Genomic DNA, 144,179 nt, shown 5'->3' on the forward strand with positions numbered 1-144,179 from the left:
GAGAATAAAGTCTACATGGCAAGTGTTGCCCTTGATCAGCCTTTAGTGACTGCACATGCGAATCTGAGACGACACTTTACGCACATACATTAAGCCCGGTTTCCAAGAACACAGCTCATATACACAACTCTGCTCAATACTTGTTTATTTCATTGAACGACATGTCAGTCTTATATAGTTACCATTCATGTTCAAGAAGCTTTTTACGTCAAGCAATCAAAGGACCACTCGTTCGACAACTCGACCAAATATAATGACCAATAAAAGACCATTGATCACACACAGAACTTTCTTGGCCTGTTTTTATCGCATGCCAACTAATTATACTGCAACAACTGAGTGCTAAAAGGAATTGCATAAAAGCTGGACAGAAATTAATTACAGGCGGTAGGCTGTTCTACGGCGGCATAAAGGGGACATAGGAAATATTTTATTTAACTATTTTCATAGTTATGACGTGCGCACGCGATAGATATGACGTGCGCACGTCATAGTTATGAAGTGCCCACGTCATAGCTTTGACGTGCGCACGCGATAGCTATGACGTGCGCCCGTCATAGCTACGACGTGCGCACGTCATAGAGACTGTCAAATAAAATATTGCCTATGCCCCCTTTATGCAACTGTATGACGTGCGCACGTCATAGCTATGCCATGCGCACGTCATAGAGACTGTTAAATAAAATATTGCCTATGTCCCCTTTATGCCACCGTACTGTTCAAGCTTTTAATGATAACTATTTTAAGAGAAAAATAGTGTGTGTGTTTGTGTGTGTGTGTTTATTTGACAAGAACGACGAGTTTAGCATCTGCTCTCTCTATATACGATTATTGTGTTCTGGGAATCACTTACTTAATGATTCATCCGCTTAGAATTGTCTTACATTTTAATTATAAGTATATATTTGATAATGTTGTGCACACTGTTTTGTTTTCCAAATCATTCGTAACGCTTTTTCAAGAATAAAGAATGAGTCAATAGGAAGATAAAATATGATCACGGAAGATAATATTCTAACGAAACAATTCACATAATGCTACAATGTCGACATGACGGGGAAAAGGTATTGCAATTTCTGTTAATATGGACCTAAACAGATCTTTTCAAAATTTTGAATAGATCTTAATTGTAGCCGAATTTCAATAAAAGCATCCTCAATAAATAAAATTCGCTCATGTCAAACATAGGTAAATAATACACTTACATATACTTTGTTGTAAAATGATGTGATACTTCGAATTTTAAATAAAACACTTAGGGCATTAAATCGTTTAAGATGTGAATAATAACTGACAATTTCAATTATTTTTCAATTTCATTAAAATGTTAATTTCAACAAGACACTTATGTTAGCATTGAAAAACGCATAAAATTGCAGTCGTAATTGGAAACCTTACCATGTGATGTTTTTTTTAGGAAAACGATAATCTTTTACGAGAATATGGAAAATGATTCGGAATCTGAAAAAAATCGATTTGAAAGGAAAAGTATGAGAGTATGAAAATTAAATATGAACATCGTTTCGTGAAAAATAGTGCATTGGGTCATTTTAGCATTGTTCTAATAAACTGGACTAAATACATGTGCGCAAAGTGTCTTCCCAGATTAACCTGTGCAGTCCGGGCCAATCCGGGCGACATTTTCCGTATATAATGGATTTAAGAAGTGACTAAATTTGAACGAACAATTCAATAAAAGCGGAAAGTTACGTCACAGAATTAGGCTGTGCGGACTACACAAACTCATATTGGGCGACACTATACGCCTATTAATTAAACATAGTATTCCCAAAACGAGGCTCATATTAAGAGTGAAAATGAGCCTACATAGGTTGGAATTTCTGCAAATTACGCGGTGCATTTTCTTTGCAACTGCCTTTTAAGCGATGTATGGGTTTTTGTGACAAGCAGGTCCGACTAGTTTTTAACGAAATATCAACAAAAATTATAGCGTTTAGCAATCCATTTGAATTCATACGAAATGAATTTACATTTGAACAGAAATAACTATTTAATGAAATTTTGTCCACAAGCATTACCGAATATTTTCTTATTAGCTAATCGTAAATAACGTTTTAAAACACGTCTAATCGTCATCTACTGAATGTGTCCGGTGTCAAAAATTCTTTAAAGCAAAACTTGATCCAAGTCGCGAAATCTTTTTTTATGAATAAACCATAGTCGGAACTCATCTAATCTGTTAAAACAACTGTTAACTTTGAAATTGACTTGTGCTACTTGCATATTCTTAAGTTGACAAAAGCGTTGAAATTACGTTAGTTTGAATAACAATACTCTTCCCCATTGATTGAGATACTTGTTAATCTGAAAAGATTGAAAAGAATAAAATGTATTCGTTCAATCACTAGCTAAAAAGCTTACATCTAGACTTTTAAGTGCGTGCTTTTAACGTATTTTTCTGTGATCCGTTGCCAAGATAAAATCACATCTTTTGATTTCGAATTCCTTAATAGCTTCATTAAGAAAAAGTCTATGACTTGCAGGAACTAAGACCGACATTGCCTAGACATAAACAAGAGGAATGCCTGTCTAAGCAGAATAATTGTCACCCACGACAGCTAAAAATCTCAGACATTGCAATCTCTGCCACCACCGAGATTGTTGCACAGCGGCTATGGAAAGAGCAACAGAAATCCAATTTCCTCAAATGATTATAATGAAAAATACAAAATAATGATCAAATAATGCGTGCGCTTTTCAAACGCAACTTTTTGCAAAGCGCAATCTAATCATAAAACATTTATAGCAGGACATACAAATACGGCATTTTAAGTTTGATGTAATGTTTTCAGATAAACGAGTTTACTAATAACTTGATATATACGTGCGTTTGTGTGTAACTGCAACGAACATGAATTAAACATGTATTAAATGCATTGATGTAAGCGAGTGTGCGCCGCAACGTTGATCAATACGTTTATTTATTGTGTACATCAATGTTCAGATAACTAGTTCGTTCGTTAGCGAAAACGTAATTAAGCCAGGTTGGTATATCAGTCACAAACTCAAATACAACGTTACAAGAATTTATAATTGCCATGGTAACGCAGCGTCGCTAGCAACACAGTTGTCTGTTCATACGATATATCATTGTATTACTTTTAATGCAAATAATTGGTTTTACAAGGATGCTGCAGTATTGATCCACGCCCGCGATCGCCATGAGAGTTTTATAAGTTGCCAATCAGCAGGTGAGAATGCCAATCAGTAGTTGGTTATGTTAATCAGCAGTGCGGAAGGTTATTGAGCAGATGGGAAGGTCATTCAGCATATGGGAATGTCAATCAGCAGGTTGGAATTTCAATCAGCTGGCGGGAATATCAATGAGCAGGTTAGAATGCTAATCAACAGGTGGGAATTTAAATTTAATTTAAATCAGCAGGTGGGAATGTCAACCAGCAGGTAGGAATGTAAAGGCAGGTGGGAATTTCAATGAGCAGGTGGGAATGTCAATAAGTAGATGGAAATTTCAATCAGCAGGTTGGAATTTCAATGAGCAGGTGGGAATCGCAATAAGTAGGTGGGAGTGTCAATCAGCAGGTGGAAATGTCAATCAGCAGGTGGGAATGTCAATCAGCAGGTAGGAATGTAAAGGCAGGTGGGAATGCCAATCAGCTGGTGAGAATTTCAATCAGCAGGTGGGAATTTCAATGAGCAGGTGGGAATGTCAATAAGTAGGCGGGAGTGTCAATCAGCAGGTGGAAATGTCGATCAGCTGGTGTGAATGTCTAGCAGCCAGATGATAATTCCAACCAGCAGGTGTATATGTCAATCTGCTGGTGGGGATGTCGATCTGCAGGTGGGAATGTCGATCTGCAGGTTGGAATGTAGATCTGCGGGTGGAAATGTAGATCTGCATGTGCGAAGCCCATATTTATTTGGAATATTTTTTAGTGTACCTGTTGCCCTTCCAACCTCTTTCATAAGTGTGTGTTGTGACAAGTGCACAGCTTTTCACTTTTTCTCTGCAGCATATATGTCATTGCGTGCAAATGAATGTTTACTGCTACTAATCATTGTTACGTTATTTACTCGTGAAACTATGGCATTATCAAATAATAATCCACTTGTTCGATAATTTGACGTACAACTGATAACGACAGAGCTCAAATAGACATCGCTCAAAGCTGAACTGAATTCAGTTGCTGGGAACACACTGAGGACTATAAAAAATATACATTTATTTTTTGCCAAATTTAACGTCTGCATGTGTGATTAGTTACTCAAAGCAAATCTTCGTCATCATGGTTATATTAACAATCGCTCATCGACAGTTTTGACTCCCATCCTGCAAGAGCTATGTAATTGTTAAGTACACTCATTTTCTTTTTTAAGGTGCACCATATTTGCTCTTCTCATGGAACGTGTTTACCGTAGAATTATATTACAGAAAATCGTGATTTGGATGTTTGCTTTGAGTGTCATAATGTTTCTCGCCTTTGGATTCTGTGTATATTATTTCTAAACACACTACTGATTTACACTAGCTTGGGTTTTCTATTCTTCATTTGTTCATCTCTGTTCACCATGATTATCAACGCCAACACACGTGAATACAATGTGTGTTGATTGAGTTTTAAAGAAGAAGTAATCATAAAACAAGAGCACCGCTTTGCGGGTGCAGACCGCTCATCTATTTTCTTTTTAAAGGTGAAGGGACTCTCATTTTCAATCACAAAGGAGGGAGGGGTGGAGTGAAGAGGGGTGTATAGTGTGGGGGCGTGGACATTTATTACATTATCTTCCAAAAATTCGAAAAAAATGCAAAAAAATAATAAAAAAAATTCAGGGGGTGGGGGGGTGGGGGAGGGGGATTCTTGGGTGCGATGGTTGGACGGTATTTCAACCATAAAATAATAAAAATAAATATTTGTGTTTTTAACCGTTTCAAAAAAAATGGGGGGTGGGGGGGTGGGGTGGGGGGGGGGGGATATTGTGTGAGGGTGTGGTGGTCATTTGTGAGATGATCTTAAAAAAAAATCAGAGGGGGGGGGGGAATTCGGAGGGGGGAGGGGGGGGTGGGGGGTATTCTTGGGTGCGATGGTTGGACGGTATTTCAAACATAAAATAATAAAAATAAATATTTGCGTTTTTTAACCGTTTCAAAGAAAAAAAAATTGGCGGTGGGGTGGGGGGGGGGGGGTATAGTATAGTGTGAGGGTGTGGTGGTCATTTGTGAGATGATCTTAAAAAAAAATAGGGAGGGGGGAAATTCGGGGGGGGGGGGGAGGGGGGTATTCTTGGGTGCGATGGTTGGACGGTATTTCAAACATAAAATAATAAAACTAAATATTTGTGTTTTCTAACAGTTTCAAAAAAAATGGGGGTGGGGGGTGGGGTGGGGGGTATAGTGTGAGTGTGTGGTGGTCATTTGTGAGATGATCTTAAACAAAAAAAAAAAAAATGTTGGGGGGGGGGGATTCGGGGGGGGGGGATTCGGGGGGGGGGGGGGGGGGTTATGTATAGTGTGAGGGTGTGGTGGTCATTTGTGAGATGATCTTTAAAAAAATAGGGGGGGGATTCGGGGGGGGCGTATAGTATAGTGTGAGGGTGTGGTGATCATTTGTGAGATGATCTTTAAAAAAAAAAATAAAAAAAAATTAGGGGAAGAATTCGGGGGGGGGGGGGTATTCTTGGGTGCGATGGTTGGACGGTATTTCAAACATAAAATAATAAAAATAAATATTTGTGTTTTTAACCGTTTCAAAAAACACAATTTGGGGGGTGGGGTGGGGGGGGAGTATTGTATAGTGTGAGGGTGTGGTGGTCATTTGTGAGATGATCTTAAAAAAAAAAGGGGGGGTGGGGGGGATTCGGGGGGGGGGGGGGGAGGGCACGAGGGATGGTTTGGGTGGAGTCTATTGTGGTATGTCAGGTAAGAGTAATTTTGTCAAAGTATCAATCAAATCTAATCATAAATAAAGAAGTTATGGCATTTTTAGCAAAATTTAATAATTTGACCTTGAGAGTCAAGGTCATTCAAAGGTCAAGGTAAAATTCAACTTGCCAGGTACAGTAACCTCATGATAGCATGAAAGTATTTGAAGTTTGAAAGCAATAGCCTTGATACTTTAGAAGTAAAGTGGATCGAAACACAAAATTTAACCATATATTCAAAGTTACTAAGTCAAAAAAGGGCCATAATTCCGTAAAAATGACAACCAGAGTTAATAGCAATAGCTTTGATACTTAAGGAATAAAATGGACCTAAACACAAAACTTAACCAAAATTTTCAATTTTCTAAGTATAAAAAGGGCACATAATTCTGTCAAAATGCATGCCAGAGTTATCTAACTTTGCCTGCCCAGTCCCCTCATGATAGTAAGTAAGTGTACCAAGTTTGAATGCAATAGCATTGATTCTTTCTGAGAAAAGTGGACCTAAACGTAAAACTTAACCGGACGCCTACGCCAACAAAACTTAACCGGACGCCGACGCCAACGCCGACGCCGACGCCAAGGTGATGACAATTTTTTTCAAAAAATAGATGAGCTAAAAAGAACATACCATACTTGGTTCACACGTGCACAAGCATTGTGAATATACATTTTGTGAACATCAAATTAGCATTTGCAAACAAACATAGTCTAGAAGATGCACTAAGGCTTTTGGACAAAACTTCGTCACCTGTACGAAAGTTCTTCAAAATTTGATTTTACGAAATTAAAACAATGTGCTCTGACATAGCTTAATATTTCCATGAAATTGAGCCACGACGTGCGATAATGAATATGTGTCTTGTTCTGAGAAAACTGGGTATAATTAATGTGCGTAAAGTGTCGTCCCAGGTTAGCCTGTGCAGTCCGCACAGGCTAATCAGGGACGACACTTTCCGCCTAATCTTGATTTTCGGCAAGGAGGGACTTCCTTGAAACTAAAAATACCATACAAGCGGAAAGTGTCGTCCCTGATTAGCCTGTGCAGTCCGCACAGGCTAATCTGGGGCGACACTTTACGCACATGCATTATGCCCAATTTTCACAGAACAAGACACATATAATGTCATATGCGGACAGCTTCGCTCAGGATCAGGGGCTACTCAGTCCGCTATGTTCGGGGTTTGGTGTCTGCGCGTATGGCCGCATATGACATAAGACCCATATTTGCACGACAAAGCTCAATTTAACTTATTTGCTTAAACTCAAATGACTATAAACCGCTGTGCTAATCGCCAATGTCTTTTAATTACATGTACACTGTGATTTTTCTATTGCTTTTATGAACAGTTACATGAAATGATCACATGCCAAGAAAAATAAATAATCATCGTTTTTGCTCATGCTTTAGATGGCATACTTTTTTTGGATTGTCATATTTAAGCAATAAAAATATAAACGTTAAATTTGAACTACTTATTTGAAATTATAGATTCAGCCAGGCTAAATACAAATGGCAAGGGAACCTTTAAAGGGCTGGTTGGCCATTTTTCGTAAAATTTTGTCGGGAGGCAAAATTGGCACGTGATTACTGGCTAAATTGTGTTGTTTCCGTTTAAGAACTAAGTTTTCAATCATCCATTAAGAATAATTCCACGAGGCATTCTTTGTTAAGTACAATTTTATGTTAATGTCAAGTTATGCTGTATGTTACTCTATAAAACTCAATTGTCGATACAACAAATAGGATGTTTCAGTATTTACCAGAACATTTGCTAAAAAAAGGTTAAAACAGATGAGACATATATTAAGAGGATGGTGCTTTAAAATGGAATGGGGCCAAATATTTTAACAGGGTGGCTCACGAGAATTTAAAGGGTCCCTTGTTATTCTGCTGTTCTCCCTATTAATGGACCTTTTCACGTTTTGATAAATTGACAAAATTGAAAAAAGGTTTAAGATTTGCAAATTTTTGTCGAAGTTATGTTTTCAAGGAAACAGTAATACTGAACATTTACCATGCTCTAAAATATCCATTACCGAAATATGCATCGTTTCAAGATATAAAAATCGGAAAATTATAAAGTATAACAAACGCGAAACGATTGCATTATTTTGAAAGTTCTGTTGATATCGTTATGTTATTTACGAGGATTGCCTATATAGTTTAGGTCAAAATAAGCTAAATATTGCCCCAATATAATTCAATGTAAACGCGACAACTTTAAGCGAAAATAAATGCAACATTTTCCACATAGTGAACCCGATTACCATACCTTTTCTTAAAGGCATTCTAAGCTCAATCGATTTAAGCAATAAAAAGATATGTCATGTACAAGAAAGTACTTGACACAAATCAAAATCGATTGTTTATTGTTTTTTCACATTCTTTTTTCGGCCGTTTTGTAGTGGAATGTAACCTTTTCAGTGCATTTTTTTACTATATTGTCTAACACTATCATATTTCAGGGATTTATTAGTAAAACGTATTCTTGCCTTATCGACATCTCCAAAACATAAAACTGGAACAGTAGTCTAAAGTGTGAAACATGCCTTGGAGTAAACTTAGATAATTCTTTTAGAGAGTACAACACCTACATTACTCATTTAATTAGTATAAGCTAAGGTATAAAGTATAAAACACTAGTTCACTCACGTATGGTTGAGCGGTTTAAGCGCTAAAATTTTACTCCAAGGGTCATTGGTTCGAACCCAGGTGTGGATTACTTTTGTTTTTATCCCCACGCTTTTTGAAAAAAAGGTGGGGATATTGTGGTTATCTCCGCCGTCCGTCCGTCTGTCTGTCCGTCCGTCCTGGCCACTATCTCCTCCTACACTAAAAGCACTAGAACCTTGAAACTTACACACATGGTAGCTATGAGCATATGTGCGACCCTGCACTATTTGGAATTTTGATCTGACACCTGGGTCAAAAGTTATAGCGGTTGGGGTGGGGCCGCGTCTGAAATTATCACTCATTTTTTAAGGTTATTTTACATTTACTTCTTTATTTCTACACCAATTCACTTCAAATTGATACTGGACCTCTCTTATGACAATACGGTCAATCACAACCATGCATGGCCCCATTCCCAACCCTGGGGCGCCCCGCCCACATAGGCCACACCCACCAAAAATTTCCATTTACTATAATTTTTTCATTTCTACACGGATTCACTTCAAATTGATACTGAACTTTTGCTATGACATTAGGGTCAATCTCAACTATGCATGGCCCCAATCCCAACCCTGGGGCGCCCGCCCACATAGGCCACACCCACCAAAAAATTCCATTTACTATAATTTTTTCATTTCTACACGGATTCACTTCAAATTGATACTGAACTTCTCTTATGACATTAGGGTCAATCTCAACTATGCATGGCCCCATAACCAACCCTGGGGCCCCGCCCACATAGACCACACCCACCCAAAATTGCCTTTACTATAATTTTTCATTTCTACACCGATTCACTTCAAATTGATATTGAACTTCTCTTATGACAATACAGTCAATCTCAACTATGCATGGCCCCAATCCCAACCCTGGGGCCCCGCCCACATAGACCACACCCGCCCAAAATTGCCTTTTTCTATAATTTCTTCATTTCTACACCGATTCACTTCAAATTGATACTGGACCTCTCTTATGACAATACGGTCAATCTCAACTATGCATGGCCTCATTACCAACCCTGGGGCCCCGCCCACATAGACCACACCCACCCAAAATTGCCTTTTACTATGATTTCTTCTTTTCTACACCGATTCACTTCTAATTGATGATGAACTTCTCTTATGACAATACGGTCAATCTAAGCTATGCATGGCCCCATTACCAACCCTGGGGCACACCTAGGTCAAACATTCGGCGTGGGGATACGCGTCGGCCTCTGCCGCGCCATTTCTAGTTTAATTTTATTTTATACTCGAACTCTTTAGTTCTGGTATTTACATTTATCAATTAAATGCATTTTATCAAAAACTTCAAAACATGCCTAAATCTGTAAAAATGTCTCTTAAAAAAAACAACCTGGCGTGCCTCTAGTCAAATATAAATGTAATATTTTTACGAACGTGTTCGGAAAGAAAACAAGACAAATTATGTAAATATCACAAAAAACATACTAAACGAGCAACCCGTCAACGAAGGAAATAAAAGTTAAAGCCCATTCCACAGTTTCATATTGAATAATCAATATAGACAATCATTTTCGTTCAAATTCGTTAAAACTAGTTCACGTATTCCAAGTTTTATTGATATGAAACTTAAAAAAGAGTTATGTATTTGTAGCATGAAGATAATATTATTAGCAATAGTTATGAGTCAAACATATTCTGGAAAATAATATATTTTCGCCCAAACAAGTGTCTTGAGCTAATGAGAAAAACGTTTGATAATTTGAAATCATACGCGACAAACAACTATATCGCATTAACGACGTTAGTGTCTGACATATTATTTATGGAAAATCAAATTCTTTGTTACGAGATACTGTTTTTCTTAACTGATATGTCTTTCTGTATATGAAATGAACCTTGTTCTGAGAAAACAGGGCTTAACGCCTGTGCGTGAGCTGTCCTTCTTGCCCGCACAGGCTAATCCGGGACGACACTTTCCACTCAAAGTGAAAGAAGACAATTTCCATTAAAGCGGAAATTGTCGTCCCTGATCAGTCTGTGTGGACTTCACAAGCTAACCTGAGTCGACACTACTCACATGCATTAAACCCCGTTTTCCCAGAGCGAGGCTCATTAATTTGTCTCCGGTCATAAAAACGAAACATTTATTTTAAAATAAAATTACTTAAAAAGGAAATCATCAAAGTATTCTGATGTAACGCAATGTAATATAAGGCATTATCTGGGATTAACACGATGTTACGAGTACCGTAAATGATATAAAAAACACTCACTGTAACAATGTTGTAACAACAAATTATAAAGCAGAACGGAGTTGAAAATGCATAGAAATTGATAAGACAAGCTTTAAAATTTCACATGGTTCCAACACCGTATATGGTTATTTAAAAGACAAAGAACGTTCCTGTGTAATATAAACTCATTAAAATTTGGCAGGTATACGCAGTTTACAGAATCACCGCTATACACTCGTTTCACTCAAGCATGGCCTAGTTTGCTCATTCAAACAGTTTTGCGCTATCTGATCACGTGACACACATACGTGATCCCCACCCGTGCACCAACGCTGTGGACACGCGTCACTGTCGTCTGCCTGCAGACACGTGCACTTGGCGTCCCGCTCCGCCGAATCACAGTTCGCTTGCACTGGATATTCCGAGGGTGCAGACGACACTTCGTCACTGCTGCCCGGACAGAATGAAATAAGTCTACGCTTACAGCGGGAATGGTGATGCTGCACTTTTACGATTGGACAGATGTCCACCAGAACTGTCGTCGTGTTCAAGCCGAGCGAAACTTGTCCATTATTCCTGCTTGTTCCACGAGAATTTTATTCATGTTCGTGTAATTCCTCTGTTTCAAGCGATATATTTGTACCTGTTAGCAATGATCTACATTGCTTATGGCTGTTTGTAAATGCATAGCTAAACTGTAAACGCTCTTGTTCGTCCACTAGTGAAGGCAAACTTTTATTTCTCTGGTACGAAACCTCATTGACTTCCCCATATTCGGTCACTGAGTGGAAGTGCATGCGAGTTTTCGCATTGTGTGAAACGAGATCAGGCGAAATGTTTAAACTGATTCCATTCAGTTGTCTTTCCTTTATATCAATCGCACGGACGTTTTGTATCCAGTGCGCGGTCGCGACTTCCGCGTCTTCTTCAATTTCCTGTTGGTGCGAAACACAGTTACCAAGTGAACAGATATCACCACGAGTTGTTCGTTTTATACTTGCTGTTCTGTGAGTTCCTGTGTGTTACATCCGTCCATTCCATTCACACAAGATGCGGCATCATTTAATAAAACACCACATTTGTTACTGCCTACAACTTCCTCCGAGATCTTTGCTCTTTCAACCCAAAGCAGTTTAGCACGTTCGGTTATCAGCTTAGTGGTATCTTGCTTAAAATTGGTAACAGTTTTCTCGACGAAAACGTCTGAAGGATATTCATCCGAAAAAGATTTCATTTTTATCTTCTCTAGCACCTTTAATAGCCTCTTTCTGCACAGGGTGCGGTAAACCACATAAATAACGAGCAACAGCAGAAGTCCTCCTAAAATGGAAGCGGTGTTAATGACAACTTCCGAGTTATAGGAGCTGTAAAAGCGCTCACTTGCGGCAGTTGATGTATTAAGGGGAAGGTAATATGACGTCATATGCGCGTAATGGATCGTCTGGGATGCTGAGTTTGGCGTACCGGAAGTGGTGATGTCCGTCTGTCCGACTGTCACGTTTGTACCATGCATTTTAAATGGCAAATCATCTGTGTTCATTTCTCTTTATTTGACTGAAACAAAAGAGAACACATATTAATGCTTCTGGAAAAAGTACTCCTTTAAAAGGATGTTCCTATCATAAGCAGTGTCCATTTTTGTTTAATGTAACTTTTACTCTTCATGCAGAGATGCACATAGCTCTGCAAACAATTTCGTAAATATTTAACTGTGACAGCGGACTATTTGTTTGGTACTACATAGTACCACACACGTTTGTGTACAAGTCTTGACCAAAGTGATCGTTTTATGTATAGATTTTTATGGTTTTCCCGTCAGCCGGCCAGAATGGCAGATAATTGTTGGAACTTTCTCCGAGCCCTCCGTTGACTGCAAATTAACACGTGACGAACTGATCTCGGTGAATTATTTTATTCCGGCGTAAAATGCATAATGTCATCGTACTCATTTTATCATCATGGCTGAATCAAACCTACTGACTTTGTAAATGTGAACCAAATAGAAAATTATATAGGATATCATGGGTGAGGTATCAGTATAACGGGTGTAAGCTGTCGTTATAATCTTCATAGGAGCAGTAACTACAAATGTAAGTATCTGGCATATATCTATGTAATAACCATCAACGGATTTGCAAGTGTTACCATACATTACTACTTGATGGAGTGATTGACAAATGTAGCCTAAAACTTGGAGCTGGTATTGTTCTGTTGACGTTGCAAAATATGATAACATACGGATACCTCTTAAGATATGGTCGCGCTTTTATGAATCGAACGTTACCGAATAATATTGGCAAAACTATTGGTATTTACGGATAGTGACGAAGTTATAAAAGGCTACGGAGCCCCAAGAATGGAATCAGGAAGGAATTTTAAGGAAAACATATTCAATAGATATTTCGTAAATACGAATAATATCAATAGAGCACATCATGTACACTGCGGTATACTTCTCTCGTTATTTTGAGACATAATTTGTGAAGTTACCGGGGTTACTCGGCGATATAATCGGGATATGGAATCTGACTCCATTAATTGTATATGACAAGCAAATGTATTTTATATTACACACAGTAACATGATAAATAAATCAGTTTGTAACTCTTATATATGTATGTATAACACAGCGTTGGTGTGAGGCTTTACACAATGTTTACACTACTTGACCAAAAAGGATACTTTACTGCGTTTGTTGTGTTACATTTAAGAGCTCAGTTTCACTGCTGCTTTACTTTTGCGATAGTAAAATATTAATTGCATGGTTGCAATTAATTCATTAATACACAAAGCGTGTGTTTGTTTATTGGTTTTGTTGTGATGTTTGTAAGGATAAAACTACGTCTTAAGAATCACATTTCCTGGAAAAGGAAAATAAAACAGCGATCAATATGAACACAGATCTACATTTCCATATATGCTATTGGAATCTTTTACTTTTGTGGAATAATTCTATCACCCACGACATAAAATGTATCTCATAGCAAGTAAGCCAACGTGTTATTTGCGACCTTCGAGATCGATAAACATCGAAGGCGATAGAAATAGCAATAAAGTAATCATGCATGTTATTTGTGACTTTAACGGGACCGATTTAACAGATTTTGGCCAGTATTGAAGTTTGCCATTAAATGCTTAAAATTTCATAATGAAAACGTTTAAACTAGATAGCTCCAATAAAAAATGGGCTCGAACCACTGACACTTGGAGTAAAAGTCAAACACTTAAACCTCTCGACCATTTGTGCTCATACAGTGAAAGGTGTATTCTATACATTATATTAGCAATTATCGTAATCTCACAAAATATAACGATGACAAAAGAACTCTCCAAATTATCCAATCGTGTCACGTTTGTGTCGCTTTATAATTAACAGGTTTTTAAATCGTCAAAAGATGCCTATAAGGGATATATTAAAGCATGGTAAATAATCAGTATTACTGTTTCCTCGAAAATATCATAACTACAACGAAAATTTGCAAATCTGCAACATTTTTTTCAATGTTGTCATTTAACCAAAATTTGAAAAGGTTCCTTTAAGACCTGATATACAGGATATCAGCTGCTTAATTAGCGCATAATGTTTCGAAGCGCAAAATACGTCTGCGCCACCCTAACAGATTAGATAAAAATTAATTTGCCCGTGATGTTTCCACAGTATGAAATAATTGAGAAAACATGATTGATATTAAACTGATTATAACGTTGTCGTGTATGTAGATGCATTGGAGTTCACTAAACGTACGCATTGAACTTTAAGACCTCACCAACAGACCCTCAGAAAGAGCAGGGACATACGTAATAGAGGTCAGCACGGAGAAGTCGAAGATCTTGGTGAACAGTACGACCATTAACCGTGAACACAATTAAAATGAACGACAGAGAGCTAAAAAAGGTGACGAGTTTCAACTACTCGGGGGCAACCATGTCCAACGATAGCACTTGAGATCCCAATAAGAATTGCCACGGCAACCGTAGCGATGACCAGACTTAGAAGTTTGTAGAGAATAAGCTCCATCAGCCTCCGCATAAAGCGCGGGCTCTACAAGTACCTCATAATCTCCATCCTACTATACGGCTGCGAGATCTGTGGCTGCTTCACGCGGAAACAGAGGGCAGGATGACGTTTTTGAACACAAGAGTCTCCGAAGACTTCTCCGTAGCTACTACATAGAGCACCAGACCAGCGAGTACATCCGGACCATGGCACCAGCACGTGTTGGTCCACAAGAGCACCAGACACGACTCATTTTTCAAGACTGTGCCCCAAATTATTCTGGATTGAGGTCGCTCTTAGTGGTCAGAAGAAAAGCGTGATGGACAATTTAAAAGAGTGACGTCCCTCCCTGTGTATGGTCTACTTACAGCATCCCGCAACAAACTTGCTGGGTAGCTCCTGAACATACATGACATAAGACCCATTTTGGATTGACGCGGCTCACGTTATAAGTAGCGTTGGTATACATAAAACTTAATATCTAATAACCTGCACGTAATGTATGGATAATCTAATGTGATGTATGACACTTATGTAGCATATTTTTTATCTTAGTAGTTAACTTCGATGTTGAGGAAAGTTATACATGTCAAATACACATGATCATTTTAACTCACAAGTTCAATGGTATGGTTTTGTCAGATATAATTATAAAAACGACTATACTAATCAACCTAATTTGTTCGTGAATGTTTTTGTTAAGCTCCTTTCTTCACCTTTCTTATGAGTGCCGCGTTACCAAATCACGTCCTCATAATGTCCTTCAAGTACTGACAGGATTTTTCGAGTACATGCTCGACCTTGGGACCAACCGTGGCGAACGTGTTTTTTTTGCGCGTAATGGAACGAAAATGCACACAGTGCATACCTTGTAGTGATATTTCACAATGTAAAGGTCAGATAAGGACAAAGTTATGAAGTCCTTAGCGTGGCGCTGATGTTTTTCTAGCCGTCTTGTCTCTGCGTTCTCACTACAAGTACTATGTCCGTGTGATGCTCATCCGTCCACGCCTCGTCCCCACCAAGACCTTACAGACTTTTGCAGGTCTTTCATAGGTACTTGCAGGTCATTACCTCACTCTGAAGTTTGTTCTGTGTAATTGATAGGTATGCTCCATTTACTACGTCCGCATTTCTTTCGGATAATGTTGTTTTTAAAAGGTAATAGTCCGCATTAATGAGCGCCACTATATCTTTTCACATAAAATGACGAACGATCAAGATGCCGTTTTCATTCTCCAAGGAAAATATATCATGGAAGAATATCAATATGCCATTGTTATGCAGAAAGAGATGCAGTGAAGATCGAGATTTTTTTCAATTTGGCTGGGTCCATACATAGCTCAATTGTAACAGCAGGTGACAGTATGGCTATTTCCAAGGTCGCATTGAACAGCTGCGATTTTATGATTTGAATACGCACGTAAACGTAATTTGCAAACCGCCTCTTAACTAGAGAACTACGCGGATGCCGTTGCCGACTCCGACCCCGACATTTGGGTGAGTGGTATATCTCGGATAACTTGGTGAATGATCGTGTATAAACGCATTGTGACTGCAGACTGGTCGATCGTTTATTGGCCATATAGTTTAACACAAGCTCGCATCGCTCGTGCAACACATGTACTACGCAAACGCCAGATCACATATAACGAACATTTTGCTCTTCCTCCAAAAGAACCCCATCCAAAAATTATAAAACATTTTGTGACGAGTTGAGCATGTTTTAAACGGCGTTTCAACCCTTTTAATCATACGGTAACTTCAACTGGCCCGTATTTGGGAACGGATGAATATGCCATCGGCATTCAGTCTATATCAGGGGTTCTCGCTGGGATAACTGTGTCAATCTGTCGGCAAGGCAATGAGATATGAGGATGATACTGAGTAACCTGACAATTATATGTATTTAGGCCATGTTTGATTGAGATTAACAGTTGCATTATGTTCACTACAAAAATATATTTTTTAATTGTTTCAGTTTGTGACTATTTTATAGTGCTAGGTGTTATATATAGTTTAATATATTTCATCCACAAAATGATTAATAAAGATAACACTTATACGACATATTAACATCTGTTGTATTAGTTAAAATTCCCCCTTTTGACGAAATCCGTTAAATAAATAATCGAAAATTTATATATAAGTGTTGCGTTAGAAGTGCCTCTGAGTGCACATACTAATTGATAGCGATGTGATACAAATTCAAACTCGTGACTTTTTCAATTGATTATTTCGGTCTACATGTTATTTTGCTTAATATTGCAGCACGTGATATGTAGTGTAAGTTCTTTAAACATATAGACTGATGCAACTAATCATTCATAGAGGCTTTTGCGGATATTGATTTTAAGGAATATCTCCCTTCAACACCAATAAGCCAAGTAACAGCTAGTAAGATATAATGACTCGGTTGCGGAGCTGAGAGATTCGCCTTTCACTAAATGTGTTTAACGTATCATTTCATTTTAAGATTTACGGGAATGTTTAATCTGTTGTGAGATATATCTTTAATCCAGTGTATACATTTAAAAATGAGTCTCGCGCTGGGAAAACATGGTGTATCGCATGTGCGTTAAGTGTCGTTCCAGATTAGCATGTGCAGTTCGCACAGGCTAATCAGGGACCACACATACTGTCTTAACTGAATTTTTGCTTAGCAGAGACTACCTTTTAAAAGAAAACTACTATACACGCGGAAAGTGTCGTCCCTGATTGCATTAACCCAGTTTTCTCAGATATTTTGATTGTAGTAAAGACGCACTACAGACAAGACTGACAGGAAATACGTTTTAAGAAATACCTCAAAATAACAATTCCATTAGAACGCCGGCAAAACTTGAAAACAGTCGCAGCAGTAATGTGTTCTCATGTAATAGACCGCTGGAAAACTGCAAGAATGACGTTTATAAATATGTGTTTTTTTTGTAACGGTGTTTGTTATGTTTTTTAATATCCTTGTACATCCTCATTTAAAATCTGTGTAGTTATTATTATTATACTCAGATAACAAATTATATCTTCAGAAGTATGACTGTTTTTTGTAGGAAGACAATGCTAATGTATACAAATGAGCCTCGCTCTGGAAAAAACGGGGCTAATTCATGTTTGTAAGGTCTCTTTCCAGATGAGTGTGTGCGGACTCCACAGGTTTATATTGGGCGTCACTTTACGCACATAAATTAAGCCCAGTTTTCCCATAACGCGTACCAAATAAAATTCTGTTCAATTTACTGTCGTATATACACATTTAGCTTCGGTCATAAAGGGATGAAATACATTTTTCAGAATTAAGAAAACATTTTTGCAGAGATTCTAAGCACAGCTTCATACGTCTTTACGTTGAGCCTGTGTCGACATCTAGGGACGACACTTTTAGCTTAAAGGAAGACTCTTTCAAACGAGAATAAAGTCTACATGGCAAGTGTTGCCCTTGATCAGCCTTTAGTGACTGCACATGCGAATCTGAGACGACACTTTACGCACATGCATTAAGCCCGGTTTCCAAGAGCACAGCTCATATACACTACTCTGCTCAATACTTGTTTATTTCATTGAACGACATGTCAGTCTTATATAGTTACCATTCATGTTCAAGAAGCTTTTTACGTCAAGCAATCAAAGGACCACTCGTTCGACAACTCGACCAAATATAATGACCAATAAAGGACCATTGATCACACACAGAACATTTTTGGCCTGTTTTTATCGCATGCTAACTAATTATACTGCAATAACTGAGTGCTAAAAGACATTGCATAAAAGCTGAACAGAAATTAATTACAGGCGAAAAGCTGTTCAAAGTTATAAGAATAACTATTTTAAGTGGAAATAGTTTGTGTGTGTGTTCATTTGACAAGAACGACGAGTGTAGCATTTAGTCTCTAAATACGATTATTGTGTTCTGGGAATTGACTTACTTAATGATTCATCTCAAATCCGCTTAGCATTGTCTTACCTTTTTAATTATAAGTATATATTTGATAATGTTGTGCACACTGTTTTGTGTTCCAAATCATTCGTAACGCTTTTTCAAGAATAAAGAATGAGTCAATAGGAAGATAAAATATGATCACGGAAGATAATATTCTAACGAAACAATTCACATAATGCTACAATGTCGACATGACGGGGAAAAGGTATTGCAATTTCTGTTAATATGGACCTAAACAGATCTTTTCAAAATTTTGAATACCGGTAGATCTAAATTGTAGCCGAATTTCAATAAAAGCATACCCCATTAATAAAATTCGCTCATGTCAAACATAGGTTAATAATATACTTACATATACTTTGTTGTAAAATGATGTGATACTTCGAATTTTAAATAAAACATTTAGGGCATTAAATCGTTTAAGATGTGAATAATAACTGACAATTTCAATTATTTTTCAATTTCATTAAAATGTTAATTTCAACAAGACACTTATGTTAGCATTGAAAAACGCATAAAATTGCAGTCGTACTTGGTAACCTTACCATGTGATGTTTTTTTAGGAAAACGATGCATCTTTTACGAGAATCTGGAAAATGATTCGGAATCTGAAAAAAAAATCGATTCGACAGAAAATTATGAGAGTATGAAAATTAAATATGAACATCGTTTCGTGAAAAATAGTGCATTGGGTCATTTTAGCATTGTTCTAGTAAACTGGACTAAATGCATGTGCGCGAAGTGTATTCCCAGATTAGCCTGTGCAGTCCGGGCTAATCCGGGCGACATTTTCCGTATATAATGGATTTAAGAAGTGACTAAAATTTAACGAACAATTCAATAAAAGCGGAAAGTTACGTCACAGAATTAGGCTGTGCGGACTACACAAACTCATATAGGGCGACACTATACGCCTATTAATTAAACATAGTATTCCCAAAACGAGGCTCATATTAAGAGTGAAAATGAGCCTACATAGGTTGGAATTTCTGCAAATTACGCGGTGCATTTACTTTGCAACTGCCTTTTAAGCGATGTATGGGTTTTTGTGACAAGCAGGTCCGACTAATTTCAACGAAATATCAACAAAAATTATAGCTTTTAGCAATCCATTTGATTTCATACGAAATTAATTTACATTTGATTAGAAATAAATATTTAATGACATTTTGTACACGAGCATTACCGAATATTTTCTAATTAGCTCATCGTAAATAACGTTTTAAAACACGTCTAATCGTCATCTACTGAATGTGTCCGGTGTCAAAAATTCTTTAAAGCAAAACTTGATCTAAGTCGCGAAATCTTTTTTTATGAATAAACCATAGTCGGAACTCATCTAATCTGTTAAAACAACTGTTTACTTTGAAATTGACTTGTGCTACTTGCATATTCTTAAGTTGACAAAAGCGTTGAAATTACGTTAGTTTGAATAACAATATTCTTCCCCATTGATTGAGATACTTGTTAATCTGAAAAGATTGAAAAGAATAAAATGTATTCGTTCAATCACTAGCTAAAAAGCTTACACCTAGACTTTTAAGTGCGTGCTTTTAACGTATTTTTCTGTGATCCGTTGCCAAGATAAAATCACATCTTTTGATTTCGAATTCCTTTATAGCTTCATTAAGAAAAAGTCTATGACTTGCAGGAACTAAGACCGACATTGTCTAGACATAAACAAGAGGAATGCCTGTCTAAGCAGAATAATTGTCACCCACGACAGCTAAAAATCTCAGACATTGTTACACAGCGGCTATGGAAAGAGCAACAGAAATCCAATTTCCTCAAATGATTATAATGAAAAATACAAAATAATGATCAAATAATGCGTGCGCTTTTCAAACGCAACTTTTTGCAAAGCGCAAACTAATCATAAAACATTTATAGCAGGACATACAAATACGGCATTTTAAGTTTGATGTAATGTTTTCAGATAAACGAGTTTACTAATAACTTGATATATACGTGCGTTTGTGTGTAACTGCAACGAACATGAATTAAACATGTATTAAATGCATTGATGTAAGCGAGTGTGCGCAGCAACGTTGATCAATACGTTTATTTATTGTGTACATCAATGTTCAGATAACTAGTTCGTTCGTTAGCGAAAACGTAATTAAGCCAGGTTGGTATATCACTCACAAACTCAAATACAACGTTACAAGACTTTATAATTGCCATGGTAACGCAGCGTCGCTAGCAACACAGTTGTCTGTTCATACGATATATCATTGTATTACTTTTAATGCAAATAATTGGTTTTACAAGGATGCTGCAGTATTGATCCACGCCCGCGATCGCCATGAGAGTTTTATAAGTTGCCAATCAGCAGGTGAGAATGCCAATCAGTAGTTGGTTATGTTAATCAGCAGTGCGGAAGGTCATTCAGCAGATTGGAAGGTCATTCAGCATATGGGAATGTCAATCAGCAGGTGGGAATTTCAATCAGCTGGTGGGAATGTCAATGAGCAGGTTAGAATGCCAATCAACAGGTGGGAATTTAAATTTAATTTAAATCAGCAGCTGGGAATGTCAATCAGCAGGTAGGAATGTAAAGGCAGGTGGGAATTTCAATGAGCAGGTGGAAATGTCAATAAGTAGATGGGAATTTCAATGAGCAGGTGGGAATTTCAATGAGCAGGTGGGAATCTCAATAAGTAGGTGGGAGTGTCAATCAGTAGGTGGAAATGTCAATCAGCAGGTGGGAATGTCAATCAGCAGGTAGGAATGTAAAGGCAGGTGGGAATGCCAATCAGCTGGTGGGAATTTCAATCAGCAGGTGGGAATTTCAATGAGCAGGTGGGAATGTCAATAAGTAGGTGGGAGTGTCAATCAGCAGGTGGAAATGTCAATCAGCTGGTGTGAATGTCTAGCAGCCAGATGATAACTCCAACCAGCAGGTGTATATGTCAATCTGCTAGTGGGGATGTCGATCTGCAGGTGGGAATGTCGATTTGCAGGTGGGAATGTAGATCTGCAGGTGGGAATGTAGATCTGCATGTGGGAATGCCAATCAACAAGTCGGAAAGCCAATCAGCAGATGGGGATGCCAATCAGCAGGTCGAAATGCCAATCAGCAGGTTCGAATGCCAATCAGATTTTTATGTCTCGAAGAGCCCATATTTATTTGGAATATTTTTTAGTGTACCTGTTGCCCTTCCAACCTCTTTCATAAGTGTGTGTTGTGACAAGTGCACAGCTTTTCACTTTTTCTCTGCAGCATAAATGTCATTGCGTGCAAATGAATGTTTACTGCTACTAATCATTGTTACGTTCTTTACTCGTGAAACTATGGCATTATCAAATAATAATCCACTTGTTCGATAATTATAGTACTCCGCGTTACATCGTATAGTGGAGTACTTTTGTCCTGACGGACATGAGAAAACAAACCGGTTTTGCGAGTTTGTTTTGTGTATTGCTATTTATAGAAATAAATAGCGATAGAAATCAGTTCTAGCGAAGGCGTCAACGTGGCACGATCAAATTCAAATTCATGTTTTGTATGAGTACATTTTTATGTATATATTGTATATCCATAATTGTTTTATTTAATATTTTATGTTATGTATATGCTCGGATAAAGGCCGTAATTCCGATATTCTGAAGAATGGTCTAAGTGCATTGCTACGTGCCCCACGTTTCTTCCTAGGTAGGGAATAAACCCACCATAAAAGGGAGTTGTTCGTGGGCGGCTACCATTCTTGTGACGAATATATGGTTAAATCTGTAGTTGATGCTTTATCGTAATGCGGTTTAATTCTATACACAATTTACTGAATATTTACTACAGATTTTACCTGAGCATACATTTATGCGCACGATGAAAATGCGCATCAATTATACTTGTAATTTCGTATTACTGTACCTGCTTTATGAAAATCAAGATTGTCTTGAAACTCTGTGCACATGCGGCCAAAATATATGCGTCTCTCGCAAATCGCACAACAGTGTTGTTGTTTGTTTGTTTGAAACATAGTTAGGACTTTGACGTACAACTGATAACGACAGAGCTGAAATAGACATCGCTCAAAGCTGAACTGAATTCAGTTGCTGGGAACACACTGAGGACTATAAAAAGTATACATTTATTTTTTGCCAAATTTAACGTCTGCATGTGTGATTAGTTACTCATCATGGTTATATTAACAATCGCTCACCGACAGTTTTGACTCCCATCCTGCAAGAGCTATGTAATTGTTAAGTACACTCATTTTCTTTTTTAAGGTGCACCATATTTGCTCTTCTCATGGAACGTGTTTACCGTAGAATTATATTACAGAAAATCGTGATTTTGATGTTTGCTTTGAGTGTCATAATGTTTCTCGCCTTTGGATTCTGTGTATATTCTAAACACACTACTGATTTACACTAGCTTGGGTTTTCTATTCTTCATTTGTTCATCTCTGTTTACCATTATCAACACCAACACACGTGAATAAAATGTTGATTGAGTTTTAAAGAAGAAGCAATCATAAAAAAGAACATACCATACTTGGTTCATACGTGCACAAGCATTGTTAATATACATTTTGTGAACATCAAATTAGCATTTGCAAACAAACATAGTCTAGAAGATGCACTAAGGCTTTTGGACAAAACTTCGTCACCTGTACGAAAGTTCTTCAAAATTTGATTTTACGAAATTAAAACAATGTGCTCTGACATAGCTTAATATTTCCATGAAATTGAGCCACGTCGTGCGATAATGAATATGTGTTTTGTTCTGAGAAAACTGGGTATAATGCATGTGCGTAAAGTGTCGTCCCAGGTTAGCCTGTGCAGTCCGCATTAGCAATAGTTAAGAGTCAAACATATTCTGGAAAATAATATATTTTTGCCCAAACAAGTGTCTTGAGCGAATGAGAAAAAACGATTGATAATTTGAAATCATACGCGACAAACAACTATATCGCATTAACGACGTTAGTGTCTGACATATTATTTATGGAAAATCAAATTCTTTGTTACGAGATACTGTTTTTCTTAACTGATATGTCTTTCTGTATATGAAATGAACCTCGTTCTGAGAAAACAGGGCTTAACGCGTGTGCGTTAGGTGTCCTTCTTGCCCGCACAGGCTAATCCGGAACGACACTTTCCACTCAAAGTGAAAGAAGACAATTTCCATTAAAGCGGAAATTGTCGTCCCTGATCAATCTGTGTGGACTTCACAAGCTAACCTGAGTCGACACTATGCACATGCATTAAACCCCGTTTTCCCAGAGCGAGGCTCATTAATTTGTCTCCGGTCATAAAAACTAAACATTTATTTTAAAATAAAATTACTAAAAAAAGAAATCATCAAAGTATTCTGATGTAACGCAATGTAATATAAGCCATTATCTGGAATTAACACGATGTTATGAGTACCGTAAATAATATTAAAAAAAACACTCACTGTAACAATGTTGTAACAACAAATTATAAAGCAGAACGGAGTTGAACATGCATAGAAATTGATAAGACAAGCTTTAAAATTTCACATTGTTCGATCACCGTATGGTTATTTAAAAGACACTGAACGTTCCTGTGTAATATAAACTCATTAAAATTTGGCAGGTATACACAGTTTACAGCATCACCGCTATACACTCGTTTCACTCAAGCATGGCCTAGTTTGCTCATTCAAACAGTTTTGCGCTATCTGATCACGTGACACACATACGTGATCCCCACCCGTGCACCGACGCTGTGGACACGCGTCACTGTCGTCTGCCTGCAGACACGTGCACTTGGCGTCCCGCTCCGCCGAATCACTGTTCACTTGCACTGGATATTCCGAGGATGCAGACGACACTTCGTCACTGCTGCCCGGACAGAATGAAATAAGTCTACGCTTACAGCGGGAATGGTAATGCTGCACTTTCACGATTGGGCAGATGTCCACCGGAACTGTCGTCGAGTGCAAGCTGAGCGAGCCTTGTCCAACATTTCTGCTTGTTCCGTGAGAATTTGAATCATGTTCGTGTAATTCCTCTTTTTCAAGCGATATATGTGTACCTGTTTGCAATGATCTACACTGCTTATGGATGTTTGTAAATGCATAGCTAAACTTAAAACGCTCTTGTTCGTCCACTAGTGAAGGCAAACTTTTATTTCTCTGGTACGAAACCTCATTGACTTCCCCATATTCGGTCACTGAGTGAAAGTGCATGCGAGTTTTGGCATTGTGTGAAACGAGATCAGGCGGAATTTTTAAAATTATTCCATTCAGTTGTCTTTCCTTTAAATCCATCGCACGGACGTTTTGTATCCAGTGCGCTGTTGCCACTTCCGCGTCTTCTTCAATTTCCGGTGGGTGCGAAACACAGTTACCAAGTGTACAGATATCACCACGAGTTGTTCGTTTTATACTTGATGTTCTGTTGATTTCCCGTGTGTTACATCCGTCCATTCCATTCACACAAGAAGCGGCATCATTTAATAAAACACCCCCATTGTTACTGCCTGCAACTTCCTCCGAAATCTTTGCTCTTTCAACCCAAAGCAGTTTAGCACGTTCGCTTATCAGCTCAGTAGTATCCTGCTTATAATTGGTAACAGTTTTCTCGACGAAAACGTCTGAAGGATATTCATCCGGAAAAGATTTCATTTTTATCTTCTCTAGCACCTTTAATAGTCTCTTTCTGCACAGGGTGCGGTAAACCACATAAATAACAAGCAACACGAGAAGTCCTCCCAAAATGGTAGCGGTGTTTATGCCAACTTCCGGGTTATAGGAGCTGTAAAAGCGCTCACTTGCGGCAGTTGACGTATTAAGGGGTAGGTAATATGGCGTCCTATGCGCGTAATGGATCGTCTGGGATGCTGAGTTTTGCGTACCGGAAGTGGTGATATCCGTCTGCCCGACTGTCACGTTTTTACCGTGTATTTTAAATGGCAAATCATCTCTGTTCATTTCTCCTCATTTGACTAAAACAAAAGAGAACAAATATTAATGCTTCTGGAAAAAGTACTCATTTAAAAGGATGTTCCTATCATAAGCAGGGTCAATTTGTGTTCAATGAAACGTTACTCTTCATGCAGAGATGAACATAGCTCTGCAAACTATTTCGTAAATATTTAACTGTGACAACGGACTATTTGTTTGGGACTACATAGGATGCTCATCAATGATACAGTTTATGTACAAGTCTTGACCAAATTGATCGTTTTTTGTATTTATTTATTTGGTGTTTTTTTTCCGAAATTTTGGCACTTTTACCGAGCCCTAACTTAACTACACATGAACAAGTGACAAATTGATCTCGGTGAATTATTATATTCCGGGTTAAAATGCATAATGTTATCGTACTCATTTTATGCTCATTGCTTCATCAAACCTTCTTACTTTGTAATTGTGAACCAAATACAACATTATATAGGCTATATAGGATATAATGGGTGATGTATCAGGATAACGGGTGCAAGTTGTCCGTTAAAATCTTCATGGGAACAGTAGCTACAAATGTAATTACATGTATCTGGCCTGTATCTATGTAATACTCATCAAAGGATTTGCAAGTGTTACTATACGTTACTATTTGATGGAGGTGATAAAAAGTGATTGACAAATGTAGCTTAAAACTCGGATCTGGTATTTTCCTGGTGGCGTCACGAAATGTGATGACATACGGATACCTCCAAAGATAGGGCCGCGCGTTTATGAATCGAACGTTACCGAATAATATTGGCAACACTATTGGCATTTACGTATAGTGACGAAGTTATAAAAGTCTACGGAGCACCAAGAACGGAGTCCAGACGGACTTTTACGGAAAAAATATTCAAAAGATACGTCGTCAATACGAATAATATCAATAGAGCACATCATTTCCAATTCGGTATACTTCCCTCGTTATTTTGAGACATAATTTGTGAAGTTACCGGGGTGACTTGGCGATATAATCGGGATATGGAATCTAGCTCCATTAATTTTATATGAAAAGCAAATGTATTTTATATTACACACAGTAACATGATAAATCAATCAATTTATAACGCTTATATATGTACAATTGTATGTTTAACACAACGTTGATGTGTGGCTTTACACAATGTTTACACTACATGACCAAAAAGGATACTTTACTGCGTTTGTTGTGTTACATTTAAGAGCTCAGTTTCACTGCAGCTTTACTTTTGCTACAGCATAATGTAAAGTGTATGGTTGCAATTAATTCATTAATACACACAGCGTTTATTTATTGACTGGATTTGTTGGGATGTTTGTAAGGATAAAACTACGTCTTAAGAATCAAATTTCCTGAAAAAGGAAAATAAAACAGCGATCAATATGAACGAAGATCGACATCATCTCCATATATGCTATTGGAATCTTTGGCTTTTGTGGAATAATTCTATCACTTACGACATCAAATGTCTCTCATAAAATGTAAGCAAACGTGATATTTGCGAACTCCGAGATCGATAAACATCTAAGGCTAAAGAAATAGAAATATAGTTATGATGCATTTTATTTGCGACTTTAACGGTACCGACTTCACAGATTTTGGCCAGTATTGAAGTTTGTCATTAAATGCTTTAAATTTCATGAATGTAAACATTTGAACTAAATAGATCCAGTAAAAAACAAGCATAAAGTTAATAAAAAAGCATAACACACGTAACCCTTAACTGGGCTCGAGCCACTGACACTTAGAGTAAAAGGCAAACACTTAGTACTCGGCCATTCGTGCTCATACAGTTACTGGTGCATTTTATACTTTATATAAGCAATCCTCTTAATGTCACAAAATATAATGATAGCAACGGAACTCACCATTTTTTTAATAATTTATAAATTATGAATTTTTAAATATCATATACTACAACGAAAATTTGCAAACCTGAGAAACACGTTGGTTCAATTTTGTCAATATGCAAAAACGTAAAAAGGTCACTTGAAGACCAGATATTGGCTATGAAATGCTTAATTGGCGCATATTATTTCGTAGCAAAAATATGTCTACGCCACCCTAACAGATTAGATATAAATTAATTTGCCCGCGAAGTTTCCATAGTATGAAATTATTGAGAAGAACATGATCTATATTAAACTATTTATTACTTTGTCGTGTGCGTAGATGTATTGGAATTCACTGAACGCACGCAGTGAACTCAAATACCTCACAAACAGACCCTCTGATATAGCAGGAGAATGTTGAATGGAGGTCAACACGTAGAAGTCGAAGATATTTGTGAACACTACGAACAAAAACTGTGCAGACATCAACATAAACGATAGAGAGCTAGAATGGGTGACCTGTTTCAACTAGTCGGGAGCAACCCTTTCCAACGAAAGCACTTGAGGTCGGAATAAGAATTGCCACGACAGCCGCAGCGATAACAAGAATAAGTTGGCTGTAGACAATAAACTTCATCAGCCTCCACACAAAGTGCGGGCTCTACAAGTACCTAGTAATCTCCATCCTACTGTCCGGCTGCGAGACCTGTGGCAGCTTCAAGCGGACACAGAAAACATGATATACAAATTTGAACACACGTGTCTCTGAAGTTTGCTTCGCATCCACTTGAAGCACTAGACAAACGAGTACATCCGGACCATGACAGCAGCACTTGTTGGCTCACACGAGCACCAGCCACGGCAAATTGTTCAAGTCTGTACCCCAAAGAGTGCTGGACGGAGGTCGCAGTCTAAGCCGTCAGATGACAAGCTTGATGGGAAATTTAAAAGAATGTATTTCCCTTCTCATGTATGAGCTACTAACAGCATCCAACTACGCTATTTAAGAAAGTTATATACAGTAAAAACTGACTTAACGGTCACTTGAGAATAACGATCAACTGCTGACAACGGTCAGTTTGGATTCCCCCCGACGAAAATCACTCTATATTATACTTGATAATAACGGTCAATCGTCCATAACGGCCAACGGCCAGTATATTCCAATCCAAAAGTAATGTTTGAACTGAAAACAACGGTCACACATCAGTCGTTTCGAGTCGCGAAAAGTAAAAACACAGCACATCATTTGTCCGTCTATTTTGCGGGTAAAGCATCTGATAGTGGTAATTGCCTTTGATATGACAAAAGCGGCCCGCTGCGAGTTAACAAAAAAAAAATGGTGTTGAGAAGGTTTGTTTTCCGGTTATAATTATGGGTTTATCTTCAAAATAAAACATGTTAGAGTTCGTCTCACTATTATTAGTGAATTTGCATTTTTATTGCATGAAACAGGTGAAATTATCAATAACAATGTGTATTAGAAGCTATTATCGGCTGCAGGCATAACACATGAGCGCGTGACAAAGTCAATTGATCTTGATTGCTGATAAAGTTTTAAAAACGTCATTAAGCCGGCGAGTGTTTTTATAACAAGGCGATACAAGGAATAGTGATCGTCTATAAAGGCAAAACACACTGAATTGCAACATTTATAACAAACTTCAGGCATTTATGAAAGAGGATCTGATTATGTTTGTATTTTGTATAAGGTTGTTTGAATGAAAATGCTGTTTGTGTCATGTTTTCGTACGAATATTTTTTACAATATATTGGCGTCTTTTTCTTTGGATGAGAACGGTACAGTTACACCGTACTTTCTGTTTATGACAGAGAATCCGCTTTTTATACTTGTTCGGACGTGACGTCAATGGCACGTGACAAGCTAAATTTACTGAATGAACGAGATGCATTAGTAAACAATTATACTATCGTTGATAAAGTAATTGATTTAGTTTAACAACACGAAAATAAATCCATTAATGAGATATTGTTCTGTATTATTCAATGTAATTTAATTATGTTATTATGCTGAGTTATCGGTAAGGAGCCCTTTTTACACTGTATGCAAACGACTGGGTGGGGTAACGACGTAGCAATACTACCAACTGACCAACCATCTAAAAATTGTGATCCGAAAACAACGGTCACCTGTGGACGACGGCCACTTTGGCCCCTTGACTGACCGCTGTTCTCAGTTTTGACTGTATGTCAAAAACACAAGTATACTACAAGTAATGCTGCAACCATAACATGTATGTACTCGCACATGTCAATTGTGTTAAACTTTGTTTCTTAATTTAATTTCGCAATTCAACGAATTTCTTTGATTCATTAATACTTAATACTTTATGCATGTGTTCATAAGTAGGACACATACCTGGCTAAAATAATTATCAAAAAATCATCAGCAATGTTTAACAATTTTTAAAAAATTTAATATTTTAACCTAATCAACAGTATTAAACATTCTTAACAACTTATTTCCCTCAGGGCGGATCCAGTGTTTTCAGTTTGACGGGCGCTACTTGTGATCTTTTTAAATCATAGGTTCAATAGTTTTCTCATATATAATAATACAGATGACTTTATTCACCTTTCTGTTTAGTGCCGTCTTACCAGATCACGTCCTCATTATGTCCTTCTGGTCCTGGGAGCGGGTTTCGACTACTTGACGTGGAGTTTTTGTTTGTGTGCGCGTAATGGAAAACATGCACACAGTGCGAACCTTGTAGTGATATTTTACAAGGTAAAGGTCAGGTAAGGAAACAGTTTAGAAGTTCTGAGCGTGGCGCTGATGTAGTCCTGACATGCTAAATAAAGGCCGCCTTGTAGCTGCGTTATCACTACAATTGTACTGTGTCCGTGTGGTGCTCAACCCGTTCACGCCATGACCTTACAGACTGTTGCAGGTCTTTCATCGTTCATACAGGTCATTACCTCCCTTTGACGTTTGTACTGCGTAATAGCTAGATATGCTTCATTTACTTCGCACGCATTTCTTTTGGATAATGTTGTTTTAAAAAAGGTAAAAGTCCGAAATAGATGAGCACCACTATATATTTTCACATAAAATGTTAAACGATCAAGATGCCGTTGTCTTTCTCCAAGGAAAACATATCATGGACAGATATCAATATGTAATTGTTACGCAGAAAGAGACGCAGTGAAGAGCGATATTTTGCTGGGTCCATACATGGCTTAGTTTTAACAGCAGGTGCCAGTATGGCTTTTTCCAGGGAACAGCTGTGATTTTATAATTTAAATGCGTCGTTTGCATGCCACCGTTTAACTACAGAATTACGCGGCTGTCGTCGCCGACTCCAACACCGACGCCAACATCTGGGTGAGTATAATAACTCGGATAATTCGGTATATAAGTGATTTTAAACGCGTTATGATTTTAATAAAACGATTGCAGACTAGTAGATCGTTATATAGGCCATGTAGTTGAAAACAAAATCGTTTCGCATGTGCAATACAATGGTCGATCGTTATATCGACCATGTAGTTGAACACAAAATCGTTTCGCATGTGCAATACAATGGTCGATCGTTATATTGGCCATGTAGTTGAACACAAGCTCGTTTCCCATGTGCAATACAATGGTCGATCGTTATATAGACCATGTAGTTGAACACAAGCTCGTTACGCACGTGCAATACAATGGTCGATCGTTATATAGGCCAAGTAGTTGAACACAAGCTCGTTACGCACGTGCAATACAATGGTCGATCGTTATATAGACCACGTAGTTGAACACATGCTCGTTACGCACGTGCAATACAATGGTCGATCGTTATATAGGCCAAGTAGTTGAACACAAGCTCGTTACGCACGTGCAATACAATGGCCGATCGTTATATAGGCCACGTAGTTGAACACATGCTCGTTACGCACGTGCAATACAATGGTCGATCGTTATATAGGCCATGTAGTTGAACACATGCTCGTATCGCAATTGCAATACACAATCCTGATCACAAAGAACGGATATTTAGCTCTTCAAAATCAAAATTACCCCACCAAAACCCCACCAAAACATAATAGAACATTATAGAACATTATCGAACATTTTGTGACAAGTTGAACATATTTTCAACGGCGCTTCAACTCTTTGTATCCTACGGGAACTTCAACTGACCCGTTTTTCGGCGTAAGCTGTATTAAGCCAGCTTTTCACCTCTCCTGACCTTTGTAAGTGTCCAATAAAATTCAAATAAAATTTCCCGCGGCTAGGTACGAATGAATACACTTCATTTATTCCATTGGCTGATTTGAGTATTCCACCAGAACATTGGAAACATATCCGCGTCTTTGTAACACTGTTTTACTGCATGAAACAATTTTATTTGTAATGAAAAGGCTTAATAGATAGAACAGTTTTACACTCAATTCTCGACATCAATACAGTTTGTGCGTACACCTTTTATTTTCAGAGAATTACCAGCGCAACGCGTTTATATTTAAAGGCTATGTTCTCATATTTAGTACTTACTTCCATATTCTTGTCAACGTGTTAACATGTAAAAGTATAAAGAGCAGTGGAAGCGAGGCCTCACTTTAATACATTGCATTTCAACCCGGGTCAATTCGCGGCCAGTGTATGAATGTCAGAGTTTATATACAGGTCATCACCGGAGTTCGAGGCCAGTAAAATAATAGTTATATAATAAATACGCTATCCGTGAACTAGGTGACCTGGAATTTTCTTTAGACCAGAAATATGTAGATTCTTAATGTGTTATCAACAATACAATGATAAATATTATTTTTGATTAATTTAACAATAATTATTCCACCATATTGACCAATGTATTAAGCATGAGCGCGATGATTATCGATACTGTTAATAATAGAATCAAATAGCAATGCCTGACAAACCACTAAAACAGGTTTGTTCGAAGAACGCGCCTATAAATACGGATACTTATTGTGTGGCCGGTTGACTCGTATGTTTTAATTTCACTTCCATTCTTCTTTTGGTTTTCTGTTTTGTATCTATAGGTTTATGACCAGCAATATGTAATAATGTAAAATAAGCCGCGAAAACTCCGCGTAACATCCCGTACTGCGTGTGATGCAGCTAAGAACTGCACAGAAAAAAGACATTCGCTATCCTTGATCTCATTCATTGAACTATCAACGCCGTATATCTTTTTTAAAGATATTTCTTGTTGGTAATGCATTGATATGCAATCGGAATTCAGCTTAAATCAGGGGTTCTCGTTAAGATAAATGTGTCAATCTTTCGTCAAGGCAATGAGTTACTGAATAACCAGACATTGATGGGTATTTAGGTCATTTTTCATTGAGTTAAAAAAAAAAATTGTGCTTACAGTCGACTAAATGAAAAATAAAAATAAAAATTATAAATAGAAATTCTACATTTGAACATACGGTGTAATGGTGCGTAAGTTCAAAGTCCACAGTTGGACGAAATCCGAGTAATAAATAATCGATAAATTATGTAAGTGTTGCGTGATAAGTGCCTTTGAGTGCGCATATTGATAGTAGTGACTTTTTCAATTAATAGGACCGTGCTCTGTAAAAAGGGAGTTTAATGCATGTGCTTAAAGTGTCGTCCCAGATAAGCCTGTGGAGTCCGAACAGGCTAATCAGAGGGACAACATTTCTGCATAAACTGGATTTTTGTTACTAAGATACTTTCTTTAAACGAAAAATATTTAAAAAGCGGAAAGTGACACTTTTCACAGAGCACGGCTAAATTATTATGTCGTTCAAGTGATTTTGCTTAATACTGCAGTACGTGATATACATTGTAACCATTCTTAAGTTCATTTAACCAGACTGATGAACTTAAAAACGTTTGATTCCTAGCGACTTATGTGATTTTTGAATATTAGGAATATCTCCCTTCAACATCAATAAGCCAAGTAACAGCCAGTAAGATATACCGAAACGTACTTGGTTGCGGAGCTGAGAGATTCGCCTTTCACTAACTTTATTTAACCCATGTATGCCTAGTGGACTCTCCCATCCTTCTAAATTGGATCAATTTATTCCCAAAATTAGGAATGTCTAGTATATTCATTTCTGTATTTAGAATATTTCTTACATAAATTCCTTTAAGCAAACAGCACAGACCCTGATGAGACGCCTCATGATGCGGCGTCTCATCTGGGTCTACGCTGTTTGCAAAGGCCTTTTTTTCTAGACGCTAGGCATACATGGGTTAACGTTTAGTGTTTAGTGAGATATATCTTTTGTCCAGTGTTAATGTTTAAAAATGAGTCTCGCGTTGGGAAAACATGGTGTATCGCATGTGCGTTAAGTGTCGTCCCAGATTAGCATGTGCAGTCCACACAGGTTAAACAGGGACGACACATACTGGCTTAACTAGATTTTCGCTATAGAACGACTTCCATTTAAAAGTAAACTACCAAACATGCGAAAAGGTATCGTCCCTGATTCCATTATGTCATGTTTTCTCATAAATTGTTATTCAGAAAAGACGCACTACATGCAAGACTGACAGGAAATACGTTTTATGAAGCATTTCAAAAAAACAATTCCATTAGAACGTCTGCCGGCGAAATTGAAAACAGTCGCAGCAGAAATGTGTTGTCGTGTAATTGACCGTTGGAAAACTGTAACGCCGTAACAAAAAATAATTTAACACTTATAAACACCATTTTATGATATTCTGGGGGAAATACTGTTGTCATCATCCATATTTGCACTTGCCAAATAATTATATCAATGAATAATGACGTTACTAAATATGTTTTTTTTAAATATAGTTTGTTCTATTTTTTAAAATAAATATTCTTTTAGAGACGCATTTAAAATCTGTGTAGTTATTATTATTATTATACTCCGATAACAAATTATATATTCAGCATTATGATTGTTATTTAGGACGACTATTCTTATGTATACAAATGAATCTCGCTCTGGAAAAACGGGGCTTAATGCATGTGTAAAAAGTCTCTTCTATGACGAGTTTGTGCAGTCCGCACGGGCTTATCATGGACGACACTTCCCGATAGTAGTTTTCGTAATGTATGATTCTGCTTGACGAAAAATCGAGTCTAGGCGGAAAGACTTGTCCACGATTTTCCTGTGCGGACTGCACAAGCTAATATTGGACGGCACTTTACGCATATGCGTTAAGCCCAGTTTTCCCATAACGCGTACCAATTCAATTCTGTTCAATTAACTGTCGAATTGACACATTTAACTTCGGTTATAAAGATTTTACAATGCATGTTTAACATTAAGAAACAATTTGGTTGAGATTCGAATCACAGCTATATACGTTATATGTTAGATTACTATGTCGAAAAGGTATCACAGAGAGCATCAACGTTAACGAAATATAGCATGTCATAAAATTTGCCTCACCTTTTAACAGTACATGATGCATTTACTAGTATCCTTGTATTGTGTTTCACCATTGTATTAAACCGCATCCGAAACCTTTGCTGTTGTAGGCGATGTTTCAAATGCATTCAATGACAATTAAAGGCTATTTCCGAACTGTTTATAAGATTTTCTTCGATTTTCCAATAATTTACTGCATTTACTTCGGTGACGGCAAATAATCTCAGCAGGTAATAAACTGTTGCTAAGAAACGGTAGGTATTCCGCCACGTATATGCATGCCGATAACTGGTATGTGTCGTCTGCTACATCAGTTGTGAATTTGCGTGATCGGACGGACAATAAAAACTATCGCAGTATTAACTATTGAGAGTGTTTATGTTATTAGCTAGACCACTGTCCGCCTATACTCGATTTACTTGTAGATAATACTATCTTAAAACAACACATTACATAAAAGCGAAAAGTGTCGTCCCTGTCAGATAAGAATGTGTTTGCTGCACAGGCTAATCTGGGACGATACTTTACGCACATGCGTTTACACCGGTTTTCCAAGACGGCTCTTTCATAATCACGTAAAATATTACGAAATTTTTGAATGATGAAATCGTGTCGGTTTTAGTTGGGAAGGAATTTAATGTATTGTTCCCATCATTTTCCGCTATAAATTGCAATAAAGAATACCCATATAATAAGAAATTAAACACTTTTAGATATTATTGGCTGTAAACGGCATCGTACGAAATGTACATTTCTTTTATGTGAGAAAGTACATGTCAACAGCATGCATTATAAAGGAAAAAGATCAACCAAAGCCAAACATGTTAATAGTTTCCTCTAAACACCTTCAAAATAGGGTAGGTAGGTCGGTCAAACTTGTTCCGTTACATTTGTTTTGTGCAAAATATCTTTTTCTGTACGTACACTTCAGCAAAGTTGATGGAATAAAAGGAAAATGATAAAAAAACTCAAACGGGATAACCAAACAGTTAAGGACCGTTACGAAAGTTGTATAAAGTTTGTTGAAACAAACACTATTTAAATGCTTTAATGACTAGTTTCGTTTTTGATCGTTTCATGTCGATAATCTGCGCTATTTACGAAGCCAAAACGTAAACTTATTTAAAGTAATTAATTATAGTTATGTTTTATTAAATACACCACAAAATCTACCTGAAGTATTTGATTATTTGATACACATTATAATCAGTATGAGTGACACTAATAGATTCATATATATACTCTTATATTTATGTCCTAAAAATCACAGACTTAATTAGATTAGGGGTTTTCAATGAGATATAGGTTTGCGAGTGATGCGATTCAAGTTTACCTAAAGCATATCCTATGAGTATATCGTTAATTTGGCGTCCATTCCTGTCATCAAGGTTATTACCGTAGAACATGAATAACCTAGAACATAAATCGGGTCTTAGTGTATATAATTGGACAGCCACTGGTACTTAAACTGGATTGGCAGACTTCAACCAATATCCTTCTGCAGGAAATGTAATCTATGGTGCAATTTCTAACAAGTAACGAAATGTGACCTTGTAATTGTGATGACGTAAGTGCGGATTCTTGGTCACTACACCAATGAAAGTCCAGCCTGAAAATTAAAAAAAATAAAAAAATATGATAATAAATTTAATTTGTATCGTTGATAATTATTTTTTATTTGATACGGCTATGTTTGTGAGATTGATTGTATGAATCGGAAATACGAATCAAAAACATGATACACAAGTTATAACGTTTTTAATGACGATCACGACTGAAATATTATTTTCTGTTTGACCACATGTTGATTTTAAATGCGTCCATGGACATAGAAATTGTGTTGACACACGCAAGACGTCATGTGCATTTTCTGCAAGTTATGCCCAGCCTGCCTTTTATCCGTTGATACATGCTACACTTTGTACAGATGTTTTAGCTGGTGTTTACTGCTTTTGTTTTCTCACATGGTATCTTATTATAAATGGCGAAGAAAGTTTAAGTTTAAATCTATGTATGTTTAAATATTTTCTTCAAAAAATATACGTCAATTAAACATGTTAAGAAGCATTGTTTAATGTTTTATCCCATTTTCACCGCGACATTGACGGTATAACACGTTGTGAAATATACTTGCTTGTATTCAACACTGTGGAATATACCTGTCGCGTGCACGGACTACTTTTTAAATGACGTCATGCGATATGCGCTAAAATTAGGTCGATATTGTTTGGTTCATTGATCGAATTTTAAGGTCACCCATTAGAAGAAAGTGTGCATATTTTGCAGAAAAAAATATATATGACATATTCACCAAAAGAAATGTTGAAATAAAATATAAAATTACACGATTTTTGTTTTGTTATTTTTTATTTATATTTACCACTGAATGATTTTTCATAAGAAACAAAGTCGACAAAACTTAAGCTTCAAAATTATACGACCTTCAACCAGGGACCTATACAAACAAATTGTATAGGTCCCTGTTTCAACCTTTAAATCCAGTCATATGACATAATTTTTCGCCATTCGTATAATGAATCAGCTGATTGATGGCGTCATAAAATGACATACTTATTGCGTCATTTTCCCCATTTTTTTGACGATTTATTATAAACGCGACTTATTTCACATGTTTTCTACATGTACTGTATGTCGACATATCTGAATTGTCAATTGATCACATTTTCCTTCTTTCGTGTAATGTGCATTGTTTATAACCAAACCATATACTTTTGACATTTAACTTAAATATTAAGAATGTACAACAAGCCATACACATATCGCACAGTTCATGAATAATCTGCTATGTTTGCTTTCCTATTTAATTCACGTTAGGCATAGAGCTGTGTAAAGTATAAGATGGTAAAAATAGCAACACACTCGAATTTGGAACGTCCCATTTTGTACACGGGTATTTTCTACTCATTTATCTGTTGTGTACTGGAAGGTTTTCCATTCTTTGTGTATTTATATATTAAATTATTTTCTCGTACAATAAGGGCATTTACCAATGATAAATAAAACATTGTGCAAGTTTAAACATAATTATGTTTGTATGCAGAAATCTGCAAATGCAACCGACTTTACCAACGGCTATTATTAGATAAACTGCTCCGGTTCATTTGAACAGCAGTAATGTAGAGCACATGACGTAGCGTGTGACGAAGAAGAAAGTTTATCGCGTTCATAAACTCATTTGAATAAAGTGATAGAATGGCATAAGGGTCTTTAATTAAATATGCTGAAATAATTATTAAAGACCCTAGAGGCAAAATCGTCAATTATTGAGTTAAATGGATTATTAGATGGATTTTAAAGGATTATTAAAGGTAAGATACTAGTTCTTACGTGTTTTGATTTTTGTTTGTACTTTTGTCGTTCCCTGTTCTCGGGGAAATGATTTTAACATGGGCGCCATTGATGCATCGGATCACACACGGCATACCCATAACATTATATAAAAAAACACGTTCTGCGCGTCCTTAAATTCGTCGTCCGAAGTCGGAAAACGTATTGCCCTGTATATTTTGTAAAATAAAGTGTCAGTCGCTGCAATTGTCTGTTTACTCGTCAAAATTGTCAAGGTCGTCGATAGCTAAAGAAACTTCAGTGTACAGTTTATTTAGTATTGACAGACCTGTACAAAGTCGCGCCAGTCAAAAATCATAAAAAGCGACATTTAAAGTTATGGTAGCCAGAACTAGGTCGTTGATGGTGTACATGTATGTTGACATCGACAGCATTTTGTCAGGAGCAATCGCCGCCATATTGTATTTTGATCATTTTCTTTCGAAAATAAAATGAATTATAGTAAAGAAAAAATCTTCTTTTCGCGGTCGTAATGTGTTAAAATACGCATACTGCGTAAAATTGAATGTAGGCATATGGTGATATTTTTACTTGTTTTACAGTTTGTGTGTGAATTTTTTAAAGACTATTTTGCGTACCAGAACAAATACATGTATATCACTACGCATGGTTACATTTGTTAGATTTTAAGCGCTTTTATGACTGAATTAAAATTATTGTTAAGGTTATTAGATCTATTTATGTTAAATGTCACGTTGAAAAAAAATCAAATGGGATAAATAGAATACTAGGATTAGCGTTGAATACAGAGAAGTTTATGTTGCTCGGCTCGAACACCGAAAGCGCTCGCCAAGGCTCGCGCTTCCGGCGTTCTAAGCCTCGCAACATAAACTTCTCTGTATTCAACGCTAACCTAGTATTCTCTATATCTTCAATCGCATCGTAAAAATGTATTATACTTAAGACAAGAACTACACCGCTTAGTAAGTTACTGTTACTCCCGTAACTCAATTTCCCCCATATGTCCATAACCCTCTAAAGCCATACACCATATATTACAGATATCTCGGAAGCCAGTTGCACTCTGAAGCCAGTTGCACTCTAATGTCAGTAACAACCATGTGTTGGTTACTTACATAAATGGTTAATGCTTGTAGATCATGCACAGTTATACGAATGTAACATATATACGGAAATTTTACCAGTATGTCAGTTACGTGCCTAAGTTAGTTGAACCCATTCACAGATTGAATTGCGTGTTCTCACAAATTCATAAATAATGTCTCCGTATATTTAGACATAATATTTATTACAATATCTCACGATATAAAATACTAATTTATAAGGCACTGCCGGAATGCTAGATGATGAAGGCAAGCACGAAATACAACTTAAATAGGTTAAAACAGAAGTTGCATGCGTCTGCAAAAAGGGCGTGTAGAATTGAAGCACTAATGCTTTTATGACGCAAAGGTGTCTTTCATTCGAATTCAGGTTGCGTGTCTGGAAGCTATTATATCGTACCCAAGGTTGTTTTTAGTCGCTGAAGTCACCAGTTAAAAGGTGATTGTTGAATGACCTAAGATGCCATTACGATTTTAGAACACACGAACCAATATTACCATTATATTAATGACAGCGACCTTCAGAAGGTCATCGGTTACAAGATTTCCAAACCTTTAGAATTTCCATTTAAATGTGATAAGTGTATCGATAGCGATTTACAGAAGAAGATTGTTTTGTTCACTGTTCATCGTTAACCGTGAGCTGTTGTCAGCTTTGTTTTTAACTTTGTCATTATTCCCGGTATTTCTCTCCTTTCCTTTAATATAACATTATAGTAATACCCATAATACGTATGTTCCCCACCGTAATTGCTTTACTTAAAGTGTTGATCTTGACTTTGAACAAGCGCGAATAGCTCGTGCTATCTGGATTTCTACTTATTGGCATCAATGTTTTCAATAGGTATATGAGATACGAAGGAAATACGGAAATAATCAATGAACTATTTACCTTATTGTGTGACCTTGACCTTTGGAATTATGAATTATTGATTGAATTATGCCTTCTACACATCGAACAAGTTATTTGAACGTTTAAACCAAGCTTAATTAAAACCCATTAAAGGGCATAATTATGGTATATTTAGGACGAAAATGGAGGTTCAGAAGTTTGGCCTCACAGCATAACCTTAACAGGGTTCGCCAAAACTTGAAAAATCTGTCAGTCATTCGGACTGACAGACTTGAAATTTTTGTCAGTCCGAATCAGTTTCTGTCAGTCCCACTGTCCGACTAAACTATAACAGCAAAACACAACAAAAGAGAGTACCTTTTTGATGTTTATTGGTTTTTATCACATTAAAATACAATAAAAACATGTCCAAAATCGAAATAATTAAACAATTATGATATTAATAATAAGCCACATATAAACCAAAGGTATTCTTTTTAGACTTCTTTTTGTCAAACTGTTTTTTAGCCTGCACAGCTCTACAAATCCGTGTTCTTGAAATGTGAGGGTGACATCCAATCAAGTTTGACTTAATTGCACACACCCATTCACACTACTTTGGATGACTTCAATTTCTGTTTATTAGCCGATTTCACAAGTTCTAAAAGTAAAACAACACCTATTGTTAAAATATTTTCTCTTAGCTGAGGTGGTTGATTTCCAGGTTCAATTAAATGAATGTCTTTCACACCTATTTCTTGATAGAAAGGCCCATGATAATTACCACCATCCATTCTTGTTGTCTGAAATAACACAAAACATATTGCTACAAACTATCAACAACAAATCAAAACATAAATATCCCTATGTCCGAATTTTAAAATATCCGAAATATAGTACATCGGTAGAAAAATCTAATTTTGATTTCAGAAATTGTTGGTGTGTAAATTAAAATATATCCTTCCCAAAACAATATAATAATTAAACTATTTAACAGAAGTGCTCACAAATGCCTGTTGAAACAAGTTTTCATGCGGTTTTTGTTGTGGAGAAATTAAATGGAACAAATAAAATGGCGGACGCACTCGGTTGCTTTTTTTACAAAGACCGTTGATTTTCAACTCGCATGTGATAGTCAATTCTAATCCAACTTTAAACATCAAAATGAAGGTAAGAAAAAAAGGATTTTGACAGAAGTTGAACAAAAGCATTTACCTTCTATTAATCCAATAGCATATTATACACTTTGAGTGATCTTTTTGAAACCATTTTTCATCCGATTGTGTCGGTCAGTCGGACCGATTATCTTATATCACTTGTCGGTCCTTAGAAAAATTTGCCGGTCAGGACCGGCGGACCGACGATTTTGGCGAACCCTGCCTTAACTTTAAACTGACATGATTGACTGAAGCATTTTGCAAACCCTCTCATTAACCTTGACATTTTAATCATGTATCATTAAATAGCTTTAAAGTGTATAGGTGAGTATGGGCGACAACGAAACTGGAGTTTCGTGCGTTTCCTCTTCACATATGATCCTGATTTTTAGGGGGTCTTAATTACTCATACCTTCTTCATACTTCGTCAATGACCAAACACTGTTTCAAAGTTTTATGAAAATCGACCAACTGGTACAGGATAATTTTATCGCCCACGAAAATAGGCTTACACTTTTGACCCTGAATTTTGACTATGTCATTGTGCTAGCGTAACTGCCTTATTTCTTCTGCACGTGGTCTTCATGACCTCAACATTTTGCCAATGTTAATGTGAATAATTGGAAGGGTATAAGATGTATAGAACAAACACGAAAAAGGAGACTCAAGCCTTTTGAACTTGAAGTTCGACTTTGACTATGAGTCTGCGTGCCTTGTGCACATCGTCTCAGTGCCCTATAGTATTTAAGGCGAAAACAAGATAAAGGAGATAAACAGCCGATATTAAAACATCGAGTAGAGAAGGACTAGAGAAGGACATACAGACGGACTGACAAATGTAATCCCTAAAAGCACTAATCCGCTTTGCTGCGGGGAATTAAAGGGTTATCACAATTAAAGTTAACGTTAAAAAATAACTTAAAATGTAGCTTTATCGACGTTTACGTACTATTACATACTTATAAATATATATTGTTTATCATACATATACATATTATCTATACATGTTTAAGAAAAATATTGAATAAAGTGCGTGTAGTATTGTAATAATATACTTTTAGATGAAATAAACGTTCTGACTGTCAAACTTGACATATGGGAAGAACACATTACTACACCGTAAACAAGTCAAACCTAAAGCAAGAGGACTGAACGTCTCAATGGCGCTTATCTGAGAGCCGGGCAAACTGAACTGTTTTGGACATGTCATGTGAACAAACTTTGGCTTTAGCCATATAAGGAAACAAACTACACTCATGTACGACCATTTTGTTCCACAGACCGAATTAATTTTGTTTGGGATGTTTATGAAACGTCTCTATTAAATACGACTTCTAAAGTGTTCACAGGGTTTCGCTGTTAGCATATGTACGGAAAGCATCTATTCAACGGAGCGAAACCAATTCCCTATTCGGCTGAGAAATTCCACTTTCGTGAGCTCATTTCCTGCTCTGTCATGCTCCCGGATTATGTTCAGAGCCTTATATTAATCATATTGCATTGTTAAATCGCATTTCTGTCCTGGAGTTGCATTCACAGTGGTACAGTTATCCGATACTAAGACAACCAACATATTCATATTGTGTTGTTTACAAATAATGCTTTTTGATATTAACTGTCTGTAGCTTATAAAAAATTGTCATCATTACGAAACGGTTGGCGATATTTTGACTGTGTTATCTCTGTAACATCCATAGGAAACAATTCATGCTGAACACCGCACACACATTTTTTCATTGCATTAAAACACTCGAACCTTTTGTGTTCTATTCAACTTTGCGATTATAAACAACAAATTAAATTTTGAAAAGTGTGGAACACCCGATGCTTTACAATAGCGAAACACTGTAGTACCTTCAGAGCTTTGACTTGGTGACTCACACAGGAGTTCTTATCTACAAACAAACTGGTTGTCCAATATATAAATACCAATTTCTTTGCTGTAAACTGCGCATGCTATTTGCGATTGGTCAAACGATTGGGCTCCCACTTCGTCATGCAATCAAAGGCTTCATCCACCTCCATCGTAAAAGCGACGAACTCCCCTACACAACGAAGGCGTTAGTCATACAACAGCGCGTATTAAAGGCTCATAAAAGTAAGGTCCGTAATTATTACCGATTTTTAAGTATAATTTGCATATTTAATTTAAAAAGGTTATCAAACAAAAAACAATATATATATGCTATTGGACATAACAAAAAAAAAAGCATGAGCAATACAACTTGTTTTGAGCTCAAAATACAGTGCCCTCCACTGTTTATCAGTTTATTTACATCGCTGTTCACTAGGGATAGAGCAACGCTTCCTTGACTCAAATCACCAAAAATATATCGTTGATTTTCAACGTTTACGGTATCACTCACAAAGTAGGTCTCTTCTTAATGGCTCTATAAAGGTGAAGATCCGTAATTATTTACCGATTTTAAAATATATTTTCCGTATTATATATATAAAGGTTATCAAAAAACAAAATATTTATGCTATTGGACATTACCATAAAAATATGAGCAATACAACTTGTTTTGAGCTCAAAATACAGTGTCCTCCAAGTCAATCGTGTTTACTAACAATCAGTTTATTTACATCGCTGTTTACTCGGGAAAGTGAAAGTGAATCAGGTCACCAAAAATATATCGTTGATTTTTTATGTTTTCCGGTATCACTCACAAAGTATGTCTCTTCTAATAATGGTCAAAACGTTTGTAGTGATCTAATTAGTTACACTTGCTGGTAAAAAGTTGTTTAAAATAGAGTTCAAAGTGAGTGTTCTTTTGCTATTTTAGCATACGTCATCACTTTGGGGTTACACATCACGTTAGTTGCAAAGTTGTAAACATTTCTTCCAGTTATGAAACGGGTATATCTTCAATACTTCTTGACAACGTTGCACATCAGCTGTGTTATAAGCGTTTTTAATGCAACTGAAATCCGGTAAAAATTAGACCAGTTTATATGCATAAAAATTTGATTTGTCACCTTTATAGGGCCTTTAATGATTGAAACGTTTGTATTGATCTAATAAGTTATGTTCTTCTGGTAAAATGTTGTTTAAAATAACATTTTATTTGAATTTTCTTTCGGCTATTTTTAGCATACGTCCTCCGCTTTTAGGTTACACACCACGTTAGTTGCAAAGTTGTAAACATTTCTTCCAATTATGAAACGGGTATATCTTCCATTGTGTTATTATCATTTTTTATCCAAGAGTTACTGAACTCCAGTAAATATTAGATCAGTCTTTATGCACAATAATTGGATTTGTCACCTTTTACGAGCCTTTAAGAGTGTGCGACCAAATGTTTTTTGTTGTATAGTTTTATGCACATACACGGACAACGTTCGGAATGAGTGATATGCACGATGTAAGGAAATGTTACATGAAGTTCAGTACTGGTTTGAATTGAGTGCAACAATATTTATTACGATACATTCAAGGGAGCTAATTTTTACGCGTGATTGTCAATGCACGAGATTATAGTGCAGTGCTGTATTTTAAATTTATATTTAAACAATACAACTCTTTTGCTCGGTTTTATCAGTGTTTGCTTTGAATTGAAACTGCTATCATTACACCTTCCCAATACATAATTGTTACCATTTTATTCAAGCATATCAATTGATTTTCAAATTTATGTTTGTATAAATGGTAAAAAACTAAAGTATAATATTAAAAGATTGTAATTGTAATTTTTTCGGTTGTTTTTGAACTTAAACATCCGACAACCAATCCAACAACAACCCCACATGTTTTAATTACAATCATTTTAATAAACGTAGATATTAACCAATTCCAACTGATGCAGCTTTATTTTTACGTTGGCGTGGACATATTATAAGAGGACGCGTCTTTATTCTAAAACATCTTCGATGTGTTTATGCCAGTTAAATACTAACACAATCATTTAACTAAGTTAATGTTGTTAATATCATCACGTCAGGAAATATGAGCATAACCTTGGAGATCATAAAATTCCTATCTTTAACATGCGCGTAAACTTAAGTCAATAACAGTATATGAATATATTCTTTGTATAGCCATACCATAAGACTATGCTGGGAATTTTGTCAGCATCGATTCTTAGGAACATTTGAATAAGTCTTAGTTCAAAATTAGGTCAATATCAAGGTCAAAAGGATGTCAGGTGATGTGAGTGTTCTAAGTCTTGAATGAAATTATCAAATCTCTCTAGTAGCTTTGATATTATGATGTCAAGAAAATGGTCAATTTTGGTAAACCAAGATTGGGATCTTTTGACTAATTCCATACGTGGGTCGGTGTCAATGTCAAAATGAGGTCAAATGATTTGGCTTTGATAAGATTGTACATATATATCCACGCATGTATAAAAGCTTCGTAGCAATCTGTATAGATGTTCGACCAAATTAAGAACAACAAATATTCTGAAAATAAACTATTTGTTTATCGATGATAATGATTTCATATATAATACGGCTGTGTTTGTGGTATTTGAAAGTATGAATGGGAAAAACATAAACAAGAACAATATGCGACATTTTATTATTACCAAAGCGACAACGATGGTAACGACGATGACGACTAAAGCATACCATGTTACATCACAACGACGTCTATGAAACAAGTTAATGTTATCTGTTGAAACACGACACACATTTTCAGGACTTTGTTTTCAGTCTGTGCGTTATATTAATACATGGTTAAATATATAGACCTAATTGAGCTTCCGATTTTTTGAGTTCGTTTTCTCAATATATTATGGTATCTAACTGCGCGTGTAGCCATATATAGTTTGTTTTTTTTTCAAACATTATATTTAAATGAAAAAAAGTATGTTTAAAGACTTGCTCAAAGTTCTTTCAAGCACATCGTTAAGTTGTATTTATTTTAGACAAAGAACTAATTACTAATGTCATATCAATAATATTTTTAACAAACGCATTTTACAATGATTTTGCTTCTGAGTCTAAACTATGAACAACAAAAGATGTGTTTGTCAGAAACACAATGCCCCTTACTGCGCCGCTTTTATTTATTTTACTTATTCATCATTTGGCAGGTACAGATACTTTTTACAAGGAAAGTAATTTTCTTTTAAATGATATAATAAAAAATATTAATTCCCTTGTAAAAATGATCTGTACCTGTCAAATGATAAATATAAATTATCTCCCTTGAAAGCTTGTTACTTCCCATGGATTTATTTTTGGACCTTTGACCTTGAATGATGACCTTTACCTGGACCTTTCACCACTCAAAATGTGCAGCTTCATGAGATACACATGCATATCAAATATCAAGTTACTATCTTCAATATTGCAAAATTTATGGCCAATGTTAAAATTTTCGGACGAACGGACGAACAGACAGTTTAAATGCTATATGCCAACCTACCAGGGGCATAAAAACCAATTTGAAAATGATATAATAGTCATTACACAGGATACATGTTCGCATAATTTATGTATTCGTCGTAGTTATGCACTCAATGTCAAAATGTCAATTTGTATATGCAACTAAAAAGGCCACACTTGTAAGTTGGTATCACCCACAAGTCAGTTACGCCCATTGGTGACACAAAAATCAGTCACACCAATAATTCAGTTACATTCATAAGTTACTCATAAGTCATAGACAACAATAAAGCAGTTGCATTCATAAGTTACTCATAAGTCATAGACAACAATAAATCAGTTACATTCATAAGTTACTCATAAGTCATAGACACCAATAGGTCAGTTACATTCATAAGTTACTCATAAGTCATAGACACCAACAGGTCAGTTACATTCATAAGTTACTCATAAGTCATAGACACCAACAGGTCAGTTGCATTCATAAGTTACTCATAAGTCATAGACAACAATAATTCAGTAACATTCATAAGTTACTCATAAGTCATAGACACCAATAGGTCAGTTACATTCATAAGTTACTCATAAGTCATAGACACCAATAAATCAGTTGCATGCATAAGTTACTCATAAGTCATAGACACCAATAAATCAGTTACATTCTTAAGTTACTCATACGTCATAGACAGCAATAGGTCAGTTGTTACATTCATAAGTTACTCATAAGTCATAGACAACAATAAATCAGTTGCATTCATAAGTTACTCATAAGTCATAAACACCAATAGGTCAGTTACATTCTTAAGTTACTCATAAGTCATAGACACAAATAGGTCAGTTACATTCATAAGTTACTCATAAGTCATAGACACCAATAGGTCAGTTACATTCATAAGTTACTCATAAGTCATAGACACCAATAGGTCAGTTACATTCATAAGTTACTCATAAGTCATAGACACCAATAGGTCAGTTACATTCATAAGTTACTCATAAGTCATAGACACCAATAGGTCAGTTACATTCTTAAGTTACTCATAAGTCATAGACACAAATAGGTCAGTTACATTCATAAGTTACTCATAAGTCATAGACACCTATAGGTCAGTTACATTCATAAGTTACTCATAAGTCATAGACGCCAATAGGTCAGTTACATTCTTAAGTTACTCATAAGTCATAGACACAAATAGGTCAGTTACATTCTTAAGTTACTCATAAGTCATAGACACAAATAGGTCAGTTACATTCTTGAGTTACTCATAAGTCATAGACACCAATAGGTCAGTTACATTCATAAGTTACTCATAAGTCATAGACACCAATAAGTCAGTAACACGCATAAGTCAGTTACACAAATAAGTCGCCCATGTCAGTTACACCAACAAGTAAAATATATCAGATACACCCATACGCCAAGTAAACAGTTGAGTCAGTTAACATTTACACTCTTACGTGTCTTATAAGTCACGTACATTCATAATGCAGTTAAACTCCGTAAAGTCCGTTCAACTCCGTCAAAAACATCTTACAGTCAGTTACACCCATAAGTTAGTTACTCCCATAAGTAACTAACATCCTTAAGTCAGATACACTCATAAATCAGTTTCACTCTTATGTTAGTTACATCCATAAGCCAGAATCAATCACAAGTATTAAAGGTATACTTATACGTCAGTAACATCCGTGAATCAGTTACACCCACAATTCTCGTATTATCAATAATTTTGTTAAATACTTAATTAATTACATCCGAAGGTAAGAATCTCCAGTAAGTTAAACTCCGTGCGCATGCTATTCACGTAGGTCAGTTACACGCACTTACACCCATTCGTTGGTCACATCTATTACTCAGTTGCACCATGGGAACAGTTACGCCTATACTTAAGTAACACATGAAAGAAAGTTTCATACGTTTGAGTTTGACGTGCCTTATTAGGTTTCACCCGTGGGTCATGAACTGATCAAATTACGTGCTTTCGCGAAGTTTTATTAACGTCTTCATATAGTGAACACTATTTATGTAGTAACTTTTACCATCGTACAATATAGTATGTTCCTTTATAAGACACGTTAAGAATTCTTATTTTATGAAAGCCTGTACGTAATACTACTTAAATGTGTTAAAACGGAAGTTGTATGCGTGCATGGCGTGTAGAATGGACGCACTTATGCTATTATGACGCAAATGTGTCTTTCATTCGGCTTCAAGTTGCATGTCTGAGAGCCATAATCTCATACGTAACGTAGTATCTGGGTTGCTGATATCGTCAGGACAAATGTCACTGATTGTTCGATGGTCGCAGATGCCATAAACATTTTAGAACACATGAACTTACGACGCTAAAATAAATTATCAATGAAAACCACATTGTAAAACCTCAAACACTTCAATTTAATACATTAATATTCTGAAATTCGTACATTGGTTTTCGATACCTCACATTACGTTAGCGGGTTGAGCTATGACTTTTTGTATTAACAGTTTAAACACGAATCTTGGTTTTATATTAATGACTTGTTATTGTTACAGGCAAGTCTTTTACTTCTAAAACAATTTTATTATATACAAGTATATGACCGATATGTAGTCGTACCTATAACAAGCACGAACATTTATTTCACAGATTCAACCGTTGAAATATATAGCTTTGTGAACTATTTTGTTAAAGTTAGGATTATATACAACACTTATATATATTTACTGTATATAGGACATATAACCTGTCTGTAAACATATGTTTAACGAAAATATGGAATTCATGATTGTTAATATCATACAAAAACATACATATGTATGATGATCAATTTTGGGCTTCTAACCACGATATTTTGAAGAAAAAATAACTAAACCAAAAAATTGTTAAGCAAAAACAACGGCGGCTAAAAGGTCGTTCGGCTAACATGAGATCCGAGAAACTTAACTGTTTTGAGCAGTTGGTGGCTATCAGCTTGTAAGACAAGGAAAACACTCTTTGATGGTGCTGTTGTTCAAAAGACGAAAACCATTTGTACTCAGTCGAAATGGCTTTAAAGTTAATGCGCAGAACAATTTGTGTAGGCATTATGATAAAATGTGATTTATTGAGTGTTTACAACATCCCAAATATGGCCATTTTTTCAACAGACTAGAACGATAACTTCAAAAGTGTTTACAATGTTTGAATATAGCCAAAGTCGGTACACAGCCAAACGTTTTCGACGATATGTATATAGAGGATCAAACCATTTTAAGGCGGGAATATTATATTAACTACTGTTCTGAGCAGTTTCATGTTGATTTGTAAAAAATGTGACTTCTTGGGTCAACAAAGGTTGTTTTCATTCTATTTGACATATTGTCCTAGTTTTTGACTCCACGCGACATAGTTCCGAATTCGGCCGTGATACAATGCGGACACATGTTTATGAACAAGTTTAATGAAGATTGAACATTTAAATGAAGGATATAGACGGTTCACAAGTTAAACAATTCTACCTCGAACAAAATAATATATGTATATCCAAATAAGGAATATACGCATAGATTAATATCCTTATCGGCCTTGACCTATGATCTGGCGATATGCATTAGCCCACATCAAGATGTGTGGATCATTATAATCATTTCTACTTATGTATTGTCTGGTCTTTTCATTTACAACAAACGAAATTGCCCACCAAAACACATACAACTACGCACACAACCTGTGAGGAAGGGGGTGGTAATTGCCCTTCAGTAATTAAATTTAAGTCTTCGTTTTATTATGATGTTAATTATATCAACGTGTATTAAGAACAATGCGAATATTCTATATTTACCTGCCTTTTGTAGACAAATCTTTGACCGGTGTTAGTGGCATTGGTGTTTCTATTTCTTTACTCAACACCTTGACCGCTTTTAATTTCCTGACTGATTTTGGCCTTTCCCATTCGTTCTCAGCTGATATCTTCAATATCTGTTACAAGAAAAAAAGCATATTTAAAATTCATTAAACATTAACAACTTTATAAAACAATAGCACTTAAATATTATAAGGTTAAGGTTATATTCGCAAATAATGTTCAAAGAAAGCTGAACAGAGATGATGAATTATACAGTAGCCCTATCGTGATTCATTTTATGGGGCTTATACTATGTTATCGTGTGTTCAAAGTGTAAACTTCGGTATATTTTGAGGAATGTGCTGCATCCTATGGGATAGTAGCAAATGGATGATATAAATCGTTAACCTTAGCACAATCGACGACAGACAACAGCTCTGACAGTTGAATGACTTAGCTTGCAATACTGTCTCATATCAGACAGGTACATGTGTTGACACGACTGATGAGGATTATGATCAACACATATTTTGTTTGAACTTAGTTTAATTAAAGCCTTTTGGTCAAACCGCACGGTATTAGCTCGTTCATGATTAGACAAAACAGTGTACATATTTCAAATTGCATTTTTGTGGATAAGTTTCTTGTAAACATTGCGCCCAAATTCTGGTATTTGAAAGCCAATTAAGAAAATTTTGATATTGTATGAAAATGCAATTTGTTTGAAAATTTGGTCATGACCGGATAAAAAAACATCACGTTTCAGCGCTACTAAAAAACTAAGTATCCGCTGTTTTCTTATGAAAGAGGGCTAATGATTTTACTGGTCATGTACGAAAAAGGCTATACAAATGTCAGCTATGTTTATTTAAGACACAAACTGCGGACGTTCGTTGAAATTAGATATTTTGATACGTATATTGTATCCTTATCACTTACAAAATACCTTTTCTCACTAACAGAGGCAAACATCATCTAGTATATTTGGGCTACAATTTGGACCAATTTAGACTGTTTAAAGCCCTGATCAAACCTGCTTGCTAAACAAGTATTGTAAATATCAAATAAAAAAGAAAAACAACAACAATTCAACAAACAAAAACAAAGGACGTCAATGGCTATAAGGGGATTTGTCTATTGTGATTTGATTTAAATGTCATGCTGAGCATGTAGACGTTTGTTAAAAATTGCATTAACAATGAATTGTTTTCAAAGTTGATACTTTATTTGATGGTATGCTGACCTGAATATATTTGAAGATTATATAAATATATGTTGTAGTTAAATGTATCAACGTTTATCAGATATTTCATGAAATGGTTTATCGACACCATTTGGGAATTGTACCGCGCGTAAAAAGACTTTGAATAACGTTGACAGCATACAATCTTTTTGCACCATAGTTCAATGAACACATACATAGCCCTGTGACTGAATAAACAAATTGAAGATCAAACTTCTTTTGTTATCTAGCTGAAGTAAGCAGTAAGTTAGATGTCAATAATTCTCCTTAAAACTATGTCAATGATTATGTTAATGTAGAATGCCAATAATTGTGGTTTTATACCATGTCCATAAATCTGTTGTCAATTATTCTGTTAATGCACCTTGTTTATAATTATGCTGATATCAAATGCCAGTTATTATGTTAAATAACATGTAAATAATTATATTGGTATTTTCATGTAAATAATAATGCTGAAGTGAAATGTCAGTTATAACATTGGTACTATTGTATCAATGATATTGTGCTAGTAAGTTCAATGTATCTGTTGCTAGTACCATGTCGATGTTTTTGTTTAAATATCATGCATGATATTGTTGGTAGTACCGTGGTAATGGTTCATTTATACGTGAAATGTCAATTACTCGGCTAAAGTACCATGTTAATGTCTGTTAATATAACATAATACATCTTTTGTTCAGTGCCCTGTCGGTGGTATACATCGGTTGCCATAATATGATGTTGTTGTTAATTAGCGATACTCATGAAGACTACCACCAACAACATATATCAGTACCATAGACCTCACAGAACACAGTAATTAACAAACAATATTTGATAGTCTTCTGTGTGTATTCACTGTCTGCGCCTCCGGAAAACGGAGGCACTCCCAAAGGAAACGGACCCGATCCCAAACCGAACCAAACCAAAACTTTTTTTTTTTAATGAAGTGTCTTATAACTTGTATGACTAACCAGTGTTTGTTTTGGTAAAAAATATCTGCTTTAAGGTTTTGACTGTTCAGTTCTTATCTCAGAGTGTAACTGTAACTGAAAAACAAAACTGCAGTACTTGAATACACGTTGAACATGCCCAATATTGCATCTGTTTATATAAAGAAAACAAAATAACAAATAAAAACAAATTTATTTGTTAAACCACTAACTTATTTAAGCATGATAAATTCACAAGTTTTCCCAAATGAGCCGTTTCATCGAAGCAAAAATTACAAAAATGGCCAATTTTATCGATAAAAAATTCCCAATTTGGTCATACTCCTTTTCCCAAAATAGGCAGAAAAATCCCTGGTATTGCAGTTCGCCTGTCTGTCTATTTTGACGTATACCGATTCACAAATATTTATCGCTGTAAGCCGAATCAATGAACACTATAATTGACTCCTCATAACAGGTACATACGAAAGAATCATACTCCTAGTTTTATTATATAGTCTTTTTGAAAGTTTCGCTGATCAAATTATAAATGGCTTGCTTGCAAAACTATTTTGCTGGCAACACCGTTTCAAAACTATTTCAAATTAATGTATTGATATTAGAGGCGCTCTTTGACAAATTGATGCAATTTCTTAAATAAACCGTTGTCAAGGAATTATTTGAAAGAGCAATTATTTCTGCGGGCGCTCACCGTGAGTGCTGACCACTGTCTGGAAATGAATAATTATTGTTCCGTAAATTCAAGTGTCCCAATTATGATAACCATCCCACATCAATTTATAAAAATATAGGCTTTACGCTGAGCAAGGATGTGGTGTATAGCAAAAGAAATCAATGCTTTCCATCAAGTACCAGGTTTCGGACAGCCACAATCCATTAAAAACACGAGAAAGATGCTGGGATAATTAAACGATGATGCTTCTGTAGAAAGCATTGTCAGTATCTATTTATTGGCCTATTTGAAGTCTTAGCCCAAAACTAGGTCGAATGAGGTCAAGCGTTGCGAGTGTTTGATGGAAGTATAAAAGCCTTTAAGAAGTAGCAATGATATACATCGAATGGGCAATTTATGTTAATCATGAATAAATATCTTAGAGATAAAGCCGAAAGTATTTAAATGTCAAAGTAAATATAAGATAAGGTGAAAAACGTGGGTAAATAGTATTCTTAAATAACATCTTAATTACATCATATACAGTATCAACGCTTTGTAGAAAGCAGTGTTGATGTAAATCGAAACATGTTTTTTTTAACCAAAGATTTGAGCCTTCTCAACTTAATGAGGTCAGGTTATGTGGGTGTGTTGAAATAGTTCATAGTATCATATATGCATGTATCCTAGTTTTGTGGCAAGCGGTATTGATTTTAGGAGAAAGCGTCATTTTGAGTTAACACAGACTTTTGACATTTGTAATTAGTCTTCGTCGAAGGGCAGGTCAAAATCAATAGAAGAAAGGTCACATCAGAGGATGAAGGTGTGTTTATAATGTCAAAAGATATCAATGCACATGTAAAAGCTTTGTATGAATCATTTAGGTGTTGAAAGACACGCGTGATTGTGGATCTTCTTAATTAGTCTACGCCCAAAAGCAGGTTAAAGTCAAGGTTATATTGAGGTAAGGGTTGTATGCAAACTGAGATTGTTCATAGATAACATATATGTACGGTTTACTAACATTTTTGACACTGTGCTTCGAAGCCCAAAGGTCGGCAAATATCAGTGTTCGTAGAAAACCTTCACGCAAGTATCAAAGCTTTTCGGCAAGAGGTATTGATGTTCAACAAAACGCATCACTTTTGATTTACCAAGAATTTTAACCTTCTCAACCTTTATCTAAAATTTAGGTCAATATCGAGATCAAAATGAAGGCATGTGCAATTGGTGTGTTGAGAGTGTTCATATCTAACATCCATGCAAGTAACAAAAGTTTGGCAAGGCGAATAATTGATGTTTTACGAAACTTTTGATTTAGGGTTACCCAAATACTAACGTACGGAAGAACGAACCTACAGACAGACCAATCGCTATATGACTCTCGTCATGGGTAGAAGCACGGGGCAAACACAATACAAACGTATACTATATTTGGATTTACATATAGGATTATACAACAATTATCTCAATGCATATCTTATTACTTGTATAGTTCACTTTTCAAGGATTTGTTCATAGTGTTTGATATTTGGGAACATTATACAATATTTTAACTTAAAGTGATATTATGGGCATTTTTCACTGTTTAATTGAGCTGAAAAGAATTAACAGGTCAAAAGAGTTAGTTAAAATGTAGTTAATGATTAATTATCTGCAACTCATCTTGCTACCAGTTGTTTATAAAAATATATTTTACATTCGATATCTTTCGTGACCCACCCAGTCCCGTTAGGCGAAATGATCCTTAAAACAAAATCGTTTCTTTGTGTCGTATGAACGAATCTGCACTAAAACTAAATTTAGGTTCACATCGTATATGCATGACCAGTTGTCAAACGAAAGTACGGTTGATATTCAAATGCATTATTTCTTTCTCTTTTCGGGATATTGTTTTAGTATGTTGATGCTGCATTAACAAATATAAGTGTATATGAAGTGAAAACACCAAAAATAAACAACGGTTGCGATAGAAAACTATAAAATGTTGGATGCTCATAATATCACTTTAATTTGAACAATTTGAACTAAGTCAAATAGCACTTTCATGGAGAAAGACAGGCGTGCTTTTTGTCGTTTTACCAGAAACGTGTATGTTCTTTCGAAAATAACAATTAAAATACGTTTAAATAGTTTAATAAGTTATTAAAAGAAAACACACACAATAATTTATTTTCCAAAATACATTTAATAAATTCTACTATGCATGCGATATCGACAATGAACCTAAAAACATTTTGCCATTGTCGGTTGTTACACTACGAGGATTCCTTATATTACGTATAAAATACAACACTCATTGTATGAGCACGGATGGCCGAGTGGCCTTAGCGTTAAACTTTTACTCCAGTGGTTCGAGCCCAGTTGAGGCTTACTTTTATTCTTTCTTTAATTTTATACTTATTTTTTACTGGAAGTTTTTTAAATCCAATGTTAACGTTTATCAATATAAAGCATTTAATGACAAACTTCAATATCTGCCAAAAGCTGTGACAAGGTCCCTTATAGGAACACATTGTTGCTATAACAGTTTATTAATATTTTCGAAATGTCAATATTGACTTCAAAGTCAAATAATTTATTTATCTATTTATTTTTGAAAGACAGACAGTTTTTTAAGACTAATACAATAGTATATCGCCTTCATACTGAAGTATACACATTGTTTTATGTCACGATAATGCCAATACTAACATAATATTAAATAACATAAAAGTCCATTAAACATACAATTACAAATATACACAATCTATACTAAGAACAAGTAAGCTCTATCGAGGGGGTGGTGAAATCGATTAAACAGTATTATTAAGGATCGTATTTCATAAAACTTAAGCTTCTTTGATATATTTACATACATTTGAAATTACAAATCTATGATATAAAACTAATAATTTGTGGAGTGTATACACAGATGGGTTAATATAAAATATATTGCTTATTGTTTTTTTTTAATCAGTTTATTTAAACATCGGCATATACATATACAATGGTATTCGTCTTCTTAATCAGTGTCATTACAACATACACAATAACGTTCATTTCGTGGTATGTTGTTCTGTGCATATCTGTCACTTTGGGTCACTATTCTTACAAAAAGTAAACACAGACGTCTTGGAAATAAGTCTTGTTCATATTCAAAAGGGGTTTAAAATTATTATTATTTCTAATACAGGACTGTTATTTATTTTACTATATCACTTTGTTTAAAATTGTAAACAAATCTACATTTTAAAGGGATCTTTTCACGCTTTGGTAAATTGACAAAATTGAAAAAAGTTGTTTCAGATCCGCAAATTTTCGTTTTAGTTTTGATATTTGTGAGGAAACAGTAATACTGAACATTTACCATGCTCTAATATAGCCATTATATGCATCTTTTGACGATTTTAAAACCTAAAAATTATAAAGCGTTGCAACGCGAAACGATTGAATAATTTGGAGAGTTCTGTTTTTGTCGTTAAATTTTGTGAAACTACGAAGATTGCTTATATAAGGTATAAAATACGTCACTAATGTGTACACGGCGGAATAGCTCAGTATGCTAAAGCGTTTTTACTTCAGGACTCTGGCAGGACTTCAGGGGTCACTGGTTCGAAACCTGCTCCGGGCAATGTTCTTTTCCTTTTTTTAATTTTATTCTTGATTTTTTACTGGTGCTTTTACGATCCAATGTTTACATTTATCAATATAAAGCATTTAATGAATAAGTTAAAAAATGCCAAAATCTGTGAAAAGGCCCCTTTAACTCTCTTACAAAACTATTTACTTGCAAAACGTTTGGATTTTTAAATGAATAACCTTTTCCATAATTATTATCCCCCGCTATAGGCGGAGGGATATTGCTTTCGCGTTGTCCGTCTGTCCGTCCGTCCTTCCATCTTTCCGTCCGTCCGTTCGGAGCCATATCATGGAAGTGCTCTGGCGGATTTCATTGAAACTTGGTATGTGTATATATATATATGGATAATAGATTGATGCACGCCAAATGGCATTGTACACCATCTGTTAATAACGGAGTTATGGCTCTTTGTATCTTGAAAAAATGCTTTTTGTGTGTGTCCGGAGCTATATCTTGGAAGTGCTTTAGCGGATTTCATTTAAACTTGGTATGGGTATGTATATAAAAAAGAGGATGATGCAAGCCAAATAGCATTGTACGCCATCTGCTAATAACGGAGTTATGGCCCTTTGTATCTTAAAAATCTTTTTTGAGTGTCAAATATAACACTTTTGTGTCCAAAAGCATATTGGCGGGGAATATCAATTCAACGAATTTGCTTGTTTATGGATTTTCTTGACACGTGAGACACCCTTTGTATAACCTTATTATTATTATTACAATTGTTTAAAGCTCGTTTGTAAGTTATTTGCATACTTTTATTTTCAGTGTTTAGATTTTTTAAACCAATATTGTATAATTTTAACAAACCTGTTTAATACTATGGATATCTACCTAATTCTCTTTAAACAACAACCATACATGTATTTATTTTAACCTGAAGCAATCGTTTGGAAATTTAAAACTATCTGTTCAATGTCATCTATCTTTGTAAAACCCCATACTTGTGCGCCATTATTTGATATAGAACCCACCAGTGAGTCAAACAACTGACATAATATTTTTGGTTTGATATCGAAGTCATTATGGCATTTTATAAATAATGTATTCTTGGCTGAAAGGGCTTTACAAAGGGCTTTTTTCTTGGTTTTATTTTGAACTTCCAGTCTAATTCAGCACTGTGCCTATTTAATTTAAGTTAATAACTACTTCAATATCATTACCAGTGTATGCATTTTTTCGGCGTAAGCTGTATTAAGCCAGCTTTTCACCCTGACTTGACCTTTGTAAGTGTCCAATAATACTCAAATAAAATTTCCCGCGGCTAGGTACGAATGAATACACTTCATTTATTCCATTGGCTGATTTGAGTATAACACCAGAACATTGGAAACATATCCGCGTCTTTGTAACACTGTTTTACTGCATGAAACAATTTTATCTCTAATGAAAAGGCTCAATAGATAGAACAGTTTTACAATCAATTTTCCAAATAAATACAGTTTGTGCGTTCACCTTTTATTTTCAGAGAATTACCAGCGCAAAAGCGGCCATTTGTGAAAGTCAGAGTTTATATACAGTTCATCACCGGAGTTCGCAAAAGGGGTTGCGATCATTGTGTTACAACGGTCTTACTGACAATAACGTAGTGACTGTAATGCATTGCATTCAATCCGCAAGGTATCAAGGTCAGTTTGCGGTCAGTTGCAGAAATCTTTATATAAACGCCGTCTCGTAAACTTTGTGCACTTGAAGTCTGTTTTGATCAGAAAGATACTAAATAAAGATATTCGGCGATATTATTGTGGTATGTCAATCATCGATTTTTAATATGGTTTCAACATTTGCATGATAAGGACCAATTTTGATAAAATTAATTAGAAATATTTATCCATTTAGACCAGTTTATTAAGCATGAGCACAATAATTCACTATACTATAATTATTCAATTAAATAAGATTCGAGTATTGCCGGCTGACCTATATGCACTCGTTTATTTTCATGTTTCTTGTGTTTTTCTATTCTGTAAATATAGATATCTGAGTAATAATATCACATAAAGCAAAATAAGCCACGAAATCTGGCGCAACACCCCGTAATTGATTTGCTTATGATGTAGCTAAGAACTGCGCAGAAAAAAGGCATCCGCTACTTTTTATCTCATGGAGATAACTTTTGATCGTTCATAAACATCGACCACAATCAACGCCGTATATCTTTTTTAAAGATATTTCTTGTTATTTTTGTGTTAAACCTTCTCCCTTTCGAAATACCATTAATTTCGTTTTAGCAGTGTTAACATTTACTCCACAAAAATTTCAGTACAGATATAAATTAAGCAGTATACATATAATCCGACTAAATGTGATCCGACGTCAGCAGGTGACTTACCGAATATCAAATGCAAATAATAGTAAAATCAAAATAATAGCATCGATATTCAAACCAGAGATTATGTTATCTTGTAGGTATACTTCAAGGCTTTCAACCAATAATGAATACACAAATCGGCGACATTACCACCCCTTGATTCAGCCCAACCGCATAACTAATATAATCTGCATTGGATGAAGACTTAACATTCGCATACATTGTACATATCACTATTCTAAGCAATTTACCTTGTATACCAGACTTAACATTTTCAACCATAATGCATTGTGCTATTTATTATCAAAACATTTTAACATATCGACTTTTATAACATACATGCGTTTAAGTTTCATTTAAATAATTTCAACTATCGAAATCAAGATATAAATAGCATCAACAGTTGAATAACCTTTCCTAAATCCGAGCTGCTCATCCGAAATAAAAGTGATTTCGGAGAGCAACTAACTAAAGTAACGCCTCTATAGTTATTAACGCCATTAAGAGCACCTTTTTATGTAAAGGGATTATACCAACTTCTTTCCATTTTTCGGGAAAGAAGCCCGATAGAAAATACCACTGAACACATCGCACAAATGTGCTGACAATATATCACTATAGAACATAACCATTCAAAATACAACCACTACCTGATGGTTTATTTTTTGTTTAATGTTGTATTACATTGTTTACTTCTTCAACATATATAGGTTTGTACGATTCTGGGAGTTCAACAAGTTCAAAGTTGAAATCATTATTTAAACACAAATCATCTGCTTCATTACTACATAAATATGACACATTGCTACTTAAGTTTTCAGAAAACGTTGCATATTTTTCTACGAATATTTTTTTTCTGTGGAACTATGTTTTGATTTGCAAATCGCCTAAATGGTCTCTTAGTTTGTTTTTTTTTGATTGTTCAATCTCCGACTTTTTAGCCTATAGCAACGGGCTTTTTTGTGGATTAATCCATTTTATGCCTAGTGGACTCTCCCATCCTTCTAAATTGGATACATTTATTTCCAAAATTAGGGAAGTACAGTATATTTATTTCTATATTTAGAATATTTTTAACAGAAATTCCTTAAAGCAAACAGCGCAGACCCTGATGAGACGCCGCATTATGCGGCCTCTCATCTGGGTCTACGCTGTTTGCCAAGGCCTTTTTTCTAGACGCTAGGCATAAATGGGTTAAGTCCGTATAAAACCTCTTACAGGTGCATAAATGTTCTCTGTTTATAAATTATTTACTTGAGTTAAAAATACGTCAAGCGTCGTAGTAAAAATGTTGTACAATAAACAGAGTAGAATTGCATTATATGTAAATTTGAAAATGTACGAATTGTATTTATATAAATGTATGAAATTATTCATTAACATCGAAAAGATCAAACTTGCGTATTGTGGTCTTTGTATTTCTTAGTTTCCACCGCAACCAACAATAAATTTCATTTAAAAGCATTTACAATGTTTATGTTTTCAAATGTGTAATTTTCTTAATTTGAAGTGGCAATATTGCGCATATAACATTTTGTTTAAAAGCGAAGGCAAACAACTTAAGTAAGCATGAGTGTTTTGTTTGAACAATTACTGTTACAATTACCAAAACGGCTGTGCAAGCATTATCATTTCATACCGCTCGATATTTTCTGAAGATGATTCTTAAATATTTAAAAAAAAATCTTCGCATGTGATATTTATTTTGTATTGGTAATTTAAACAATAACAACTAGAGCTTTGTCACAGGCGTGACGAATACCCCCACATGCCGCATTGACACATAATATTTTGCATGTCGTCTTCACAAAAAACAGCGGACACCATGCTTAATTTTTAAAACGCACTAAGTGACCCCTTGACCTAGTTTTTGACCCAGAAAGGCCCATGTTCTAACTTGGCCTTAAGATCATCTCCATAAAACTTCTGACCAAGTTTAGTGAAGGTCGGATGTAAACTACTTGAATTAGAGAGCGGACACCATGCTGAATGTTAAAAAACACACCAAGTGACCCCGTGGCCTCGTTTTAGGCCCGGAATGGCCCATGTTCAAACTTGTCTTAGAGATCATTTAGATAAAACGTGTGACTAAGTTTGGTGAGGATTGGATGAAAACTTCTCGAATTAGAGAGCAGACAACACGGTGAGGTTTAAAACGCACTAAGATACCCCGTGACCTAGTTTTTGACCCGGCATGAGACATATTCAAACTTGACTTAGACATCATCTAGATACAACTTCTGACCAAGTTTGGTGAAGATTGAATCAAAACTACTTGAATTAGAGAGCGGACAACATTGTGATGTTTAAAACGCACTAAGTGACCCCGTGACCTTGTTTTGACCCGGCATGACCCATATTCAAACTTGCTCTAGACATTATCAAGATACAACATCTGACCAATGTTGATGAAGATTGGTTAAAAACTACTTGAATTAGAGAGCGGACAACATGGTGAGGTTAAAAACACACTAAGTGACCCCGTGACCTAGTTTTTGACCCGGCATGGCCCATGTTCGAACTTGACCTACACATTATCTAGTTACAACTTCTGACCAAGTGTGGTGAAGATCGGATTTAAACTACTTGAAATATAGAGCGGACACTATGCTTAATGTGTAAAACGTACTAAGTGACCCTGTGACCTAGTTTTTGATCCGGCATGGCCCATGTTCAAACTTGGCCTTCAGATCATCTAGATAAAACCTCTGACCAAGTTTGGTGAAGATCGGATGAAAACTACTTGAATACGAGAAAGGACACCATGCTGAACTAATTTCAGTTATTCAGATTTCATTTAAAATTGATTTCATGAAGTATTAATACAATTTAATATGTTTGTTGGTATAATAAATGCAATAAAGCCAAGACTTTTTTGCGATGATCATTTGTTACGTGTTAATTAGATCATTTATATGTTTGTACAGCAAGATTTGTTACTTTGCGAATACTGATGTATTTCTTTATGTACTTGGTGCTTTAATTTCTATTGTAACATGTGCATGCTGGTTTTAAAGCAATATTATTATTAATGAAGTGTTTATTTTGATTTACTTAAGATATTCATATGGAGATGATATTGGAAACTAAATGAACTTAATTGACCACAAACAATCATCATTGGATTTATATTGTTATTTGTTATGAAACAATTGTTTTATTAACATATATACTCAGATTTTATATTCATCTAATCAGTTTCATTAATAACATAGATACAAAACACATAAATATACACAAATATCAATACATACACTTTGTTTTGATTATGCCAAAATACATTTTAAATAGTATGTTTGCATAGTTAGTTAAAATAGCTTTCCGTTAACATCACAGAATGAAGCTGGGTCCGTCTCTGTCACTGTGTTTTGCTAATTAACTTGCCGCATAACACCTTCCGTGTGGTTTGATGGTGTTCATCTTATTATAACACAGCTTCGCGCCTTAAAGCGTTACAAATCCTTCGACTAATCCTTGTCAAGTCTAAAAAACAACAGAAGTAAAACCCATTTTAAAGCAAGTGCTTTTACTTTCTTTGTCATTCATTTATATAAAAAAGGACCGAATTTAATAATCAGGCAGAAATATCAATCATGATATTTATTTAAAGACAATAAGTCAAAAAAAGAAAATATTATAGTTCAACATAACGTGTTTGTTAAAAAAGACCATTGGTTGGATAATAATTACGCAGTGTATTTTATTTTAAATTTATGTTCAATTAAACATAAACTGTTTAAACATTACACAATTACTTCAGTATTCCATCTATAACATTTGGTTAATTTGATATATTTGCAGTACAGACTGAAGTATATGTTTTAGATTCTTACAAAACTGTGTTCAGATTAAATGCAGAACTGACGGGAAAATTCTTGCATACCACACATAGCATTTCAAAAATGTGTCCCACACATAGCATTATTGCATTTTTATACACAGACTCCGAATCAGATGTATATGCGCAAACATACAATATATGTAGCTTCTCTATGAATAATTACAATGTCCGCCCTATTTTTTAAACCTTCAACAATATTATAATGAACGTTTTTGTTGATTGAATAACAATTATACCACACATAGCATTTCACTTTGTGTGTTTTCAAACACGCGGTTGCACTTTTTTGAAAAAATACTTAATTAATTTTGTGAAAACTTAACACAGTTGTGTATTTTGACAATGACCGGGCTCTCGTCTTTGTTATTTTTTTGTGAAAATGGTTTTGAATTAATGAAGAAATTATCAGAAACGTACCTGAAGCGATGGTTTGTTGACATCCGATTGTCCCACACATAGCCGAAAAAGTCACGTGGTACAGACTAATTGGGGTATAAAAACTCATTTTTTTTATATCTGAAACAGATAGATCTTCATATTCTAGTACCACATAAACCACATTCAATATTTTTATCAGAGGACAATAACTAAATGTTTGTATGTGTCAAATGATGAATAGAATGTCCCTTTGGGATAATGTTGCATAACGTGTCGATATGTTATTGTTCTTTTGTTCCTCAACCAGTGTGTGTCTAAGGTAAGGGTTTTGTACGATATATTATAAATATAAGCCATTGTGTACTATACAATGGTATCCTGTTAAGATCAATATCTAAAAAAGATAGAAGTCTATTTGTTCCATTTGTTTTACAAGAAAGTGGAAATGAAATATGCACAAATAAGCCATTATAACCATTTTCCCAGCCACTGCCACCTATATGTAAGAAGAGATTTCAAATTGACTATATGTACATGTATGAAACGCATATTTAAAAACTTGCAAATACTTGTGAAACGTATTACTATTAAATATGGCAGACACATAATAAATTGTATTGTAATAAGTATTCTGAAATTATTGTACGATTTCTCAAATTAACGAAAATTGATTTTTCTAGCAGCTAGTTTGAATGTTTAATATACCAGTAACCTGACTATAATCTAGATAGCAAGTCGTGTCACACAACCTGACTATAATCTAGATAGCACGTCGTGTCACACAACAGAATTTGTAATCTAATTAATAATTTACAAATTGTTGAGTGAAATGTGCATTAAAATGTCATGATTTAGGATTTAACGGAATATACGATAATGGTTGCGTGTAGACTTGCTGGCTTTCAATAGGCAGATCAATATGTTCTTAATCGTTTGTTGAGAACCTGCCTTTGAAGTAAATATGCATTTTAAAATTTAAAATGGCCCCTAAATTTCACAAAAGGTACCAAACCAGGCCTATGAGGTTATTTCAATATGGGGATAAGATGTTGTTCGTTTGAACCCAATCAAACAATGGCTGAGAAACAACCTTATCAAAAAATTAAACCTTATTCGGAGGCGTACGCCGGGGCGATTAGAAAAGATTTATTTGCTGTGTTAAAGGTCGAGGAAAATCGCATTTGTCTTTATAGCCCAACGTTTTACTGAACAAAACATTTCAATAATGCTGTCAGTGAACATAAACATAAAGCATACATGATTTGTGATAATTTTCTTTCTATGTCGTAAATAATAACTTTCAAATGAGTAGTTATTAACACAGCTGGCACGCCCGTTTTATTTAATTCGTTCCTTTTATAATGCAGTAATCGATTTATGGATTAAACATAGGAATATCCCGATAGTGATTATAATATTGCTCGTTAATTCGCGTGACAGCGATACGTATATGTCAATTGTTTAAAGTTGGATAGATTTGTGGAAACCAATTATATTCGTTTCCGATTCATGACATAAACAATAACTCAAGACATTTTCGGGCGACACCGCATTATTGCTTTTGCGAGGAGTGGTAATTTGGACGCTTACAATTTCCATTATTTACAACACTGATCTCTTCTTTAAATGGCAGTTAAGCTTTGCTGGTAAATTGTGGAATAATTTGGTGAAGCTTTTCGATTTTCAAATACATTTATCGTACTTCAGAATCTCTGATAACAATTTTATACGTATGTTTAAATCATAAGAAAGTCTATTTTGTTACATTTTGAATAAACTTTTATTCAATTGTAGTTATTATTTTGCTCAATAAGTACATACTTTGTTAAGTGAAATTTAGCCTCGCTCTGATAAAAAAACGTGCTTAATGCATGCGCGAAGAGTGTCGTTCCAGGTTAGCATGTGAAGTCTGGAGAGGTTTATCAGGGACGACACTTTCCGCTTGTATTGTATTTTCGTTTACAGGAAGTCTCTTCTTAGCGTGAATCCAACTAAAGCGGACTTCGCAGGCGTCTCTGGGACGATACTTTGCAAACCACATGCATTATGTTAGTTTTTCCCTCTTTGCGATTGTCAAGGTCAAACGTCAACGATTTTTTAGTATTTTCAGTTTTCGCCATTATATATAACTATCAATTCTAGTAATTTATTTCAAAGATACAACATTCACTGACGTTCACTTACATCTGACAAAAAATACATATTAATTAAGGTCACGTTCACAAAATCCGAATGTTTTGAAACAACTAAGAGGTTGCATATATAATTTTTGAGTTTATAATATACGTACACGTATGTTAAATGTGAGGATATAATAAGTTAAATATAAAACACAACACGACTACAATGACGGAATCGCATGAAATTCCGTTCTGCTTGTTATGATCAAATCAAATCGTTTTATTTCTGATTGCATAAAGTGGTCTACAACCTTAACGTCTCTCAGGATTGTAAGTTTGCGAGTCCACGCGGTCAGAGTAATACCAGACGACAAGCAAGATAATTTGATTTTTCCTTTTGATAAATGATAGAAATTTGATAACCATTTAACATAAGGGCTTGCTGCATGCAGTCGCGACGAGATTTCCCAAGCTTCTGGAGAATACAGTCTGCACACATAGAAAATATTTCTATTCAACCTTTAGCCAATTACGTTTTCATTTTTAAGAGTGCACATTAAACTGCCATTCGCATGAATGACCGACTGATGGATATCTTGATCAAATGCCGACTGACAGCAGAGATGAACCAATCAAATCTAAAGATAATCATCAATTCGCAAAGCTGCTTTGACCATACACATTTATAAAGAACCATATGACAAGGACAAAGTATCACATTTATGTAAGAAAGCTAAAAGCGCTGTATCTTATACCAATCTCCTGTAACTTAACTCGAGTCGAGAAGATATTAAATTATAAATTGACCTGATTTTTATCAAAGTAGCATGAGTTATGATATGTTGTAAGATTAACGTGTACAAAGTCTTCCATGATTGATCACAGTTATGACCCGGACCAGTATTCACCACCCCATTCTTAGACTTAAGAATAAAGAATAGACTTAAAAACAAAATGAATACAAACAGGTTACCACTGGTGGCAATGTCCTAAACAGAGTGTCTACATTAACTATGAAATTGATGTAGATAGAGGCACTTAATGCCAAAGGTTGACTCATAATGAAAACATTATTTTAATAATCCTACTTAAAGAATATTATTTAGTTTAAGTGTAAGAAATGTTTGGTGAATGCGAACACTGTTCCTTGTGAAATCATACGATATTTATCCGCACGCTCCGAATTGGAGCGGGGGATTATGTGGTTATCTCCGCCGTCCGTCCGTCCGCCCGTCCGTCCTGGCCACTATCTCCTCCAACACTATTAGCACAAGAACCTTGAAACTTAAACACGTGGTAGCTATGAGCATATGTGCGACAGTGCACTATTTGGAATTTTGATCTTACCCCATGGTCAAAAGCTGCGGCGTGGAGATACGCGTCGGTCGCGGCCGCGCCATTTCTAGTTTGCATATTGTTTTCTGAACACCCGATTGCTGTTGAAACATCAGGAATGAATATCGTATGCACATCCCGTTTGTATCAAGAGTTGATACAATATTTTCCATTTCCACCGAGATCTTTCGAACATGACAAAAATTCAATGTTAAAGAATCAAATCCTTTAAAGTGAAATTAAACTACGTGGCTTTAAGTAAGGTTTGCTTTTGATTATGCTTATTTTGTTAGCAAACAATTAGAATGTTGTTAAATAATATGATGAATATTTCACAAAGGACATATGTATTGTATAAAATATATTGATTTGTATTACGGAAATATATTTTACGTTTCATGTATGGTTACTGCTAAATAACACTATTACCTGTTTTTGTTTAGTTATTAAACTTGGTTTCTTTCATACTGTGGTCATACATTAACCCTTTCCCACTCAGAAAAATAGTGAAAATGGCTTTGTGCAAACAACATAAATCCAAAACAGCCTGTGAGTAACTTGCAGTATGTTAAGGTTTTTATGCTGTTTGCTGCTCATCAGTATCTCAGGGTTGGAAATGAAGCTTTTAAAACTTGAATCTAGTAAGAAAGTTGTTTATTATTAATAAACTTTCTAAGGGACTACACATGCGTCAAAATACGTTTCTAAGTTGTTAAAGGTTAATAGTATCTAAACGAATGTGTTTATATGCAGAGCTCATTTTTGGACAACTGGCGGTAATACATGTTCGAAAATTGTAAACCCAGATTATAGTGTGCAGTCCGCATCGGAAAATCGGGGACGACACTTCCCGCTTTACTGATTTTTTTATTTGAAGGAAGTGCCTTTTAAACGAAAGTCAAATGTAGATGGAAAGTGTCGTCCCTGATTAGAATGTGCGGACTACACAGGCTAATGTGGGACGACACTCTATGCAATGCATTAAGCCCAGTTTTCCCAGAACGAGTCTCAGGTATATGTTGCAGTTTGGCAGCTCTGCATTGTGGAGATATATATTATTAAATCAGTGCTTCTGCCACGATTGGCTATCCTCTTGGGACACTTATGGTTAGACATCTACCGCATCTGTGTTTCTGAGGAATTTATAATTGATGACCAGCACATTCGAGCAAGCGAACAGTTTTCATTTAATGTAATTAAAACCATTTGCTCTAGTAATACAAATGATTTATTATAATTATGATTACTATTAACAAAAGGCCTTTTGTGTGTATATGCATGAGTTTTCTCTATAGCATTTGCAAGAAAATTATTATATCTTGTAAAGTTCATTACTGGTATAACCTTTATAGCTTTTTGGCAATATGTTTTTTTAATTAATTTGTTGTTGCATGCAGTTAATTAAGCAATATATCAAAATATTGACGTGATTGAAAAATTGAACGTTTACATCATTTGTGCACTAATGGCATTGACGGTAAGGATCAATGAAAACAATCGAAAAGTAGTGTCGATAAACATTCTTTTAAATGCTTCTCTTGTAATTCAACCATTACATTTATTCAAATCTTAAACATGTTCTAGGTTTCATGAATTTTTTATAAAAATGTACGTCTTCAAAATCTCCAAAAGATTCAGTTAAACCAACAGGTGTGTTGGCGTCTCCATATAATGAACCTATTGCAACAGTTGAATTTAAAATTATTTGCGGTGTTTAAAATCCTACAGTAAGTAAATGTTCGCATAAACTCAACTATTGTTTAACATTAAACACTTTTAAAACACTTACTGTCAACCATTTGCATCAATGTGACTTTGTCCTATACATTTGCGTTTTAAATTATGGACCTGGAATGTGTTCGCACCATTTACAATCTCGTGCCCACAGTGATTGCATACTTTCGGCCATTAAACATTGGATAAATATCATATGAGCATTTCAAATGTATACGATTTTCCATCATTCACTTAAGTAAGATTCAAATAACCGTTGTCTACATTGCGTTTTCATATACACAATTGCCAATCATGATTTGTCCAAAACGTTATTGTGTTAACAAAAATCTTTCATTTGCGTTATGAAAACCGTTAACATTTATTGCTTTTATCAAACCACTTCGACTCAGACTCCGGATTATAATTATTTCAATGTTTTGATATAACTAACTCAACACAGATATACGATCGTAATAGCATACTATTAAGCCATGTTGCTCTTAATGGAGTTAGTTGTAATAGTACACAACAATGATGTTAGCTACTCCAGAATATCGGCGAGTACGTTAGTTGTTCGCAGTATGAAAACAGAGATATTGTCACATATTCTGCTTGACTCTTTCGATGTTACGCAATAGGATCGTTTCGAAACTGTTGGTACTTATAAACCGAACTAACTTTTGGGCCAAACAGAAGTACTACCACTTTGTACGTGTCAACTAACTCCAGGGACACAAGCAGCTGTCCCAGCTTTTAAGTTTAACATTAACAATCTGGTTATGACTTCACGTATTTTAGTTTGTGTATGTGCATTCAGATCGGTAAGAAATTATTTAAATTTATTGCAACGCGTCTCTACGAGTTAACAATTAGAAAATAAAAAAAATTGTCTATTAAAGCGTCTACAAAGACGTGTTTGCTAACTTAATAAAAATGGACTTACTCGCTTGGAGATATTAAATTCAAATTACATAAGCGACACAATTCCGAAAATGTAAGATAACACTAAATCGAATTCTCAAACGGTCCAATTATAAACGACAAACGTTCAAAGCATATTTTGTACAAGAGTAATATGTTTTCTGCCGAGAATTGTTTTTAGAAATGTAATACTACCTTTTAAATGTGCAATTTGCCTGAATACAGACACCCTCACAAAACAAGCAGTGAAGTTCGTGCTTCATTTAACGCACCATCATGCAAATTTCAACCGAGTCCCCAATGAAATGCACCAAAACGTGGAAGACCTATATAGGACCTAGGAAATAACCAAAAAGGACATGTCTGCGATTGCTTAATTCCGTTTATACCGGAAAAGCAAGTACTTATACAGAAATATTAACTGCTTGCGAAAGTAAAACGGAGATTTTAACAATGTTTTATATTACGCCCCCTTCCCTATCCAAACAAAACCAACAACGCAATACTATTAATATGGGGAAGAAGAACATAGTTTGGAAGCAAAAGAAGACAATGATACATTTAACGATTTAACAAAATGCATTTAATCTATGTATTTGCAAGTAGAGTGGTAACTATGGTGATAAACAGCACTAAATATGACGTCTTAGAATAACATCAATCCGGTCCAACAAACAAGACCCATATTATAAATTGATAGGTTTTCACACTCATTTTTTGTCAATTTTTCTATTCCATAAACATAATAAGTTATCGAATCCTTTTGGATCTTTTGATGTCATGGATACTTCATGTTGGTTCTTGTAACAACAGACGATTATTCTACAAAGCAACTTCGGTAACCAATGTAATGACACTTGCGATACAAATGAGCTCTGAATAGCGACAAGGCATATGTCAAATATGAGAGGCCCCGAGGAACAGCCACAAGTTTATAAAGTTCGTTCTTACAAAAAGTAATATTGATTGATACGAATGCTGAAATACTAGATATTCATGTGTATTTATCAAAACAGCCAGAAGACCAAACTGCGGGCAGCATAGGTTAATATACAAGGTAAATCTGCAAAGGCACATTATATTTGACCCGTGTTTCACATCCAAATAAATCCACTACGTGTGCACATATGAGCGATAATTTATAGTCGTGACCGGTGTACTTGTTCATTCACAACTGTGAATAGACGTCATCATGTGATGCAAACCGTCTGCCTTTATGAATATTCCACCCAAGTTAACGACGATGAATACATAAACAATAAACACACCGATGAAACAATCAATCAAATTCTTAAATAATATATTGTCATAAATGTCAATTACCAAATGGCGTCCAATGAATATTTTTATGGAAACTGTATCGGTCGTCATTTGTTTTCTATGGTTATTTTGTCCCATTTGCCATTTCTGCCTGTATGCTTAATACTCCTTAGTCCTACATATTAAATTGTATATGAACCGCGTCATATGATAAATAGGAAAATATAAAATCCATGCAGACTGTTCACCAGCTACCCTGTCCGCCATATAGTCACGCAAGGTATCTTGGTCTCATTGGAAGAGCTGTCTTGGGCGCATATTTGCATAGGGACAAATTTTGTATGACGCATATCATATGCATTTTGCCTATGCTTAAAAGACTTCATATGAAATATTTAGTAAATATTCTATATCTTCGCAACAAACTTTTTACAATATTAAGTTTATAATAAATCTTAAACTAGAAATTTCGCGGCAGAGGCCGACGCGTATCCCCACGCCGCATAGATGTTATATTAAAAGGCAATTTTGGGTGGGCAAGGCCTATGTTGGTGGGGCCACAGGGTGGGTAATGTGGACATGGTTGGTCGAGATAGACCGTGTTGTCATGAGAGTTCTTCAGTATTAATTTGAATTCAATTGGTAAATAAATGAAAAAGTTATATTAAAACTAAATGTTTGGTGGGCGTGGTCTATGTGGGCTGGGCGCCCCAGGGTTGATAATGGGGCCATGCATAGTTGAGATTGACCGTATTGTCATAAGAGAAGTTCAGTATCAATTAGAAGTGAATCGGTGTAGAAATGAAGAAATTAATGTAAAATAACCTAAAAAAATGAGTGAAAATCTCTGACACGGCCCCATCCCAGCCCCCATAAATTTCGACTCAGGGGTCAGATCAAAATTCAAAATAGTGCAATGTCGAACATATGCTCATAGCTACCATGTGTTTAAGTTTCAAGGTTCTAGTTCTAATAGTGTAGGAGGTGATAGTGGCCAGGACGAACGGACGGACGGCGGAGATAACCACATAATCCCCCGCTCCAATTTGGAGCGTGGGGATAATCAATGACAAATAAGAATAAAAAAAAATTGGGTACGAACAAATCATGCAAAAAAAAAACTTGCGTACGAACACAATTTGGGTAAAAAAAAAAATTGGGTACGAAAAAAAAAATTGTGTACGAAAAAAAAATTGGGCACAACAAAAAAAATTTTACGAAAAAAAAATTGGGTACGAAAACAATGGGTACGACAAAATTGGGTACGAAAAACATTTGGGTACGAAAAAAAATTTGGGTACGAAAAAAATTGGGTACGAAAAAAACTGGGTATGAAAAATATTGGGAACGAAAAAAAATTGGGTGCACAAAAAGTTGGGTACGAAAAAAAGTTGGGTACGAAAAAAATGGGTACGAAAACAAATTGGGTACGAAAAACATTTGGGTACGCAACAAAATTTGGGTACGGACAAAAGTTTGGGTACGAAAAATATTGGATACGAAAAAAAAATTTGGGGTACCAAAATAATTTTTGGTACGAAAAATAATTTGGGTACGAAAAAATTTGGGTACGGAGAAAAATGGGTACGGAAAATTGTGGGTACGAAAAACAAATGGGGTTGCGGGGAAGTAGTACCCGTGGACCTCTCGATAAATTTGCAAGGACAGGAACCAAGCAGCCTTTACCTTTATCAGTGACCCTAAGGTGGGTAATGTGAACATAGATGGTCGAGATAGACCGTGTTGTCATAGGAGATGTTCCGTATTAACTTGAAGTAAATTGGTGAATAAATGAAGAAGTTATGTTTAAACACAATTTTGGGCGCCATCCCAACATATTGGCAACAATCTCCTCCTACACTATTAGCACTGGAACCTTGAAACTTACACACATGGTAGCTATGAGCATATGTGCTACGGTGCACTATTTGGAATTTTGATCTGACCCCTGGGCCAAATGTTATTATCATGTGCGTCGGATACTGTTAGTAAAATGCGTTTTTTACCCATTTATTTACCCATAACTTTTGATCCAGTGGTCATTTACCCATTTATTTACCCATAACTTTTGACCCATTGGTCTATGTTTAAAGTTTGTCTTTTCTTATGCTGTTTTTTTTCCTAATTTGTAAAGAAATAAAGTTTGACTATAGATTAAAATTTTCTGGTTTCCCAATAGGTGGGTCATATGGTGAAATGATTGTTCACTTTTTGATAAAAGCAACAAACTTGGCACATTTGTAGATTTAAGTATTTTATTCAATTTTAGCTATGGACCCATCTCCAATTTTCAAGATGACCGCCAAGATGGCCGCCAAAAGTTAGGAAATTACATGTTACTGCCATATTTGATTAAAATATTCTGTTTTTGGCATTGAAATTAGCTGTGTTATGTTATTAATTAATTAACATATGTTTCTACATAAAAAAAATGAATCAAATATTGCATAAAAGTCAAAATGGCTTCCAAAATGGCTGCCTAAAGTACAAAAAAATAGGATTTTCCTACTCAAATCTATAATTTCAATACTCATTGAACGTATGCTATGTAAGCAAGTGTTTTTCTTATTTTTGTATTTACAGATATTTCATTTGTATAATATTCTCAACATATTGTGTCAGTCCTTAAATAAAGAAATAACTGCATTAAACGAGTTCACCCTTCCAGACCTTAAAGCTGCCTTAAAATCTAACCGCGGTCACATCCTCCACCACATATTGTGCTTGTATTCAGTGAAATTGTTCACTTTTTGATAAAAGCAACACACTTTGCTCATTGATAGTTTAAAGTATTTAAGACAAAATAGGCTATGGACCCAATTCATATTTTTCAAAATGGGTAGACAAAATCACATGTGTGCTTATTTGTCTACAATCCACTTGTATTACCATACATACTATCATTAATGCGTTTATAATGTATTAGCGTATACGTTTATGCCAAATAAGTCTTGCTTGATAAAAAATATGTTCATACGAGTGACAACTTGAAAATAATAGGTTCAAAACACAAACTAAAAACATGCGGGTTTACAGCATGGAATGTCAGACAATCCTTTTTTGTTCAGTACATTTGAGTTTGGGTTCAGACTTCAATAAAAAAGGGAGATATGGAAAGAAAAAAATCCAAGTATTGTATTACAGATTTGATCAGTTGAAAATACCTTATTGCGCCTTTAAAAAATTATTCCATTAAAATCACGTGCCACTCTACCAAATGATTTACAATAAATGCGTTTGCTAGCAAAAACAAAATTGGTTAGCGTAATTAAGCGTTATTAAGGTGTATTTAATCTTCAAAAAAGGTTATGGGATATACATGTTCACATAGCTTAAAAGTTCACCACTTTAACCCATCTTATTACATACGCTATTGGAATTAAACATATATGTAAGGATACACTATAGATTGTATAAATAAATACGAATATTAACATAGTATTTCTATTCAGAATATATGGAAGAATGTATAAATGTGGACAGTGAAAAAAGTTAAAACACGTTGTTGATTGCCTTTGCTGGAAATTAAGTTATTCCGAAAAACCTGTCGATGTATACCATAACTGTATTTATTGAATCACACACACACTACACACCAGTTATACATCACCGATAGCTAACATGCCAATCAAAATAACAACGAGCATTTCTCAGGTAGTCTGTGTCCGAAACAAAGGAGTATCCACAAGCCGTGTCCGAAAAGCTGCCCACGACGATAATCTGTATAGATTATAATAACAACTATAGATCTGCACGAGGTAATAATTATTTGCAACACCGGATTTGCCCCCATTAATATAATAATCTTCGCGATTATTTTTTTTTCACAAAAAGTAAAGTGACCAAAACCATTTGTCAAAACGCAAGCTCATAACAGTAAAACAGTAAAACGTGGTTCGTGTATTGCGATATGTTTAAACTTGCCCTCATAAGTTGTCCGTTTAAATCCGTCACCGGATTCCAGATGTATATACCAACAATCGTTAATTTTTTATTCGGATATTTGAAGACAACTGTATATATTCCTGTATAGAACAACCACAATCGACGTTCAGCGGTAGACTAATTGTAACTGCGAATATACCCTATACGGTGTTGAGTTCCGGGAAATAATATATAACCAATCTTAAATATGGCCCAATCCAATAAACATCAGTCCATTTCGTAGAATGAGCACATAATTACCTTAAATTTATAAGTATGGACCCCTAATATACACAAAATGTATTTTACTATTTTAGTAAAATGAAACAAACTTGGGGTGATATGTATTGTTTGCCAAACGTTATCAGGTAAACAAAACTATTCAAAACTGACAAAAAGTTACAATCGGTAAAACGTATTATATAATTGGCATTTTCATTGGTGTTTACAGTTAACGCTTTTTCTATATATCTGTATTAACGAGCCTTAAACACAATATTTGTTCAGTGACATTAACGCAAATAAACTATGCGCTGAGTTAACAGATCTCTTACAGGTTATGGCGGATAATTAAATATTTAGTTTTAGTTGAAAGTTTTTCAGAATGTATGATGCTTTAGCTATGTGACTTTTTGCCATTTCCGTCGTTCGACAATATCCGTCATTATACGGAGATAAACCGATACTTAACGATGTTACCCGAAATTCAAATATTGCAGTTACTCAGCTATGGTTATGCCATGAACTCCATAACAACATTTACTTTACATTTGCTTGAAACAAATGTAATATTCGCTACAACACACCAGTTTACGAAGTAATTATTTCCTAAAAATACTACAACACGATATACATATACTTGTAATCTATGAGGTCCATATACAATGCGTCTCTTCTGATTCGTTGATCATTTGAGCTTGAACAAAGTAATTATTGGCGACATAATTGTCTCATGAGGCGAACGCATATTTCATCGCGTGTAAAATTATCTGAATAATCTGACAAATGATCAATATAAACGCCTGTTGTACACGAAAACATCTTGATATTGAGACGGGGAGGGGATGGGCTTCTTCTGGAAAAGGTGTAAATTTTACTAAAATAGGATAATATAACATATTGTGAGACATGTTTTCTTATGTGATGTCTTGCTCCCCGAATACTCGCGATAAGTCACTCGTCTGTCGCGATAAGTCACTCGTCTGTCGCGATAAGTCACTCGTCTGTCGCGATAAGTCACTTGTCTGTCGCGATACGTCACTCGTCTGAGGACTGTCGTCTGCTATGCTGCGTCTTATTCCATCGTCTGTTTATATTTATAGTTTATACAAAGTTGTTTTTCCTAATATAATCTACCACGTTGTTGTAAGGTTGAGTAAATATACGTTCAGAACATAATCATTTAACATGTATGGTATTAAATACATATATCCCTTTTTTGAGTGTTGAATGTGCATGGTTGTAACCCGTCCAAATATTTGAGACAGACCTTTTCTGTTACATTTCTTTGAAAACAGTCCGCGTGCGCCTAGGTTTTTAACTATTTTCTAAACATAGTTCATGGTTAATTTTAACATATAGCCTGTTGGTATAAATAGTAGTGTCAGATAATAGTTTTCAGATATAATTGTCGCCATTTGATTTATTATTGTCAAATATTTTTAAAATTTAAGACTAGTCCGGTTAAAGGGATCTTTTCACGGTTTGGTAAATTGATAAAATTGAAAAAAAGTTGTTTCAGATTCGCAAATTTTCGTTTTAGTTATGATATTTGTGAGGAAACAGTATTACTGAACATTTACCATAGCTGTTTAGCCAATGAATGGATTCCCTTGATCGCATCATATTGAAAGATTCATATCTATGCATTTGATAGTGGTTCACCGAACAAATGCATTATGCGATCGTTGCATTCACGATAACGAAAGAACAATGCCGTTTAACATGAACATGATCAATAAGTTACAACGTTGTGATATGCCACAATGAATCATCCACATATATCAAAGAGGCTTTCAACAACATCATGGTCCTGTAATTCTGCACTCACCCATCTCCCTTCTTTATCGCAGAATTTCGAGTAAACGCGAGTCAGGCTGTCTTGTCTCTCATATATTGATAGTATCATATTGCTTCAGGCAGTTACAACCAAGAATTGTTATTTGGGGAAAAAATTATCCTCATGTCCTCTCAAACCCCCAGCATGAGCGTTCTTATGTAGGATCTTAATGTAAAGATATGTGGATAAATCTTACTCATCCCTGTAAGATAGCATGATATCCTTAATTTTGCTTCATTCAAAATTCACTTTATACAACATGCTCTATTTTTTTAAACTCTAGTATGTCGATGATGCAGTGTAAAAGGAGCTTTTACTAACATTCGGTACCAAATAACGAGAAGAGAACGAGCAACAAAAGAGAACGAGTTCATATTTAATGTAACATAATATTATATTGCTTAACTAACACGTCGTGCCACTTCATATCCGATCAAAGCTCCCTAGATTTAGGCACGGCGAAGAAAGATAATGCACTTTAACGTTTATTCTCAATGATAGTTTTGGAATTAGATCTTTTTTAATACTCTCATATTTTGATAAAGGACATATGCCGTCAAAACTTGGATTCCTGATATACTATACATACTATTATACTTTTGAAATTCGTTATAAACTGAAATGTATCGTTTGTATACACCTTTCATAATAGATTGAAACATATTATAATTAAACGAACTTACAATTTGTCGTCAAAAGTTTAACGGGAAAAAGGCCGAAACTATTAAAAAAAGAACAACATAATACATTGATTTCATATCGGAATGGGTGCGTTTTTTGGTCAAATTATACATACATTATTGAAACAAATTTGAGTTGGTATTATTTACGGCAAAATTATTTGACCACATTCAACACCCCCGGAAACCCGACATGCTGTGAGAAGTTGGACATGCTAGAAGATGTAGCCGATATATGTAAAAGAATTTCGGTAGGGTAAGTTAATCCAATTCTATAATTGTTTAAAGGCATTTTTGAAATAAAATATATTTTGGTGCATGCACACGAGGTATTACCATGTATGTTAGAAAAATCCTAGTTATAAATATTCAGGATTTATTGAAATATGGCTATTTAAAGTCGACGATGCATGGAATTGTCCCATATTTAGCACTTTATTAACCAATTTCTTTAAAGGTATGCCAGTGATAAAGTTTTTTCACCGACAATTATATTAACCAATGTCCCCGAGTAACATATCCGCCAGGGTTTCTTAAAAAAAATCGTATTGGTGGAAAAATTCGACTTTACATACAACGTGTTGATGAATTAGTACTATCAAAAGTCGTATTACAGTAAGACTACAGCAAAATTGACGAACACTGAGATAAATTGTTGAGAAATTTGATAGTATAAGCCTAGACTTAACACATGCCTATGTAGATAACAGCCTTTTCCCATCTTTTTGACGTTTTTATAAGGCGGTAGTAATTACTGTCGTCTCTGCAGTGCGCCTTTTGAATCTGTGGTCTGGATTTGAGTAAACTACTTAATTAGAAAGATAACAGATAATTTTCAGAGAAAAATAAAGGCATATTGTGGCTTAAGCAAGTTCTCTAGAGCATTTGCTTCGGGGTACTTTACACTTGAAAAAAAAAAACAACAACGAAATTGATACAATTTGATTATGGAGAACCAGTTTACGAAATACTGAAAGTTGTGGGAAGGATTGCGATTACATCATAGAGAAAACAAACAACAGAATTGGAAATTGGAATCATGGGAACAGCATCTTGGAGCATGTCATAATCAAATAGAATTAACAATTATACATGTCTATACCAATTAGGCTTTATATGTGGTCGATCTCTATGTCGAAATGTGTTTGTCTCACTAATGTGATTTGTTTTCAACTAACTACTTTCATACAAACATATTATTATTGTGTCGTCTATTCCTAACGGCCATAAACATGTAAACAATGCAAAGGCTTACCTATTTGTATCCCGGAATTTTAATATGTAATTCTATACCACTTCGTATTTTTTATACATATTGTTCTTAGAAATATGTAATTCTATATAACTAAACATCTTAAACATTTACTCATTCTATTGAAATAATGTCAACTTGATTAATCCAGTACAAAATATAAAATCTCCAGTTTTCTGAGGACGACACCACACGCATTATGAAAGAAAATCCCACTATGTTGTAGAACAACAGCAGTACATCATCTGTCTATTCTGTAAGGCTGGATTGAATATTTTCTGCTGTTTTCTGCTGAACTTAGGTTTCCCTTTCACTTTGAAATGTCGAAGGATATTAAACATACACTATGGAGCTGAATTATTGTAGTATGATAAGTCGTAGACGAAAAATTAGCTTATAGTTTAATCTAACATCGATCACAGCTACAATATAGGTTTTCTATATTATCATCAAACTTTTACAATCAAAAACTATGACTACTGTTTTCCTGTTATACAAAGGTGAATTATGTATTTTTCATCGTACAAAATAATATTGCAACTCTTTTAAGTGTTATTTATTTAGTATGTTAGATTGCGAAAACTAATTCGTAGAACATTTTGCCAAAGTCTCAAATGATTGGCAATTTCATATTATTTATTACAATACAATTAAAACCTCACTTTAGATGCACAAATATATACCTTAATTGTAACTTGAGATAATACTATAACTGAAGTCATTATAGGATATTTGGATATACATACTTGAATAAATAGGTGACGTTTTAATACAGTATCGTGCACAATAGTTTTCCATATAACGATTTACGTGCACATGAACATAGAACACATGTATTTGTAATACATAACAGACAAACATGTACTGCATAAACACATCATGGAATAGTGGATTATCAGAACTTTATTCAGAACAATCAAATTACTACAACAACAACAACTATTCAAGTTATTACTCACCTTTGCTAAAAATAAAGGTATCCCGAAAACCGTTTAATTGTAATCCATCCTTTGAAGATGACACAATTTACACCACGGCAACAGAAACAACACTTGACAGTTTACACTCCATTGCCATACGGCATGTCTCTGTCGGTCAGTCTATGTCCTGAACAAAACAAGGAACATCTACAAGCTGAGTCCAACGAGCTTCCCTGCATGCGTATTGATTTTAATCATAACTAGCTCAGCACTCATTGGTAGTGAACAGGCATGAGATAATGTTTGTTTGAACAGCATGCCTGAGGATGAGGTGATTATGTGCTTCTGCTTTGAATAGGTTCATTTTGTAATTGGAGAAACAAACGTTGTTATATTGTCTGTTATTTTCTACCGATTTTTAAAATAATATTTTGAACGTATTGGATACTGTTAAAAACTGAAGGTTGTGTCTGGCATTCGTATAATGCTTAGGTCAATTTTTTAACTTTATTCATTCATCTAAGTCAATTTTGGACGCGAAATCGTGGACATTTGTTTTCGCACTAACATAAAGTTCGCTGGAAATATAAAAAATGTGCCTACACTAATATAAAACATTCATAATATCGAAAATGTAATCACAATCCAATGTGATGTAAATTATTTTCGGTTTGAAATCGACCGAAAGTAATAATATATGATAGTGTCCGATGTTTTACAAGCACACATTTCAAAGAATTACCATAAATCGCGTTTAAATTTATGAGTATAATTATTAATGTATCACATTAACTTTTTTATGGAAATCTTACAAATGTTCTTGTATTGAAAATAAGTCCGTGCATATATAACTAATGTTTGATTGACAGTTATAATATTTTTATGAAATAATTATAAACATTATATTCAGCAATTGATGCATGTAAATCACATCGGACAAGTAAATCACATAAAATTAACGAACACAAATTAATGTTTAGGAATCAGGGGAAAACTAAAAGAAACAAATACACCTTAATGCACTTGAAATAATATAGAGCACGAATACGTATTATTTTTCAAATCAAATTACTTTTTTAAAAGTGCACCCAATCCATAAAGCATTAAATAAGTTATGTATGCTGTAAGAAATATACTGTTGCCACAGTACAGATATAAAACAGTTATTTTAACTTTATTTGAGAATGTTAAAGTGAAACGTTTGCTTAATATGTTTATGGATATGTTTCAATATTTGTTGACACATTAATTTTCTGATATATTTTTGTTATGTATGTGCTATTATTAATTTAGTTAAGTTATGAGATTGTCAAAAAGTAATGTTTTACGACAACCGAAAGTTTAAGTAACCGTAGGCACAAAATTATGTTTTACGTAGTGCTTAGGGTCAGAAATTGTGGTAAGACTTTTTCCGTTGTCGTATGTTGTCGTCTATGTGTGTCGTCGTTGTCACTTATATACAAAACAGACTTTCTTATGCACATTCTTTGCGGATTTGAAACACACTGGTGAGAACTATTTATGAGATGATCCTGTACAAACATATATCATTTTAATCAAATGTAGCTAGCTTTCATTTTTTTTTGTTGAAAATGGATTTCCGAAACATAGACTTTGTTTTGAAATAAGTTTTAGACTATACTAGAAAGCTGCCAGTTTGATATAGAAAATGGATTATCCATTTTTTTCGTGTATGTAAGAAAAACTCCTATCATACATGTACATTCAGATTTTAGAAACGACTGTTTCCTGCGAAGACCACAAGTAAAAATAGTTTATCTATTTTACTTTGTTAAAGATTTTATATGCTATATTTCAGATTTCTGTTATTCCAAGATATTTCTTCGAATTAAATCAAATCAAACTCGATCTGACCATTCATTTTTAAATCGTTAATTAGGCCTCCCGCAACCGAAAGGATGAGCACATGTTTTGTAGCCTTATATTGTATGTCTGCAATTTAAGTTAAAGTTCTCCCTTACGTGTTTATTAAACAAAATAATTTTAATGCTTTCGTTGTGTATGACCTTGAAAACAAATATTAAAAGACATAGATAAATTAGTATGCTTAATAAACGTGTATAAGCAAAAACTTTACAAGTAAATTATTAATTAATGGCGCTTTATTTGTTGTAATGTGCACATCTGAGTGTTATCACACCACATTCATCAAAACGCTTGTATGCACTTTTGCATTAATAAACTTACCGACCGCAGTGGGATATAATACACTTAGAACGAACTCAATACAAATTATCGACCATTATAACCAACTGATATTTAAATCAGAAAAATGAAAGTACAATTTCTACAATGGCGTAACGAAGACAAACACTTAAACATGTCTATTTCGCACATTGATCAATACAGCTCACATAATCCAACTTCGGTAATTGAAACAGAATGTTCGAAACTCAATATTCCTGATGTGGAAATCCCAATTCAGATGTAATTGGAAATGTATTAGATCACAAATGATGATGACCTAAAATCATATAGCCACGCGAACGTTCTTTATTGTCTGTTTCATTTAAGAACAATACATATTGTTAAACCACTCTAAAAAAACGTATTCTTTCATGATATACAGAGAAATAAAAAGTAATAAGAACGTTATCTTTTCAATATCTTGTGGCATATGTCCACGTGTATGTCAATAGGCAAAAGTCCATCTAAGCACTTCCAAGATATGGCTCCGGACACAAAAGTGCCGGACGGACGGACGGAAAGACGGACGGACGGAAAGACGGACGGACAGCCAACGCCAAAACAATATCCCGCCGCCTATGGCGGTGTATAACTAATAGTTTACTGACATTTATTTTGAAGTGTCGATATATAATTTAGAAAGTTATAATATTATAAATTATTATGAAGTAGATTCGCATGCCAGCACTACTTTTCTATCAAGCGACATAACAAAGTTCAAATATGAGAAGCCCCGAGGAATTTGAAACATCGACACGTTTATGAAGCACGCTCTTACAAAAAGTAATATTAAAGGGATCTTTTCACGCTTTGGTAAATTGACAAAATTGAAAAAAGTTGTTTCAGATTCGTAAGTTTTCGTTTTAGTTATGATATTTGTGAGGAAACAGTAATACTGAACATTAACCATGCTCTAATATAGCCATTATATGCATCTTTTGACGATTTTAAAACCTAAAAATTATAAAGCGTTGCAACGCGAAACGATTGAATAATTTGGAGAGTTCTGTTTTTGTCGTTAAATTTTGTGAAACTACGAAGATTGCTTATATAAGGTATAAAATACGTCAGGAATGTGTACTCGGCGGAATAGCTCAGTAGGATAAAGCGTTTTTACTTCAGGACTCTGGCAGGACTCCAGGGGTCACTGGTTCGAAACCTGCTCAGGGCAATGTTCTTTTCATTTTTTTTAATTTTTTTTCTTGATTTTTTACTGGAGCTTTTACGATCCAATGTTTACATTTATCAATATAAAGCATTTAATGAATATGTTAAAAAAATGCCAAAATCTGTGAAAAGGCCCCTTTAAATGATACGAATGCTAAAATACTACATATTCGAGTGTATTTATCACAACAGCCAGAAGACCAAACTGTCGGTAGCATAGGTTAAATATACAAGGTCAATATCCAAAGGCACATTATATTTGACCCGTGTTTCCCATCCGAATAAGTCCACTGCGTGTGCACATACGAGCGATAATTAATAGTCGTAACCGTTGTACTGTTTCATTCGCAACTTTGAACAGACGTCATCGTGTGGTGCAAACCGTTGGCCTTTTTGAAGATTACACACAAGGTCACGACGGTGAATACATAAACAATACACAAACCGATGACAACATCAATTCAATTCTTAAATAATATATTATTATATATATAAATTACCTAATGCCGTCCACTGAATATTTTTAAGGAAACTGTATCGGTCGTCCTTTGTTTTCTATGGTTATTTTGTCCCATTTGCCGTTTCTGTCTGTATGCTTAATACTCCTTAGTACTAGATATTAAAGTGTATATGAACCGCGTCATATGAACAATGGGACAATAGGAAATCCGCGCAGACAATTCACCAGCCACCCTGTCTCGGTCTCATTGGAAGAGCTGTCCAGGTCGCATATTACATAAGGCCCAATTTTGTATGATGCATATCACATACATTTTGCCTATGTTTACAAGACTTCACATGATATATTGAGTAAATAGTATGTATCTTCGCAACAAACTTTAAGAAAAATAAAGTGAATAATAAATCTGAAAAAACTACCTATTAAGTCTTGCATATTAACTTATTTCTACAATAAGTCAATCTATATTTGTGAGCATACAGTAGGTTGTCATTCTAAATTGTTATAGCATCTCAATAGTGTGATGTTCCTCTTCAGATTTTTGTAAAATATATTGATAATGAAAATCCAATGAAATGTCTTATAAATTAGACCCGAGTTAGTAAAAAATGTTCAACAGTTGTAATTTATGATCAAGGAAGTCTTTATGTTTAATTTATTGCGTCGTTTTACAATTAGGTGTTCAATAAAGCTTACATAAATCCTTTCTTTTATAAATACGAATAGTAATACTATTAAATAATATGCCACCGTTATTGATGAGCGATGACAAAGACCGACAAAACACAGACGTATTATAAAAAACAGTATTTTCCCATTTCTTTGATGACATAATTACATTACTGTAATTACGGTCGCGTCTGAAGTGCGACGCCTTGCAGTTAAGTCTAAGTGGTGGTTTGGGGGACTTGCTTTAAATTACCGCATTTCTCCAGATAGTAAAAAAACATGCAGAGAAAAGAACTTAAACGGAAGTTAAGGGAATTTGTTCTTTTCAAGTGGTCAAGCAGATTAAAGCATATCTACGACACATTAAGTGAAAGTTTAACGACCGGAAATACAACCAAAAACTTAAAAAATAGGCATTCAGAATTTCTTCTTGAACATCTTGTTTTTTTAAGCTGATATACTTTTTGAAGGAATGCATTAATTGAAACTTGAATTACCGAAACATGAATTACCGGTACATTGTGGCATAAAATGTCCAAGAAATCAAATACAATAAATATGCAACTGTGACAATAACATGGAGTATCTAAATTTTTTAATATAATGGTTGTCTTGCTTTTCAGTACCAACATGATTTTCTTACATTCGATACTATCAATTCAAATTTAAATATAACTAGAAATGGCGCGGCAGAGGCCGACGCGTATCCCCACGCCGCATGTTTGACCCAGGGGCGCCCCAGGGTTGGTAATGGGACCATGCATAGTTGAGATTGACAGTATTGTCATAAGAGTAGTTCAGTATCAATTAGAAGTGAATCGGTGTAGAAATGAAGAAGTTAAGTAAAAGGCAATTTTGGGTGAGTGTGGCCTATGTGGGCGGGGCGCCCCATGGTTGGTAATGGGGCTATGCATAGTTGAGATTGACCGTATTGTCATAAGAATAGTTCAGTATCAATTAGAAATGAATCGGTGTAGAAATGAAGAAATTAAAGTAAAATGCAATTTGGTGTGGGTGTGGCCTATTTGGGCGGGGCGCCCCAGGGTTGGTAATTGGGCCAGGCATAGTTGAGATTGACAGTATTGTTATAAGAGAGGTTCAGTGTCGATTAGAAGTTCGGTGTAGGAATGAAGAAGTTATAATAAAAGGCAATTTCTGGTGGGTGTGGCCTATGTGGGTGGGGCGCCTCAAGGTTGGTAATGGGGCCATGCATAGTTGAGATTGACCGTATTGTCATGAGAGAATTTCAGTGTCAATTAGAAGTGAATCGGTGTAGAAATGAAGAAATTATAGTAAAAGGCAATTTTCGGTGGGTGTGGTCTGTGGGCGGGGCGCCCCAGGGTTGGAAATGGGACCATGCATAGTTGAGATTGACCGTATTGTCATAAGAGAGGTTCAGTATCAATTTGAAGTAAATCGGTGCAGAAATGAAGAAGTTAATGTAAAATAACATAAAAAATGAGTGAAAATCTCTGACCCGGCCCCGCCCCAACCCCCATAACTTTTGACCCAGGGGTCAGATAAAAATTCCAAATATTGCAGGGTCGCACATATGCTCATAGCTACCATGTGTGTAAGTTTCAAGGTTCTATTGCTTATAGTGTAGAAGAAGATAGTGGCCAGGACGGACAGACAGACGGACAGACAGACGGACGGACAGACGGACGGACAGACAGACGGACAGACGGACGGCGGAGATAACCACAATATCCCCACGCTTTTTGATAATAATTTATTACTAAGAAAGGACTTGCCTTCCGAATACATTGTATGTAAGTATGAACTCTATGACCGTCGGTCACAATAAAGCACAGTATACAAAATACTTTATCTTCAGCAAAGATCGATATCGATAACACAACTATAGGTTTTGTTGAAAATCCTTTTAAAACTTTACGAATATCTGAACACTCAAAACTTTGGAACGACAAACAATATGCCAAAACGTCCACCTGACATTCATTTTTGCAACATTTATTTTACCATATTGCGATGTTTAGACCTACGTAACGTTATATACACATAATATCAATACAAATTGCAAGATGTTTTCATCTTGAATGAACATGCACATGACTATTTCAGAACAAAATTCAAATATCTTCATTAATATTCATAACACTACGAACGTGTGGTGTTCGTTAAAACATGTTTCCGGTCTCAATACGCGACGCAATAAACTACGTGTCTCCGTAGTCTAGAGATGGAACGTACGCATTTACGAGAGAGGACCAATGTTCGAATCCCACGGACCGCAAACGTTTTCATATAACATTTTCTTCTTTCTATTGTATATATCAAAACATTTCATACATTTTAACATGCTTATTAATACACACACTGACCAAAAAGTGTGCCAATTTTTCCACATTAAACAAATAATCCTGTATTTTTCATTATAAAAACGCATGTTAAATTCTAAGATATTGTGAGCAATTATTTCTGGTGTTTATAGGTACCATTTAAACTCATTGATTGTTTCACTATGAATGGTTCAGGAACTATCCGTCATTTTCAAATATGAAAACATGTTTGCGAATATTTGTCATTCTAATTATGAAAACAATGAAATGCTGATTATATTTGATTTTGTGAGCAATATAAACCATTCGGACTCAATTGCTTCGGTTTATAAATATGTACTGCATGTTATTCGTGCTTGTGTGTAATTTATGATAAGTGTATAAGAATAGCGTCATACTTTACAAAACATATACTCAACTGCCGCATGGTTTTGGCATATGCACATGTGAAAAACGTACATGCTCTTGTGAATGAAGCTTGAGCTTAAAATGTTTGCCGTGAAACAAAAAAAAATCAATAAATAATACATAATAGAATACTTCTATGTTACAAGTTTGTATTTTCTTATGCTGCTTTTTCAAATTTGTAAATAAAAACACGTATATGCTTATTTGTCAACAATCCACTTGTTTCACCATACTTTCTATCATTAATGTCGTGAACACTTTATCTTAAGCGTTATTAGGGTGCATTTAATCTTCATAAAAAGGTTATGGGATATACAAGTTCTAATAGCTTTAATTTCACCACTTTCACCCATCTTATAACATACGTTATTGGAATTAAACATATTTGTCAGGATATAATATAGTTTGTATAAATATATACAAATACTAACATAGTATATCTATTCAGAATATATGGAAGAATGTATAAATGTGGACAGTGCAAAAAGTTAGAACACGTTGTTACTTGCCTTTGCTGGGAACTAAGCTATTCCAAAAAACCTGTCGATGTAACCCATTACTGTATATATTGAATCACACATACACACTACACACCAGTTATACATCAGCGATAGCTAACATGCCAATCAAAATAACAATGAGCATTTCTCAGGTAGTCTGTGCCCGAAACAAAGGAGTATTCACAAGCCGTGTCCGAAAAGCTGCCCACAACGTGTATAGATTATAATAACAACTATAGGTCTGCACGAGGTAGTAATTATTCGGAACACCGGAATTGCCCCCATAAAGATACTCATCTTTGCGACTATGTAATTTCACTCAAAGTCAAGCGACCAAAACCATTTGTCAATACGCAAGTTCATAACAGTAAAACAGTAAAACGTGGTTCGTGTATTGCTATATATTTAAACTTACCGTCATGAGTTGTCCGTTAAAATCCGTCACCGGATTCCAAATGTATATTACAACTATCGTGAATTGTTGAATCGGATATTTGAAGACAACTGTAGATATTCCTGTATAGAACGACAACAATCGACCATCTGCGATAGACTAATTGTAACTACGAAAATACCCTATAGGGTGTTCAGTTCCGGGACTCTTTTAAAATAAATAATATATAACCAATCTTAAATATGGCCTATGGTGTTCAGTTCCGGGACTCTATTTAAATAAAAAAAATATAACCAATATGGCCTTATCTTATTAATATCAGTCCATTTCGCGGAATGAACACATTATTATCATTTAATTATGAAGTATGGATCCCCAATATGCACAAAATGTATTTTAGTATTTAAGTAATATGACACAAACTTGAGGAAATGTGTATTGTTTGCCAAACAGGATCAGGTAAAATCAAAGCGCTGTAGGCACTGAAGGCATGGGACTAGATTTAGTGTGACGTGAAATGCATTTAGGATGCATTGTCCGAATTTCTTCCTTGGTCCGAATTTATACGGATTGACCCTAGCGGTTGAGTGCAGAAGTTCAGAGACTGTAAGAAAAGACAATATTTGTGCATATACTACAGCGTACATAGACGATGGAGGACTACACGAAACTGGTGGTGGAACGATTACCTTTTGTTCAATTCAACTGATCTGGTAGAGGTTCGTCTACATAGGCGGTGAAGATATACAACAACAACACCAGCATGGCAGCAAAAAACTGTTATTGTTGGCGTCAAATAAATCACTTTCAATAGCCTAAAATAGCTTTCTATTACATTATTAACAGATTAGGAAAAAACTCATACTTCCTTTGTCATGTGTAAACAAAAGAAAATCCACTTACCCTGTTAAAGAACGGTGAACAGATTGTGTAATTTGTCTCACGTAGAACTTATCGCGCTCGATTTGCGCGCTCGATCTGCGCAGTGAAATACCATATTCAGTTACTTCGTCTATTTCCGAGAATGATCGTGAATATTTGTTTGTTTGTTTTTTCATTTTCTTTTTTTCTGGATTGTGTTGTTAACGCAAAATAAAATAACAATGTTTTAAAATATGTTTATAAATACCAAAAATAATGTCTTCAAAAAAATGTCTCAGAAAAAAATTCTTTTTACTGTCTTGGTAAACACTCGTATATTTGCGGCCTAGACCGTCAAGTGAGAAACTTGTTCTCGCATGAATATGTAAACAATAAAAACTATGTCGTAGCCAATGCTTAGCAATTTTGCGTCAATAATATTTTTTACACTTTTCATGACACTGTCATGTTAAATAGTGATGTTCTGTATTTACAAGGCGGGTTATTGAGATCTGCGTAGAACTACTTTTATTGCGCATGAATGAAGTGGTAAATCGGAGTTTTGGGAATTTGGTTTTTGGCAGCCAGCCAAATCGGATAGGTTAAAATATTGGTATCATTACTATGGCCTTGGAGCTATGCCCCAGGCCAAAAACTGTTCAAAACTGACATAAAGTTACAATCAGTAAAACGCATTATATAATTGGCATTTTCATTGGTGTTAACAATTAACGCTTTTTCTATATATCTGTAATAACGAGGCTAAAACGCAATATTTGTTTAGTGACATTAACGCAAATAAATTGTACACTGAGATTACATATCACTTAGAGGTTATGGCGGATAATTAAATATTTAGTGTAAGTTGAACGTTTTAGTTTCTGAATGTATGATGCTTTATTGATGTGACTTTTTGACATTACCGTCGTTCGACAATATCCGTCATTATACGGAGATAAACCGATACATAACGAACGAAGTCGATGTTACCCGCAATGTCCCGAGTCCACTAGTCAGCTTCTACCTTAAATCAAATATTGCAGTTACTCAGCTTTGGTTATGCTGTGACCTCTTTAGTAACATTTACTTTACATTTCCTGAATCAAATGTAATATTTGCTACAACACACAAGTTTACGAAGTAATTATTTCCTAAAAACAAACTACACCAAAATTTGTTAATCATTTGCGCTTGAACAAAGTAATTATTGGCGACATAATTGTCTCATGAGGCGAACACATATTTCATCGCGTGTAAAATTATCCGAATAATCTGACAAATGATCTATATAAATGCCTGTTGTAAACGAAAACATCTTGATATTGAGACGGGGAGGGATGGGCATCTTCGGGAAAAGGTGTAAATTTTACTAAAATTGGATAATAGACCATTTTGTTTGACATGATTTCTTGTATGATGTCTTGCTCCCCGTATACTCGCGATAAGTCACTCGTCTGTCGCGATAAGTCACTCGTCTGTCGCGATAAGTCACTCGTCATTCGCGATAAGTCACTCGTCTGTCGCGATAAGTCTCTCACCTGTCGCGATAAGTCACTCGTCTGTCGCGATAAGTCACTCGTCAATCGCGATACGTCACTCATCTGAGGACTGTCGTCTGTCATGCTGCGTATTATTCCATGGTCTGATTATATTTATAGTTCATACAAAGTTGTTTTTCGTAGTATAATCTACCACGTTGTTGTTAGTTTGAGTAAAGCTACGTTCAGAACCTGATCATTTAACAAGTTTGGTATTAAAGACCTAAATTCCATTTTCGAGTATTCAATGTGCATGGTTGTTACCCGTCCAAATATTTTAGACAGACCTTTTCTGCTACATTTCTTTGAAACAGTCTGCGTGCGCCTAGATTTTTTTCTTTACATTTTTCAAGACTTATTTGAACATAAATACATAGATTTTTTGGTATAAATGGTAGTGTTAGATAATAGTTTACGGAAAAAGTTGTCGCCATTTGGTCCATTTACGTTTTTCTCTTTTTTCTCGTTTAGTATCAATCATTATAATTATTTGCTACCTATATATTCTATTCCTATAAATGTTGTCTGCAATTTTCACATAGGTTTGCAACATGTATATATTAATCTTTATTCGCTCCTAAAGATTTCTGTTTATGTATCATTCTACCAAAGGGCCAACTTATGTCAAAACAGCACTCGGCCGAATAATACACGCGGAATACACTGTTTAAAAATACCAGTTCATAATATGACATAACTGGTATTAATGTGTAAAGCTCATGAATGGATTGCCTTTATCGTATCATATTGAAAGATTCATTTCTATGTATATGGTACTGGTTTACCAAACAAATGCATTATGCGATCGTTGCACGCACAATCACAAAGAACAATGCCGTTTAACATGAACATGATTAATCTGTTACTATATATAATGATATGCCACAATAAATCATCCACAAATAACAAAGAGGCTTTCAACAACATCACGGTCATGTAATTCTGCACTCCCCCATCTTCATTCTCTATCGCAGAATTTCGAGTAAACGCGAGTCAGGCTGGCTTATCTGTCCTTTTTTTGATCGTATCATCTTGCTTCCGGCAGTTGCAACCAAGGATTGTTTTTTGGGAGAATAAACCATCATCATGCCCTCTCAAACATCCCGCATGAGTGCTCTTATGTGGGATGTTAATGTAAAGATATGTTGATAAATCTTACTCATCCCTGTAACGTATCATGAAATTATTCATACACAATTCACTTTATACTAAAGGCTGTACTTTTTAAACTCTAGTATGCCGATAATGCAGTGTAAAAGGAGCTTTTACAAGCATTCGGTACCAAATAACGAGAAAGTTCCTTCACAAAAGAGAACGATTTCATATTGAATGTAACATAATATTATATAGCTTAACTAACATATCCTGCCACTTCATATTCAATCAAAGCACCCTAGATTTAGTCACGGCGAAGAAAGATAATGCAATGCAACGTTTATTCTCAATGATAGTACATGTATTAGTTTTTGATCATTTGAAATACTCTATTATTTTGATAAAGGACATATGCCGTCATAACTTGGATTCCTAATATACTATACATACTACTATACTATTGAAATTCGTTATAAACTTAAATGTATCGTTTGTATACATCTTTCATCATAGAGTGAAACATATTATGATTAAACATACTTACAATTTGTCATCAAACATTTAATGGGAAAAGCTATTTTAAAAAAGCGAACAACATAATACATTAACTTCAAATCAGAATGGGTGCGTTTTTTTCATATTATACATACATTGTTAAAAAAGTTTGAGTTGGTTTTATTGACGGAAAAATTATTTGACAACATCCCATTGATCCCCCCTCTTGTAACTGCATATTTGCGGTTCTACACTGATATTTTGGTAACGAATTTAATGACACAGTAATTTAATTAATTCCCGAAATTCTAGCAGTATAGTATGGTTTCCACTTGAGAAGCCTTTTGGGAAATTATTACAAATAACACATGTTTATTAAGAGATTGCTTGGATACGTAAACAATGTAAGAGGCATACATACAGACTTCGGTTCATGTTTATGTAGCTAACTATCCGATAAACCATAACAAAGTTGACCATGTAAGCAAAAACATGGCACAATGTCAAAATCCGTGTGTATGATTTGGCATTTTTCTAAAGAAGTAAGCAGCTTAGCGGGTGTTTTTACAATCAACACGCTGTACACTGTTGTATATTATATATTCAAGTGCCTTCCATTATGTAACTGAGCTAGAGTTGACCTAGTAGTATATATGTATATACATTATTATCTCATGTATGATGAATTTGCAGTCGGCATGAATAATTAGATGGATTGGGATACAATAAATGCTATACAGAACAAAATGACTATGTTTTCTTTTTGAGTTGTCAATTTGCATGCCAAAAAAATGACATAATTGTTAGATACAATAGAAAACGACGTTTTTATTTTAATGTATTGTATGAGAGTTAGTACAAACGTCAGATTTCTGATTGTTGTTGCTTTATAGCAGACTATTCTATAAGTATTTTACCCAGCGTAGTCTGCAATTAATTCTTATGATGTAGATAATCTTATATCAGTACTATCATAATTCATATAACAGTAAGACTACATCAAAATTGATGAGCAATAAGATATAATGTTGAGAAATTGGATAGTATAAGACTTGACATAGCACATGCCTATAAAGATAACAGGGTTTTCCCATCTTGTTGACGATTTTATGAGACTGTAGCAATTACTATCGTCTCTGCAGGGCAGCGTTTTAAAATGCGCCTTTTGAACCAGTTGTATGGCTTTGTGTAAAATACTTATTTAGAAAGATAACAGATAATTTTCAGAGAAAGATAACGGTATCTTGTGGTTTGCTTCGGAGAACTTTACACTTGAAAAACGAATACGAAATTCATTAACTTGATTATGGAGAACCAGTCAACAAATAGAGAATACTATGTTAGTGTGATTGTGTACTTAAATTTATCCCACGAGTGAAGAAAGGTTTACATGGCGAGGCTTGCCGAGACTTGTAAGCCTTTCTGACACGAGTGGGATAAATTCTATTTATCCTACAATATTGTTTTATTTAATTTATTCCTAAAATAAAAGCAAAAACACATTAAATTTACTGAATCTAACATTTGTAGTAATATTTATTGTGATCTTTCCTCGAAATAGTCCTTAAGAATTCCACGCAAAAGAAAAGTAACGAGACGAAATATCGCTATACGTCTCGATTCAAATTTAATCAGCGTTCCAAATGTAACACACTCAAGTAGAACACAGACGGTTGTGTTCAAACAACAATTCTTGTTTCACCACTGTAAAAAAACAAAAAACAAACATGGCTCCCGCCATTTTGAAATTTACAAAATGTGTAGACACCTACCGTGGCTACGTGAAGCATGATTCAGCATTTATCCCCGCTGATATTGTTTATTTAAGTATTTTAACAACTCTTCGTTTTATACACTTTATACTAACTTACATAAAATTATTGTTCTACTCACCGAAGTTGTATAATAAAGTTTCACGTCCATGTTTATTTTTGTAATGTTTAATTTGCTTCAATGACGAGTAAAAATTTTGGACACATTTCTTGATCACCATCTACCTTTTCCATTTTAAAGCACTGGATGTAAGCAGGCAATTCTTTGTGGATAGACATTTATTGATCGACTGACAAAGGAACGACTAAACCATCAGAGAAATTACCCTTTTAATTCGACATCGATTTCCTTCGAAAAGTTAAAGAACAATTCACTGACACTTTTCTTAAATTTAATCCATCAATTGTTCAACAAAACATCGCGTTATTCGAGTACATTCGACATTTTAACTAAATCGAAAATGCAGTCTCACCAGTTTCATTCCAGTTTTATATCCAAACACTGTGTTTTTCACATTCGCAATATTATAATAATCCATTGTAAACACAGACACACGTAAACTCGTTAAACTACTGCGTACCCAATGACCTAAATGACGCAATCAGGGGTGAAAGGCCAAAAAACTAGTCCCTACGTAATGATCTAAAAATAAGTGTGGAAGAAACCTGATCCAAAAATAACCGTGGAGAAAACATTATCTTTTCTTTATGAGTCGTATTTGTTCTATAAAATTATTTAGCTGTAGGATAAAATACCGAAAGTTGTGGCATGAATTGCGATTACATCATAGAGAAAAAAAAATCAGAATTTGAAATTGAAATCATGGGAACAACATCTTGGAGCATGACATATTCAAAAAGAATTAAAATTCATACATGTCTATACCAATTAGGCTTTATAAGTGGTCGATCTCTATGTCAAATTATGTTTATTTCACTAATTTGATTTGTTTTCAACTTAAATTTAACTACGTTCATAATAACATATATTATTGTGTTGTCTATTCCTATCAGCCACACACACGTAAATCAATACACGCTTCATATTTTTTGTACATATTGTTTCTGAGAAATATGAAATTCTATATAACTAAACATCTTAAACATTTACTCATTCTATTGAAATAATGTCAACTTGATTTATCCAGTACAAAATATCAAATCTCCATTTTTCTGAGAAGGACGACACCACACGTATTATAAAAGAAAATACCACTATGTTGCAGAACAAAAGCAGTACATCTGTGTATTTTAAAAGGCTGGATTGAATATTTTCTGCTGTTATCTGATGCACTTAGGTTTCCCCTTCAATCTGAGATCTCGAAGGAAATTTAACAAACACTATGGAGGCGAATTATTGTAGTATGATAAGTCGTAGAAGAAAAATAAGCATAGATTTTAATCGTACATCGATTACAACTACAATATAGATTTTCTTAATTATCATCAAATTTTTACACTCAAGAAGTATGATTACTGTTTTCCTGTTATACAAACGTTAATTAATTTCTTTTTATCGTACAAAATATATTGCAACTCTTCTGAGTGTAATAATCAATTAAGTATGTTAGATTGCGGAAACTTATTCGTAGAACATTTTGCCGTAGTCGCAAATAATTGGCAATTTCATGTTATTTATTACAATACAACGCAAACCTCACTTTAGATGCATAATTATATACCTTCATTGTAACTTGAGATAATACTATAACTGAAGTCATTATGGGATATTTGGATATACATACTTGAATAAATAGGTGACGTTTTAATACAGTATCGCGCATAATAATTTTCCACTTAACGATATACGTTTACATAAACATCGAGCACATGTATTTGTAACATATGACAGACAAACATGTACCTCATCAACACATCATGGAATAGTGGGTTACAATAACTTTATTAAGAACAATCAAACTACTACAACAACAACTTTTCAAGTTATTACTTACCTTTGCTAAAAAAAGGTATCCCGAAAACCGTTTAATTGCAATTTATCCTTTGAATATGACACTATATCCACCAGATACAACACTTGAAAGTTGACATTCCATTGCCATCCGGCATGTCTCTGTCGGTCAGTCTATGTCCTGAACAAAACGAGGAACATCTACAAGCTGAGTCAAGCGAGCTGCCCTGCATGCGTATTGATTTTAATTATAACTAGCTCTGCACGCATTGGTATTGAACAGTCATGAGATAATGTTTGTTTGAACAGCATGTCTGAGTATGAGGTGATTATGTGCTTAGCTTTGAATAGGTTCATTTTGTAATTGGAAAAACAAACGTTGTTATATTGTTTGTTATTTTCTACTGAAAAAAAACTTTATTTTAAACGTATTTTATACTGTTAAGAAATGAAAATTGATTCTGGCATTCGTATTATGCTGAAGTTAGTTTTTAACTTAACAATACGTGAACATTCATTTAAGTAAATTCTGAAAGAGGATTCGTGGACATTTGTTATCGCACTAACAATAAGTTCGCTTGAAATAAAAACATGTGCCAACAATTATATTAAACGTTCACAATAAGTGTAATCATCATCCAAAGTGATGTAAATTCTTTCGGTATGAACTTGACCGAAAGATATAAACGATTAACATCCGTGTTTATATACCGGTAATCTCTGTAATAACGAAGCGAAAACGCAATATTTGTTCAGTGACAGTAACGCAAATAAATCATACGCTGATTGTACATATCACTTGTAGGTTATGGCGGATAATTAAATGTATAGTTTAAAGGGACTGTAAACCACGACGACGTAGAAAAGAAAAGTTGTAAAATACCGTATTTTTTACAATTATTAGTTTATATTGATTAAAATATAACGACTGGTATATTACATTACTTGAAAAGTTTTCATTTTTTCAGTATATTCGATAATAAATTTTACTGGGTATGTCTACCAGGTAACTATAAATAACGCCAGTAGATTGATCATCATCGTCAAGTGGTACACCCAGGAATGCAAATTTTGCATGCGTAGTTAATTGTAAATATTCTATATATAAAATGATCAATCTACTTGCATTATTTATAGTGTGTATATCGTTATGTCACCTATTTTCGCGATGTACTTTCGATTTCACATCGCGAAATTTTATCACCGAATATACTGAAAAAATGAACTTTTTTTCAAGTAACGTAATATACTAGTCGTGATACTTTAATCAATATAAACTAATAATTGTAAAAAAATACGGTATTTAAGAACTCTTGTTTTTTCGTAATTTGTGGTTGACAGTCCCAGGTGAAATTTTAGTTATATAATGTATCATGCTTTATTTATGCAACTTTTTGACATTACCGTAGCTCGACAATATCCGTAAATAATACTAAATATACGGAGACAAACTGATACTTAACGAACGAAGTCGATATTACCCGAAATTTCCTGATTCCATTAGTCAGCTTCTATCTTAGTATACCAAAATGTTGCAGTAACTCAGCTATGGTTATGCTGATAATTCTATATCAACATTTACTTTACATTTGCTGAACAATATTTGCTACAACATACACGTTTGCGAAGCAATTGTTTCCTAAAAAAAGCTACAACAAAATATACATATACTTGTAATCTAAGAGGTCCAGATACAATGCGTCTCTTCTGATTTGTTAATCATTTGCGCTTGAACAAAGTAATTATTGGCGACATAATTGTCTCATGAGGCGAACGCATATTTCATCGCGTGTAAAATTATCCGAATAATCTGACAAATGATCAATATAAACGCCTGTTGTAAACGAAAACATCTTGATATTGAGAGGGGGAGGGGATGGGCATCTTCGGGAAAAGGTATAAATTTTACTAAAATAGGACAATAGAACATATTGTGTGACACGTTTTCTTGCATGATGTCTTGCTCCCCGAATACTCGCGATAAGTCACTCGTCTGTCGCGATAAGTCACTTGTCTGTTCCGATACGTCACTCGTCTGTCACGATAAGTCACTCGTCTGTCGCGATAAGTCACTCGTCTGTCGCGATAAGTCACTCGTCTGTTCCGACACGTCACTCGTCTGTCGCGATAAGTCACTCGTCTGTTCCGATACGTCACTCGTCTGTCGCGATACGTCACTCGTCTGTTCCGATACGTCACTCGTCTGTCGCGATAAGTCACTCGTCTGTCGCGATAAGTCACTCGTCTGTTCCGATACGTCACTCGTCTGTCGCGATATGTCACTTGTCTGTCGCGATACGTCACTTGTCTGTCGCGATAAGTCACTCGTCTGTTCCGATACGTCACTCGTCTGTCGTGATAAGTTACTCGTCTGTCGCGATACGTCACTCGTCTGTCGCGATAAGTCACTCGTCTGTTCCAATATACGTCACTCGTCTGTTGCAATAAGTCACTCGTCTGTCGTGATAATTCACTCATCTGTTCCGAAACGTCACTCGTCTGTTCCGATACGTCACTCGTCTGTCGCGATAAGTCACTTGTCTGTTCCGATACGTCACTCGTCTGTCGCGATAAGTCACTCGTCTGTTCCGATACGCCACTCGTCTGTCGCGAAAAGTCATTCGTCTGTCACGATAATTACTCGCCTGTCCCGATACGTCACTCGTCTGTCAGGATAAGTCACTCGTCTGTCGCGATAAGTCACTCGTCTGTCGCGATAAGTCACTCGTCTGTCGCGATAAGTCACTCGTCTGTCGCGATAAGTCACTCGTCTGTCACGATAAGTCACTCGTCTGTCGCGATACCTCACTCGTCTGAGGACTGTCGTCTGCTATGCTGCGTCTTATTCCATCGTCCAAATTTTTTTCATAGTATAATCTTCCACGTTGTTGTTAGGTTGAGTAAAGTTACGTTCAAAACATAATCATTTAATATATATGGTAATAAAGACCTAAATGCCTTTTTCGAGTCTTGAATGTGCATGGTTGTAACCCGTCCAAATATTTTAGACAGACCTTTTCTATTACATTTCTTTGAAAACAGTCCGCGTGCGCCTAGGTTTTAATTCTTTTATTAACATATTTCCTGGATTATTTGAACATATAGCTTTTTGGTATAAATTGTAGTGTCAGATACTAGTTTTAAGTAATAGTTGTCGCCATTTGGTCCATTATTGTCTTATATTTTCAAAACTGTGTTAATAATCATGAATGACAATTGTTTATTTAATCTACACTATATGACTAAATTTAACGTTTATAAATGGAATAATCGTTATATATTTAATCGATTTTTTTCGTTTAAAGTTTATTGCGCATACCGCCATAGCATGTAAACTTGCAACCCTGTATGAACAAAACAAACGAATGAAAACCAATGAATCATGCGGGTCAAACAAATTGATTTTTCAAATATACTGTATGCTGTTGATTTATGGTGTAATGTACCAAAAAGAGGACATTTCTCATTGTGGTCACAACAATTTACACTGAAAACTAAATTATACGCATGTATTATATCGTGATTGGCTTTTAGGTACGAGCTTTCAGTATCAGAGTATCAGAATAAGAACAATAAGTATTAAAATCATGTAAGCCCATTCAAACTAATTATAATATCAGATTAAAGCTGATAGTACCATACGATTTTTTAGTTTATTATCAATCATTGTCATTATTTACTACTAATATAATATATTTCAATAAATGTAGTCTGCCACTTTCACATAGATATTCAACAGTTATAAATTAATCTGTATTCGCTTTTTAAGTTTTCTGTTTATGTATCATTCTACCAAAGGGCCAACTTATGTCAAAACGGCACTCGGACAAATAATACACGTTGAATACACTGTTGTTAAAAAATGCCATTTCATAATATGATATACTAGTAACTGGCATTCATTTGTTTAGCCAATGAATGGATTCGCTTGATCGTATCATATTGAAAGATTCATGTCCATGCATATGATACTGGTTTACCAAACAAATGCATTATGCGATCGTTGCGTGCACATTCAGGGAAGAACAATGCCGTTCAACATGAACATGATTAATCTGTTACAACGTAGTGATATGCAACAATAAATCATCAACATATAACAAAGAGGCTTTTAACAACATCATGGTCCTGTAATTCTGCACTCACCCATCTTCCTTCTTCATCGCAGAATTTCGAGTAAACGCGAGTCAGGCTGTCTTATTTCTCGTATTTTGTATCGTATCATCTTGCTTCAGGCAACCAAGAATTGTTATTTGGGTGAAAACATTTCAGCATGTTCTCTAAAACCCCCAGCATGAGCGTTCTTATGTAGGATCTTAATGTAAAGATATGCTGATAAATCTTACTCATCCATGTAATATATCATGATATCATTAATTTCGCCTCATACAAAATTCACTTTACACAAACGGCTCCAATTTTTTTAAACTCTAGTATGATGCAGTGTAAAAGGAGCTTTTACTAGCATTCGGTACCAAGTAACGAGAAAAGAGCGAGTCACAAAAGAGAACGAGTTCATAGTTAATGTAATATAATATCATATAGCTTAACAAATACGTCATTCCACTTCATATTCGATCAAAGCCCCCAAGATTTAGCCCAAGCGGAGAAAGATAATGCATTTTAACGTTAATTCTCAGTGAAAGTATTAGTTAAAAATTTTTTGCCTCTTATAATATAAATACTTTTATACAACTGAAATTCGTTGTAAACTAATATGTATCGTTTGTATCCACCTTTCATCATAGAGTGACAAATATTATGATTAAACATACTTACAATTTGTCGTTAAAAGTTTAACGGGAAAAGGGCCGAAACTATTTTAAATCAAAGCGCTGAAGGTACTGACGATGTTCGCTATTGCATTATTTTACACGCAATTCATTTTTCAAAATCAATCGCAAGTTTGAAATGAACACACGCCATTCAACTTTAAAAAGTGTGTGTCATAGCGAACGGGTCGAGTTTTGTGTGCACTTTTTATCGTCCTTATTATTTCATAGAAATAACTTAGACAAAATAAAAACAACATGCTTTTTGGACGTTCTGAAAGCATAGAAAGTATGATGAAAATGGTAATGAGAACTTACTATAAAGAAAATTGCAGTCACCATCATATTAAAGGAATATTTTTCTACTATCAAATAACTATCTCACCAAGAATATAAATTTATAATGAAAGTTCCGTGTACAAAACTTTTGATATTTGACACCATATACAAATTCAAAATATACAATTATCTTCGTATCTTGTTTATGGAGGAATAAAAGTATATAAACATTGTTGTTTATGCTTAACTTGTTACCCGAGCAGTTCACACGGTGTCAACAATGCTGACATATACATAGGTATAGAGCACTAATGCGCTTTTAGGCATAGCTGTTTTACTCAGTTTTCATCTTAATGACTTTTACATAACGCCAACAGTCACGCATGAATATTTTCGAATATTTAATAAGCTGATTCGAGATACAACCTCCGCATTTATGCTACATCACTGCGTATGTGCTCAATTCAAAGGATGTAGCACTGTTCAGTGTAAGGAATTCCGGACTACTCTATGTATGCTCAAACGACACAAATTGTGGCCCTGTTACAATTACGCGTTACAATCCATCTCGCAGAATTTCACTTTCGCCTCAGAGATGAGAAAACAATCATTAGCGAAAAAGTATAGTGTCACGATAAGAGAAAATCGTTTAATTATCATACCACAATGTTTGCCGTACTTGGTCAGCACGTCTGGAAATCATTCCTTGATGTGTGGGTAGGCTGCCATTATTAAAAAGTTTGCTATTTTGAATTCAACTTTGTATCAAAAAGCATTGTTCTTAAATGTGGCATTTTCAATTCGCAATGAGATTTGTTATTACCCTCGTCATGCGAAAATGGGTCTTATTCCATATGCGCCCATCATATAAATAGCCCACTCAGCTATCTCTCCTTCTGGTAAGGAGAAACATAACATATTGCGTGATTTTATAGCGAACAGCATCGCCTATGGCCTGACTGAGCAAAAGCTTATGTTGGGTTTAACAAACGCTTGCCGAAACGCACAAGACCCATTTTCGCAAGACGGCGCTATTGACGTGTGATTTAAATGTGTCGAAAGAAAACTGCGTTTAAATCAAATATCAACATACGATATATTTCGATAGTGAAGAAAGATACTCATAACAAGGCATATGAGGACACATATGAAGTGCTCTCCCGTAGTATATTTTTTATCTACTCACACTAATGTGTGGTTTGACAATGCTAACACACATTTCATGCGGTGAATATGCAACTTACAAGTGAAAAACACAACACAATAGTTAAACTTTTGTTTAATTGTATTTATTTATGAACGAGGTTACGAAACAGGTCATTCGTATTATTATTATAAATTGTTTGTTATATTCGGGTTTTGCGATAATGAAACATGTTTTCGTTTTTGTCTATCGTATCGCTGAAGTTATTGTTGAACTTATTTTCAACGTTTTATAAATTGAGAATATAAATAAGCGTTAACTTTTTCCCGAATCTATTAATAGCCTCAATTTACGACCTGTACTGCGTCATTGAGGTGTATGTGAGAGCGTAAGCTATTGCGTTGTTATCGCCCGTGAACTTTCCTTTGTCTATCGACAGGCGCATCTATTAATAGCCTCATATCATGAATGGACTAAACAAAAATATTACGTCATGAAGACGCTGCAGAAAGTGGACTATTTTATTCATTCATAAACAATCTCCTCAGCGACACGTACAATTCAATCATTGATTATTGATTCTTTTCTATAAAAGCACCATTCGAAACTATTGCATTTAACACGATATTAATATCATGTTTCAATTTGTGAATGAATATAATTGGAGAACTCAAACCTCTTGCATAAATTATACAACTCTTTCTCGCGCGGATACGCGTAGTAAACGGGTATTGGGCTCCTAGTAGCTAAGGCGTATCGACCTGAATTTTAGACTAACCACCTTAGACGGTCGCTAAGCGACCATCTAAAAACGAACAAAATACATTATATAATATCTTAATTTCATATCGGAATGGGTGCGTTTTTTTCATATTTTAAATACATTGTTAAAATAAAAGTTTGAGTTGTCATTATTTACGGCAAAATTATTTGACAACATCACATTAATCCCGCCTCTTATAATTGCATCTATGCGGTTCTACAATGATAGTTTGGTAACGAATTTAATGACACAGTAATTCAATTAATTCGCGAAAAGCTAGCGTTATAGTATAGTTTCCAATTGAGAAGCCGTTTGGAAAATTATTACAAATAACCCATGTATATCAAGAGGTTGCTTGGAAACGTAAACAATGTAAGAGGCTAACATAAAGACATCGGTTCATGTTTATGTAGTAAACTATCCGGTTAACCATAACAAAGTTGACCGTGTAAGCTAAAACATGGCACAATGTCAAAATGCCTGTGTATAATTTAGCATTTTTCTAAAGAAGTAATCTGACGGCTTAACGGGTGTTTTTGCAACTAACACGCTGTACACTGTTCTACATTATAGATCCAAGTGCCTTCCATTATGTTACTGGACGATTGCTGACCTAGTAGTTTACATTTATATACATTATTATCTCATGTATGGTGAATCTGCAGTTTTCATGAATAATCAGATGGATTTGGATAAAATAAATGCAATACAGAACAAAATAACTATTTTTTTCTTATTGAGTTATCATGTTATAAGATTTCTGAATTTTTTTTTTGGCAGATTCTTCTATCTTTATTTTATTGCGTATTTTACGTTGTCTGCCATTAATTCAGATGTATGCAGTGTAATCTTATGTCAGTACTATAATAAAACATATAACAGTAAGACTACAGCAAAATTGATGAGCAATGAGAAATAATGTTGAGAAATTGGATAGTATAAGACTAGACTTCACACATGCCTATATAGATAACAGCGTTTTCCCATCTTTTTGACGTTTTTATGAGGCGGTAGTAATTACTGTCGTCTCTGCAGTGCAGCGTTTTGAAATGCGTCTTTTGAATATGTTGTCTGGATTTTAGTAAAATACTAATTTAAAAAGATAACAGATAATTTTCAGAGGAGAAAAATGAAGGCATCTTGTGGTTTAAGCAAGTTCACAAGAACGTTTGCTTTGGGGTACTTTACACTTGAAAGAAAAAAAAGAAATTGATAAAATTTGATTACGGAGAACCAGTTTACGAAGTACTGAAAGTTGTGGCAGGGATTGCGATAAAATCATAGAGAAAAAAACACAACAGAGTTGGAAATTGAAATAATGGGAACAACATATTGGGAGCATGTCATATTCAAATAGAATTAACATTCATACATGTCTATACCAATTAGGCTTTATATGTGGTCGATCTCTATGTCAAATTGTGTTTGTCTCACTAATGTGATTTGTTTTCAACTAAGATTTGACTACTTTGATAAAAACATATATTATTGTGTTGTCTATTCCTAGCGGCAATAAACATGTAAATAATGTAAAGGCTTATCTATTTGTATCCAGGAATTTTAATAATTAATTCTATACGCTTCGTTTTCTTTTATACATGTTGTTCTTAGAAATATGTAAATCTATATAACTAAACATCTTAAACATTTACTCATTCTATTGGAATAATGTTAACTTTATTAATCCACTACAAAATATAAAATCTCCAGTTTTCTGAGAAGGACGACACCACACGCATTATGGAAGAAACCCCCACTATGTTACAGAACAAAAGATCTCGAAGGATATTAAACATACTCTATGGGGCTGAATTATTGTAGTATGATAAGTCGTATTACAATCACAAAGTATGTAATGTTTTCCTGTTATACAAACGTGATTTAATATTTTCCTCTTACAAAATATATTGCAACTCTTCTAAGTTTAGTATGTTAGATTGCGGAAACTAATTCGTAGAACGAAGTCGCAAATAATTGGCAATTTCATGTTATTTTTTACAATACAATGAAAACCTCATTTTAATTAAAGATCATGTCAGCACGTTCGGACTGAAAACAATATTATCTAATTAAAGCTTATGATGCCAAACGTTTTTCCTCTTTGTTTTCTCGTTTAGTTTAAATCAATGTTAATTACTACTAATATATTCTATTTCTATAAATGTTGTCTGCCTTTTTATGCCCCCCTTCGAAGAAGAGGGGGTATATTGTTTTGCACATGTCGGTCGGTCCGTCCGTCCATCCGTCAGTCGGTCCGTCCACCAGATTGTTTCCGGATGATAACTCAAGAACGCTAAGGCCTAGGATCATGAAACTTCATAGGTACATTGATCATGACTGGCAGATGACCCCTATTGATTTTCAGTTCACTAGGTCAAAGGTCAAGGCACAGTGACTCAAAATAGTAAAATGGTTTCCGGATGATAACTCAAGAATGCTTACGCCTAGGATGATGAAACTTCATAGGTACATTGATTATAACTGGCAGATGACTCCTATTGATTTTTAGGTCACTAGGTCAAAGGTCAAGGTCACAGTGACTAGAAATAGTAAAATGGTTTCGGGATGATAAACCAAGAATTCTTACGCCTAGGATCATGAAACTTCATAGGTACGTTGATCATGACTGGCAGATGACTCCTATTAATTTTCAGGTCACTAGGTCAAAGGTCAAGGTCACAGTGACTCGAAACAGTAAAATGGTTTCCTGATGATAAATCAAGAATAATTAGGCATAGGATCATGAAACTTCATAGGTACATTGATCATGACTGGCATATGACCCCTATTGATTTTCAGGTCACTAGGTCAAAGGTCAAGGTCACAGTGACAACAAACGTATTCACACAATGGCTGCCACTACAACTGACAGCCCATATTAGGGGCATGCATGTTTTACAAACAGCCCTTGTTTAACATAGGTTTTCAACATATATAGATCAATCTGTATTCGCTCCTAAAGTTTTCTGTTTATGTATCATTCTACCAAAGGGCCAATTTATGTCAAAACAGCACTCGGCTAAATAATACACACTGAATACACTGTTATACAAAATACCATATCATGATAAGATATAACTGGTATAAATTTGTTTAGTCTATGAAAGGATTCCCTTGATCGTATCATATTGAAAGATTCTTTTCTATGCATATGATACACTGATTTACCAAAGTAATGCATTATGCGATCGTTGCATTCACGATAACGAAATAACAATTCCGTTCAACATGCACATGATCAATCTGTTACAACGTAGTGATATGCCACAATGAATCATCCAAATATAACAAAGAGGCTTTCAACAACATCATGGTCATGTAACTCTGCACTCCCCCATCTTCCTGCTCTATCGCAGAATTTCGAGTAAACGCGAGTCAGGCTGGCTTATCTCTCATATTTTTTATCGTATCATCTTACTTCCGGCAGATGCAACCAAGGATTGTTATTTGCGGGAATTCATTATCATCATGTCGTCTCAAAACCCAAGCATGCACGTTTTTATTACGGATCTTAATGTAAAGATGTGATATGTTGATAAAACTGACCCATTCCTGTAACGTATCATGATATCATTAATTTCGCCTCATACAAAATTCACTTTATACAAAAAGCTCTATTTTGTCAACTCTAGTATGTCGATAATGCAGTGAAAAAGGAGCTTTTACTAGCATTCGGTACCAAATAACAAGAAAGGAACGAGTCACAAAAGAGAACGATTTCATTTTTAATCTAATTTTTATAATATTAAATAGCTTTACTAACACGCCCTGCAACTTCATATTCGATTAAAGTTCCATAGATTCAGCCATGGCGAAGAAAGATAATTCAATTCAACAGTTATTCTCAATGATCAACGAACGAACACTATCATAAATTCATTTCATATCGGAATTTGTGCGTGTTTTCATATTATACATATATTGTTAAAAAAGTTTGATTTGTAATTATTTATGGCAAAATTATTTGACCACATCCCATTGATCCCGCTTCTTGTAACTGCATATATGCGGTTCTACAATAATATTTTAGCAACGAAGTTAATGACACAGTAATTCAATTAATTCCCGAAAAGCTAGCGTTATAGTATTGTTTCCAATCGAGAAGCCTTTTGGAAAATTTTACAATTAACACATGTTTATCAATAGATTGTTTGGAAACGTAAACAATGTTAGAGGCTTACATACAGACTTCGGTTCATGTTTATGTAGCAAAACTATCCGGTAAACCATAGCAAAGTTGACCGTTCAAGCTAAACAATGGCACAATGTCAAAATGCCTGTGTATGATTTAGCTTTTTTTAAAGAAGTAATGTTACGGCTTAGCGGGTGTTTTTGCAACAAACACGCTGTTCACTGTTCTACATAATAGATCCAAGTGCCTTCCATTATCTGACTGGACGATAGTTGACCTAATAGTATATATACATTATTATCTCATGTATGGTGAATTTGCAGTTTTCATGAATAATCAGATGGATTGGGATACATTAAATGCAATAGAAAACAAAATGACTATGTTTTCTGATTGAGTTATCATGTTTAAATAATAAAAATGACATAATCGTTAGATACGATAGAAAAAGACGTTTTTGTTTTCATATGATGTATGAGAGTGAGTACAGAAGTCAGATTTCTGTTTTATAGCACATTCTTCTATTATTATTTAAATGCGTATTTTACCCATCGTTGTCTGCCATTAATTCGGATGTATGCAAGGAAATATTATAGCAATACTATCATAAGTCATATAACTGTAAGACTACAGCAAAATTGATGAGCACTGAGATATAATGTTGAGAAATTGGATAGTATAAGACTAGACTTCACACATGCCTATATAGATAACAGCGTTTTCCCATCTTTTTGACGTTTTTATGATGCGGTAGCAATTACTATCGTCTCTGCAGAGCAGCGTTTGAAAAGCGCCTTTTGAATCAGTTGTCTGGATTTGAGTAAAATACTCATGTAGAATGATAACAGACAATTACAGAGAAAGATAAAGGCATCTTATGGTTTAAGCAAATTCACTATAACGTTTGATTCGGAGTACTTAACACTTAAAAAAAAACAAATACGAAATTCCTCAAACTAGGAGAACCAGTGCACGAAATACTGAAAGTGGTGGCGTAAGTTGCGATTACGTCATAGAGAAAACAACAGATTTGGCAATTGAAATCATGGGAACAACATCTTGGAACATGTCACATTCAAAATGAATTAAAATGCATACATGTCTATAAGTGTACCAATTAGGCTTTATAAGTGGTCGATCTCTATGTTTATCTCACTAATGTGATTTGTTTTCAACTAAGATTCAATTACTTTCATAATAACATATATAATTTTGTTGTCTAGTCATATCGGCCATAAACATGTAAATAATGTAAAGGCTTACCTATTTGTTACCCGGAATTTTAATACGTAATTATATACACGCTTCATTTTTTTATATATATTGTTATTAGAAATATGTAATTCTATATAACTAAACATCTTAAACATTTACTCATTCTATTGAAATAATGTCAACTTAATTAATCCAGCACAAAATATAAAACCTCCAGTTTTCTGAGAAGGACGACACAACACGTATTATGAAAGAAAATCCAAGTATGGTGCAGAATAAAAGCAGTACATCTGTCTATTCTATAAGGCTACATTGAAGTTTTTTCTGCAGTATTCTGCTGCACTCAGGTTTCCCATTCACTCTGAGATCTCGAAGGATATTAAACTACACTACGGGCCGAATTATTGAAGTATGATAAGTCGTATAAGAAAAATTAGCTTACATTTCAATCGTACATAGATTACAGCTACAATATAGATTTTCTTAATTATCATCAAACGTTTACAATCAAGAAGTATAATTAATGTTTTCCTGTTATTCAAACTTGACTTATGTTTTATCGTACACAATTTATTGCAACTCTTATGAGTGTTATTAATTTAGTATGTTAGATTGCAGAAACTAATACGTAGAACATTTTGCCGAAGTCGCAAATAATTGTCAATTTCATGTTATTTTTTACAATGCAATGAAAACCTCATTTTAGATGCATAATTATATACCTTCATTGTAACTTTAGATAATACTATAACTGAAGTCATTATAGGCTATTTGGATATACATATGTGAATAAATAGGTGACGTTTTAATACAGCATCATGCATATTTATTATCCATATAACGATATGCGTTTACATAAACATAGAGTACATGTATTTGTAACATATGTCAGACAAACATGTACTGCATTAACACATCATGGAATAGTGGATTATCAGAACTTTATTCAGAACAATCAAATTACTTCAATAACAACTATTCAAGTTATTACTCACCTTTTCTCAAAATAAAGGTATCCCGAAAACCGTTTAATTGTAATCCATCCTTTGAATATGACACAATATCCACAAGATACAACATTTGACAGTGTACATTCCATTGCCTCTGTCGGTCAGTCTATGTCCTGAACAAAACGAGGAACATCTACATGCTGAGTCCAACGAGCTGCCCTGCATGCGTATTGATTTTAATTATAACTAGCTCAGCACGCTTTGGTATTGAACAGGCATGAGATAATGTTTGTTTGAACGGCATGTCTGAGTATGGGGCTATTATGTGCTTCTGTGTTTGAATAGGTTCATTTTGTAATTGGAAAAACAAACGTTGTTTTATTGTTTGTTATTTTTTACTGAAAAAACAACACTTTATTTAAAACGTATTTATACTGTTAACTGAAAATTGTGTTACAATACATGCTCATTGATCTAAGTAAATTCTGAACGCGAATTCGTGTACATTTGTTTTCACACTAACAATAAGTGCGCTGGAAATAAAACATGTGCAAACAAAGCATAATTATGCATGAAGCACATCAACTTTTTTTATTGAAATCTTGCAAATGTTCTTATATTGAATTGAAGTTCGTTCATTTATATATAATGTTTGATTGACAGTTATACTATTTTTATGTAATAACTATAAACATAATATTCTTTAACTGATGAATTTAAATCACATCGGGCAGCTTAATCACATAAATTTGACGAACACAAATTTATGTTAACGAATCATTGAATTTTCTTAGAGTAAGTCGGAAAACGAAAAGAAACAAATACACTTAAATACATTTAAATACATTTAAAGGGGCCTTTTAAAAAGATTTTTGCATGTATTGAAGTTTGTCATTAATTGCTTTATATTGATACGTGTAATCATTGGATCTAAAAATCTTCAGTAAAAAAACAACACAAGAATACAATTAAAACAAGAGAGCCAAGATGGCCCTAGTTCGCTCACCTTTTTTTTACAAGGCCTTGTTTGTTTGTTACCGGTAGTTGAAAATTCATTACTCTTGAGCATATTAGATTGGTTCTCTTCTGTTTACTTTTGAAGTATGAGCATATGATTAATTCTGATTGAGTACTGTCCATTTGCATGTTTTTTTTGCAATGCAAACATTTGCAAGTAATGCTAAGTCTACATGTGTTGACAAGGTGTTTGTAAGATTTGGACATATAAATGTGGCCTCTAGAGTGTTTACAAGGTTTCTCTATAGCCAAATAAGAAATACTGCCCCGCCAACTGGCGGCCATGTTTTTCAACGGACCGGAACCTCTTTTGAACTCAACCAACATATCCTCAAGACAAACATTTTGATTAAGTTACATGAAGATTGGGCATGAAATGTGACTTCAACAGTGTTTACAAGGTTTTTCTTTTTTGACCTAGTGACCTAGTTTTTTTTATCCAGCATGACCAAGTTTCAAACTCGATCGAGGTATCATTGGGACAAATCTTCTGACCAAGTTGCATGAAGATCAGTCAAGAAATGTGGCCTCTAGAGTGTTTACAAGGTTTCTCTATAGCCAAATAAGGAAAACTGCCCCGCCCAGTGGCGGCTTTGTTTTTCAACGGACCGGAACCACTTTTGTACTCAACCAATTTTTCATTAAGACAAACATTTTGACAAAGTTACATGACGATTGGGCATAAAATGTGACTTCTTTAGTGCTTACAAGGTTGTTTTTTTTTAACCTAGTGACCTTGTTTCCGATCCAGCATGACCCAGTTTCGAACTCGATCGAGGTATCATTAGGACACATGTTCTGACCAAGTTTCATGAAGATCGGACAAGAAATGTGGCCTCTTGAGTGTTTACAATGTTTTTCTATAGCAAGATAAGGAATACTGCCCCGCCATCTGGCGGCCATGTTTTTCAACAGACCGGATTTACTTTTGAACTCAACCAACATATCATTAAGACAAACATTTTGACAAAGTTGCATGAAGATTGGGCATGAAATGTGACTTCTACAGTGTTTACAAGGTTTTTCGTTTTTTTTTTACCTAGTGATCTAGTTTTTGACCCAGCATGACCCAGTTTCGAACTCGATCGAGGCATCATTGGGAAAAATCTTCTGACGTAGTTTTTTGAAGATCAGACAACAAATGTGGCCTCTAGAGTGTTTACAAACCAAATGTGGACGACGGACGGACAGACGACGGACAAAGACCGGTCACAAAAGCTCACCTGAGCAATCAGGTGAGCTAAAAAGAAAAAAAGTAACACTCAACTCAACTCGATCCACTGATCCCTGGATTCCTGAAGTCAAAGTTTTCCACTTTGACGACTAGGCCATCCGTACTCATGCTATTAGGAGATGCTTTTTTTAAAACTTTATATAAGCAATTCTCGTAGTTTCGCAAAATATAACGACAACAACAGAACTTTCAAATTATTTAATCGTTTCGCGTTGCAACGCTTTTTAAATTCATGTTTTCAAATCGTCAAAAGATGCATATAATGGATATTTTAGAACATGATAAATGTTCAGTATTACTTTTTCCTCACAAATATCATAACTTAAACGAAAATTTGCGAATCTGAAACAAATTTTTTTTTTATTTTGTCAATTTACCAAAACGTGAAAAGGCCCTTTTCTCAGAATATAGCGCACGCACACGTATTATTTTTCAAATCAAATTACATTTTAAAAAGTGCACCCAATCCATAAAACATTAAATGAGTTACTTTAGCTGCAAGAAATATACTGTTGCCATAATTAATTTATAAAACAATTATTTTAACTTTATTTGAGAATGTCAAAGTGAAACGTTTGCTTAATATGTTTAGGGACATGTTTGAATGTTTGTTATTTTGGTTAAACATTAAAAGCATTTTTTATACTAAATGATCAAGTTGCAACATTCATTTTCTGATATATTTTGGTCATGTATTTGCTAACATTAATTAAGCTAAGTTATGAGATTGTCAAAAAGTTACGTTTAACGGCATACGAATATTTAAGTTACTGTAGGCACAGTATGTTTTACGTAGTGCTTAGGGTCAGAAATTGTGGTAAGACTATTTTCGTTGTCGTATGTTGTCGTCTTTGTGTGTCGTCGTCGTCACCAGTAGACAACATCAGACTTTTGTGAGCAAATTCTGTGCGGCTTTTTACCACATTGGTGAGAAATATTTCTGAGATGATCCTGTACCAACATATATCATTTTAATTAAATGTAGTATGGCGTGTCAAACGTTGCGATATTTAATGTTTCCTATTTATGTGGTGTATTTGAATATATATATTAGATATTTCTATTTTTGTGTGTTATAGTGCATATATATGTTGTATAAATTCATATATATATGGTGAAATCCGATATATCTATTGCATAACAAATATATGTTGTATAATTTCATTTTTATGTTCGATATTTTCATATATATGTTCAAAAAGTTCATATATGTATGCAATATTTTGATATATATGTGGTATAATTCTGATATTTGTGTGGTATTATTTTGAAAATATTTGTGTATTCTAAACTTTCATATGTGATATTTGCATCCAGGGAAATATTTTTATCGGGTATGACTAAAAAGCGGATATGGCTACTTCGACCGTTAAGTGCGCCTATGTGTCTTCTTCACAAGTGCACCGTCTCGATGAGCTCTATTTTTAACATTGAACAGGCGTCCATTACCCCATTAGCAGGCTTATTCGGCCTAGGCCTAATACATGGGTCTTTTCGGAATGAGCCTTATCAGGACCAAAATCAACGAGGCTTATTCGACCCTATTTCACACGTTCTTTTAACTTAAACACCATCGTTTTCTCTAGCTCGAAGGCGCTCACATAATAAGCACTTTTTTACGAAATTCTACCAACTAAACTGATCGCTCAAATGCCGATCGATTCTCGTAAAATTTACTAAACCACATACCGCCAAAAGATATGTTAAAATCATTCTAAAATTGTTAAATACTTAAATATTCATTAAATTGTATCTGATAAGTTTCCTGCAAAAAACATCATCTCCGAGGTTACATTCCACAATAATGATTGTGATTCCGTCAAATGAAATCCTTCGTTTAAAATCGGTATGACTAAATTGCCGGATGTGACACTTTCCAAGGACAGGGCTTTCTATAAACGGGAAGGGCCTAATATGTTTTATTTTGAATATTTGCCAATAGATAAAACAGAAATGTACTAATAATATAAATAAATAAAAACTCATGCAAATTGAATATTATTGAAATTTCAGCTTTAATATTTATGAGTCCTTTCCCTTCCACTTAAAGCCCTTTACGCGGGATTTAGCCATCTCCGCTTTTCAGTCACGCCTGTTCAAAATATTTCCCATGATGCAAATTATAGAACATATACTTGTTTGTTGAACAATTTTCATATATATATATATATGAAAATTGTTCAACAAACATATGGAGTTATTGCACACAAACATAAAAGTCTAAAACACACGCGTATTTTGAAAATTCTACAACACAAATATAAATGTTATACCACATATATATGAAAATATTACATACATATATGAACTTTTACAACATATATATGAAAATATCGAACATATATATGAAATTATACAACATTTATTTGTTATGCTATACATTTATAAGATTTTACCATATATATATGAATTTAAACAACATATATTTGCAATTATACCACACAAAAATGGACATAAACAACATATATATACAAATATACCACATACATAAGGAAACATTGAATTTTGCAACGTTTGACACGCAATAATGTAGCTATCTTTCTTTTTTTCTCTACGTTTCTTAAGGATTTCCGAAACACAGACTTTTTGAAATTAATTCCAGTCTAAACTAGAAAGCTGCCAGTTTGATATAGAAAACTGATTATCCATTTTTACCATGTATGTAAAAACTCCTATCATACATTAAGATTTTAGTCACGACTGATTCCTGCGAAGACCACAAGAAAACTAGTTTATATATTTTACTTTGTTAAAGAATTAATATGCTATATTTAAGATTTTGTTATTCCAAGATATTTCTTGGAATTAAATCAAATCAAACTCGATCTGACCATTCATTTTCTTAATCGTTTATTAGGCCTTTCGCAAACGAACGATTTAGCACATGTTTTGTAGCCTCGTTAATTTATATCTACAATTTAAGTTATGTTCTCCTCTAGGTGTTTATCAACCAAAGTAATTTTAATTTTTTCGTTGTGTATGACCTTGAAAACAAATATTAAAATACATAAATGAATTTGTATGCTTTATAAACGTGTATAAGCAAAAACTTAACATATAGTAAAGTATTAATTAATGGCGCTTTATTTTTTTTTGTAATATACACCTCACCACATTCATTAAAACCTTTGTATGAGCTTTTGCATTTATAAACTTATCGACCGCAGTGGGACATAATACACTTAGAACGATCTCAATATAAACTTTCGATCATTATAATCAACTTATATTTAGATAAAAAGTACAATTTCTGCAATGGCGTAACGAAGACAAACACTTAGTCTATATAACGCTCAAAATCAACACAAATTTCGTAAGGTATTTCGTAAAATAAAGTTAACACCTTAACAATCAGTGTTCCTTATAGCAATTGCCAAATTTCAACGCTAGATGTGGTATGATTACGTAGATTTTTTTAGATACAAAATGCTCGTTTTTATTTATTTGTGGCCACAATTAATTCCCGCGTATATATCTATTCATACGACACACGAACACCATTTTAGTGTTCATGTGTCGTATGAATAGATATGCAAAACAATAATAAAAACGAGCATTTTGTATCTACAAACATCTATTTTACCAGACCACATCTGACGTTGAAATTTCGGCAATTGCCATAATGGAGACTGATTTTTAATTGGTTCAGTTTATTTTACGAACAATTGAATAGTTATGTTACTTTAAACACGTCTATTTCGCACATTGATCACAAAAATGTCAATTAATTACAACTACCATAATCCAACTTCGGTAATTGAAACCGAATGTTCGAAACTCAATATTCCTGATGTGGAAATCCCACTTCAGATGTAATTGGAAATGCATTAGATCACAAATGATGATGACCTAAAAAAACCTATAGCCACGCGAACGTTCTTTTTTGTCTGTTTCATTTAAGAACAATATTGTTAAACCACTGTAAAACAACAGATAATATATTATACCGTATTCTTTCATGATACACAGAGAAATTAAAAGTAATACAAAAGTTATCTTTTCAATAGCTTTAGACATATGCCTAAATGTATGTCAATAGTCAAAAGTCCATCCATAATAAATTGGTTTATTACGAAGTTCTTTTTATGCAGAACTACTTACGAGAAACAGTTTCAGCTTGTTCAGCAATAACAGTCGCCGTGGTGTAATGGATATGGTGTCCGCCTAGCGACCGGGAGGTCACGGGTTCGATCCCCAACGTGGGAGCGTTCTTTAAATCTCCCCCAAAGACACCAAGTACTGGCTCTAAGCCCAGGAAACGGACTAAAGAGCGTTTATATAAGCCAAAGGCTTTCGATGCAATCGAGCTAAAATAAATAGGTTTAAACTAAGCAATAACGGCATATTGTCTTGAATAGGGAAACACACTTTCTCACATGTTCTTACTCGCAAGGATATGCAAACGTATACAATGTCTCAATTACTATAAGTCCCAAGTCATATTCTAAGACAATATCAATTATTGAAACACTTTAAGTAAATACGTAAATTAGTTTTTACATATTGGATGCCACATCGTATATTAAACTGATTTTACTGACATTTATTTTGAATTGTCAATATCTTATTTAAAAAGTTATAATATTATAAATTTTTATAAAGTAGATTCGCATGACAGCAATACGTTGCACAATTAAACAACCGTTAAACCCCAAAACAACAACAGATTGATAAATACACAGATGTAATCAACAACTGAAAAATCTACTTGGCAGCAAAAGTATTGATGAAAAGATATTACATCAAGACGAAATTATTTTGCCATGAGCTGATTCACCGTTAAAATATCAATGCCAATAAAGAAGACGAAAACATATAAAACTGTAAAAATGCAGCTTTTTATTTTTCACTTATTAAAACGATTTTAACAAAAAAAAATATGTTACAGACAAAGTCTGACGTTAATATATAAAATAGAAACTGCATTCAGGTCATGATTTTGATAAGATTGTCCTATCTTATTAGACCTCGTTATTAAGCGATTTTCAGAAACAGTGATGCCTATATCTGAAGCCTACGGTCACGTGAACCTATTCGTAGAAACCTTACTTCCCAAATGTTCAAAATTATGAATAAAACATAAACACTCATAAACGTTAGCATTTTCCTAACCAAGTTATTCTTTTGAGAAGCTGTTCCTAGAGCTTGAACCACATGTGGTCACAAAAGTGTAACATGTGTAGCCTATTTAATTTACGTGTCTCATCTTTTTACAGAAATCTCAATAGAATTCATTAGTGTCAGTGGCGATTTATTTTACTTCACGTCAATTAAATTAACTTTTGGATGTTATATATGAAAAAGTCAGTGAGGGATGAAGAAGGATTTTAACATATTTGAATGAGTACAAAACATTGAAAACATATATACGTTTGTATGAGAGGCTATTAGAAAATTGAATCCAATCTTATACATTTTAAGATTGTTGCTTGCATTCGTTGCTATATGAAATATATAGATTTCATGAAACTCCAGAAATATTGTAAGGAACAGAAATTCTTATTAACTTACACCAGTTTTTATTTAAGGCAAGGGAAACTTTTTTCTATATGGATAATACATTAAACATAGAAATGATCAAATATTGGGTCATATATGGGAGATATGTGCGCGCGCATATGTCACCGACAACCGCTTCGAAATCTGTCTCCCATAAATCTTTTTTTTTCTCTTATTCCGAAGGTATTCTTAGGGTGTGAGATACCCAGTGGTAACATTATTAGTCACTGCAACTTTTGTCATTCAAGAGTATTATAATTATTTGCTCCGTTACGTACATTCTCAGTTTTTTAGCAGCGATACATTTTTGACACAGGTCAAGGTCGTCCATTGTTGATATTTTTGCGGTACCTTTACGCGGAAAGGTGTCCATTTCTCTACATGCACTTGTAACTTCCGGTTTAAACATCAACATCCGGATTAAAATCAGAGGTAGCTCATTGAGTTTTCCCAAAATATTTTTAGCCTGATTTGTACCAACTAAAAGAATACACAATGATGATGATATCCTCTATAGCATTGGCATTTGTTGTGCTAGGTTAAGCGAAGGCCCCAGACTGTGACAGTGCAAAAATATCGTACAGAAATACTCGATCACTCTGTAGTAAATGTAAACTTCTTCTGGCGTGCTGTTCTATTAGACTCAAGCAGCTCCTTAGACCCAAAACCATGCATAAATCCCCGTACAAAACTGTCATCTTCCTGAGCATTCTACTCCTTATGCTGTCATAGGACATTGAACAAAATCCAGGACCTACCCTGATACCAAAAGTCATCGGAGACACATCTACTGTTTTTCCATGTGGTTGTTGTGAGCAGCCTATGACGTGGTGCTGCAAAGGTGTCTACTGTGATTTCTGTTATGCTTGGTATCACGCGGACTGCCAAAATCTGATAGCATGTATGATAGACTTGGAAATGACTCTCGCATCGGGGTTTGGAAATGTCTCCAATGTGAAAACATGAATGTCACCTCTCCACATACTGCAAGCCTTGAATATTTTGAAACACCAAACAAATATAACAATCTTAACAACATCACAGATATCACGAGTCATATGCATACAACATCACCAGATGGACATAACACTCATCCAATAACATCAACACCAAAAACAAGCAAACAAGCACCACACCAACCCAAGCAATTTAACACCAAAAACAAAATCAAACGCTCACTTAAGGTTCTAATTGTTAACTGCCGATCCATCGTTGATAAGAAAGCTGAATATGAAAATATGGTCAATTAAACAAAGCCCGATATCATCATAGGCACAGAGTCATGGTTAAAACCTAAGCACTACAACAATGAAATCTTCAATCCTGACCTTGGTTACATCCCTTTTAGGAGAGACCAAAAAAAAAACAAGCAGGGGGTGGGGTATTCCTTGCTGTTAAAAATTGCATCGCAGCTCAGGAAGCAACACACCTACATACAGACTGTGAAAACGTCTGGGTCAAGATAGACATCCAAGGTTCTAAGTCCCTCCTGATTGGCTCCTACTACAAACCCAAAGAATATGACCCCCATAGCCTGGCAGAATTCAAAAAGTCTATATCAATGGCTACCAAATCTAGAGCAAATGTATGGGTTGGCGGCGACTTAAATATGCCAAAGTTAAATTGGTCAAACATTGCCCCAACTGATGACTGCAAAAATCAATCCTACTACCGCGATTGTATTGATACCCTATATGACAACAACCTGACCCAAATTGTTCAAGACCCTATCCGAGAAAACCATATCCTTGACCTGTTTCTAACCAATAATCCTTCCGTTGTAACAGAGCTATTATTATCCCTGGTATAAGTGACCATGACGCAGTCCTAGTTGACAAAAATACATCTGCTCGTATGAAACCTCAAAAACCTAGAAAAATACATCTCTTTAAAAAAACAAACTGGGAGGACTTTAAGGCCCACATAAATGAACTCCATAAATTTTTTACCAGGCCAAACTTTTACAAGAAAAAATCCGTAGAAGAACTTTGGCATTCCATTTTCAGGTCCATAGAAGAAGGGGTTAACACTTTTATCCCGTCAAAAATGTCATCCTCCAAAAACAAGCTCCCATGGATACAGGTCACCCTCAAACTCCTTTATAGGAAACGAGACAAAGCATAAAAAAGATACATGTTACACAAATCTGACAAACACACAGAACACTACCTTGCTCTCAAACATCAATGCAGAAAAGAAACAAGACAAGCATACCAAATCTACCTTGCAGGCATTCTCAACATCAACAGTACACCAGATCACGAATACAGCAACAACAGACCAAACACCAAAAACTGTACTCACTACTTAAACACGCAAAGCAAGACTCAACTGGCATCGACTCACTAAAGAAAAACAATAAAGTGCACACATCTGACCAAGACAAAGCCACAGCACTAAATGAATTTCAGTCTGTATTTACATCCAAATCTCCTATCTCGCTAAAATCCCTGGCCGAAATGAAGGTACAGGACAATGCAGATACAGGAAGGGAGACCCCAAATGAAACGTTTAGTCCTCATAACCCCATGCGTGACATTGAACTCTCCACTTATGGTATCGAAAAACTCCTAAAAAATCTCGATCCTCATAAAGCTGCATGGCCTGACCAAATAAGACCAACAGTTCTTAAAAATCTCAGCAAAGAACTTGCCCCAATTCTGTTAGAGCTATTCACAATATCACTGCAGCATGGCTTCATCCCTGAAATATGGCAAATGGCAAATGTGGCCCCAGTTTACAAAAAAGGCTCCAGGTCAGACCCAGCTAACTACCGACCTATCTCTCTTACCTGTATCCTGTGTAAAGCCCTGGAACACATAGTCTCATCTAGCGTCACTAAGCACTTCACAAAATCTAATCTCTTCTATAAACTGCAGTATGGGTTTCGAGAAAAGAGGTCATGTCAATCCCAACGTGTAATGCTTATTGATGATATTATTCAGGTTGTAAACCTAAGAAGCCAAGTTGACCTCATTTTGCTTGACTTCTCAACGGCGTTTGATAGGGTTAATCATGAAAAACTACTTTGTAAGCTGCACTACTATGGAATTAGAGGCCATACTCTTAAGTGGATAAAAAGTTTCCTTGACAATAGGTCATAATATGTAGTTGTCAATGGCTACACCTCCAGTACCATCCCTGTCTCCTCCGGTGTACCCCAGGGCTCGGTCCTCGGACCTCTCCTATTCCTTATCTACATAAATGACCTTCCTGAATATGTCCGCTCCTCTAAAGTAAGACTTTTTGCTGATGACACTGCCATCTATCTTTCCCTCACTGTTGCATCTCACTCTAGCCTACTCCAACAAGACCTACAACAACTCGAACAATGGGAAACAACGTGGGATATGCACTTCAATCAATCAAAATGTCAAGTCATCCAAATCTCAAAACGCAAAACAGTCATACCCACACAATATCTCTTACATAACACCATTCTAGAATCTGTCCCTTCTGCTTAATACCTCGGCTTCACTAAATCCCATGACCTTTCTTTCAATAACCACATCGACAACATCACATAAAAAAGCAAATCAAACACTAGTTTTTCTCAGACGCAACCTAAAAGTAAATTCACCACAACTCAAATCCACCGCATACAAAACACTGGTCAGACCCCAGCTGGAGTACAGCTCCTCTGTGTGGTCCCCGCATACCGTGACTCGCATTGAACAACTTGAGTAAGTTCAGCGTAGGGCTGCACGTTGGGCCAAACAGGACTTCAGTAGGCTGTCCAGTGTCACAGACATGCTTGCTTCCTTAAATTGGCGACGCCTTGACCTCCGCCGTATTGACCAGCGCCTGGTTATGTTTCACAACAACTTGCATAACTAGGTAGCCATTCCTATACCTGACTACCTCAAACCAATCACTTGACTATCAAGAACCTCCCATACAAAAGAATTCCATAATATTCAAACCACAACTGATTACCATTAGTTTTTCTTCTTTCCCAGAACAATCATCCACTGGAATGCTCTACCTCCTGATATTGTCACCCTCCCTGGACCCGAGTTCAGCCTGGCTGTTAGCCGGGTTGAACATATCTCCCCATAACATACCTGATCTGTCTTTAGCCTGTTTGTAAATAATAACACACTTCCTTCTCTCTTGTATATCTTTTTATTTCAGTCTTACTAACATTCTTGTCGTTGACGCGCGGCAGGTCTATGTCCCCAGAAGGGGTTCGACCTTACTGAAATATAGATAAGATAGATAATCACCGCATTGGAAAGGTCAGTTACAAATAAAAAATGCATTTAAATAACTTATTTTAAATGGTGGCTATTTCCGATAAATTCTTCCAAACTAAGTTGAAGAACCAATATTTCATCCAATATTATTTGCATCTAGTTACGTCTGGTTGGGAACTAACATAGCTGCATTACGAGAGACGGCGCCAGTGTGTCATCGACCATCAGCCCATTAATAAGCTCAGAAAGCAATAACCTTTAGTCTTTAAGAAATCCTCAGTATGCGAACTTGTATTTAAGGTGAACTACTCATAGAGGTCGGTCATCGCCTCTGGTAGTTACCAAGGCTATATGTGGGGAGTATTTTGATAAGTTTATTAAGCCCCTTCTAAATCTGGAGAGTGGACACAGTTCGCCGACGGTTTCTTAAACAAGTAGACCTTTTTTTGCGTAGCTTCCATTGACGACTCATGGCCACCACAAAGCCTTTTGATATGGTTTATTGTATTATAAATATAAGGGTTTCTTCAGCAACACCAAACTGGCTAGTGTTAACTATGCCTACAAGATCGTTTGGTGTGACATAGGCGGTGAGTATAAGTCTAAGTGTTTCACTACTTTTGTGAATATATTAATAGGAATTATATTGTATAGATATTTTAACCGTATAATAACAATTCATTCTGAATGTTCTGGGTATTTTTCAAGTGTTCAAGTGGAGATGCCAAGATTCATAATTTGATTCAAGAAAATGGTGCAAGATGTGCACATTTGATCTCCAGGTCCACATCTATTTACTCGTGACAATATCGAAATACCCGTCTTTTTGGTGGGGAATAACGCCTTCAGCCCCATTGAACACATGTCAAAAACCAATTGACATTATACCCTGACCAGAGTCTACCTGTTATCTAGGGCTAGGCGTTTTAGAAAACGTATTAGGGATTTTTGATTTTTATGCAAACCGATTTGAGGTAATTACTTTTTACTTGTTTCGTGTTAAGATGTCCAACGGGCATTATATTGCGTTTAGATATTGCAAGCACGTCTAACAAAGATATCCCACATTCCATCCACAGCGGCACTTTTGTTAAGACATCCTGCATTCTCTACAATTTAATAATGTATATAATGTACCCTAATATGCTGAATACATTTGCTGACAATGAGGTTAGAATACGTGAATGTGTTCCTGGAGAAATGGTGATAGGTGAAACTGGGATGATTCAAGGATTATAAATAGCAATGGTCATTACACAGAAACAGAATAAGAAATATTGTACAAAAATACGCTAAAGCAGTTGGTAAACTTACTATTGGAAAGTGTGCCACGGCAAGAACAAACGGTGGCAAAGCCGAACTTTGCTTTAAGTGTAAATTGGTAAAAGGAAATTCAAAATTAATTAAAGCCCCATTACTACTCAAAATCAACGAAAATGTCGTACAATATTTCGTAAATTAAAGTTAAACAGTTAAAAATCAGTGTTCCTTATGGCAATTGCCGAAATTTCAACGCAAGATGTGGTCTTGTAAAATAGATGTTTGTAGATACAAAATGCTCGTTTTTATTATTGTTTTGCATATTTAATTCCACTTTAATTTCCCGCAACGATATCTATTCATGCGACACATGAACACTAACATGGTAACATTTTAGTTTTCGTGTGTCGTATGAATAGATATATTCGCGGGGAATTAAAATGGAATTAATTTTGTCACAAATAAATAAAAACGAGCATTTTGTATCTTCAAAAATCTATGTAATCAAACCACATCTAGCGTTGAAATTGTGGTTATTGCTATAAGGAACACTGATTGTTTAGGTGTTAACTTTATTTTACGAAATACTTTACGAAATTTTCGTTGATTTTGAACATTATAGAGGCTTTAAGCATCAGTGTTTAAGAAACAACAATTGTTAAAGAACCGTTTTTAACAGCTAAAACTAGATGCTTGTTGCTATATTCCCAACTTAACCCATCACGTTGTAGCAAATTATTACAATCATTGTGTACTATGAAAAATAATCTAAAATGCCTAGCGCATGCCCAGCTTTTATTTAAATAGGACAATGCATATACGTGTAAACGTGTCCGTGTCGGCGGTAACTTGTTCGTTATAAATTTATCTGAAGTAAACACTATTTGATGGAAGGTACCGTTGCAGATTGTTGATTAATTGTAATTTAAAATTCCTCCATCGAATGCATATGTTGGTTTTAGATTGCGAGGATAATTTGTATGCATTGGTATGCATTGAAATGGTATATAATCGCTTCAAGTTCGCATCTTAGAGCTAAAAATTGCTAACGGAAAGCACACACATTTTTTAGCGACCAAAATAATGATAACGTATAGCATAAATCGTTCATCGCAATCGTTATTAACAAGTTTTTATAAGTGTTCTATACGTTATAATCAAAAAATGAAATGCACAGGATTTTACTAATATAACCAATTTTTCAGAACGCGTTTAATTGAATGCGAACGCCCAAAGTAACCTACACCTATAAAGAAACCTCACGGGAAGTCTTAATGTTTTTCTTCTAAGCCATATGACAAACAATAATCCGGGCCTGAATATATTCGATTTTTAAAAATATTGTCGATTTATAGGTTTCACTTACATAGAGTAAGTTATGCCTAATGAGAGCTGTGCATTGCAAAATAACGTTTGTTATTTCGAATTATCATGAATGTCTTCTAAAAGAAATATCTTTGAACACGATATCAATTACGAAAGGCATTTCATCAAATAATACGCATTTATCAGATACTTGCTTTTTAGCGTTTAGACTGTTAAAGGGTCGAACACATTAGGTTCATTATAAATAACAGCATTTCCCCATATCGTTGTCGACTTAATGGGGCAGCAATTAAGCCGTTACGGTCGTATCTGCAGCTTTGCGTCTTGCAATTATGTGTGAATATTGGTGTTTGAGATTTTCCTTTAACGAATAACACATCATTTTGTAAGATACTGGTGTTGTGGTGCACAACTTAAAACTTCGATATAAAAAGTTAACTTTGAGTTTTGGTTCCGGCAACACATTTTAGCGTAACTACATCATATTTCGTACAGCGGCCTCTGTGTGAGAACATAATAAGTGAATACTATCTGTAATGCGAGGGACTAAGCTGTTAATTGTTCTTGTTTTGTGATTCAACTATATGTTTGAAATTAAAAACAGCAAGGTAGAAAGTATTGCCTCAATCTTAAGTGTTAAGCATTACTTTAAACAACTCGGCGGTCAAATAATATATATCAATATAGCAAACCGGTTTCAGGATCATATAAATGGGATTTTTACCCCTACAACGTTTCAGATTACGGAAATAGTAAAATAATTAAATTGATAATCAATTTATTTTTTTGGCCAGGGCAAGTAACCAATCGCTTAAATAATACAGGATAATACTCCATCTAGGATATCTAATGCAACAATTAGTAAAGCTAATAGCGATGCATTCGAATTGTCAAAAAAAGGAATGGGTGTTTAACCGAGTGAATGACGCATCGAGCCTCACACTAAGACCAGAATACTCACTGACACTTGCGTAAAAATAAACATGTAATATATAACATTGATTTTCAAATGTAAAAGCAATTAAAGAGAGCATGCATTAGGACACTTGGTTATTTATTTACTTCATATTTAAATGTGCTCCGTAGTAAAAGAAAAACACTATTCTGAGGCACGAATAAATGAAGCAGACACACCTATCAACTATATTCCCTATGTTAACCAGATTTCAGAAATAAACATCATAAAGCATACACACCAGATTAGCGATGTGCTTGAGGAAGAAACCGTATTGCAGGGTGTAAACAAAAACGAGTATGTAGTTTGGAAGTATATAAACATATTAATATGCAAGCGCATTATATTATTTTAAATTCAACATAATAATTGTTTTATGTAAATAAATCAATACAATTTATTAGGCTAAACGTTTTGCCTACTTCGCCGTAGCCATTTAAGCATTACAGTGTTAGCACGAACTGTAAGACGGTTATGTTACATTTCACAGTACCAACAAACAATGCTTAAAAATATATTGGTTTTTGAGCTCGCATTTTTACCAATTAAAAACCAGTTGTCTCTATTTAGCATATGAGTCCAACATATAAAGTACATAAAAACACTTGAATCGAAACATACCTCTGCCTTTTTTCTGAAAAACTAAGTGCTACAAAACGTTTTAAATGTAAACTTCAGCTGTCCGATATGCATATTATATTGACTCAATGATCACGTGATTATTCCTGCATATTTAATATTATCAGAAGGTTGACGTCCAAACCATAAGTCAATAAGCACAGCGTACGAACAATGATCGAAAATATCGGTTATGGTTATAACTAGGGTCATCTTTGAAATAACAACTAAGAAAGGAAAATATCTTTTTACAATTATAATTGCTTCAAAGTTAAAATACACCGACATCATACATATGTATAACACTAACTGATTTCATTCTGAAAATATAAATGAAATAATTATATCAAAATTAATTAAGTTTAATTTAACAACGCTTATTGATATTGAGAATATTGTGATGCAAATATAACTATTCGAAAAGGAAATCTCGATTTGTTGCCGGACAAAGGCACTTAATATGTATATTGTTAAGTCCTATACACTTAATAACGTTTTCGACCTTGACCCTATGTTCTATTTTACGCTGTTTTCTTATAGGATATTAAACATCGTTTTAATATAAGAGAAATAAACACATTTTAAGAACATGTTGTCATAACTACAGCTACAAAACAAAAGGTAGAATTTTAATTATTTATCAATAAACACCAACTACTATTAGCTGTGTTGTGATTGTATTATGTATTGTTACTTTTGTTAAAAGCACTTGTCAACAATACATAACACAATATTTATATGAAATATTTTGATAATGTATAATTACAGGACATCATATAAAGAAATGAGCTGGTTTTAACTTACCTCGCCAACGTTAAGGTATTACTTTATATCAATGACATATATGAAATTTGTAACGGACCCATAAACCTTAATAAATAAATCTAGGTAAATCTAGCCTTGAGGTTCAAGTTTGTGTCCTGAACAACTTTGGGCATCTACAGACTAAGTCCAATAAGCTCTATAGGTATTGATTTTAATAACACATAGCTCTGCAGGAATTACTCATGAAACCTCACGGGGCAGTGCACGTTTGACAGATTGTTTGAGCACACTACGATAAGTTGCTTCTGTTTTAAATATATTATTGTAGAGGCCAAGAACTAAACCCAAACTGCCACCTAGCATTACTTGGGCAAGCCTATATGAAAACTCCGATGAATAACCCTTTTCACACAGTAAATAAAAACTCAACTAAGTTTTTACTTTTTATTAAAGGACCTTATAACATAAAAACATAAAAAAATGGTTCTGGCATATAATGTCTCGACTCCGAGCAGCACGGGCCACCTGCGAACATGGCAAGTCCAAACTAACTGCAAATAACTAACTGCACAAATAAATTGTATATGCGTGCTGACTCCGGGTGACGGCCATCAGCACTCCCAACAAAATCATATATATTTTCCCCAAAAAATGTGGCAGTTAAAAAGCGTCCATCCGCACTGATTGCCAAGGAACTGTTAACTTCAAGCGACTGTCGACGAACCCGAGGTGTACAAACTGCCCCATCGGAAGTGGAGTCGTGACCGACCTGTATCCGACGTTTGGTACTCTGCGTCTACACGGCAAACTGAAAAACGCAACTCAAACCAGCAGAATATGTAATTTACTAAAACCAAATCTAGTACCGAAAACAATCAGTTTCCCCTTATGTTAGTAAAATTAATGTGGACAGGCAAATAAAACTTAAAATAAATTTATATTTACCCTAAGCCTGACCAAATTTTTAAATATATAACGGACGCAGTAAAGTGTGACAGAACAACACTTTGTAAAAACAAACTACATGGGTTGGGTGGGAGGGGAGAAAATGTACAACCTTTTCTTTGTGTAGATAACAATGAGAAAGAAATTTTAAATCTGTAAAATTCGCTACATTCGGTTAAAAAACACCAACAATAAGAAAACTGAAAAAACCAGCCCAGCAGTGGCCCCACAATAAACAGGTCTTTTATTTAGTAATAGACCATATTATTGTAGAGGCCAAGAACTAAACCCAAACTGCCACCTAGCATTACATGGGCAAGCCTATATGAAAACTCCGATGAATAACCCTTTTCACACAGTAAATATAAACTCAACTAAATTTATACTTTTTATTAAAGGACCTTATAACATAAAAACATAAAAAAAATGGTTCTGGCATATAATGTCTCGACTCCAAGCAGCACGGGCCACCTGCGAACATGGCAAGCCCAAACTAACTGCAAATAACTAACTGCACAAATAAATTGTATATGAGTGCTGACTCCGGGTGACGGCCATCAGCACTCCCAACAAAATCATATATATTTTCCCCCCAAAATGTGGCAGGTAAAAAGCGTCCATCTTGCACTGATTGCCATATGGCCACCCAACAACGCTGACCCAGCGGCCCAAATGCCCCAACCTCGAGACCAGCTGGGCCAGAGATGACGGGTGGCCACTGCCAAAGAACTTTGACTGCAGGGCGGATGGACGCATGCTTGGAGTCGGAAGCAGTAAACTGTAAACACAAGGCAAGTTATGAATAAAAACTAGCAGCAAAAATGCATAAAACCCAGTAGCAAAAAAAAATGCATAAAAACTAGCAGCAAAAAATTGCATAAAAATTAGCAGCAAAAAATTATTTTTTTTCTTTCAAACATACGAGTAAGAAAAATATGCATACAAACTAACTGCAAATAACTATTTTTGGACTCAATAGCAACACCAACATACATTATGTTTGGGATTGGGATTTATAATTGTAAGAACCCCCAAAATCGTACATCTAGAACTTCAGTAATGGATTGGTGTATTATGCCTTATAAATTTGTCAAGCCCTGCAGACATATTAGAAAGAAAAATATCTGTACCCAGAGTTGACAAGTGGACTCCGTCCTTCTCAAACAAATGTTCCTCAAATTTTCCAAAGTCAGAGTTGGCCAAGTAATGCCCTCCACATGCCAAAGCCCTAGATGAACCATGACTATTAAGGCGCTTTCTTGCTTTGTCCATAGCAACTTTATTATCAGAATATCTCCAATTTGACCTTGGAAGCACTGCAGACCATACAATCTTAACACTTGAAAATATAGACAGTATAGTCCTGAATAGCTCGTCAATCAATTTTCGAAGGTCCACCAGTGACCGCCGACCAAGATCATTACCGCCTAAATGTAACACAATATAGTCTGGAGAATTACCCACATTGGCAAGCGAAAGAAATTTTTTCTTTGATTCTGCAAGTGTTAACCCACTGTACCCTTGCCACCAGATGATGTTGGGTTCAAGGCAGAGGTTGGCCCCTTCAGGTCGTAATCTTGCTGCTATGAAGGCTTGCTTGATTATTGATGAACCCAGTATCCAGATGGTTTTCCCTAAATACAACTTGGTTTTTGTTAGTCACATGAATCTAACTATATGAACCATACCTTTTTAATGGGGGTTATTTATTAGGCTGGGCATGACAACAGGAACAGGACGCACATATGTTTGGTAGGCATTGGAAGCCCATCTGCCTGCCTTTTTAATGATCTCCACTGAATAGCCTAGTTGGGAAGCTTCAGTTGCTGCTCCAATTCTGAAGGAGTGGGATTTGTAAGACCCATAATTCAGACCCAAAAGAGAAACTGTTTGCTTAAGAATAGCAGAAAATTGGTAACGAGTAATTGGTTGTTTGTTAAAGTGCAAAAACAAGGGGCCAGGCCCTTGAGGACGAACATGAAGATACTGGTTAAGACACACAACTGGGCAAAATTCACTGTTTGACCTAGTTTTGCTTCTGTTTTAAAAACATTCATTCTGTATAAGGTACTTAAATGTAATTTGATTATCAGCAAGTAGATACTGCTATTAAAACAAATATATTTGTGATGATCAAATAAACATAACATAAGTACTATAACGGTTTTCCTCGAGATCTATATGTATTATAGGTTAAGTTTTAGAAAAGCAATTTCAAATTAATAATAACTGTTCTTTATATGCATGCCGGTTTAAATCGTATGCTTATATATCCATTAATGCTGCCTTACAATAAAAAACAAACAGTCCTCTCTGTATTTAATTTGGCATTGGTTTGAAGTTTCGAAATTGTAAGATTAGATTTAACATGTATCGCCTTCTGATTAAAACCACACACTTCAGTTACGGAATCGCCTCATGGTATGGAACTATGACCGTAAGCCTATTTAAAACGTATAAAAGCAACGATACATTTTTTCAAATTGCATTTCTTCAGATAATTGTAAATACGTTTGTTCTTTACCTAAACCAACAATTGGTTCTTTATGTTTCGAGTAATGTGTGGTAAGTTAAATGAGTGAAACACATGCTACATATATACGTGTTGTCTTTTTGTTGCTGACGTTTAATGGGTATGTATATTGGTCTCGATTCTGCAAATAAATCCCACTTACTTTCCAAACAGTCCGTCATCTTGATGTGAATTATACAAAAGTATTTAATATAAACTGATCAGAAATTATTAATGAAACTGCGTCCTTGAAAGAAACCCTGAAAAATATAGCGAATTTCATGCACTTGGTTTTATTGCAACATGCACATGTCTTCACATAATACTTAACTTACATTACTGCATATCTTTCACTTATGCGACTTCACCGACTGAACAAGCGAGGATACTATAAAGAGAAAGGTACAAAGACAACTTCTTGGTTAAACATGCCTGACTCGAATATTGAATCTCACAAATTTGCATCAATGCAATTTATATCACTTTATCATAGTGACTGCAGCATGTGTGTTAAATATGAATATTGTTGAATTAAGCACTGAACAACCAGTTGTTATCATATGCAGTTGTAATTAAAGTTACACAGGTTTATGGTGATTGCATTTGATTAAAAGTTTTACACGAGAAAACTGAAGCACTATCAAACACTAAAACCCGAGCGCTTCATAATAAGAGAAACTCTTATCGGCATCTGAAAGGTATTTTAGGCAAGCGAGCGATGGCAATTCAAGACAGAAACACTACATACGATACAAATTGCGATCATTCTAATAAAACTTGTGACACAAATGTTAACTATCGCATAAATTTAGACCCTTCTGTTAATTTTAAAAAGATGAATCTGTTTTGAGCAACATGCTGATTAACAACAACCCACGTACGTAACCACGTTGGCAAAAACAGATCGCCAATAATATATTGGTTCCAGACACATCTATCACATAGTTCATTACTAATTCATCTGGCACAGAGAATCAGTAGAACATCAGATTTAATTTTAGTCACTACATCTTATATTGGATTATATTGGAACACTTTAAGGGCATTTGATTAATTTATACAATTGGTGAAAAACTTTAAGTGTAAATGACACATTTCAAAGCTTGTTTGAAACAATATTGGTATTAGGGTTATACTCGTCTTTCATGCAGTTATTTGGCTCTTAACTCATAACCTCTTTACATAGTATGTGAACACAAATCAATGAAAACGACAAATAGTAGTATCTGCAAAATTTTAGCAACGATATTTAAATAAGTTTAATATTATATCTGACATACATGTATGTAACAATCTAAGTTTAATACAATGTGTCACTACATTTTAGTTGTTAATTGTAACGGATAATATAGAAACGTCTAGCTGGGAATTGTAATTAAAATGTTATGCGATTTTCGTATGAAATATAGTATTATATTCCCATCCGAATGAAATATGAATTGAATTAATATATTCTTCATGTTAATATCGTGGTGAACAGAACACACTTATTGACGCATCGAACTAATACATAACACAAGGATATGGATCTAAGCATTCACGAGTCCAAACATTTCTCGTGCGTATCCTGTATAAAACTAGAGCTAACCATTTTACTTTACTTTATTTAAACCTCAATAATGCCATTCTGCATAGTTTGTTACTTGTATAACAGGTTGTGGAAGAATCCTGGTCTTGATATTTTATGTATGCAATACATACGAGTACAAACTGGCATAAACTTCGTGATGCGCAGGCGTTCAATGCATATTTTTACAAATCGAAGCACTCCATTGACACGTGGCAGAGAATAACATCTCCGCAATAAAAATATAAAAATATCGATATATTATTTACAAATGGCATTATGTTTATAAGTTGCAACTGCATACCCGTTTCATATGGAAATGTATATTCAAGTTTAATATTCTGACAATCTGACTGATTAGATGAGGCTAACGACGGATGATTTCTTGGTTCTCGAATTTGACTAGTGTTTGTTTACACAATTTCGAAAAGATCGAAAAAAATATGAACGTGATAATAAATTATAACATCGTATTATTTAAATTTATTGATAGATTATATACAGTTAGACATCTCGTCTTCAAACATGAATGGAATGTCAGACACCAAAACAACAACAACCAGCAGCTAAAATAATCATATTTACAACAACAACAACACTATCGTCAATTAACAAAGTACAATCTCGTTATGCGAAGTTGACTATATAACACGTGTGAACAATGTTGTGACCAAATAGTAAGGTCTTCAGAAGGTTCTTTTTAATCGGCAGTTTTATTCACAGAGAGAGAGAGAGACAGAGAGAGATTTGCTGTAGTCAGTTTTGGTTTTAAACGTCACATAGTTAAGTTTATCTTTGCATAAATAAGTTAAACCGTTACATTCGTCAACTCATTACTTTCCTATAAACAGGATGTACAACAACAGTAAGAAAAATTATTTAGTAGAATAATGTTAGGTCATAAAAACGCGCATACAAGCTGACAGCTTAAATAACACGAATACAGTACATAAAAATACTTACAAGTTATGACAGAAGTCAAATTAAGCATTTCATGATAAATTAATTAAACATGATTTGATTTAATTTTTCTCAAAGATAACACAATTGTCAAATGAAAAATAGTTATACTCAAATTTCCTTTTTTATTTTTATTTTCATTTTTTGACGATGCTGCGAAGCGGCTCGTCTAAGTTTTCATATCATGAAAAAATTCTTCACAATGGCGACCTATGTAAAAGACCGAGCCAGTCCGATTGATTGATTTTTCTACCGAACCTGGGAAATGCTAAATCAGTTGTAGTCGGCTGTTTCTTTTATTAATTATTGGCGTCGCACTGAAGTGCGGCGACTAGTATGTAATACGTTTTTTTTCGCACATGGGAGGAGAAGTTATTTTACGGATCAATGTATATATTTTTTTTGTCAGAATATCTTGCATAGTGGTAATTTTTTGTGTAAATTAGTGTTAATAAGTACTGCGTTTGTGCCTATTATATTTATATTTACATTTATTGCCAATAATGCAAAGCTAATTGTTTTAATTAATAACTGATCACAGGGAATGGGCAATAATAAAAGATCACAGGGACTGGGCAAATACGCGAACCGGTGAAACTTTCTGGTTTTGTATAAAAACAAAACTTCTTTGTTCGACTATCCTAGCAACCACCTAGTTACTAATAAAGGCGCTATAGAGCGCGAAGCGCGACACGTATTATTAATTGTAATAATGAGTCTTGATAAAGGAAGCAGCCGCTTATCAATGAGGAGCACCATCACAGCACCCCAGTCTCATTACTATCAAGTCCTCCTACAGGTGTGTTTTTTTAAGAACCACATATAGAAGGCCGCAAGCCTGACCCGTATATTGCCAGTATGGACCCTTTGGTATGGTCCTTTAACCCCGCTCAATATCAACCGTTTAAACTTTCAGGTTTACATTTAAACCGACTATTAATAGATTATTAAAATCTTAGTAAGAAGGTGATTTTTCAAGCGATTCCGTAGTGTAGTGGTTACACGCTCGCTTCACATGTGAGAGGCCCAAGGTTCGAGCCCCAGTAGAATCAAATTATTTTATTTGTGTTCTATGTAAATTTTTTGTTTTGATGTAGACATTTTAGTTTAAATAAATATGCTGTTTTATTGTAACCATTTTTTGTTTTTATTATGCCCATGAAATATATGTGTGAGAGGGTGGGGGGGGGTGGGGGTTCGTAAACACATTTAAACTTTTACAGTTTTTTCATATCAATGAGCACTCAACCCCTATCGTAAATGAGCAACGTAAGAATAAGTTCAGAATCATCTCCCCTTGAAGCTGAGAAAAATATGAAATTACGCTTACAAGATGAAGCAGATTTTTTTAAACCTACACAGTTCTGTTCCATTAATGAAAACTGCACACGGATGCCAGCAAAAAAAGAAAACCAATGTTAATACAATGAACTATGAAATATTTGGGGGTTACAACACAAAATCATAGATAATGGTTATTTGGTGGTTATAACACAACATCATAGATAATGGTTATTTGGGAGTTATAACACAAAATCATAGATAATGGTTATACCAGTATATTTTTCTATTTTGTTAAAAATAATCGGCCAATATATCAATATTTACAGTAGAAAAAAATCGTTCCATGTAACTTCATTGAGTGCCTTTTTCACTGAAATTCCCGACGCCCTTTGATGCTTTGCATCAATTCTTATCTTGTAATTATACAAGCGATTTTGACCCATTTGGCGCTGACGTCATTTCAGAGAAAAACAAGGAAGAAGTTGACGTACTGTTTTGCGCGATATTTTCTCGCAATTATTTTTCTAATCGGCATACCTCGCTGATTATCAACAACAACAACAACAACAACATTTATTCAGCAGTAAAGCTTATACAAGCTCATAGCCTACATTATATATGCATTATACAATTTAAAAAGTAACGGTAAAAGATAGAAATTGGACGATAGTGTTATGAACTGGTTAACATGGTTAGTTATGAAGGGAATACATAATTGCATCTGATATTGCAACTGCACTTCTTATATTAACTAATTACTTACAAGACATACGATTGCAAGAATTGTCACTATTATTTGGAGAAATAAACATTTGTGAATACGAATGTTATATGTGGGTGTGTCTGAAATACAACTTAAAGAATCTTATCTACGTGGAATATTTTAAATAAATTACTTTAAAAATTTAAGTAAATTACGTAATGCACTGTTTCTTCATATTATAATACAATTCTTTTTTTGTATGTTATGAGATATATACAACGATAACAACAACATTAATGAAGCTAATATGAGGTCATAGCCCTCACATATGAAAATGAGCATTAATTTTATATATGCAAGAATACAACAAACAACAACATGTATTCAGCAATAAAGCCTATACAAGTTTATAGCCCTCACATATGAAAATGGGCATTTACTATATATATGTGAGTATACAGCAAAAACAACATACATTTATTTATCTATAAAGCCTATACAGGTTCATAGTCCTCTCATTTGAAAATGAGCATTAATTTTATATTTGCAAGTGATGACAAAAACACACAAGGTACACATTCCTAGCATGTGTATGTTTCAATTTTACCATTAACATCAAGATAACTTATTGATTAATGATTAAATATATTACGAATCGAGATGCTGTCTTAAGTTATTTGCTTCGTAAATAAATTTCGCAGTACTTATCATTTCAGTTTTAATTTTGCTGGACATTAATCTTGCAAATGTATTTATTGTTGGCCATCTGCAATAGTGCGGTTTAAAAAGTTTTTTTCGTAGGTGTGCATATATTGGACATACTAGTAGGAAATGGTATTCATTTTCGATTACGTTCATGGTGCATAACTTACACTTCCAATTTTCTCGTCAGATAGTATTATACCGCCCCCTTTCTATTTCGAGATTATGTGATGATAAGCGGAACCTACTAAGTGCGATTCTATATTTTGTTTCATTTACTTTATCTAAATATGATTCAAGTGTAAAATGGTGTTTAAGGTTCATGGGAGGGATACAATTCATTAAAACTTCGATTTGGTTTTTCTTCATTCAATGTGGTACAATATGGTCAAACTATATATCATTGTAAAGGTAAAGACGGATAGAATAACATAAACACATTTTTGACATTCAATATTTTTTTGCTTTATTCATATTTTTGTCTAAAACCAATACATTTGTACACTAATTTACAAAATCTCAATCTAAAGTTAGGAAGGATATGCGCTACCGTTAGTTGAATAAATACAAAGCTATATACATATACAAGGTCAAGTTAGCAACATTTCACACAAAATTATTGTCAGAAAACAACAAATGAGTTATTATTCAACTGCATTTTTTGGATAATTTTCATAAACAAAATTCTAAAAATAACTAAACTGAACTACTTTTTAAAAATCCAGGTATGGTGGATAATAAGAGTCACCATTCTATTTCAAGGGCTTAACAATTTTGCTATAACCAAATGGCAAATTTTAAACCATCTCAAATTGAAAGAAATTGCAGACGACATATACAATTGTAAATAAATATAAAGAAATAGGTTTGGCTGGGTAGAAATCATTGTGATAAAAAGAGATATCAATAACAAGATTTTATGAGTTTTGTGCAGACGACTCTAGAAATCATAGTTTTACATAGAAATACACAGCTAGGTATCATAGTTTTTTCTTTCTTCCTTCCTGAACAACTACTGTCCTTGTACCGTTTTGAATAATGTGTTCCTTTTGGCAAACCGAATCTTTTTATACATGTGTATATCGATACCTTCTACCCATTTTGAAAGCGTGGCACTCGCTGTGCTCCGTAGAAAAAACGTGCATTACAAATCGGTCGAAATCACGTGAAGTAGTAAGAAAACCTGGTATGTGTATACACATACCTGAGAAAACACATCATTATTTTGACAGTTGGTCGCGACTAGTAAAACAACTGTTAACATTAATCAGGAAGAGATCGCGCTTAATAACAGAAATGATCACACAGAGATATAATCACTTACCCCATTTCAAATATTTTCCAGCTGAAAATTTTCCCCCACACGTCTTTTTTTAGTGTATTTGTATTGTTTTTCTGGAGCTGAAGTGCATCTCACATAATATCTATCTGACTTCCGTTGTTTTCACTTTCGTTATTTAAAACTTCGTTTAAAAGAATTGTTTTTACATTTAGGTTGTTGAAGCGAATTATTATTATATATTATCAATAAAATAGTATACCGTGATGAATTGAACGTAGTTTCGTATCGATCTTTCTGTCAGTCTGTAAGCGTACTATTTTGTGCGCAATTATACAAGTACATGTGATTCGACAACAATTGTAAACATTGGCGAAATGCTTCTTACAAAGTTATTTTTTTGGAGTGTTTATGAGGTCTGTCATGCAGTTTGTACACATCAACGGAAAGATTACAATACAATGCATTTGTCATCGTCAACCGTTTGGAATGTCAATGAGGCGATGAGTGAGTTTTTAGCATGTTTCTTTCAATTTTATTAATCTAAAAATGGCTGCCCCCATCGTCATGAAATGACTTGTGTTCGAGTTTTGATATTTCTAGATATGTCATTTTTTTTTACTATTTAAGCATTACTTGCCCTCATCAATGTCGATATTATTAACTAGTTTTATAATTTTCCGCCGAAATACGTTGAATAAACATCATTCAGATTTTTGAAAATAATGTTTATTTTTGTGTTAAAATCGCTTTGTATTTTGATTGATTTTGTCGATGGTATGAGATTTTGCTGCATAAAATTGGTAGCAGTTTGAAGGAAAACCAGCCTTTTAAGCAAATATGGAAACATTTTCAATGTGGCACTCTTCGTTTAGTCAAATTTGAGTTCAATGCTAGGGGTCCCACATTTTTCAAACTGAAGCCTCTACATGAACCTTAAATAGGCAATACGATGAGAGACGTGGGGAATTCATCACTTCGCTATGCCATGTTTGTGTATAAATATTCATTATCCTTTTTTTACAAAGCTGTAACTGTACTTTAGTAATGTTTTGATTGACCCATAGTTCAGACATCCCAATGTTTTCCAGAATGCTTTTCACGTGCCAAGCCCAGTTTTGATTACCGTAAGTATTACCGTTATTTGCATCGTTTTTTAACATGTTGTATTTAAGTCGTATCACGCTGTTGACGATAGTAGTTTAAACCAGTACTTGACAATATTTTTTTTTTTATTTCTTTGAAAGGAATTCGTCCTAATTCACCGTGCAGGGCGCTGAGATTAGTTGACTGATAAACGCATATATCTTCCTTAGGAACTTCGTGTGAACGGCTTCAATATCGGTTGTTCGCGCTGTTCCCCATATTTCGGATGAGTAGTTTAAGACTGATGCAACTAAAATATTAAAAAGTTTCAGTTTGCTGTTTGCACTGAAATCGTATTTATTGAAGAGAATAACCGGTGCATTGACTTAGAAGCGTGCTCTGCTATACATTTTTGTGTTCTGTTAAAACTGCAATTTTTAAAAAGGTATACTCCTAGATATTTGAAGGAAGTTACGACTTCGAGTTTCTCACCGTAAAGGAAAATATCGATATCAGAATATCTGGTTCCTTTTTCACAAATTATTTTTTTTTGTTTTGGCTGTATTGATTTTTTATTTCCACGTGTTACAGTACGTTTCTATGTTGGTTAACATCTTTTGCAGCGCTACTTGTGAGGTTGCGAAAAGAATTTGGTCGTCAGCGTATAATATTAGAAAGAGTTTTAACTCGTTTATGGTGAAAACTTCATCTATCTTCGTGTCAATTTGCTCTAGTATGTCATTTACGAACATCATGAACAACAAAGATGAGCTGGCGTCGCCTTGTTTCACGCCTTGTTGAATACTGATGGGGTCTGACAATGTTTGATTAAACTAAATTATTGATTTAACGACACTATACATGGCTCTTAAGGCGTTAACCATTTTGAAACTTATATTTTCTGTCATTAATTTTTGCCATAGTAGTGTATGATCGATTTTATCTTAACATTGTTGATAATCAATAAAAGTTGTGTTTAATTTTTTACCTGAATTAATTACTTTTGATATTATTGCATGAAGTATAAAAATGCAGTCTGATGTGCTTTTTCCTTTTTGATATCCGAATCGGCAGTTAATAATTTTATCATGTTTGTTTGTCCACTTTGTAAGACGATTGAGAAGTAGTTGCGAATATATTTTGGCTAAAATATTATTTAAAGTTATACCTCTGTAGTTTTTAGCTTCGTTTGGCTTTCCGACTTTAAATATCGGAACTATGTATCCAAGGCCCCAGCTTTCAGGATATTCAGCATTTCTAAATAGCTTATTGTATATTGAAAGAAATTGCGGTTCTAATATGTCAAAGGACGATTTAATTATCTCTGCGCTTATATCATCCGGGCCGCATGACTTGTTATTTTTTTGCTTGAAAACGGCTGATTTTAATTCATCTAAAGTGAATTCTCCATCTTATTCATTGTCAGTTATTTCATCGAAATCTAAGTAAGCGTTTATTTCGGTAGGAACTGTAGGATCTGTGCCTAATAATTGATTGAAGTGTGCGTATAGATCATCTAGTTTTGTAATATTATTGGTGTTTGAGCTCTGCTTATAGCACTGTTTTAGAGATTCCCAGAAGTGTTTTGGATTTGTTGATGCGGTATTTTCAAGCTTTTTTCCTTCCGCTTTTTGTATTTCGCTTTCGCTTTTTTTCTTGTTTTATTGTATAGTGTGCGCGTTTTTACGAAATGGTGTCTATTTTCATCTGTTTTTGATTTGTTGAACGTGTTTCTCGCTCGTTTGAAAATATTCTTTGTTTCATAACAATAACTGTATCATTGATAAAGGTAAAGGAAGCTCAGCTATAAATAGGAAAGCATATTCTGGGGAAAAGATTTAATAATATTTTGAAAACGTTAATTTTAAATCAGTTATATTCAATCCATTATATGTTTATAGATCAATGAAACAACTATGCATTTTCTGTATTGTATTTGATCTTTGCCGTACTTCTGTAATTAAATTGCGAATGAAAACGCGTATAATTCACGTTTAACGCGATCATGAGTGTAAAGAAAACGAATTATTTCGAACCTGCCATTTGTAAACGTTAAAGCGAGTATGGTATATAAACAGCATAATAGCCGTGCGACATCTATGAAACTCGCTCTTATGCGTGCTCTCTCATTTTGCATATTTAATAAACTTTTCAAACAGAAATTACAGAGCCACATCAATGCACACACTATGTTTGATAATTCATTCGTTTGTTGGATATTGTTTTCTGTTTTAAACACATATAAGGTCATATCGCGGAGATTTAGTTAACCTTACCACGTGTTCATGGGCGAACTCACGTATTCAAGTCGTTTTTTTTTCGTACCCAATTTTGTTTCGTACCCATTTTTTTTTTCGTAACCAATTTTTGTTGGCATAATTTTTGTACCCAAAATTTTCGTACCCATTTTTTTTTCGTACCCAAAATGTTCGTACCCATATACACAATTGTGGTGATGTAGATAAACTTAAATTGATTCTTTTATATCCATCCTCTTCAAAAGCATCGTTACACCAGTACTGTCAGTACTTTGATTTTTTTCAGAATGACGTCATGCATTCCGATACATTCAAAACATGTATATTACGCATGGTTACGACCGTATTACAATTAGCACTCATTTGCAGAATCTGACGAAAATATCTTTTTGTGATAATTTAAACAATTCGCTAAATATTAAACACATAATTTGTCATCTCAGTCCTTGATTGGTATGTATCAGCTGGACAATCCATTGCAATATAATTCTTTTCATGATTTTCCCCATATTCCTTAAGTTATTTTACGGATCAATGTATATATTTGTTTTGTCAGAATATCTTGCATAGTGGTAATTTTTTGTGTAAATTAGTGTAAATAAGTACTGCATTTGTGCCTATTATATTTATATTTGCATTTATTGCCAATAATGCAAAGCTAATTGTTTTAATTAATAACTGATCACAGGGAATGGGCAATAATAAAAGATCACAGGGACTGGGCAAATACGCGAACCGGTGAAACTTTCTGGTTTTGTATAAAAACAAAACTTCTTTGTTCGACTATCCTAGCAACCACCTAGTTACTAATAAAGGCGCTATAGAGCGCGAAGCGCGACACGTATTATTAATTGTAATAATGAGTCTTGATAAAGGAAGCAGCCGCTTATCAATGAGGAGCACCATCACAGCACCCCAGTCTCATTACTATCAAGTCCTCCTACAGGTGTGTTTTTTTAAGAACCACATATAGAAGGCCGCAAGCCTGACCCGTATATTGCCAGTATGGACCCTTTGGTATGGTCCTTTAACCCCGCTCAATATCAACCGTTTAAACTTTCAGGTTTACATTTAAACCGACTATTAATAGCTTATTAAAATCTTAGTAAGAAGGTGATTTTTCAAGCGATTCCGTAGTGTAGTGGTTACACGCTCGCTTCACATGTGAGAGGCCCAAGGTTCGAGCCCCAGTAGAATCAAATTATTTAAATTTGTGTTTTATGTAATTTTTTTGTTTTGATGTAGACATTTTAGTTTAAATAAATATGCTGTTTTATTGTAACCATTTTTTGTTTTTATTATGCCCATGAAATATATGTGTGAGAGGGTGGGGGGGGGGGTGGGGGTTCGTAAACACATTTAAACTTTTACAGTTTTTTCATATCAATGAGCACTCAACCCCTATCGTAAATGAGCAACGTAAGAATAAGTTCAGAATCATCTCCCCTTGAAGCTGAGAAAAATATGAAATTACGCTTACAAGATGAAGCAGATTTTTTTAAACCTACACAGTTCTGTTCCATTAATGAAAACTGCACACGGATGCCAGCAAAAAAAGAAAACCAATGTTAATACAATGAACTATGAAATATTTGGGGGTTACAACACAAAATCATAGATAATGGTTATTTGGTGGTTATAACACAACATCATAGATAATGGTTATTTGGGAGTTATAACACAAAATCATAGATAATGGTTATACCAGTATATTTTTCTATTTTGTTAAAAATAATCGGCCAATATATCAATATTTACAGTAGAAAAAAATCGTTCCATGTAACTTCATTGAGTGCCTTTTGCACTGAAATTCCCGACGCCCTTTGATGCTTTGCATCAATACTTATCTTGTAATTATACAAGCGATTTTGACCCATTTGGCGCTGACGTTATTTCAGAGAAAAACAAGGAAGAAGTTGACGTACTGTTTTGCGCGATATTTTCTCGCAATTATTTTTCTAATCGGCATACCTCGCTGATTATCAACAACAACAACAACAACAACATTTATTCAGCAGTAAAGCTTATACAAGCTCATAGCCTACATTATATATGCATTATACAATTTAAAAAGTAACGGTAAAAGATAGAAATTGGACGATAGTGTTATGAACTGGTTAACATGGTTAGTTATGAAGGGAATACATAATTGCATCTGATATTGCAACTGCACTTCTTATATTAACTAATTACTTACAAGACATACGATTGCAAGAATTGTCACTATTATTTGGAGAAATAAACATTTGTGAATACGAATGTTATATGTGGGTGTGTCTGAAATACAACTTAAAGAATCTTATCTACGTGGAATATTTTAAATAAATTACTTTAAAAATTTAAGTAAATTACGTAATGCACTGTTTCTTCATATTATAATACAATTCTTTTTTTGTATGTTATGAGATATATACAACGATAACAACAACATTAATGAAGCTAATATGAGGTCATAGCCCTCACATATGAAAATGAGCATTAATTTAATATATGCAAGAATACAACAAACAACAACATGTATTCAGCAATAAAGCCTATACAAGTTTATAGCCCTCACATATGAAAATGGGCATTTATTATATATATGTGAGTATACAGCAAAAACAACATACATTTATTTATCTATAAAGCCTATACAGGTTCATAGTCCTCTCATTTGAAAATGAGCATTAATTTTATATTTGCAAGTGATGACAAAAACACACAAGGTACACATTCCTAGCATGTGTATGTTTCAATTTTACCATTAACATCAAGATAACTTATTGATTAATGATTAAATATAGAATTACGTATCGAGATGCTGTCTTAAGTTATTTGCTTCGTAAATAAATTTCGCAGTACTTATCATTTCAGTTTTAATTTTGCTGGACATTAATCTTGCAAATGTATTTATTGTTGGCCATCTGCAATAGTGCGGTTTAAAAAGTTTTTTTCGTAGGTGTGCATATTTTGGACATACTAGTAGGAAATGGTATTCATTTTCGATTACGTTCATGGTGCATAACTTACACTTCCAATTTTCTCGTCAGATAGTATTATACCGCCCCCTTTCTATTTCGAGATTATGTGATGATAAGCGGAACCTACTAAGTGCGATTCTATATTTTGTTTCATTTACTTTATCTAAATATGATTCAAGTGTAAAATGGTGTTTAAGGTTCATGGGAGGGATACAATTCATTAAAACTTCGATTTGGTTTTTCTTCATTCAATGTGGTACAATATGGTCAAACTATATATCATTTTAAAGGTAAAGACGGATAGAATAACATAAACACATTTTTGACATTCAATAATTTTTTGCTTTATTCATATTTTTGTCTAAAACCAATACATTTGTACACTAATTTACAAAATCTCAATCTAAAGTTAGGAAGGATATGCGCTACCGTTAGTTGAATAAATACAAAGCTATATACATATACAAGGTCAAGTTAGCAACATTTCACAGAAAATTATTGTCGAGAAAACAACAAATGAGTTATTATTCAACTGCATTTTTTGGATAATTTTCATAAACAAAATTCTAAAAATAACTAAACTGAACTACTTTTTAAAAATCCAGGTATGGTGGATAATAAGAGTCACCATTCTATTTCAAGGGCTTAACAATTTTGCTATAACCAAATGGCACATTTTAAACCATCTCAAATTGAAAGAAATTGCAGACGACATATAAAATTGTAAATAAATATAAAGAAATAGGTTTGGCTGGGTAGAAATCATTGTGATAAAAAGAGATATCAATAACAAGATTTTATGAGTTTTGTGCAGACGACTCTAGAAATCATAGTTTTACATAGAAATACACAGCTAGGTATCATAGTTTTTTCTTTCTTCCTTCCTGAACAACTACTGTCCTTGTACCGTTTTGAATAATGTGTTCCTTTTGGCAAACCGAATCTTTTTATACATGTGTATATCGATACCTTCTACCCATTTTGAAAGCGTGGCACTCGCTGTGCTCCGTAGAAAAAACGTGCATTACAAATCGGTCGAAATCACGTGAAGTAGTAAGAAAACCTGGTATGTGTATACACATACCTGAGAAAACACATCATTATTTTGACAGTTGGTCGCGACTAGTAAAACAACTGTTAACATTAATCAGGAAGAGATCGCGCTTAATAACAGAAATGATCACACAGAGATATAATCACTTACCCCATTTCAAATATTTTTCAGCTGAAAATTTTCCCCCACACGTCTTTTTTTAGTGTATTTGTATTGTTTTTCTGGAGCCGAAGTGCATCTCACATAATATCTATCTGACTTCCGTTGTTTTCACTTTCGTTATTTAAAACTTCGTTTAAAAGAATTGTTTTTACATTTAGGTTGTTGAAGCGAATTATTATTATATATTATCAATAAAATAGTATACCGTGATGAATTGAACGGAGTTTCGTATCGATCTTTCTGTCAGTCTGTAAGCGTACTATTTTGTGCGCAATTATACAAGTACATGTGATTCGACAACAATTGTAAACATTGGCGAAATGCTTCTTACAAAGTTATTTTTTTGGAGTGTTTATGAGGTCTGATCATGCAGTTTGTACACATCAACGGAAAGATTACAATACAATGCATTTGTCATCGTCAACCGTTTGGAATGTCAATTAGGCGATGAGTGAGTTTTTAGCATGTTTCTTTCAATTTTATTAATCTAAAAATGGCTGCCCCCATCGTCATGAAATGACATGTGTTCGAGTTTTGATATTTCTAGATATGTCATTTTTTTTTACTATTTAAGCATTACTTGCCCTCATCAATGTCGATATTATTAACTAGTTTAATAATTTTCCGCCGAAATACGTTGAATAAACATCATTCAGATTTTTGAAAATAATGTTTATTTTTGTGTTAAAATCGCTTTGTATTTTGATTGATTTTGTCGATGGTATGAGATTTTGCTGCATAAAATTGGTAGCAGTTTGAAGGAAAACCAGCCTTTTAAGCAAATATGGAAACTATTTAAATGTGGCACTCTTCGTTTAGTCAAATTTGAGTTCCATGCTAGGGGTCCCACATTTTTCAAACTGAAGCCTCTACATGAACCTTAAATAGGCAATACGATGAGAGACGTGGGGAATTTATCACTTCTCTATGCCATGTTTGTGTATAAATATTCATTATCCTTTTTTTACAAAGCTGTAACTGTACTTTAGTAATGTTTTGATTGACCCATAGTTCAGACATCCCAATGTTTTCCAGAATGCTTTTCACGTGCCAAGCCCAGTTTTGATTACCGTAAGTATTACCGTTATTTGCATCGTTTTTTAACATGTTGTATTTAAGTCGTATCACGCTGTTGACGATAGTAGTTTAAACCAGTACTTGACAATATTTTTTTTTGTATTTCTTTGAAAGGAATTCGTCCTAATTCACCGTGCAGGGCGCTGAGATTAGTTGACTGATAAACGCATATATCTTCCTTAGGAACTTCGTGTGAACGGCTTC

General features: G+C 34.6%; 1 protein-coding gene across 4 annotated transcripts; it reads right to left on the reverse strand.

Moving 5' to 3' along the window:
• Positions 1-23,207: 23,207 nt before the first annotated feature.
• LOC127876102 (uncharacterized) lies at positions 23,208-108,729 on the reverse strand. 4 transcript variants are annotated; one of them, XM_052421027.1, is made up of 4 exons: positions 95,342-95,517; positions 50,345-50,481; positions 43,139-43,254; positions 23,208-25,627 (listed from the first exon to the last, which is right to left on the reverse strand). In XM_052421027.1, exon 4 carries the CDS (start codon positions 25,611-25,613, stop codon positions 24,300-24,302), a length of 1,314 nt encoding a protein of 437 aa, XP_052276987.1. In that variant the 5' UTR covers positions 25,614-25,627; positions 43,139-43,254; positions 50,345-50,481; positions 95,342-95,517; the 3' UTR covers positions 23,208-24,299. The 4 variants fall into 4 exon arrangements, with proteins under 4 accessions (XP_052276987.1, XP_052276986.1, XP_052276984.1 ...); XM_052421026.1 differs by lacking the exons at positions 43,139-43,254; positions 95,342-95,517 and adding an exon at positions 108,599-108,729; XM_052421024.1 differs by lacking the exon at positions 43,139-43,254.
• Between the last annotated feature and the right edge of the window lie 35,450 nt (positions 108,730-144,179).

Source organism: Dreissena polymorpha, chromosome 4 (genome assembly GCF_020536995.1).
Source record: "Dreissena polymorpha isolate Duluth1 chromosome 4, UMN_Dpol_1.0, whole genome shotgun sequence".
Classification (NCBI taxonomy): Eukaryota; Metazoa; Mollusca; class Bivalvia; order Myida; family Dreissenidae; genus Dreissena; species Dreissena polymorpha.

Coding starts and splice junctions, on each gene's coding strand:
- LOC127876102 (XM_052421026.1), bottom strand. CDS start 25,613: ATGAACAGAGATGATTTGCCATTTAAAATACACGGTAAAAACGTGACA.